The 126,436-nt window shown below is 64.1% G+C and overlaps 1 protein-coding gene across 1 annotated transcript; it reads right to left on the bottom strand.

The window, feature by feature from the left end:
* Positions 1-26,631: 26,631 nt before the first annotated feature.
* Positions 26,632-106,784, bottom strand: LMX1A (LIM homeobox transcription factor 1 alpha). The gene is made up of 8 exons (XM_036235263.1): positions 106,690-106,784; positions 104,820-105,006; positions 49,690-49,922; positions 32,880-33,052; positions 30,148-30,225; positions 29,236-29,305; positions 28,510-28,680; positions 26,632-26,799 (listed from the first exon to the last, which is right to left on the bottom strand). Exons 1-8 carry the CDS (start codon positions 106,763-106,765, stop codon positions 26,639-26,641), a joined length of 1,149 nt encoding a protein of 382 aa, XP_036091156.1. The 5' UTR covers positions 106,766-106,784; the 3' UTR covers positions 26,632-26,638.
* Positions 106,785-126,436: the final 19,652 nt, after the last annotated feature.

The raw sequence follows: 126,436 nt of genomic DNA, 5'->3' as shown, positions 1-126,436 counted from the left end.
GTGATGAGGTCCCAGGCTGTGCCACCTGGAGCGCCTTGCCCGGAGTCAGTTCCACAGGGAGGCACATGTCACCTCGCTGGGTGTGGGTGCCTGAGCCACTAGGGCGGCTTCATCTCCAGGCAGGGGGCGGGTTCCGAGAGTAAGTCTCGGGGAGACAGACGAGGCCGCTTGGCCATTCCGCGGAGCCGCAGGAGCAATGGCGCGAACCAGCATCTCCAGGACAGCTGCCGCCCGCCACGCAGGGTCGCTTACGCCCTTGGGGGCTGGAGCAGGGGCGGCGGTGCCCTTCTCGGTGCCGGGCCGGGCCGTGTCACAGCACGGGCTTCCCCGGTGGCACCGGGCTGGCCGGTCCGTGCCCAGCTCCCCAGCACAGCTGAGCCCCGCCCCCCCCCCCCAAAGGTGAGATTCTGCCTTTCTCGGGAACCACTGGGCGAACATCTTCCTGGAAGTGCGAAGTTGGCTCCGGACCCCGTGCTAGCGCCGGGAGGAGCCCCGACACGGTCCTTGCGACAGTCGCAGTGAGGGAGCTCGGGTGCTGTGAGCGCACAGCCGCCGGGTGCAGGGGACTCAGGGAAGGTCAGGGGAGGCCGTCACCGCGGACCTGGGGGCTAGGGCCTTTCCTGGGGTGGGGCGGGGGGAGTCCCAGCCGAGTCTTAACGGTGCGTAGGAGTGGCGTCCCTAGCGTTTGGCACAGGACGTGGCCACGCCCTAAACGTCGGACAAGGAGGACAGGGCGCAGGGGGTGCGCGGTAAACCATGCGCGGTCCTTGGCGTGAAGCCCTGCGCATGGTCGGAAACGCGCGCGGGAGGGAGGCCGCCCCGCGCAGGCTCGTGTCCGACCGCATCTGCGGCCCGCGTCCCCCCGCCCCCCCCGCCCCCCCCGCGGGCTGCGTGACTCCTCGCGCCCTTTAAAGTTTCCTCCTCTTTCCCCTCTTCCCTTTAAGTCCAGCAGCTTCAGTGACAGGTCGCCAGGAGCGGGAGGCGCGGCCGAGGCGGGGAGGGGCGGCAGAGCCTCCGGCCCCCCCCCCCAGCTGTCCCCACAGGTGCCGGCCCTGCCCCCGCGTGCGCCAGCGCGCGCAGACAGCGCTGTCACGACTCGCCAGCCGAGGTGATTAATTAGCGGCGCGGCCGTGCGGGACGCGTGCTGGCCCCCACATCTGCCCCGTGACAGTGGGGGTCAGCACGCGGTGTCGCTCCTCTGCCTCTCTCTCCCTCCGACGCCTAATCGGCTGTGACACGCGGGCCAGCTGTTCCGGGAGGCGGAGCGCGGCGGGCGGCGGGCAGGTGCGCACGAAGCATCTGTGTCCCGCCGCCCGGGCTGCGGCCTCGGGCCTCGCCGTCCTGCCCGCCTCCGCCCTTCCCGGTCACAGCCAGGAGGCTGGGGACAGAGAAAGGAGGTTTCAGGGTTTCATATGGGGCATCAGGAAGCACCCTCGTCCCCCAACATCCAGAAATCTGCCCCCGGCCCGGCGGAAATCAGGTGCTCTCTTCCTACCTCACTGTGCAGTGGGCGCTGTCAGACGTCCTGCGGCTGAGAGGAGGAATCAGTGGGGGGGGGGGGGAGGGCGGGGAGGGGCAGGAAGAAAGAACGGGAGGTTGGGGAGCTTCTGGCTTGGGGGGAGGGAGATGCCAGGGCTGGGGAGGGGGTCTCTGCCTCCAGAAATTGGCACAGGAGGCCGAGAGGGGAGCCGGGAGAGGGAGCCAGGCCTGGTACTGTCAAAGGGCGTGGGCCAGAGCAGGGCGACCAGGATCAGAGAAGGAATGCATGTTTTAAAAAGCCCCGCAAGGCGGCTTCACGATGCCTCCCCCCAGCTGCGGGCGCTGAACCCCGCTCTGGCGGTGACCCTCTGAGGAAATGACCGGTGTGCCCACCTGGCTGGGGGCGGGTCAGAGGGGAAGAGCCCTAACGTTTACGGAGCCCTCACGGGGTGCCAGGAAGGGTGTCCAGGGGTGGGGACGGTCCCCCCGGCCTCCCCAGACCCTGCCCCTTGGGGGTGGGCTGGGCGGTGCGTTTGAATAAGGGTTCGTCAGTCTCATTCATTCCACGGCCTTTACAGAACCTGACTCTGTGCCAGGCACCGTGACGGGCCGAGATGCAGAAGAGCAGGGGGTGCCCACTGCGAAATGGACGGGGCGTCGGAGGGCCACCCAGCAGGAGGCGGTGAGAGAGAGCCGGGCACAGTCGAGGGGCCGGCCAGGGCCCAGGGAGGCCGTCGGCAGAAGGGACTCGAGCTGGGTGTGGGAGGAGCAGCCCTAGTCAGGAGCCAGGGGCGGGGGAGACCATCTGCTCCCCTCCCCTGGGCCTGGAGTCACCCCTGGGCATTCGAAGGGCACAGCCCCCTGTGAGCACGTGGGTCCGACCTCGAGCCAGCCCGGCTGTTACGGGGTGCAGGGCCGCTGGGCCTGCAGGGGCCGGACAGAGGAGTGGAGAGGGCCTGGCGCCCCCTCAGCTGTGGGCGGCCACAGGCTCCTGAGGAGGGAGGGGCTGCGGCACAGGTAACAGCAGGCAGGCAGGTGGCCCCACCTGCTGTCAACACTTGGAGCAGCTGTGACAGCCCTGCCAGACACCTCGCTTCTCATTAGCCCCCCGCAGGGCGGCCGCCCTGGCGAAGGAGAGAGCTGCCCGCCCCCTGCCGGCTCCTGCAAGCAAGGTGCCCGACGGCCGCCCCGTCCCCTCCCCGAGTCCTCCAGCCCGGCGGCCTGGGACTGGAGGACTCGGGGGGACGATTGCTGAGTGTGCGGAGGGGACCTGCGTGGGCACCTGCGTGGGCACCTGCGTCGGCCCGCGGGGGGCATCGGGGGCAAGTTCAGATTCTGTGTGTACAGCCCTCGTCCTTGCTCTTGCAAGCACACAGGTGTCCGCGCGTGTGCATTTGGACTTCTGGAAAATGCCTCGCTGTGTGACGCTGTGGTGCTCAGACCATGGCCGGTCAACATCTCCACTTCCTGAAACTTTTCTTGGCGTCCTTCACACCGTTTCGCTTGGAGGCAGCGAGATTTGCAAATGGACGTTTCCGACATTCTTCCCAACCGATCACATGAAGCTTCTCGAGTGGAAAAGCCCTGAGATTTTCTAATATTCAGACACTTGTCACTGCAGAGTCAAGAGGCGGGCAACACGGATCCTGGCATTATGGTGACCGGGGCTCAGAACGGGGTCACAGTTCAGTTCTCAATCTGGGAGGAAGCCTGGCCCGGCCAATGGCCCCGCGCTCAGGCCGCAGTCCCTGCTCCTCCTGCCCGAGGCTCGCCCGCAGCGGCACGTACACACGCCCCCGAAGAGGGCTGCGGAAACACCTCCGTGCCCGCTGACCGCCGGGTCCCCTGCCCCAGGGGAGGAGGGCGCAAGGACCTGCCTCACGTCCAGGCAGAAAACCGATACGCTCCTTCCCACGAACTGAGAATACGCGAGAGGGGGGAGGAAGAAAAGCAGGAGGAAAGGGGTGCAGAAGGGGGAGAGGAGGAGGAGGAGGAGGAGGAGGAGGAGGAGGAGGAGGAGGAGGAGGACCCGCCCACCCCGCCGACACTCGCCCCTGAAGCGGCCGAGGCGCGCGGAGACGCCCGGCGGCCGGCGCGAGGGAAGGGGCCGCGTGCGCGGATCACGGCGGGGATTGAAGTCTCTCACGCAGATGCTGGAGGGGTCAGTTGTCACAGTGCGTTAAGGATCCTCGCCATGTCCCCTGTAAGGGGGGACCGCCCGCCGACCTGTCGTCTGTTCCGTGCTGCGGGCCCCCGGGCCGCGCGGGCAGAGTCTGCGCACAGACCCCGCTGCTGCCAGGGACGCTCTGTCCGCTGAACAGAGCGGGGACAGGGGGCACACGGGCCACCGCCACCGGCACGGCGGCCGCCCGGACTCCGGCGGGGACCCTGAGCGCCGCTGAGACGCGCACAGAGACGGCGGCTGGGGGGGGGGAGGGGCGGGGCAGGCGGGGCGGGGGGCGGTGACCGCTCACGCACAGGTCTTCAGCCCCTTCTGGCTTCTAACAGCCTCCCCACCAGCTGGGGTGACGTGGGAGGCAGAGGCGGGCGCAGCAGAGGCCCGCAAGCCAGGACGGTCCTCGGAGGGCGGTCGCCTGCTCCCCCACCCATCTCTCTGGAAGTTCCGACATGCCCCAACCTCCCCAGACTCAGAAGCGAGACAGTGAGATTGCACAGCCAGGGAACGGATGTACGAAGCCCGCGGCTGCGTGCGGGGCCGTCAGTATCTCCCGCCTGCGCCTTCTTACAAGTGCCAACCGGAAGCCGGCGAACCGTTGTCACGACCCCCCGGGGGGCCGCCACGCACGCCCATCCCACCGAGATTGGAACCAAATCTTCACCCTCACAGGAAACACCTAGATGTTTAGGCCGAAAGCTGAAAGACGTCTCTGATCTCTTTTCCTTTTAACCGGCGCGCTGACGGATGAGTTCAGAAAGGTTAAGTCCTCGGCGCAGCTGGTTGCGGGAGCTGAGGAATGGGACCCAGGCCTGGTGGCACGGGGCCCTCCCCACGTCATCTGCCAGCTGTCCGCACGGACGACCGACTGTGCCTGTCACGATCAATTTCAAGATCAGTGAGAGGCGAAGAGTCCCGTGAGTCGGGCGTCGGGTACCCGGGAGATCTCACGCTCATGCCAGTGCGTCGGCGTGTTCATTTCTTTGAAGATCGAACAAGCTATTTCATTTACTCAAAAACCCATTCTTCCCTATAGTTCTATAGATTTTTTCATCGCGTCAGAACACACGTAACGGAATTCCCGTCCTCGCCGTTTCTGAGTGTGCGATTCGGCGGCGTGAAGCACACTCACGTGCTCACGCGGCCGTCACCACCGTCCACGCACAGAACCCTTCGCCGTGCAAAACGGAAGCTCCGCCCCCGCCAGACGCGCACCCGCTCAGCCCCGGGAGCCTCTGTCCTCCTTCCTGTCTCTACGTGAACTGCAGCTGCAGGTCGTTTGTAGTCGCGTCGAGGCCACCCAGATGTGGACGTGGGGCGGGCAGGCGGGATGCGGGCCGGCCCGCGCCTGCTGCCTGTCAAGGCCACCCCTGAGCTCAGCGGGCTGCAGGGAGCCGTTCGCGCGCGGAGGCCGGAGCTGGCGTGCACGGTGGGAGAGGACAGCGAGGGGGCGGGCGCTGGCGGCCACCCTGCGCTCCGACCCTGCGCACAGGCGGAGGCTGGCGCTGACTCACGGCAGTCGTGACGGAGCAGCTGCTGTGCCCTTGATGACCGCTGCGCCCGGGGACGCGCCTCGCGCGGACGAGGGCTCAGGCTGTCGTCACCGCGCGGGGGGCCCCCCTCCGGTCACCCCGGAGGCGCGACTTCATATCCCTGCCGTCCCGGCTCGCTTTCCTGGGTGCCTGTGACATTTATGTCCTGACCTCGCGGTGACATCTCATAAAGGCAAAATTAAACCGACCCGGCCCCTTCTAAGCCACTAAGCCGAATTCATGTAAATCACCCTGTGAATGACAATGGCCACCAGGGACCCGGCCGCGGGGGCCCTCGGGTCCTCGTCTCCCTCCCCGGCGTTTCTCTCCCGCCACCTGCTTAATCCCTGTCGTGACCGGTGGGCTCGTCTCACGCAGGCAGCGTAGGCAGTTTGTGAGTCGCTCTGCGAGCCAGAGGGAGCCCTTGCCGGCAGCCGTCACCGATGAGCGCAGGCGGTGACGGCCACGTGCCGTCTGCATCGCCGGCGGGCCTTGCGTGCGGGCCACGTTCGAGCACTCGCGAGTGGCCCGGTGGACGTCCCCACCGAGGGACCCGCGCGCGGAAGGAGGCCGGATGCCCTCCACAGCCCGGGCTCCACGCCCCCAGGCAACGCCGACGTGGCAAGGCCTGGGAAGCGGCGCCCGCACACGTCGGGACAAGTCCCCGGAGGAGGCACAAGCGTCCCCGGCCGGACGCGCCAGGGAGCCTCGTGTTGGGAGCGAGACGCTTGAGTTCGAACGCGGCTCCTGTGGTCACCGGCCGGCCGAGCCTCTTCTTCCTGTGACTCGGCAAAGAGGGCGCGGTAGCATGAGTGCCTGCCTCAGCCGCCGCGTCGTGAGGAAGAAAGCAGAGCACCGCAGCGGCGGGTCCAGCACCTCCTTCGTGGGGTCCCCCCCGAAACACAGGGGAGGAACCTCCGACCGGGCGAGCGTGGCCGAAGTCCATGGGCCCCCCGCATTGGAACCCGCAGTGGGACTTGGGAGACGCAGGTGTCTGAGCCCGAGGCCCGGAGGTGGCTGATTCAGCCAACTTGAAGGCACCGTCATTTCGAATGACCCTGTCCGTCCCCAGACGAGTGCTGAGGGAGCCTCGGGATGCACAGCCGCCAGGCGACAGGTAAAGTCCCCATCCGCCTCGACGAGCGGCTGCAGCCAGCCCACTGCTTACCTGCACAGCTCAATTCTCACCCAGGATGGCTTTTTACCTTGAACTCTAATCCATGCCTGTTCCCCTCCCAGCACGGGCCCTGGTCCCCGAGCAGGGCTGTTCCATCCAAGAGCCTCAGAGGCGGCGTGGCTCGTGACCCTCGGGGACCCCACGCAGTCTCGGGGGCTTGCTTATCTTGCGCTCTCGCCAGGCAGGGTTTCAGACTGGACCCTGGGTGGAGGGGAACTCGCCTGCGAACCAGACCCAGCCGGGGCTCACCCTGGAGTCGGCCGGGGTCCCCAGGCCCGGAGATGCACCGAGCTCCCAGTGGGATCATTTTAAATTGCAGGGTCCAGCATCATGCCCTGGAGCGACAGAATCGGTAACCCCCAGATCTCGGGCTCAGAAATCATATTTTCTAAAGGCGACAAAGATGCTTCCCCTCGCCCCATCTTGTTACAGAGTTCTCTCCTCTGAGGCTCAGAAAGGCATGTCCCCCGGTTAAAGGCCACAGGCCCCTTCTCTCCCTCTGCTCTGTACTTCCCTCTCCTCAGAGTCCACCCGCAGTGGGGCACAGGGACACCCCAAGACACCGTGGCCAGGAGCGTGCCCTGGAAGCAGACACCCGTGAGCGTAAATCCAGCCTCTCGCGGCCTCCATTTTCCAGTCTGTAAAATGTGGATGAAACGGCCACAGAATTAAATGCGGCGACGTCTGGAAACCACTTAGCTCCGTGTCCGGAAACTGGCACGTGCCAACTAACCTTCGCCGTCACCGTCCACGGGGGATGCATCCCCCACGTGAGGCTCCGGCCACCTCCGAGCGAGGTCAGGCCACCCTGTGCTGCACAGCGGGGCACCCAGCCATTAGACAAAGGCGGGAACGGACCACAGACCGGGGGACGGTGGCCCCTGCGCAGCTACCGCCTCAAACAAAAGCCGAGTGCAGACAATGTGCCGGCTGGAACTCATGCCGGCTCTCCACGCGGAGCCAGAGGCCCGTCCGTCGGGGACCGTCCGTCCGTCCGTCATGGGCCCCGCCGCCCGGTCGTCCCAGGATGACGCGGGCAGACCGGCGGAGCAGACCCCGGTGCGTCCGCTCACGCGGAGAGGAGCGATGGCGGGCGGGTGTTTTTGTGTTTTGTTTCTTTAATCTCGGCAGGCGGACGGGTTTGAGAGGACCCAGGGGCCGAGGACAGCAAACACAGCTTCCCTTTGTCCACCTGTCGGGGCTGGCACTGGGCTCCTGGCAACCTTCTGGGAACCTCCGGGCCCGGGCCGGGTTAACTTGGCCCCGTCCGTTTAAGAATGTTTGATTTGATTGCACAGCAAAATGCTTTTGAAAAGCTGGGCTATTATCCCTAAAATAGAAAAATTAAAAAAATTTGAAAAGCACCTTTGAAGTCGGCTACCCAAATGAAACTGGTGACATCAGAGAGATGGCAGATAAGTGGGGGGCAAGACAAGGCAGCATTGACCGCCGGGCGGCCCGGCCGCTGCCACACTTTCCACCCCGGCAATATAAGTCAGAGATGAAAGATGCCCCGGGCCGCGCCCCTGACCCCCGGGCCTCTGTCATCTCCGCCTGACTGCACAGTGCTTCGCCCCGAACAATCCCTCACTGTCTACCTGCTGCAGGTGAATGTCGGCGGCGCGGGGCCTCGGGCGGCCGGGCCGGGGGACGGGATGCCATGCATAGCGCGGGGCCCCGCCGGGGGCTGGCGCGGATCAAGCCCCGTCTTTATTACTCCCCTTCTCCTTCAGATGCGGGGGCCGGGGCGGCCGAGTGCGAGTCGAGGGCAGCAAAGGAAGCCGGGGGCGTGTGTGGTGACGGATGGGCCGCTCTCTGTGCACCCGGGGGGGACGGCGGGCTGCCACGCGGCCCTGCCGTGCACCTGCAACGTGCCGGGACCGGGGGGCACGGGGCCGGGCCTAGTCTGCGTGAAGCCCTCGCCCTGCGCCGTCGAGAGCGGCAGACGCGCCCAGCGGGACAGGGCCGCGCATGCGTGCGGCGCACCCACCGCGTCCGCGCTTCGGACAGTGCCAGGCGGCGCCGGCCCTGCCAGCCCCGGGCCTGGGCTTCGGGGACCACTGGTCTGTAGGGTGCCCGTCAGTCTGCGCCCAGCACCCCCACTACCGTGGGACTCGTGCGCGGCTCACGCAGCTCGGCGGGAGTCGAGGGCGGAGGGTGCGGAGGAGGGGAACCCACGGTAGTGAACAGCCTGAGCCCCGAGCGGAGTGGGGCCCAACGGCGCCCAGCGCCCCAGCCCCTCCCCGGCCGAGCGTCCGGGGCGCGAGCAGCACGTTCGCCGCTGTAATAAAGCGACGACGCTCCGCAGGTACCAGGAGCTGGCGGCCCGTGCAGCTTAGGAAGGAAATTGGCAGCATGATGGTTTACTCTGTTCAAAAAGAGAATTTGGGGGGCAGGCGGGAGGGCGAGGCCATGCGGGGGAGGTGGAGCCATTGTCCCCAGCACAGCCAGGCGGGGGGCGTGGGCCCGACACCACTGAGCCCCCCCGCAGCGGGTGTGGCCCCGGCGGCCGTGGAGGGGAGGGGTCTTCAGGGCCTGTCTCCCTCCACAGCATCCTCGGGGCAGGGCAGAAAGCCCCGCGCTCCAACCGCAATGGCTTGGCCGCTCACGGTCCTCCTCTGAGCGGGCGTCGGTGCGTCTGTTTGTTCGTTCATTCACTCGTTCACCCAGGTAACCGCCTCGAGCAGCGTCTGTATCACCGGCCACATGCTGGGCGTGAAGGGGACCCGCTCTGCATGCAAGAGCAGGTGACGTCATCTCCGTCTCCAGGAAGCGTCCAGAAGACACGAGACCCTGGAATGAGCCTGGCAGGGGCAGGGGGCGGTGCCCAGCACTGCAGCCGTCGGGTGACGGCAGAAAGACATTGTCCCCAAAGGGGGCGGACTTCCAAACTCCCCGAGCAAGCTGGGCATCCTCCCGGTTGTCTCTCTCACCGGAGACGAGGGTCCCCCAGTCGAGGGAGAGGGCAGCCGATGGTCCTTGGCTCTGGTTTGAGGGGCACCAAAGGTCCCTGCATCTCTGCTGCCCATGCTCCTGGGTCGGGGGGCTCCCTCGGGGCTGCTTGACGCCCCCTAATGGGGCCGCGCGAGGCCCAGGAGCGCCTTCACTGGCTTCCAGGGGGAAGAAGGGAGGCAGCTCCAGAGGGCAAGGCCCGGAAGGAAACGCATCTCACTGCAAAAGCTGAGCTGGGACCACCCGGCTGGCGAGGAGGGGGCGGCTCGATTTCAGAGCCCCCCGCGTCCCCGTCCCGACCGATCGTGGCGGTGAAAGACTTTCATTGGCCAGGAGATCTAAGCAGCGGCCCCAGCTCCGAGCCTTCGACGTGCCTCTGTCGTTGGTGGGCTCGTGACGCGCCCGTCTCCAGCCTCTCGCCGTCAGCCCCCCACCGGCCCTCCCCGACCCCCCCCTCCCCGAGCGCACTGCCACCCCACAGGGGAGCTGTTGGCCTGGGACTCCGAATTCAAGTGACGTGGGGGTCATGCGGCCACACGCCATTTCCCCCGTCAGTCGGTTTCCTAGCGAGAGGGACCCCAGTTCGGCTGCTCAGATGTGCGTGGAGAAGCCTCACCTCCCTGGGCCTCCATTTCTTCATCTATGAAACCTCAGGGCCAGGACGATGGTCCTCCAAGTCACCTCCAGTTCTTATTTTCTATGACCTGTGATCTATTTCCCTATGATGCAGAAGGGGAAACCAGGTAAGACTATGGATACCTATGGGACGTTTTTTTTGGTAGGAGCATATTCTTTCAGTGCCGGGACCATTCCTAAGCTCGGAAAAACCAGGCTGCTGTGGAATCATTCGGTCCTTTGGGAAGTTGGGATGACAACAATTTAATTATTTAATTAACTTACATGACATAAAATTAAAGATCCTCGGAAAACAGCGCGGTGGGTTCTCAGAGAGTTACACACGGCATCGCCAGACGTCGCAGTGGGCTCGCTCCCGGGCACGAACCCGAGAGAACTGCGACCTGGCAGCCGAACAGCCCCTGGCACCGCCGTGCGCAGACGCGCGACTCTCAGGGGCGGAAGCTGGAGCGAGCAAACGCGCATCGGCGGACGAACGCGCGAACGCCCGGCGCATGCGTTCGATGGAATATTACTCGGCCGTGAAAAGGCGTGACGTGCCCATGCAGACCGCGCCGCGGAAGGGCGTAGAAAGCGCTCAGCGAAGGAGGCCGGACGCGCGGGTCACGCCGCATGCGCCTCCCCGTCTCGGACCCGCCCGGAGTCGCCTGGATCCACAGGGACGGGGCGCAGGCGGCGGCTGCGCGGGGCAGGCGCGGGGGGCGGTGGGAGAGACCCCCCACCAGCGGCGGGCTTTGCTTCCGGGGGGCGTAGGACCCCGTCAGGGCTGGAGAGCCGTGGGGGCCGCAGGGACGCACAGGCCACCGGCCCGCACGCTGACGTGACTACCGCGATGGCACGTGCCTGTCCCCGGCCGGTGCCACCGGCTCCGTGGCCGCGCGAGGCGCTCGGAGCTGGCGGCTGCCACCCCGGACCGCGCTGGGGGAGAGCATTCCGTCAGCGGGCAGCACCGGCGGGGGCCGCGCGTGGCGCCCGGCACTGCGGTGGGGGGCTGCGGGGGCGGGGGGGCGGGGGGGGGGGGGCCTGGGTCCCCTGTCCCTTCGGCCCCTGATCTTCGCAGGAGCCATGCACGCCGTCCTGTCTGTCCTCCATCTGAGAGCAGAGCATCCGACCCCTGATCGACGCTTCCAGCCAGTCACCCACCAGAGGGCACTCGCGCACCCCGGAAAGCGAGCCCGACGGGGCCAGCGCAAGTGCCGAGGACCGGCACAGATGTCACCGTCCGGAGCTGCGCGGTGGCGACGGAAGCGCTTGGGAGCCCCTCGCCGGCACGATGTCCCCCCCGGGCTCGCCCGTGCCCCCCCGACACACTCGCCCATAATCGGAGGAACGTTTCCTCCAGGTTACTGGCTCTCAGCCCAGCGTGAGTCCGGTGAGAAAGCACGTTTTATGTGCGCCACACACCCGTGTGCAGACGCACACGCACGCACACACGAGGCGGAGCGGTGTGCACGTGTGCGGGCACCTCGCACACGCAGACGCCGAGCCGGGCAGCGCCGACAGCGGCACACTCTGCACTCCAGGGGGCTCGGAGACGCGGGGCTCGCGCTGCGGACACGGCCCCGGCCGAGGCGACTGCTGGGTGGCGCCTCAGGGAGCTGGGTGTGGGACTCGCGGAGGCTCGCGCGAGCCGAGCTTCAGGTGTTTATCCCAGAGAAATGAAAGTAGGCCACGGGAGACCGGTCTGCGCCCCCGTGCTCACCGAAGTATCGTTCACAGTGGCCGAGGTTTAGAAACGAGCAAAGTGTCCATAAACGGAGGAATCAGTACAAATGGTGTGAGATTTCACACACACACACACACACACACACACACACACAGCAGAGTACTATCAGCCACGAGAAAGCAGGAGAGTCTGCCTTGCGTGCGACATGGGTGGCCCCCGAGGGCCTCACGCTAAGCGACGTGAGCTGAGGACAGTGCACAGACAGGCTCATCCGTGGAATCGAACTAAAAAAAGCCAAACTCACAGAAACAGAACAGGAAAGTGAGGTGACGGCTGTTAATTCACCAGACGGGGATTTTGTCCCCATGGAGGAAAAAGAGGTTTTCCAGCAAGGACGGTGATGTGCAGATGGCCTCGGTGTCCTGGTCACGCACATCTGAACGTGGCAGAGACATGCACGTTAGCCATGTACGTCAGCCCTCACACGCGTGACGCAGGCGAGTTCGTCCCGGCAGCCCCCCCCCCCCAAGCTGCCGCCGCCGCCGGGGCTCCCCAGCCGCGTGTCCGACATTGTCCCACAGCGCGGAACTCAGCTCCGCCCCCCAAACTCCCTGATGTGCCCGATTAGAGCATCCGCGCCCGGGGTTTCACAGCTGCTAACCCGCGCCGCGCCGCCGGGGAAAGCAAACCTTCTGCGTTGCGTTCAGCGCTGGCTTCTAGTTCTCCGACTTCACGCCGCGGGTGCGCCGTGACAGCCCTGTGGTCACAGGCGACGGGGCTTAGTCCTGCTTCCTCCGGCCGTGCGCCTGGGTCCATTGTAGGTCCCTTCCCCCCGCCCCCCCGAACGACTTGGATTTTTAAAGTAATAAAACAACATTAAGAGGATTCCAAACGTTGAGATCGCACAAAAGGGATTTTTAAAGAAGTGCCACACCACACGCACCCCGACCGCGTACCCTGCACCCCACCAGCCCTGTAAGCCAGCCGGTTCCGGGCGAATCTTTCCTGCACTTCTTTTGGCAAAAATAAGCGATGCATGTGTAGCTCCTAGTAATAGTTGAGATTCGGGTCCCTCCTGGCTTCCAGAAGAGGCGCCATCCATGCCCGCCCTGCGGTCAGTCCCAGGAGGCTGCGTGTCCCCGTTGACCCGGGGGGGCCGGAGGGGTCAGCGGGGGACAGAGAGCCAGCCTTCAGGAGCCGAGTGGATGTTATGAGTTCACTGCGGTCTGAACCCACGTCCATCAACGGGCTGCTAATCCTTCCTGACAGACGTCTCAGGAGAAACCCCGAGTGTTAACCAGCCCCAGAGTTCAGCGAGTGTGAAAGCCAAGTTTGTACTTTGGAGGCTGGAAGCAAAGTGACTTATTTCGACATTCAACTGACCGTGAGACGTCACCGAGAGAGCGGCCGGACTCAGCCGCCTAAACGTTCTGCCCCCCAAACCCCGCACCTCTGCCCCCGAGGTCTCCCCGTTTCTTCCCCGTCAGCCCGTGCTCAGGGGACCCGAGAGCCTCGAGCCCTTCTTAAGATGCATTTGATACGCCGTCCCCTGCAGGCGACAATAGCGGGTCTGTCTGCCCACCTGTCGGTGGGGCCCCCGAGACCTGCAGGTGAGGACGAAGGATGGTGGTTCCACCTGCGTGCACCTGTGCTCACCTGAGCAGAGAAAGAATGCGAACAATCGAGCATTCTCCGGCCAAGGCACTCGGCGGCCAGGGCCGGGAGTTGCTGGGCGAACTGTCTCCTTTGTCTCCCTGGCTGTCCGTGGGGACGGGCACGGTCCCGGCCGGGTGGCCAGCGGAGACCCGGAGGTGGCCGCCAGGCTCAGGCGAGCAGGGCCACGGCAACGGGAAGGGTGTGAGCGCACTGGGCATGAGGGGCCACCTCCGCCAGGTGCGCAGAGGGGCGACGCTTTTCCGCCCACCGCTGGCTCTCCACATGCTGTCCCCAAGTCCACCTTAGCTGCCCACTTCAGTCCACCTGGCTGCGAAGTGTAAAGAGATGCATACCCTTAGGGCGAAGAAGGGGCGAACCCCCCTTCCGGACCCCGCTCCGACCCTCCGCGGGCTGACAGGGGCCCCCCTCTGGCCCCGCCCGCTTACGAACCAGGAGCAACGTGGTGACGGACGGTGACTTACAGGCCAGCACGGCAGCGTCCCATGAACAGGCCCTTCCGGAGAACCATGGGTGGGGACGGGCCCTCGCGGTCACCCGGGCCGTCTCCCAGCGATCCCTCTGCCACGCCGCTGGTGGTGGCCTTCCCGTCTCTGTCCGAACGCTGCAGTGACGAGTGACCCCACGCCCTGCACGGCAGGCTCCCACTCGCCTTTCGGGACCCAGGCCAAACGTCATTGGCCAGACGAAGCTTCGCCCCGAAGCCGGTTCCGCGGGCTTCCAACCCCGTCTCTCCTCGACTCGCGATACGATGCCCGACACCGAGCTGTCCCAGCGACTGCCGGGGGACGTGGGGACGATGCCCCCGCAGGAGACGGCCACGGTGGCCAGACAGCTGCCACCCCAGCCTCTCCTCGGCGCCTACGCTGAGCCCACGTTTCCTGTCCCGCGTGCCCCACGCCGTGGCCCCGATTCTGTCCCGGGGTAAGGGGACCCCGGAAACCAGGGTGCGACTTGTGTCGTCAGAAAAAGAAAATGCCTTTGTTTTTCCTTTTATGGAAAAAGATATCAAGGACCCTGCAGAGATTAACAAAGAAATGGGACCGTGTTTCTGGCAAATGCGTAACGGGAAGGAGGGTTAGTGGGGGTCCAGCAGCAGCTGGAGTGAGTCTGGGGTTTGGGTCCCGGCGGACGAGGCTCACCCCCGGATCCTACCTGTTACTCCCCCTTACGTGGTTCCCGCGCCCGTGAAGCGCGTGAGCCCCACGATGACGAGGGCCCCGTGAAAAGCACTTGGCCCCATCGCTGCTTGTCCCCTTCAGCCCTCCCAGCGAGCGGGCTGGGGAGGCGGCTTCGCCCTCGTCCAGATGGGGGCCCCGCCTGAGGGGCGCCGGGTCCTCGCGCCGGGTCCTCGCGCCCCGCGTGTCCGAGGGCGTCGCCGAGTCCGCCCCACGGGGGACCCCACGTCAGGGCGTGGCACTCCACCCCCGCCCCCCGGGCAGACGGCACGGAGGCCGCCGTCTGTCACCTGACACAGAAAAATCGGCAAACGTGAGCTTTTGTTCCTGCTTCTGTTTCCGGAGCCACCCACGGGGCGACTGGAGCCGCAGGGAGACAGGACTGCGTGGTGTTGGGGGGCGAGACCTGACGGAGGAAGGAGCTGGGGTGCGGGTTTAACGCGGCCGCAGCTGCGCCCGCGCCCGGCTGGACCGGGTCCGGCAGCCGGCGGCGTCCTGCCCATGCAGGGCCGTGGCCTTCGCGTGAGGCGCGTGCCCGAGGCTTTCGCCCTCCCCACGGCCTCTCCCCACCTCCCCTTTTAATATCTAGGCCCCGAAGCCCAACCGAGGCATGGTTTCGTATAAAGGGTGATTTGCGAATTAGGAGAGAAATCGCAATGCATCCGCAGGCGGGCCACTGTGGGGAGCCCCGAGGGGCCCCGGTGCCGCCTCCCCCAGTCCTCTCTGCCAGCCAGGTCACCCGGCTCCGCGGCCAGCTGGAGAGGGGGGCAGGGAGCGGAGCGAGAGCTTCATTCCAAAGAGCCCAGGGATAGAGCTGGCTGGGAAAAATGTGATTCTTGCAAAGATAAGGCAGGCAGAGAAGAGTCGATAAGGCCAGAGCTCACTGTGAAAACTGGACCCCGCCGCTCCCTCCGCCTCCCCTCCCGCCATCCGCGGCCGCTCTCTCCCTCCGCCGCTGTCTCTCTGTCTCTCTCTCACACTCATGCACACACGCGCACGCACACACACACACACACACACACACACACACACTCCGCTGACACCATCATCACGACATGCCCCAGCTCAGGGTGTTGGAGACCTACCTGGCTCGGTGCCCTGACTACCCCCCCCCCACCCCGCACACCCTCCCGCACCCTCTCAGGGCCCCTCGTCTCCCCCGAGGGCAGGGCCAAGTGACGCCGACGCGGAGCAGTAGGTCGGACGAAACCAAACAGCACCGGGTGCAGCGGCCACGTGGGGCGCGGAGACGCCCCTGAACCGCGGAGACGCCCCTGAACCGGGCGTCGCAAGCTCCGGCTTCGCTTCCTCGCGCCCCAGCTTTACTGAGATATGACTGGCAAACAATAAACGACGTATTTAAAGGGAACAGTCTGGGAAGAGTGGGCGGGGTGCCCGCCGCCCCCGAGCGCCCCGGAGGCCCCGCCGCCGCCTTCCTGTGGCAGGCAGGACTCCCCGGAGCTTCACGGGGATCGCACAGCGGCTGCCGTCGCCCTCTGCACGCGGTTCGTTTACTTAGTTGAACGTGTTCCCCGAACTCCGCCGGCTACGAAGTCGTCCTGGAGACGGATGCTGAGAGCAAAGTAAGAAGAGGAAGAGGGTGCCGTCTGGACCGGGCGGCCGCTCGAGCCGCGTGGCTACTGGGCGGAAGCTTCCAGAAGCAGGGAGCCCTCTGAGCTCACGAACCCATGCCCTGCACATTCCCAAGGGGCAACAGCCCCCAGGGCCGGCCTCCTTGAGACGCCCCGGGACCGCGAGGTCCTGGCAGCTCCACGTGGAGCTGCCGGGCACCAGGAGTTCACAGCGGGGACCCGGCTTCCGTCCCTCCCTGTCCAGGACCAGCCGGCACGTGGCCGCCGACCTGTCCAGCTTCGAACGGACCCTCTGTGTTCCAGCAAATTGCGTCTGGTTCAGAGCGCCCTGGGGGAGCCACCCCCCCCCCCCCGCCTCCTGGGAGGGCGACGGCTCTTCTCCCGCAGACACCCAGGAAAGAAAACGTCCCGCTGCAGACGCCCCTCCCGGCTCGGGGGCACCCCGCCGGCGGGGCTGGAAGGAGAAAGCGGGCGGGCGATACGACTCGCTCCAGTACGCCGCGCGGCTGCTGCGAGGGTGCCCGCTCCCCGCCTCGCTCTTTGGAATTAAAACGATGAGGTTCTCGTTTGAAAAATGCAGCCACGGCGCAGTGTCGATAGCGTATCGGACCCTTATCTGCTTTTAACACCTGTGGCGGGTTCAGCCGCGGCCCCCAAGTGGGTGTCCATGTGCCGACCCCAGAACTGTGGATGGAACACGGGCCTCGGAGGATGCACACGGGGGGGGGGGGGCGCCGTGTGGCCGGGGGGGCGGGGACGGAGTGACGGGGCCGCGAGCCGAGGGGCGCCTGGCGTGACCAGGCAGGAAGGACCCCGGCCCCCCGCCCCGGAACCTCGGAACCCCAGCCCTGCCAGCACCTCGGTCCGGGAGGCGGCAAGTTTGTGGTCGTTTGTGTCTGCCGCCCCAGAAAAGTGGCTTTAACGCCTTGGGATCCGTGTGTTACCTTAGTCCCTGCTGCCCTGGGCCTGAGGCCTCCGGGCTCTGCGACACCGGCTTGTCTCGCAGGGAAGGGAGAAGGAGCAGCGGCCACGTCGGTGACGGGGAGTGTGACGAGCATGAGGTGGCAGAGGGGTCAGACCGGAACGCCCCGGGGGCCGGGGGCAGTGGCCCCGGAGGGGTTGACGGCCGCCCCCTGGGCCTACACCTGCGTCCCGCGGGGCTGTCACCGCGGCTTCCGGCCCGAGGCCCGAAGACCGACCGGTTCCCAGCTCGGCGTCCGCAGAGCCGGCTCGGGCTGAGCGGGGCAGTCCGTGACGCACCTCGCCGGCCGCCTCGCTCTGAACTGAAAGCCCGAGGAAGCACCTGACTCGGGCCGAAGGCGAGAACCTGGCTCTCGGCTTCAGACGCCGAAGTCGCAGGCAGCCCAGCCCGGCCGGGCGGGCAGCTGGCCCGTGACGCGTCACACGGAGAGGCCCCGGGGGCCGAGGAGAAGCGTCTGAGCGAGCGGCCGGCCTGCGCCAGGCCAAGCAGGAGCACGCGACCCCAAGGCGGGGCATAGAGGCTGCCGCCCGGGCCCTTCCCTCCGCTGAGTCGGACGTCGGGGACCAGCAGCTTCCTGGGGAGCACCTTGAGGACAAGGGGGGGAGGGGGTTCCCCAAACACTCCCCTCTCGCGCGTGTCCTGGCAGAGCCTCTGCCTCCCTCCCGGCCCCCGCATGGCACGGCGCCCGGAGCCCGCCCCCCCGCCCCGGTAACCGGAGCCCCGCGGAGCACAAAGCCCCACTGTGCGGAGCGATGTTATCGGGGCCGGGCCGCTCCGCGCGGGAAGACAGCGGCCGAGCCGCGGTGGCCGCCCGGGGCTGAAACAGGACTCCGGAGCCACCGCGGGGCACAGAGCGGCCTTTGTGAGGGGCGGGTCCCACGCAGCAACACCGCGGCCGTCAGGCGGTTTCCTCGCTGACGCCCTGCGCCGGACCTCGCCCAGGCTTCCGCGGGGCTGGATCGGCCCCGGAGGTGGCTGGGTGACGCCGGGTGGTGCCGGGTGACAGTGGGTGACGCCGAGTGACACCGGGTGACGCCGGGTGACAGTGGGTGACGCCGGGAGGCTCCGGGTGGCTCCGGGTGGCGCTGGCGGGAAGGACGACGGGGCTCTGCGTGGCTTCAGTCTTGGGGCCATCTGAGCCCCGAGCGCGTCACGACACGGGAGGCAGAGTGGACCTCGGGCCCGAACCCCAAGGCTGGGTTGAGAAGTCGGGCTGGAAAGGGTTTGGGCGTCAGACGGGGTGACAGTGTCCCCCATAGGACAGACTACGGATTCGGAGCTACACGTCCTGGGACGCATGTTTGCACCCAGACGCAAGCCAGCCCTGTGGCTTCGCACAAGTCTCTTCCTCGCTGGGCCTCAGTTTCCTCCTCTGTCGGGCAGAGATACTCGGGCTTCAGCAGAGTCGCCGTGATGGCTGCAGACAGCAGCAGACTGAGCTGCACGCGGGAGAATTCGAAACACAGCAGCAGCCTCACCGGTCTGGCCGCTCAGCCGGTCAGTGACAGACGCAGGAGGAAAGCCACGTTCGAGGCCCCCAGGCTCAGCTGCCTCCACGGTGGCACGCCATCTGACCCTCCGCGGCCGTCTGTCCTTCCGATGGCTTCCCACCACCTCACGGCCATCCCAGCGTGTGTGTGTGTGTGCGTGTGTGCGCATGTGCATGTGCGTGTGCGTGCGCGTGTGTGCATGTGACAGAGCCACGGGGCAGGGTCGAGACCGAGGCAGGAGCAGAGGGGCGAGGGGCGGCGAGGGGGAGACTCGGAGACCTCGCGCTCTCTTCCTTCCCGGGCTCGGCACATGGTCTCTCATTTTCCAGTCCATCGTAGAGGTTAGATGCCTGATATGTTCTTTTCGAATTCCTGAAAACGCAACTCCCGTTGACTATAATCATAATTAAACTCCATTATGGGGAAGGAATTCAGATGACTAATGACGGGTTTTTTACATACTGAGATTCGATCTCTACATCCATTTAAGTATCTCATGTGCCTCCTTCGTTGGTAGCTGTCCTCTCGAGTTTCCTGCTTCCACCCGATAAAAGATTTTTGGACCCAGGTAACCGTTTAAAACGTTAGCTATTATCTGGCGGAGAAACTAACTTAATGGAGCCCCAGGAAGAGCGCAGTCGAGCGAGCAGAGGTTGGACGCCAGCAGAGAGGAGGCTCCGGCCGTGAGGCCAAGCCGTGGCACCCCGGGGAGGTCGCCTATGCGCCTGGGCCTCAGTTTCCTCCCTGGAAGAACCGCACGGAACGTGAGCACACCACGAGCGGTGTTCTGCGGAGCGGGGCCCTCGGCGTGGGGCTGGCCACTCGCGGGAAAGGCTGGCACGCCACCGCTGGCCTTGGACGGCGGACGGTGTCCCCGGCACGCAGCCTGAGGCGGCTCCGCGGGAAGAGGCCAGCTCGACGCCTCTCGCCCCAGCTCCCCCCAAGCCCACCTCACCCTCCATGCAGGAAGAACTTATTGAGCGCCTACTGTGTACCAGGCACCGTTCCAGGCGCTGGGGATTCCGCAGGAAGCGGAGCACACAGAACGCCTTCCCACGGGGAGCTGACGCCGTGGCGGGGGAGAGACCCCAAGAACGAAACCGGAAAATAAAGCCCGCGGCACTGTCGACGCCGCAAAGGGCCATGGGATACCGTAACCGGGGGAAGAGCCGGGCAGGAGGGATGCGCCAGCGACCAGATCGCTAAGGGTAGTTATTAGTATCTCCACGCCCGACGCGGGGTGACGCTGTCGCCCGGGCCGCCCGGTCCCGGAAGGTGGCTCGGGCCTGCCCGCCGCTGGAGCCACCGGCTTCCCGTGGGCGTCGTGCAGTCAGCGGGGAGGGGCGGAGTTTGCCCGTGGTGCCCTGCCGGCTGGCGAGGTCACATGGCTCCCAGGATGTCACGCGGAGCGTGACCCCGTTCACCTGCCCCTGGAGGGCCTCGCGCTAGGCCACGCGCTGTCAGGAGACCCGGCGGTGGCGCCCGCCGCCCTCGCCCGTGGGCCGGAGGGAGCCTCGCTGGGTGGAACAGCGGGGCGGATGCCTGCGGGTTGGCGTCCCCAGCCGGCCGGCGGCGGCGTGAGCTGGTCATCCGGCGACCGTCCCGCCCCCCGCGCGTGACCTGCAGCCCTCACTTCGCCAACCTGGGCCCCAAATTGCGATTCCACGCAGGTGTCGGACGGGGTGGCCACCCGAATTGCTTCTAGCGGGGAAAGGTTATTTTATATACTTGTACGAGGTGGACTTGCTCATCTGCTTTTGCCGGTCGGCCGCTAAACCCTTGGCCGTTCGGAAAAGGCCGTGGTGGGTGGCGAACACGACGGGGCGGGTCCCGCTCGTCCCCCGGGGCAGCCGCTGACCCGCACGCCTGGCCCGGCGGTCCCTCGGAGGCAGTATAAAGGAGACGACACCTACCGCGAGCACGTGGATGCGGAGGAAGGAACGGCGCAGTCGGGGTGGGTCGGGGTGGGACGGCGTCCGGATGGGGGCGAGTCGGCCGGCGCGGGAGCTGGAGCAGAGCGCGGCAGGCCTGTCGAGAGGCGGAGCGGCATGGAGGTGGGGGTGCCGCCCAGTGTGGCGCTCGGAGCCGGGGCCGGGCGGGGCGCAGCGTCCCCGTCACGAGAGCAGGGCGCGCTCTGCAGACGAGGGCTCCGGCGGATCCCCGCCACCTGCCAGATGGGCCGGGGCCGGGGCACTCGCAGCTGTCCATCAAGCGCAACCCAGAGGCCCAGGGCACAGGATGCTGGAATGGGGAGGTGGGGACCGGGCCCCATCACAAAGGAGCAATGCTAACGTGAGCCCAGCTTGAAGCTGCACACGCGTCAGCTGCTCGGACAGCAGGGCGCCCGCCGGACGGCCGGACGGCGGGGGCGGGGGCCGCCGAGCAGCTCTGTCCAGGCCCTGCACCGAGCCCGCTGCGGGGCAAGCACGGACTTGGCCACGTTTGGTCGCGGGCCTTCCCTCGGGGCCCTGCCACGCAGCGTCGGGGTCGCCGGCCGGGAGGGCGGCATCTCGGCCTCTGCATGTGCGCGAGTCGTTTTGCACACTGGGCACCGTAAGAACGTGCGCTGGGGCGTGTGTGCGTCCGACCCCCTTCCGCACGTCCTCGGACGCTGCTGGCCTGACGCCGCGGCCAGCGTCACGACACACGACTGGACGGTCCCCCGCCCCAGGCCCTCACCACGCGCCCACCCCTGGCCTTCTCCGCGGATGCCTGGGACCCCCCGGGGCCCACCCGGCTCCCCACCACGCCCAGCCCAGAGGTGCCAGGCACCAGCACCCTGTGGGCGAAGCTGTGACCACCGGCAGGCGGGAGCCGGAGGGTGGACGCTTCCTCTCGACCCCTGCATGCCAGGTCACGAGGCACCTTTCCTGGGAGAACGGGGGTGGTCAAGTGGTCGTCGCCCCGTTGGAGCCCAGCCTGCTCCTGTGCACCCCGGCTCCCCGCAACGCCTCCCCCCGTTAAATCCCTGATGTTCCCCGCGCTCTGTAAAGCGCTTTACGTGGGTTAACAACTCTGAGGTGGGTGCAGCGCTATTATTATTACCCACTTTACAGGCGAGAAAGCCGAGACCCGGAGACATGGAGCGGCTCCCCACGAGCCACGCAGCCGTGTGCACTGTGGAATGCCGCTGGCATTTGGGGCCGACTCCGTAACTTGGTCAACACACGGTCCCGCACGGCCGGGGAGTGAGCCGCCCCCCGCGGCGTGCGAAACACCCCTGAACACGTGCACCAGGAAACGAGCCCAGCATTCCTGGCGCCGACGCCGTGGGGGGGCCCCAGGCAGAAATCAGCCGGGGGGGCCCCCAGACGGGCGGACGACAATACTGCGGCCCACCTTTCACAGTGTGACACTCATCGGCGTGGCACGAATAAGCTGCAGGTGGGGGAGAGACTCCGGGGCGACTCTCAGGAGGACGAAGGTCGCGGGAAGAGGCCTCGGACGGCCGTGGCGGACGGCAGCACCACGGCGCTGTGCGGAGCCACGTCGGCGTCAGCCGTCAGCGGCCCCCGTGGCTCGCGACTGCGGTCACGAGGAGGCGACACGTGCGGCCGCGTCTATGCGCAAAGCGGCTGCCGACGAGGGGCGGGTCCCCCCGCGGCGCTCCCCAGGCGTCCCCTGCAGGCCGGCCCCCTGACTGCGACACCGACCGCGCCTGGCACTTGGCCGGTCGGCCGTCTAATGGACGGGAACGGGGGAGACAGCGCCCCGAATCTCCGCCGCACGGTCTGCAGAGACGCCGAGCCGGGCTCCAAGCTCCGGAACCTCAGGCGCGTCGGCCGAGCCCCCGAATCCGTGTCCTCCAGTTCGCAGGGGACGGGGCCCTCCCCCAGGTGGGGTGTCAAGTGCGGCAACGTGGAAAGCGGCTGACCGAGTGCAATGCACACGCTAGCCGGCCCCCCCGAACGCTGCGGCCCCGCGGCCTCGGAGCCCCCTGTAAACACTTCCTGGATCGTTTGCCTCTGGTGGTCTCCAGGGCTCTAGCCCTGCCTCCCCCCCCCCACCACGCCGGCTGCTATCTGAACCCCTCGAATGACAGCCTCTCTGCTGCGATCGGAGATAAGGGTACAGAAAGGGTGCTGACAGCCATGTCACCGGCCTCACGGGAACAGGCGGGTCCTGTGCTGCTGAATGGGCGTGAGTGACAACCGTGATGAGGCTGCGACCCTGCTCACCCCAGGGGCAGAGCCAGGTCAGCAGCGGGCCCAGGGCGAGACATGGAGAGGGCGCTGGGGGCGGGGGCCGGGGGCGGGCGGGGGTCTGACCCGGTCTTCACCTTACTCCGCGCCACTCGCCGGGTCCTCTCTCCACCACACCCCCCGTCTGAAAGGTCGGAGGTTGAAGAATGTCATCCAGCCTGAGCCTAGCAGCCGGCGGCAGGCCCCTGGGCCCCTAGGGACGCGGGGACAGGAAGAGTCACCGTGTGGCTCCAGTCTTGCCATCCACACAGCAGAGCCAGCCAGGGGTACAGCTACGGGGCCAGCCACTTGCCCCTGGGGGACCCTGCGGGAGGCCAGCCCACCTCCCCGGCCGGGCCGCGCACACACGCTTCAGACCCACAGGGCCCGCGGCTGGGACGGGCTCCTGGGATCGGTGGGCCAGGCTGCAGGGTGGGTGGCGGCGGCACCGAGCAGCAGTCACGAGTCCCGGGAGGGCAGGGTGGTGAGCCAGGTGGCGGGCGGGCAGCGCTGAGCACAGGGAAGGGCCAGACAGCGAGCGGCGTGGGGAGCCCGGTGAGAACACCCCCACTGTGAGAGCCCCGGCTCCGTGGCTGGCGGCGTGCGTCGGGGCGGCCGTGGCACCACCTGCACCGTCCAGACCACAGCTTGGACCTGGAACTGGGGCAGCTGAGCGTGGCCGGACCCGCTCCGCGTGGGCGTGCACACTGTGCACACACGCATGTGTGAATAGCGTGTGCATACGCGTGCGCACATGGACGACGATTCCTCACCGCGCTGGTGGCCGAAGCCGAGAAGTGCCATATAGAATCGCTTGCTCACGCTCCTTCGGGAGGCTGGGCGGCCGGCCGCAGACGCCCCAGTACCTGGGGGGGGTGGAGGCGGGTCTCAGGGGAGGCGGATGAAAACAGCAACAAAACAGCAACAAAACAGCAACAACGACAACGACAACAACAACAACAACGACGACAACGACGACGACACCACCATACCTCGACCGCCGTCCTGTAAGGCACGAGGGGCCCCCGCTCCCCGCCGGGGGCCCAAGGTCGTGTGTGTTCCAAGGCCGCAGGGCCATCGCCTGCCCCGTCTGGCCTCCCGGGGCTCCCAGACCCCTCCCTCTGACCCTCTGCAGCCTCGGGCGAGCGGAGGGGCTCAGATTTCCTCCTAACTGGGTTCGCTTTCTGCATCGGCTCACATGAGACGAGATCGGGAGTCGAAGAAACACAAAACGACAGTGACTTAAAAAGAAGAGGTTTATTTCTCCCTCGCACGTGTACGTCAGGATGTAAGAGGTTCGGGGTGGGAGTGGCCACTCGGCTCTCTGGAACCCAGGCGCTTCGTGCCACGTCGTTTTGCCAAGTCTGGCTTCCGCTCACAAGCCCATCGCGGGACCTAAGGCAGCTGCTCCAGCTCCAGCCCTCACATCTGCATTCTGGCCAGGAAAAAAAGGGCCCATGGCCGTTGTCTTTTAAGGAAGGTACCCTGGACGCGGTGGCACTGGGGGTGGACCTGGCAGCACCCGCTCGCAGGGCAAGAGAGAGGGACAGAGGCCAGCAGGCCCTGGGGACAGCCTTACGTGTGGGATGGGGCGCCCTTCTGCCCGAACCCCTCCCAGGTCCTCCCTGTGAGCAAAAGTACAATTTCTTTTGCTGCCGAGCGATTACAGAGGGGGGCGGTGTCTGCAGTGGGCGGCACTGGCTGCTCTATGTCCCCTCCTGCCAGCCCAGCCCCGTAAGTCACCTCTCTCCACCCAGGCCCTGAGCAGGAGGCAAGGTCACCGCTCACCATGGGGGGGGGGGGGGCTGGGTAGTCACAGGCGTGAGCAGCACACGCCTTCCCGCCCGGGAGGGCAGAGCGGGGCGGAGGGCGTCTGGGGTCGGCACCGACTCCTCCCTCACAGGGTCATGGCGGCCCCCCCCCCACAGGCCAGTCGGGACGGACGAGAACCTCGGGGCTCTGTCCGGTAGCCCCTGCCGGCCATCGGCACCCCACCTGCTGGGCGTCGCCCTGGTCGTCCAGTGACTCCCCGCTGACCGCCCAGCCCCCACCACAGACACGGCCGACGCCTGGGCCTGCAGTGGGGCGGTGGGGAGGACGCTGGGCCTCCCGCCGTGGGGTCCCCGCGAAGCCCACTCCCTCCTGATCGTGCGGAAGCCGCTCCGTCCCACCACGTGAAGCTTGGCCACGAGCCCGGGCCACGTCCCTCTGACAAAACGCCCGTGTCCCCTGGCCCCCTGCCCCGGAACAAACAGCAGCTCGTTTGTAAGGTTTTATTTCATCTCGGTCGCCAGGGGTGACAAGGAGGACCTCTGTCTGGTTCGCCACACGGTCCGTCACCATTGCCGGGGCCTTTCCGCGGCCTCCCCCGACCCCTCACTCGCCAGGCGGGTGGGGCTTCTCGCCGGTTTGCGTAAACTATAAATAAGGGCACAAAGTCACACTTGCAGACGCAACTGAGGGCTGTGCGCCCTTGGGCCTGGCTGAGGGTGAAGGCGACGAGCCCCTGGGTCCTGGCTGATGACGGACGGTGTCCCCAGGAGGCCCTGGCCCCTGTCGGGGGCGTCCCCAGCACCTCGCTCTGGTTTCTCGGGGTTTCCAGCACCGAGGCGGCCCATCCTAGCACCGCGTGGAGAACGGGGTGGGCTGCTGTCCCCACGTACTGGGCTGCTGGGTCTCCTGTGCTCAGGGCCGGCAAAGCGAGCTTGGCAGAGGCTCCTGGGGCCCAGCCGCACCCACCCCTGAGCCTGGAGGCCGCATGGGACGCCCCGGGGCGGGGCGGCACCTCTGCGGGGAGCCAGACGGGGGGAGAGCAGCCTGGCATCTTCTCTTTCCTTCCAAGCGACCCTTAAAACGGTGAAAACCGTCCCAAGCGGCAGGCCACGAACACCGGCCTGCAGGCTGTGGTCTGCCACCGCTGCTGTGGCCGCCCCCGACCCTCAGCCACAGCCCCCGCCCCCCGAAGAACCCCAGCGTCCCCCGGCTGCCCGGGCACGGGCATCTCCTGCTCGGCGGCCCCGCCTCGGACTGCCCTGTTTAAAGGGACCTTGGGTGTGATCTCAGCCCTGCGCATGTGTCCGGGGGGCCCCCAGTGAGGTAGGTGCGTGCCGTCAGCCTCACCCCACACGTGCAGACGATGGCGCCCGAGGGCAGGGGGGACGCTCCGGACGCCACCCACCGCCACGCGCCAGGGGGAAAAGAGCCGAGAGTCTACGCTTCACGCTTTCTGAGAACGAATCAGGGATGGCCCTGCCCCCCAAACCCAGTGATTCAACCCCAAAGAGAGCAAAAAAAAAAAGAAAAAAACCCACGAGAGAACACGGCCAGCCACACGAGTCGCTGCCCAGACCTCGGCGACAGCCCGACGGCAGGGCTAACGCCAGCGCGCGGAGCCGCGGGGCGCGGGCAGCCCACTCTGCCCTGCCGGCAAGTCTCTCCAAACTAAAAATAAGTTTATAAAAGTAAATTATCTCATTTTATAACTTAAGTGCATCAAGCATTTCTTTAAATATAGCTCACACTGAAAATAAAGTCACTTTCGCTGTACAGCTGGTGTCTGTCGCAGTCGCGAGAACGCTTGGACGGTGTGGCCGGAGAGGCTGCGCCCCCACGCGCCCCACGGTGCGCGCGCAGAGGGACGCGTGGGCCTCTCGCCGCGAGCGTCCCCAGCGCAGTGGGGAGTTGTTAGGGTCTCCAGGTACCTAGTCTGCACGAGCATGTCTACAGTAGAAGTCCCTGTCCCGAACGAGACACGTCTCCAGACCTAATGCTAAGGACTCTTACTAGGAACGTTAAACTATGCAACGCGTCACGTCCTCGGGGTGCCGGGCCAGCACCCCGACAGCACCCCGCCCAGCCCGCCGCTCCCGCCCCCCCGGCCCCCCACGGGGGCCCGGCCTCCAGCTCTGGGGTGGGGAGGGGGCTCAGGAGGTGAAGTAAGAATTCTGCATGGAGTACAGGTGGTCGATAGGGTTGCCCACCCCGGGCGGCAGCAGCCCGGCTTCCGAGGTGGCCAGGAAGCCGTCGCCCAGGTTACTGAGGGAGGTGTCGTCACTGTCCAGGTCGTGGAAAAGGGGCTCGGCACCTGAAACGCAGACGAGACACACCGGTGTGAGGCGCGGGGTGCGGGGCCCAGCCCGGCCCGTGCTCCCTGGGGGGGTCTGCGGGCGAGGGTCTGTGGGGAGCCCACGGTGTGGGCTCCACTCTGTGACAGGCTCGTGGCCTGTCACGACATGCTCAGGTGCGCTGAGCGCCGGGGGTCTCCCCGATTTGGACGGAGAGAAGGTAAGGGTTGGTGCCTCCAGAGAGGTGCCTCCGGGCAAACGGGGGCCCAGCTGGGGACCGGGCAGGACCGGGAGCCACAGGCGCAAGCACTTCACCCCCAAGCAAGTGCGAGAGCTGAAAACGACCCTTCCTCAGGCTTGTCCTGCGGCTTCGGTTACTCATTGTACTAAAGGACCATCGCGGGACTCTGAAGATTTAAGAGTTTGCAAAAAGGCCACTTTCCCTGTTTTCCCGCGGCCGAGGAGCATGACGGCGCGGACGTCACACGCATCCCGGGAGGAAGCAGCGGGCGGCCGCGTGGGAGAGGACGAGGCGGCCGCGGCCTCCGAGGGGCCCGGGCGGTCACCAGCGTTTGCCGGATGCAACGCGGGAAAAGACGGGGCTTAGCTGAACAATAATTTGCTTTCAATGGAGCCAAAAAAGAAGTCGTCTCACAAAATCCGTGAGCCGAGGCCTACGTCTCTGAGACCGATGTTTTAAAGGCCGGCTGAACATCACCTGACTTGTCACGACCAGGGTCACTGTGGCAGTTCTCACGTGCAGGCGAATGCAGAGGCCACTGACCTCTGTGCATAAAAACACACGGGTCCCCTGCACGAGGCCCCGGGCCGCCTTCAGGCCTCCCGTGCAGAGCTGCCCGGCCGTCGGGGTGCCCAGGCCGCATTAGCTGGGGCGGCAAGCTGGGCGCGCGGGGGTGGGACTCAGCCCTCCACACAGCAGCAGCTACGCGAGCCCGGCTGGGTGCGGCGGGGTGGGGTGGGGCCCTGGTCACGGCGCGAGCCAGCTGGGGCTCCAAGGATCCCCTGAGGGACTGTCCGTGACAGTCCGGTGAGCACGCATGCTTTCTGCGCTTCCCTGTGGTTTCTCCCCGCCACCGCTTGCTAAGTTGGGGCCTCCCGCCCACGGGACGCTGGCACGGCCCAGGAGCGCAGGCGGCCCTGGCGGGAGGGACGGCCTTGGGGCACGCGCGCAGAGCAGACAGGTCCAGGGTCGGGGCGCGGCCCCCACGTGACCGTGACGGACGGCAGCGCTGAGTGGGAGTGAGCGGTCGCGTCACTGACGGAGGAGCCCTGCTGGTCCTTCCTCCACGGCCGCAGGGCCCTGGGGGGCGGGCCCTGGGCGGCGTGAGCCCGCGACATTTCGGGGGCCCCTGGGGTGCTTCATGGCGGGGGAGCCTGAGGGACCACAGATGTGTTTGTGGGGGAATGAGGAACCCAAGCGAGCGGGTCGTGGCAGTCCCCTGGGGGGCAGGCCTGAGGGCCGTCGGGGGTCACCCTGGAGGACCGGGGTGCGGGCAGCGGTACCTGAAAACACCCTTGAAATGTGCCGTTAAAACAGAGGCGAGCCCCAGACGCCAGCGGCCACTCGGCGTGAGCACAGCGAGGCCCCCTCACTCCCCGGGTCTCGCGCCCTCGCCCACAAACGGACGGGGGCAGGGAGGTGACCGTAAGGGTGCATGTGCGCCCACTCCCCGGAGGTGACCCGTGGTGCCCGGCCCGCGCCCGCTCACCGTAAGGGTGCATGTGGTCCCCCGGCAGCTGGGGCGGGGTGAGGCCCTGCCGGAACGGGTCCGAGCTGTAGACACTCTGCTCGATGGCCAGGAGCTGCTGCGGGGTGGGCAGGGCCGTGTAGGGGTTCATGATGCCCTCCAGCCCGGCGCTGCCGCCGCCGTTGGTCTGAGCTGCGGGACAAAGGAGAGGGCGGGTCACTCACTCTCCACGCACAGCCCGGCAGCCCCTGCTGCGAGGGGCGCGGGGCATCTCCCAAACAGCATGACCCCCAGCCTGGGGGCCCAGCCCGGCGCTGGCCTTTGGCATGGCTCCGTGGGCACAGGGGAGTCGCACAGGGTGCCCTGGACTCGCAGTGGGAGGTGCTGGGTGGGAGAGCCCGGCCAGGGGGCGTCACACGGAGCGTCCTCACACCATGGCGGCTGGCTCCCCCAAAGTGCGAGACCCCACCGAGCAGGAAGGCAAGATGGTCATGTCCTCCACGATGTAGCCTGAGAAGCCACACCCCAGGACGGCCCTATGTGGTGTCTGAGGGGCCACACCGGGAGTGGCCGCCGGGCCACCGGCATCACAGAGGGCCACGTGGGGCGCAGTGAGCACGCGGGGCTTCACGGAGGGTCACGGTGGGGGGGGGGGCGGTGAGGACGCGGGGCGCCGTGGGGGCGGGAGTGGGGGGCGGCAGGGGGCAGGGGCGGCCGGCGGGGGCAGGGGCGGCGGGGGCGGCTTACCCGAGCTCAGCCTCTGGCCGCTCTGCTGATCCTGCTGCTGCTGCTGCTGCCGCCGCGCCAGCTTCTTCATCTGGGGGGAGGAGAGCACCACGGGTCAGCGCCGGGCCCTGAGCGGGGGCCGCGTCCGGTGCGAGGCACGGCACCGGGTCGCCGCGCCTGAGGAGCAGCGCCGAGCGCCACGCGCAGCCGCTGACCGGGCGGCGCCCCTGCCTCGGCTCGGCAGGAGCAGGGGGCTCCCCTCGGCCGGTACAAAGTGCCGCTTGTGCTGTGACACTTGTGCATGCGGCACGAGCGGGGGGACGTGGAGCCTGCTGGCCCCCCGGGCTGGGGGTGCCCACGGGGAGCCTCAGACCTCCAGGGAACCAGCTCGTCCCCCAAAGCACCTTCAGCGCCCAAACTCCCCAGAAGAGACGGTGTAATGCAGTGTTTCTCAAGCTGCGCCCCGTGGAACACGCGGGTCCCATGAGGTATTTGTGTGTGTGCGTGTGAGTGTATGTGTTGTAGTGTGTGTGTGTGTCTCAGTGTCGGCCCCAGGCTGGCAGCACGGCGGGCAGGCGCCCACCCCAGGCGGCCACGCCATCCTCTTACACAGCCACGTGCTGCCACGTAGGCAACTCCTCGAAATTTTAATACGATTTCAGTATCTGGGTTAAACGATGTGAATTAAAAAACTTGCTTTTGCCAAAAGGCACAGGAAGACATTTCGTCATGCAGATGGCTGGCCAGGGCCAGTCGTGGCCACTGAGCACACTAAGGCCACCTCGCCGACCCTCCCCTGTGGCCGGGCCCCTGTATCCCACGTGGTTGCGGCGCGGACAATTTTCGACCCGCGAGAACGACTCTGCTCAGTGCAGAGTCGAGTGCGAGGCCAGGCGGCCGGCCGCACCGGGCGGCGAGCGAGAAGCGGACTACCTTGGCTCGCTGGTTCTGGAACCACACCTGGACCACGCGGACACTCAGCCCCGTCTCTGCAGCCAGCGTCTCCCTCACCTTGAAAAAACAGAGCATTAGAAACGTGGGAACGTGGGCGTCTCCGCCAGGGGCAGACGCACCCTGCCCAGGGCACGGGGAGGCCCATGGGCCGCGTCTTATGTAAGACATGCTGGGACATGTCCAGTGTCCAGCAAAACCCTGAGCACGCGGGGTGCCCCGGGCGGGGCGGCGGTCGGGAGGAGGAGTCACCCGCAGTTCAGAGGAGCCGCGCAGATGTGGTCCCGGGTGTCCCCTGCTTGCCAAGTCAGGCCTTCGGGGGGTTCGCGGAGGTCGGCAGCACCCCCGAGCTTCAGCCAGCGCCGTGTGCGGGCACCAGCCCCCTCGAGGAGAGCCGAGGGCGAATGTCACGGCGCCAAAACAGTGGCTCTCTCCCGCCCTCCTCTCCTGTCCAAATTCACTGACCCGAGCGGTTCTGTCCCTCAGAGCTGTAGGGGCCTCTGGGGCTTCATGAACATGTATCGTCACTGTCACCCCACAAGTTCTGCGCGGAGAGCGAGACAGGCGCCTTCGGGACTGTGATGGGATGGGGCGGGGGCGCGGGGCGGGGGCGCGGGGTGGGGCGCGGGGCGGGGCGACGAGGTGAGGGGCGGGGCGACAAGGTGAGAGGGCGGGGAAGGGGCGGGGCGAGTAGGGGGGCGGGGCGCTCCGGTGCAGGCGCATGTGCAGGGAGGCGCAGGGAGGCGCAGGGAGCCCTCCAGCGAAAGGACGTGTTTAAACACCCACCCTCGGAGCAGGCCCACAGCGAGGGGGGCAGAGCGAGATGCCTGCGCCCTAGGCAGATCCCGGGGAGGCGAGGGGTGGAAGGAACTGGGTGAATGGGCACGTCATCGGGGTCAACAGGAGGCCTGGGGGAGCACTCGCATTCACCAGCCAGTCGGGCTGGCGCTTCGAAGTGGGGTGATTAGACCAAGTTTGCACAGCACCTCCTTCTGCCAAGCCAGCTGAAATAGCCGTGCGCCCAGGGGCCCGGCTCCACCTGCTGAAACCCTATCCGCCCCTGGAGGGCCAGCTCAAGAGCCACCTGCCGCACAAAGCCTTGCCTGATCCCTGGACAGAAGTCACCTTGCCCTCCCCTCCCCGCGTGCCCGTGGCCCCTGGCCACCCCTCTGTTCTGGTTCTCAGAGCTTTCTCCCCAGAGCTGCAGTTACGTGTGCACCATCTGCTCCCCGCCAGTGGCCTGGAGGTGGCGGGGACAAGCACTGGGCACAGGCCACCCAGAGGCCGAGAGTTCAGCACGAGCAAACGAGGGAGCATCGCGCATCCTGCACAGCCTTCTCCGGGGCTGTTCCGCTTCCTCCGGCACCCGGCCCGGAGCAAGGCCAGAGACCGGGGTCGCGGGGGCCACCCTTTCCAAGGTCGACTGTTGTCGGCGCTCCTCCCCCGCTGCCCCAGACACTCAGACAGCTCGCGTCGGACGGGCCGCGCGGCTTGCTTTGGCCGTAGACAGTGAGTGCATGTGGTGCACGTGGCCTCCGGGGGCCTGTGTGGAGTCACGTGGCCTCTTGCCCTCGGCCACGTTCACAGGAACAGTGAGCCCAGTGGCCACTGTTCTGTTGGCCTGCTTGATGGCAGACCGGCGAGGCAGGCCCGAACCTGAGCCCGGCTGGGCTGCAGCCACAGCAGCACCCAAGAGCAGGAACCCAGTGCTTGCTGAGACCGGCCAGGATTGTTTGCTGCTGCAGCAGAAGCTGACTTATACACACGAAGGCGCGGAGAGAAGCATGCCAAAAACCGTTCGATGTGTTCCCTCCACGAGTTTCAATGAAAAGGTTCTGTAACTTTTATCGCATAATGATGGCAACCAGCAGATGATAAGCAGTTGATAAACGGCAGATGCTTAATAAACAGAGACTGCTGCCTGTCCCCAATACCCGCCCTCTCCTTCCTCCTGCTGAATCCTCAGGACTCGCGTCCAGCCCCTTGCAGGAGGTGCAGCGGGGGATTATATCACCGCCAACGTGTGGGTGGAAGCAATGCAGAGGAGCCTTGGGCCTGCCCCGAAAAAGGCAGCGGTGGCCTCCACTTCCTCCTCCTCCACCACAGTGGCTGGGGAAATGGCGACAAGCAAAGCAGCCCCTTGGGCTACATGATGGACAGAGTGGCTCACCCTGGGCTGCGACACGAGAGAGAGATGAACCCCCACCTCACTAAAGCCGTGAAGTTCATAGCGACCTGATCCGTAACAACCCCAAACTGGAAGTAACCCAAACGCTCATCGGTGGGTGGCTGGACAGACGGACTGTGGACCATGTGGAGGGCAGAATCCTGGTCAACAGCAAAAATGAAGGAACCGGCCCACGGACAAACCCCAAATCACCCGAAGAGAAACGAGCGAAACCAAAGGAGGGCTGCGCGCCATGAGCCACGGCGGTATCGTTCTTCATCACAGCACCGCGGGCCACACCCTGGTGGCACCGTCACCATGCCCCGGCCCCCCGCGCGGTGAGAGCCGTGAGCGGCCGGCCACTGGCCTGGGCCTGAGCACGCGAGAGCACAGCCAGCTTCTGCCACGGCCACGGGGATCCCAGGACATCCCGGGGACAGGGCCACCCATGCAGGCGGTACAATGCCTTCCCCACCGCCCGAGCCCGGGGCCCAGCAACGCCCTGCGGGGTCAGGGTGCACCAGGCGGCCGCCCCCTCCCCCCGCACCTTCCGGCACGGCTTGGACGACACCTCGAACGAGGCCTTGAACGCTCTCCTCTGCTGGGTGGTCAGGATGGTCCTGGGCCGCTTGGGCCGCTTATGGTCCTTGCCGTCCTCAGCGGCTCCTTTCCCCGCCCCGTGGGCAGACTTGCAGAGACTTTCTTCATCATCACTTTTGCCTGAAAGAAGCAGAAACAGGGTGTTGAGTGCCTCGGAGCCGCGGCCTGGAGCCATGCCGTTCCCTAACGAGGTGCTCGGTGTCGCTTGGGGGCGACAACCCGGTGCACCCCTGATTCAAACGCCTCTGGAACGGGCTCAGGAGAGACTTCCAGACCTGCTGGGAACCAGAATTCCCCCCGCGGCAGGGGCCTCTCCCCCAGGAAGCATCCTAGCTCCGCACTTCCTGGCCGCGTGGCCTTGGACAGGCCACTGAGGGCTGTATGACTCAACTTCCTAAGCTGCAGAATCGGAATATTCGAGAGCCCAGGTGGGCAGAGCTGCCGGAGGGGTCATGTCGAACGAGCCGACGGTCAGGCTCTCAGAATGAGGCCGAGCACGAAATAAAGGCCCGATAAGCACTGATTGCCAGGCCTTAGCCGTGCCCCCTCCCGCCCCTACTGTGCCCTTCGGGAGGCGCGCCGCGCTCTCGGCTCGGCGGGCAGCGGGAGGAAGCGCCTCGCTCTTTGCAGGGCTCGGGCCGTGGCAGCTGCCGCTTTGCCGGCACATGGCTCAGGCGGCGCTGGCGGCGTGCATGGGCGCGGCTGCGCGCAGTGAAGTCACGTCGCCCGGGGCAGTGGGCCGGGTGTGACCTGCACCGACCCCCGCTCTAGAGCCCCCCTGACGTGCTCGTCTCTTCTTCCGGGCCCCGGCTCTGGGGGCAGGAGCACTGCTCGCCGTCACCGACGAGTCGGCAGTTACCACGGTCTGGCTGTTCTCTCCCACAGCCACCGACAGGCTTCACAGAAAATGCCCCCAGCCAACCACCAGCGTGGGACTTCAGGAGCCCGGCAGGTCTGAGTGAGAGAGATCGTGAAGGCGCAGCGCCTCCCAGCCCTTAAGTGCAGACAGACACCATGACCCAGCCGCGGGGGGACGGGAGGCCATCGGCACCCATCTGCCACGCTGTAAATATCATGGGCCTGGCGCTGCCCTCCAGCTCCCCTGCGGCGTTTCCAGGCTGCCTGGGGTGTCACCAAGGCCCCCACCTTCTCTGTTATGGGGCGGGGGGGCCTGCCCGGCTCTGATCCCTGCTTCCCCATGCAAACATGCAGAGCCTAAAACACACGCTTATCGATTTGCCCACGAGAAAGGAAAGTTCTAAGAGCCAGGAGAGCCGCCCCTGAGCCAGCAGGAGACCAGGGAGCAGAAGATGAAGCACCTTCGAGAGGCAGAGACACAGGAAGGGGGGGGCGCCCCTCCCGAGTGCCAGCGCCCGGGGGCCCTCCCGAGTGCCAGCGCCCTCGTCACGTAAGCCGACTCCGCAGCGAGGATGAGAGCAGGACGGGCTCCAGCTCCGATGCCGCCCCCCCCCCGCACACCCCCCCGAGGCCGCTTGGACCCGAGAGCAGCACCAGAGACCCCTCGCGGGCAGGTCCAGAGGTGACGTCACCAGCACAGCCGCCCAGAGAACAGCGCACTCGCTTGGCGCGGGGTCTGAACGTGCATCCCGGGCCTTTCTCTCCCCTTTCCTGACAAAGAATCTGGAACGGTTCGGGGCCGCCGCTCCCCCGGCCGGCCCTCCACGCTCTCACGACATCAACAGCCACAGATGAAAGACCCGCCATGGTTTATGGCCCTGACGTGGGCGGCACGACCCTGGGCCACGCGGATCCATTCCGGGTTGTTGGAACCATCCCAGCAGCCCATAAACGGGGCAGAGATCTGAGCGCGGTGGGAGGCGAGGGCCCGGGCGGGGAGAGGCAGGAACGGGCCTCGGACATGTCCCGCTGATGAGCCCCATAAACGTCCTTCAGGCAGGGGAGTGGAGGAAGGATGGGGGGCTCGTGGCGGGGGAGGCGGGTGGGGGGCAGGGAGAGAGGGATCGACGAAGACAGGATCCGGAGGACCGACGTGGGCCCCCGCCCCACACGCGGGGCGGGCATTCCGCCCTCCCCGGCACGGCCTCGGGCCGCTCCCCGGCCAGGCGGCTTAAAACCCAACGCGCAGCAAGCGGATTTCTCTAGAAGGGCCAAGTCCCCCGCGACTGTTTTGCAACTGCCTTACACACAGCTCCTCAGGAGGTCTCGACTCAGACCCACACCAGGCCCCGTGAAAGGCGTCACTGGAAATTGTCCATCTAGTCATTTGCCCAAGAAGCGTGTGCCGTGGGCGCACGTGACAGGCACAGCCGAGGGCCGCCTGGGATCCGGAGCCAGGGGCGAGCCTGCCTGTGCTCTCACGGGGAGCCGGGCCCCAGGACGCTAGCCCTGCTCGGAGGACCCGGGGGAGGGGGTGGCACGAAAGGTGAGCAGAAGTTACCAGCAGGGGGCACTTCCTGTTTCCTGCCAACGGCGCAGAAGCCGTTTCCTCATCCACGAGGCGACCTACCAGGCCCCACGCCCGCCTACGACGTGACAGCACAGCGTTTCAGAATCGCACGGCCTCCATCACCACCACGAGGCCGGAGACGGCCGCTAGCCTTTTCTTACGGAGGAGTGAAGGGAGGTCCCGGGGAGGGGTGATTTCTGCCCGAAGGGCACGCACGGGGACGCCCCGGCTTTGTGCCCCCCCCGCCCCGCCCGCGTGGCTGCCTCGTGAACATGCAAGGACACCGGTGCTCGCGGAAGGCCGGGAGCGGCCTGGCCGCGGGCGGCGGCGCCATTATTAAAGAGTGAGGACAGAAGGCTCGCGGGGGGGGTCTCGCCAGGAGGCGGGTCGTCCACTCGGAGCTCTTGCCGGAAAGGCCACCTCGCAGTCCCAAAGGGACCGGGCCCATTTTAAATCCCCGCCCCCCTGCTCCCCCCTTGTCCCCACGTGCACCCCACCGCCACCGTCCCCACTCAGGGAAGCTGTCCAACCCCAGGGCACGAAGCTTCTCCCGAGCAGAGCAGAGGCCAAGGTGCACCCCTGAGTCAGGCCCAGGTGGCGTCCCAAGAAAGACACCTTTGTTCGGTGACGTCCACTGCGGATGGGGCCCCGGTGCCCGGCAGGGTCAGGGCCAGGGCACGCCGGCTCCGTCATCCAGGCCCCGGGGGAGCCGGCCCCGGTCCGGGAGAGCTGGCGGCCGGCCGCGGCCCGGACGCCTCCCCTCTCTCCGCTGCCGGCCGGTGCTCAGGGGGTCGGCGGGCAACACGGCGGGGTTGGCGCTGAGGGAGGAATCACTGCGGCTTTGCGTCAGTCTGGGGCCTTTGCACAGTTCATAGGCTGTATGCTAACACACACGCACGCACACACGCACACACGCACGCACACACACGCACACACGCACACACGCACATGCATGCACACACACACGCACGCACGCACACGCACGCACGCACACACACGCACGCACACACGCACATGCATGCACACATACATGTATCCATGCACGCACACACGCACATGCATGCACACATACGCATATCCATGCACGCGCACATGCACATGCACACACACGCACACATGTACACACTCGCATGTATGCACACATACGCATATCCATGCACGTGCACACACACGCACACACGCACATGCATGCACACATGTGTGTATCCATGCACGTGCACATGCACAGTGCACACATGCACACATACACGTACATGTTCACGTTCGCATGTGCGCACATATGCACGCACGTACACACGCACATGCATGCGCACATACACGTATACGTGCACACGCGCATACACACGCACACACGCACATGCACACACGTACACACACGTGCACATGAGCGCACATATGCACACACGCACACACGCTCTGCGTCTTTTCCTCTCCGAGTTTCTCCATCACTTCTCTCCTCTCCTTTTTGATGAAAATGCTCACAGGCCACTCGAACCGATAAGCGCCGTGCGAACACCGAGTGTCCCTATGCGTAGGTTCGTCATGTCCCTGTGCATCGATGTGCCGGAAAGTCAAAATGCTGATGACCAGGTGCCAGACCCCTCTGCACCCACATCACCACCCTCGGATCGAGCGTGGAGAGACGCACTGCGTGGAATCCAGAACCCGCGCCGTTTCAACCCGGCCAGCCCCCGAGCGGGCACGCAGTTTCTCGAGCATGCTCGGATGAGAACGCGGACCTGCACCCTGTCTTACTCTCCACGGCGTTAGCTGAAAACAAGATGAAAAGCTCTGAGTGTGGCGGGTTTTTTTTAAATACTGCACCGGATCGATGTAAAAATGCTGTCGCGACGGCCTTCTGCAGGCGGGAAGGCAGCACCTGGGACTTGAACATTCTCCTCCATCGTCCAGTAGCTCGTGGCCCCGGCCAAGCTGCCCCCACGGTAAGTCTCGATTCTCCTGCTGTGAAATTAGGTTAAAAAGCCCCTACGTCATAGGATAATTACGATAAATAAGTGAGACGGTTTTCCATGTACAGTATTTATGACCCTAAGCTTGTGGTAAGAACTTAATGAATCCTTATTGTCATCATCATAATTTTGTGTATCTTCTGTATAACTAGGGAGAAGCCTCTGGAAAACAGAGACCCGCTCCAAGTCATCTTCGCAAGCTCCACAACACAATGCCGTGCGACCAGACGCTCAGGAGATTAATAATCAGCTGTGTCCAGCTAACACAGAACGAAGCCAGGAGGCCCACTCACTGCCGGCTCCACCCGCACGCCAGCGAGCCCTGCCTTCTACTGCCACAGGTTCATTCGCCAGCGCCACCAACTCCTGGCGGCTACGGGAATGACCGAGGAACTGCGAGCTACCTCCTCCCTCGGGGCTCGGCGTGGACGGCACTCGCTCCCCCTAAACTGCAGTCGGGATTTCTCTCCCGCGTTGATAGCGAGCCCGTCAGGACCCGCCCAGTCACATGTCAACGAGGAGGGTCAGGAGAGGCGGTCACAAGAGTGACCCAAGGTTACGATAATCGGGGACAGAGCCAGGAAGGGCAGTGACTGAAGAAAACTGGAAAGGGAGACGTTGTGGGGTGACTCCGAGGTGCCATCGGTGCCGGCCAGCCCCCAAGGCCCTGGGACGCACAGCCTCCCGGAGAGCTGCAGGGAGGAGGCCTTCGGCCCTGCCAGGCCGGCCGCCCCTCGCAGCCGGGTCACAGTCCACGGACACCGGCGGGTCACGGAACTTCTGTCGGGGTGGCAGCTCTGTAATGCACCGTGGCAATTATCCGCCCCGGGATGGAGACTTCGGGGGCAGAATTCGCTGGAAATGGGTGTTAAAAGTATTCAGAGTCTGCGAGCAGTCAGCACCATGGCCAGATCCCAAAGGCCCCAGGCGGAGACCAGAGGCCAGAAGGGACTTCAAAGGGGACCTGTGCCGGGGACTGGACGGAGACACCGGGCAGCTGGTCACTTCTGCTCACAGAGCTTGTCCCCCACTCATGTCCGGCGTCTGTCCTGCAGGGTCACACACAGACCGAACGACTCAAAAGACAGCTTCTGCCACAGGCCGCAACGCCTCGAGGAAGAATTAAAATTGAAACAATCTCCACACTCCGTCCAGGAAATTAATGCCTTTCATTGTGGAACATCTGATTATTTATGAACCACCAAGAAAAGAAAAAGAACACACAACCAATTAAACTTTAATGAGACCTGTTCTCGTCATGGCAATGGTGAGTCACATCCTGACATATATTTTTTTTAATTATTACTATTTACACCTACAGCACCTGGTTTTCCTAGGTGGTCTCCCATCCAAGCACTAACCAGGCCCTCCCCTGCTTAGCTTCTGAGATCAGACGTCAGGCTCGTTCAGGGTGGCGTGGCCATGGACCATGGACCGTGGCTCCACTGGGGCGTGAACCCAGGACCTTCTGCATGAAAGCGGACATGTTGACCGCTACACAGTGGAACCACGTCCTCGTCCTGATTTTGGACATGTTAAAACGCAGGTGGTACAAGCGTGTTAGGATGTGAAACAGAGTTGCCTTGAACGGGTCATTCCAGAAAACCCCGGGCCTAGGGCCTGGGGACGGCCCGCCCGGCCGAGCGCAGAGGCAGGGCTCTGGCCACTTCCGTGACCTCCCTCGTCCTCAGACATCCCCTTGCCCTGTGTGGATGGTGCCGCGGGAGGCTGGAGGGCCCGACACTGAGCCCCGCCCCCCCGTATGTGCGACGGGTCCCTCAGGCCAGGGGAAGGGGAACCTCCGCCTGCTGCCCCACCAGCCGGGCGCCCAGTCGAAGGGAATGAACGGGGTGGGGGCCTCCCCTGGGCTGCCCCCCGGCCCGCGGCGCAGGACAGCTGGGGGTTTGCCCGGGCTGCAGCAGCCGGGGCCTCGGGTGAGGGTGTGCAGTGAGGCTGCAGAGAGGCCCGTGGGTGCCCGGCATTTGGGGGGATGTACAGCTAACGCCCATTCGAGGCTGCGTCCACACGTGCCCGGGGGGATCGGACCCACCCACAGCCGTCCTGGGGTCGGACTTAGACCCGTTTCTGCGGCCGGCAGCCGGTGCAGGTGCTCACGGCTCACGCGTGGCTCACGCGTCACGAGGACACCACCCGCGTCCCCGCATTCCGCGGCCTGCCCCCGCCCCGCGGTGTCCGCTCCGCATTCCTACCCGGTTCCCAGGAGGTGCCACCGCCCCACCCGACGGTGCTGCTCCTGTCCTGCCCCCCCACCCCCCCGCGGCCATGCACCCGTGGAGATGCCGGTGAGGCGCCCACCGCCGGGCGGCACACCCTCAGCGTCGCCGTGATTCTCAAACCCACGCCCGCCAGACGTCCACCTCCACCAAGACCTCCAGACTCAGCGGGGCCCACCGGACCTCTTTTCCACTGGGAACTTCCCATCTCTGCCCGTGACGGCTCCGTTCTTACCATTCAGAGACCTCAGAGTGAGGTCCTTGGCTTTCACTCTCATGCTCCGGATGGCAGGTGCTGCACACCTTGCCCGGTCTGGCTCACCTTGCATCCTCGGTACTTAGCACGGTGCCTGGGACTCGCTAAGTACTGATGGAATGTGCGAAGGGATGAATCCCCCGAAACCTCTCTCTAGGGGGACGCCTTCACCTCTCCCCGGGACACCGCAGCAGCCCCCTGCCCGGCTCCCCTGCCTACGGCGTCCCCCCAACTCCGATCGTCCTGCATGCTTCTCTGCTGAAAGCCAGACTGCAAGTCACCACAGCTGTGTGTACGAACTCCAATCCGCCTTCGCATCAGCATCGGCACCGGCTCCCACCCAAGAGAGATGCATGAGACCCTTCACACCCCGTCGGCCTTGCCCCTGCCGCCGCGGGGGGTTCTGCCCCAGGGCGACCTACCTGCCTGGACCATCACACCCACTGGGAAGCGGTTTCCAAATGCCCCGCCCCAACGGACCCCGGGGGCCTGGCTGAGCCCGGCTCCCGGACCAGCGCTCTGCGCCTCCACCGTAATGGGCCTGCGTGTTCCGTTTCTCCGTAATCATCTCCTCACAGGAGTTTCTTAGCTGCTAAGGCCCCTGGGTGCCGGCAACACAGCGGTTGTCACCCTCTGTCCTGTAATCGGTCACTAGTGTCTCGCAGAGTCCGAGGGATGCGGAGGCCCTGGAAATGTTTGCTGAACGGGCCCTGTCTAATTTAGCAACTGTCAATAGGCGGGTAAGGGACAAACACACAGACGTGCACTTAGCAGGCCAGATTCTCTGCTCGGCACCTCGGGAGGCCACATTGCAAACTAAAGCGATCGCCAGCCGGCCATTCATGAAAGCAGCAAACCATTTGCATTTGAATGATCTCTAGAGGATTTTCTGCTTGTTGATGTTTCTGGAATTTTTCAGATAATGGCTTCAATTCTTTGATTTTTTCGTGGTGTGGAGAGTAGGCCAGAAAGTTAATCTATGGCTCACTCTCCCTTCTGAAACCAAGCAGTCCTGCTGGAGAGGGAAAATCCACAGAAACCGGGGGTTCAGAGGGCCCTGTGCGGGGGTGCGGGGGGTAGGGGTGGGGGGGGGGCTGCAGTGCTGGATCCAGCGGCCACAGAGCCCCTGAGGAATGCGGGGAGGTGTGAGGCCGCCTTCCTGCTGCCTCAATTACCTCTCATCTGGCCATTTATTTACTCCCCTGGGATTTTCACGGTGAGGGGGGAAGGGGAGTGAGCCCATGGGAGACTGCTCGCTGCCCTTAGCAGCTGGGTGTGCACCGTGAGTGGGGAGGGAGCCCACAGGGACTCAGGGGCTCCGGGAACCAGGAGGGGGGCACGTCTGACGGGGCGTCTGCGTCTGAGCGCATGTGCAGAGGTAGAGGCGAAGAGAAAGGTAATCTCAGCGCGCGCGCACACACACGCGCGCGCACACACACACACACACGCACACGCACACCCAGATCCCAGCACCTGCTGCTGAGGGGCCCCTCTCCAAGCCCGGCCCCAAGGCGCGGCCCCCACACAAGCCAGCAGGCGGATTTATGTGGCATTACTTTAATTAACTTCGCGCTGGCGCTGGGGACACGGGGTGGGCCCTAATCCCGCTGCCTGACGTCACCTGGGAGCGGGGACGGCAGGGACAGGACGACCCCGCGGCGACCTGGGCCCTCCGCCCGCGCGGGCTCCGCTCCATCCGTCCGCGGGAATTAAGGGAAGGAGAAATGTTAGTACACTTTTAATTGGAAACCGAGTTCTTCTTTCAGAGCGGCTTGTTTATTCAAGACAGGGCATTAGAACTCAGGGGAGCTTCTAATTGAAGGGGCGGCTTTGGAGATTACGGGAACATATGGCCCCGTCGCCCGGCTCTTTATCTGCGTTTTCTCATAAAACTGCCTTCCGTGTTTGTTTCTGCGCTCGCCCGCTTCTATTTCGAAAGGCCTTTGAAGAGCGGGCACAATGTGCTGGGCGATGCGCGCGCGCCCGGGGCCCGCCGCCCACCCCCGTGCGCGCAAACCCGGCGCCCACCGCCCATCACTTTGCGCGCACGCCCGCCGCCCGCCCCTGTGCGCGCAAACCCGGTGCCCGCCGCCCATTACTGTGCGCGCGCGCGGCGCCCACTGCCCATCACTGTGCGCGCACGCGGCGACCACCGCCCACCCCTGTGCGAGCGCACCCGCCGCCCATCACTGTGCGCGCACGCGGCGACCACCGCCCACCCCTGTGTGAGCGCACCCGCCGCCCGCCGCCCATCACTGTGCGCGCGCGCAGCGCCCGCCGCCCACCCCTGTGCGCGCAAACCCGGCGCCCACCACCCATCCCTGTGCGCGCAAACCCGGTGCCCACCACCCATCCCTGTGCGCGCGCGTGGCGCCCGCCGCCCATCACTGTGCGCGCGCACCTGGCGCCCGCCGCCCGCCGCCCACCCCTGTGCGCGCACCCGCCGCCCGCCGCCCAACACTGCGCGAATGCGGCGCCCGCCGCCCATCACTGTGCGCGCACGCAGCGCCCACCGCCTGCCACCCCGCGCGCCCCGTGCCCACTGTGCGCACCCACATCACGCACCCCGCGCCCACCGCATCCTGCGCCCCACACCCACTGCTCCTCGCCCTTGGCACCCACTACCTTGGGAACCTGGACTCCAGCACCGTGGGTGATTGGCCTGGCCCAGGAGGCTTTGGCGGGACTTGATGGCACAGGTTGGTCCACTGGCTCGGCCCTGAGAGGGGCTGGAGACCCCTCAGGGCCTCCCTGGGGTGTGACTGTGAGCCACAGGCAGGAGGAAGTTGCTGAGGTGAGGTGCTGAGGTGAGGTGCCGGTCCCACCCCGCCTGCCTCTACCAGAGAGAGGGGCCCCCATGTGCTTGGCTGGGGCCCGGCCAGTACAAAAGGGGAATGGGAACTCAGGTATTTGGGGACAAAATGACGTTTTCTCTAATCTCTCATCAATCAATCAATCACTATCTATACACCCTTGCAGACTCTTGGACCAGTCACTGCTGTTGATCCCTGTCGACTCTCATCCACCATCAGACTCTCACCGTACCTGACAGATAAAACACAAAACACACGGCTAAATGTGCATTTCCAGTAAACAATAATATTTACATTGCATGAGTCATTACCTATTGGAAATTCAAATTTAACTGGACTTTTGGTCACTAAATCTCACCACCCTGCTCACTCTGAGAACAAGGCGGCCTTCTGCTCCGATTCCGGAATCTCCTTGCTTCAGCTCCGACACTCTGCAACGGGGAGCAGCTGACGAGGGCCCTCGGGTCCCCCGAGCCTTGCCTGCTCCGGAGCAGTGCTCATCAGGCCCAGCTGCCCACTGGACATCCCCCAGACCCCTCGAACTCCCAAGGCCTGTTCCGCAGGAGTCCGAAGCACTTCCTTAAATACGCACGCAAGTTTAAAGGGTGACCACTCTGAAGGGTAACCCTCATGCGGGCGTATAATCCCATTTATCTATTTTGTTATCGACCGTCCCCCTCCAATAAAAACATGGGCTGGGTGACGGCGCAGTTCTCACCCCAGTGGGCCCGAGCACAGTCAGCACGCAACACGCCTGCTCACGAGTCAAACCTCACACACTCCCGCGTGTCCCCACCACGTCCGAACCCGGTCCTCGGCCGACACAGGCGCTCAGCAAATTTCTGTGCATGGAAAGGATGCGGAGTCAGTGCCCACTGCTTTGTCGCCCTCACGGACTCCTCAGAAGGCGGGCCTCGAACACCCACCTCGAATGCCAGTGTGGCCCACCGACCCCGCCGAGGGCACACACGCGCCACAACCCAATCCCACCCAGCGTCACCCAGAGAAAACAGCGAGCCTCTGGCTCCTGGCGCGTAAACCCGGATGTGGCCCGCTGAGAATCCAACAGCCCTTAAACGACGCACTTTTCCACACATGTTCACGGCACCGGGAATCCAAACACCCGGAGGAAGCCATACGCTGTTTGCCCCCAAATCCTCGGTCCACTGGACGCTGGGGTCTTCTCGGTCACTGCCACCAGGGCACAGGGCAACGTGGCAGGTGATTCTCCCTCTTCCTCGGCGTGCTAACGCGGCTCGGACCCGTCCCGAAGCCTCTTGGTTGGAAAGCTAGGCGCCGGCGGGCGTGGCTGGACGGGCAGCGCCCTCCCCACCCCCCTCCGGCCTTTACCGCTCCACAGTAGAGCAACGAGGGTCTCTGGTCATCGTGCTCAGGGAGTGAAAGGTCAAAGTCACGGTCGGCTCTGCCTGGCCAGACACCTCACTCCTAACATTCACCAGTCACGCTGCCGCTGTACCCAGAGAGGACCCAATGTAAAGACGGACAGACAGAGGCACGGACGTCGTCACTGCTCCTGGACATGCAAGTCGAAGTGCGTTTCTCCCGAGCGGGGTCGGTGACAGGTGAGCGGCGGGGCGGGGCATCACGGGGCGGCCTGTCGGAGGGAGTTCCGACACGGCCGCACGTCCTCGCTGCTGCACTGCGTTCAGTTAACTAATGAGCATGGCTGGCGCCTCTCGTCCGGACAAGAAGGTCGACCTGCTTTTCCCGCTCCCGTCCCATAAATCGCGGGGGCAGAACAGAAGCTCGTTAGGTGACTGTAAGAAAACAAACGAACCAACGAACGAGCAACCCCGAAACCAATCGCGGCGCCTCACGCTTGCTCTCGGAGCGTTCCCGCGTTCACACGGGTGCCGCCCGGAGCCGCCCGCGTCCTCCCGGGAGCTGCCGTGAGAAGCGTGGCGGCATCAGGGAAGGCGTGCCAGCGACCGATTCGCAAGGAGATACACACGGCTCACGTCGCCTTGTTTTTATTGCTTCAATTATCTGTGAAACAGTCTTCATCGGGGGTCTCTGAGTACCGCATCCTACCGCATGGCGAGAGCATGGAGGGCGGCCCGTGACGCGGGAGATCACACTGCGAGGTCTTCCGTAACACGCGTGGGCGGTCCCACCCGCCCGGCGACGCCACGTAGGGCTTCGTGGCGTAGGCCCTGCGGCCTCTCTGAATGGCTGGCCGTAGGACCTTCGACACACTGCCGATCTGTCCGAGCGCCTCCTCCTGACCTGTAGACTGGCAACGACCAGGAGCCCGCCCCGCTCGTCGGCTTGGTGCGGAGGGCAGCGAGCGAATTCGCGGCGGGTGCTGACGGCGCCGCTCTGCGCAGAGCGAGGGTTCCGTAACTGTCCACGCCATTCTCATCGCGCACAAATCGTGTGGCCGACTGTCCATGCGACCGATTCTTTTCTCTTGCAGAGATCGTGCAAGAGAAACGAAGGCACACAGCTCCAAGTTACAGATGGAGGAAACTTGGAAGCCACCGCGCTAATTTTGAATGATGGTTTTTAATCGAAAGTGTTGAGTGTGAGCACAGTCCGTCGAAAAGAGACACGCTGTGTCTGAATTTGCACACTGCCTGCAACTTCCCAGGCGCAGAAGACAAATTCTCCCCGACTCCCGGTTACAGCAAAGACTGAGTATCAAGTGTCCTGAGTCTGTAATTGGTAGAATTAACTTCTTACTCTGGCTTAGCCCTCGCTCCAGTATCCTGTGTCCTTATTTATCCATCCATCGTAGGAAGACAAAACACACACACGAGAACACGGAGGTTCAGGACACACGAGAGGCGCCCGGCCTCAGCAGGGGGGCAGCCCGCCGCCCCGGCTGTCTGGTTCACGGCCATGACGCTAACGGGAGACACGAGTTGGTTTTGGAAACGACCTGAAAGGCTCGGCCGCTTATCTCTGCCTCTCGCCTTCCACCCAGGGACGCCGGAGTCATCAATCAGGGAACGTCCACCAGGACGTCTGTGCGAGTCACGGCCTAAGAATGCACGATCCCCGCGTCGCCTTCTGAGATCAGCAGCAGTGACGACCGCGTGTTCGCTCTGTGTGGGGCGCCGCGCCAGGGTCCGGGGCCAAACGATAACCTCCGCGGCTTTGGTCTCGTTCTCGGCGGCCCACGCAGCCAGGCGCATGTGGAGAGCTGAAATCGATTTACTGGCCTGAAATGTGAAGAATGTGCACTGATTCCAGAACCCGAGGCTACGTTTGTAAGTAATCGTCCTTTGCAGCTGCGGTTTTCAAACTTCGAGGCAACATCTGTCAGTGGGTTATGAAATTCACAGAACGGGCGAAGACTAGAATTAAAGAGTGAGCAGACCAGAAAAAGTCAGCACCTCGGGCGAGCGCTGCGTCGATCTACGTCCCGTCACTTTTACCTTAAACGTGCACATGCGCACGCGTGTGTTATTACGTCGTGATAAAAAAAAAAATGTGTTGGTTACCGAGCTGCAGTTGACAGTCCCTAGAATACGCTGCTGTAGAGGCAGGTCCTCCGACACCGCTGCTTGAAAGGAAAACGTAAAATACGATTCGACTAGATTTCTCAACAGCGATAACATTTATCCGAGCATTTAACACCTGTTCGAGGTGTTCGTGTTTCGTTCTGTTTTAACAGCCTGCCCCTTTGCTTCTCAAAGGAAAGGATAAGGAGAAGGGTCTGCAGGCCGCGTCCCCTCCCCAGCTCCCGCCCCTTCCTGTCACCGAGCGGGCCCCACTGCCCCCCGATGTCAGGGGGCCGGCCCCCGCGGGTTTTTCTCGCACGTGATGCTCGGTGTTCGCTGACTCTTCTGTCCTCCTCTGCCTGCAGCGAAGCCCAGCGTCCGGCGCAGAGCCTGACTGCACAGGGCCCTGCGAGGAACGTCTGTGGAATTAAAGGCTGCTCAGGGGCCGTCTGGAAGGACACGAAGACATCGCGGCCCGACAGGGCGCCTGCCGACGGCCTCTCCAGGGGTGCGGTGCGCCCGCTCGCGGGGACTGTCGGGCTCAGCGTCCCTCCTGCGCTCCGAGGCCAGGCCTGCAGGAGAGGAGTGGGATCCCCTCCACCAACGATTCATTCGGGGGGGACGCGCCACCCACAGACCTAGAGGCACGGAGAGACCCACCCCGGGGAGACCGTGCTCAGGAAGGAGAAGGCGCTGGGGCACTCGCAGGACTGAAATGGGAACCAAAACCACCGTGAGCCTCGGTTTCCCAGTCTGCGGGGGAAGGGCGGCCAAACCCGACACGTCCGCCCCGTCCAGCAGAAGCTCCCATCCGCCTCCGCCAGGCCTCCCCCGCCAGCCCTCGGGGCGCCACGCCAGCTGCGTCGGGGGGCCGGGGACCACCTCCGAGGCACGCAGGCGCGAACCGGCCCATCTCCAGCTCCTGCGCTCCGGCCACCCAAAATGGCAGGCCTGTCCCTCCACCGCCCCGCGACGCCCTGCGGTCAGCTGTCCAGAAGCATCTAACGCGGAGGAGTCGGGACAGAGCGGAGGCGTGTCGGGAACGGCGGGTCTTCGGGTCTTAAGCTCTTGAGCGTGCGCTGCTCAGAAGCGTGCCGGGCGCGGCACGTGCGCTCACCGGGCGGCCGCCGAGCTTCCGGCCCTCGATACACGGCCTCTCCGCTTTCTCACGGCAAACCACGCAGGGAGAATTTTAACCCAGTTTTCACGGATCAGGAAGCACGGTACTGGAGACGGGAAGTAACTTCCCCAAGGTCGCACGGCCCGCGAGTGTGGGGCAGGACCCAAACGCAAGGCCGGCAAACATCAGATCCCAAGCCCTTTGCACTAGGACACGAGAACGAGACCCTCCCACCACATCCCCTGCTGACTCCTCCTTTCCTATCGTGCATGTTAAAATTCATGACTACGATCTGACAAGAAAATCCCACAGTTCGGCCAGGCATTTTCCAGCACGGGTAAGGTCACCGCTCGCTGCCTCGCTATTCTAATTTATGGGAGAACAGGAAGAGTTCCACGATGGGCTGAAAGAAATACTTCCGTAATGAATAATAATAATAATAAAATCAGTGCCAAGATTTTAAAGGAAATAAAGACCAGGGTCTACGCCCCAGCAGCAATGAACCTGGCTCCGAGGAGGAGAGAGAGCGTGTCACAGGTGTGTGACAAGAGGGCCATCTGGATCTTGCAAGCGGCAACACCCGCAGGAGAGCGGGGGTGGAAGAAGGACCCGCCGCTCCGGCGCGTGTGAGGGGACGTCGCACCCGCTCCAGAGGGAAGACGGCCACGCTGCAGGCTGGTGGCTCTGGGCTACGGCCCCCAGCAGCTGCGGTGAACAGGACAAAGTTAAGTTATGCACACAGGAGCCAACGCCAAGTGCCGAGTGCCGGGAGCCTGGCCTTCGCGAGCCGGCGGAGCCGGGCACGTGGCCCCTGCTCCTGTGTGTGTCAGAAGGTTGGCACCGTGAAACCCGCCCTGGAGGTCACGGGCACTGGAACGGCACTCCGACATGAATGACAAGCCACAGGCGGCCGGCTGTCCCCGCGTGGGACGCGGTTCTGTTTATACTGAACCACAGTCCGCCCCGTCAGCCCGTGCACGGGTTTGCCCTCCGGGTGGGACTCTCGTGGCTCCTCCAGCCTTACGTGTATAAAGCTACATATGCTGAGTTTCTTTAGCTATTTGTTATTTAATGAGCTCGGCATTCCCCTCGAGACTCTCCCTAGTTTGCCAGCGACCCCCGAAAAGGCATCGTTCACAATTAGGCCAATATCCCAAATGTGCTCTGATCAGGGCAACAAAATAACAACAATGGAACGCTAATCGCGTGTTAGGGACGCTCCTGTTCCAGGCGGGCAACGGTCACATCCTGCCGACTATGCCGTTCCCTCACCTTGGCGACCTCTCCTGGGACCTTGAGCCACCACCACCCCAGGGTCCCCGGCCAGGTCCGTGTCATTTGCAGATGGAATGAACCTGCCTCCTGCGTCTGCGTCCGAGTCATCGATCAAAGCGCCACAGGCAACAGCCCGTTCGGCCATTCGCTCCACAAACGCGTGTCCCACGCCCGCGACAGGTGGGGCGCTCGGGACGGAAACGGGAGCAGGGACCGCGTGAGCCCTGGGACAGACCCTCACACCGCTCGCTCCCTGCGGGCGCCCCTGCCAGGGGGACGTCCTCCCCGGAAGGCTCAGCTGAACTCAGGGCTTCGTCCCCGGTCACGGCCTCTCCTGCCACCATGCTGCGCTTTGCTAAGCAACCGAAGGGGCGTGTCTTCCTCGGGTCACGCTGGCATTCCGTCCCCGCCACACCCGAGCCCTGGGGGAGTCTGAGGTCCTGCAGCTTTCTGCGGGAGGACCGCGAGAGGCCTGCGGGGCCTGGGTGGGCCGCGGGGGGCCCTGGAGCTCGGTCCGGATGAGGGAATGGGGCCCAAGCAGCCAGAGATGGGTCCCCTTTGTCCCTCCCTCCGACAGGGTCACATGTCTACACCCCGGCAGGGCCCGTGGCGCACGCAGGTGCATCCACGCCCCGGACACTGGCTCGGAGCTTAGGTAAGCTGCCTTCGCAGACGGGCAGTGGGCGGAGGTTTGACGTGTGCTCGTGGGGTTGGGGCCATCTCCTTGTGCCTTAGCCGCCACCAGGAGAAGATGCTGCCCCTCGAGGCTGGACCCCGGAATGACCCACATGGAGCAGACGTGCACTTGGGCCCCAGAATCACCCACACAGAGCAGACATGGACTCGGCCACCGCCCTGAGCCGAGCTCAGCTGAGAGCAGCAGAGCCCAGGCGACCGGAAGACCTTCCCCCCCCCAAGCGGAGTCACTGCCGGCGCCGGGGACTGTGATCATGTGCACAGCGTCTCTGGTGGTCCGCCAGAGAACGTGGCCACGCGTCACGCAGCGCGTCACGGCAGCGCCTGACGAGCGAGAGGCAGTTCCCAGCGCACACGGGGACCCCGTGAGGAGCAGAGCCGCCCTCCGTGGGGCCGGCCTCCGGGGAGAAGGCGTTGCAGACTGCCACCCCCTCCGCCACCCCTGCCCCGCCCGCCCCGCACCCCGCCCACCGCGCGCCCCGCCCACCGCGCGCTCACCTGAGTCCGAGGCCGCCGGGCTCACCAGGCTGAGCAGCTCGCGCTCCTTCTCGTAGTCCCCTCGGCACAGCAGCTGCCCGTCCTTCAGCACGAACTCGTCCCCCTTCTGCAGCTGCCGCTCGCACACGCAGCAGCAGAAGCAGCCCAGGTGGTACACGGCCTTCTGCGCGCGCATCACAAACTCGTTGGGCGCGACGGCCTCGAAGCAGCCCCCGCACTTGACAGCGAACAGCCTGGCGGCGGGGACAGAGGGGAGGAGGGTCCGTGAGAGACGGCTGGCCGGCCAGGGCCCGGGCACCCCCCGCCCCCACAAACAGCAACACGACGCCAAGAACCGGGGCGAGGAGGCTTGGGACAGAGCCGTCTTCAAATCCAGGTGATCTCTTCCCCGAGCGGGGTGAGACCACGCGTGCGAGGGGGAGCTGGCGCACAGTAGGTCGACCACGCGTGCGAGAGGGAGCTGGCGCACAGTGGGTCGACCACGTGTGCGAGGGGGAGCTAGCGCACAGTGGGTGGACCGCCCGTGCGAGGGGGAGCTGGCGCACAGTGGGTGGACCGCGCGTGCGAGGGGGAGCTGGCGCACAGTGGGTCGACCGCGCGTGCTAGGGGGAGCTGGCGCACAGTAGGTCCCGGCCACCGGGACTGTCATCTGCCCAGGTCGGGAACAGCCTGGGCGGTGTGTGAAGGACTCGCATCTACTGCAGATCTGTCTCTTCCTTTTTCGAGTTGCCTCCCGAGCACGTCATTGCGCTCGGCAGCGCATTCGGCGCAAGCGCAGAGGTGACGCACCCTAAAAACACGTCTGCCCCCCCTCGCCGCGGCATCCGGGTCTCCGTTCCCAAGGCGGAGAGATGCCTTCTATCTTACGGCAGCAGCACCAGGGGGGAGAAGCCTCTCTGTGTTTGTCGCCGTGTACCAGAGGGGCGGACGAGCACGGAAAGGTCGGAGGGCGTGCGGGAGGGGGCGCAGCGCAGCGAGGGGGACAGACCCCCCCACGCTCCCGCGGGGGGCAGGCACAGGAAGAGCGGGGTCCTGCGGGCGGCCGCACGCTCGTGGCTTCTCTCCCCTCGCCCCGCGTGTACCCAGAAGCCCCCTGTGCGCTACGCTGCACCCGGGCCTGACCGCGGAGGGGGGTGCGGGGCCCGCCCCGCAGCACGCGTGCGCACACACGAGCCTGTGCCGAGTGTCTGCTGCGTGTCCGGCACGGGAGCGGGCACGAAACTCCACAGAGCAAAGGCCCGAGCCTGTGGAGCGCACGTGCCGGGCAGGGGGACGGCAAACTCACGACCTCGCACACACGCTCGCAGCATCTGCCCCCGGAGACGCGCCCGCGGGAAACCGAGAGCGTGGCGCAGGCCGCGCCTGATGCTGCGACGTCGAACGCGCGAGGCCACGGCCCGCACCACGTGACGCGGCGGTCACAGCCCGGGCCTCACGCGTGCGCGGTCCTTCCCTCCGGGAAGCTGCCCGGAGGACGGGAGAGGGAGAGGGGGCAGGGTCAGGGCGCCACGCCGGGGTTCCCGAGGCGGTGGGGTGCCCAGGCGGGCGTGAGGGGAAGGGAGGCCTACGCCGCTCGGGGTTGGCGGAAGAGCCTGGGGAGCCCTGGGGAGACCTGCGGAGGCCTGGGGACAGCCTGGGGACGGCCTGGGGAGGCCAGCCTGCAGGGCATCCCGTGCAGCACCGGGCCAAAGGGCAAGGCCGGCTCCCTCAGCCCAGGTGGGGGCAGCCACACCAGTATGCCTTGGCCACTGGGGGCGCCTGGAACCAGCCCCACAAGCCTTCCCTCTGCGTCAGCTCAGGGAGCAGGGGAGGCTGGCGGACAGACCGCGGGGCCGGCCTGGCTCCCTCACCCCTCACGAGGCAGGCTCCAGGCCCAGGACCCCAGGTCCCAGCAGCCCCTACCCGCCCCCCCTTCTCTGGCTGCCCCGCGCAGTGTCTGAGCCTCAGGGCGTCCAGTGCCTTGACTGGCCACGTCACCCACCCCCTGTGCCGCGGGCCCAGCATCGGGCAGAAAATCCGCCGGGTTCCCCAGCCCAGTCACTGTTCCCAGCCTGAGCCAACTGACGGATGCTGGCGACTCCCCCTCTCTCCTCCCTTCTTAACGTCGTCCCCAACTCCCAAAATGTCCCCACGCTGGAAGGCGAGGCTCCCGGTGGGCTCAGGAGCGGCCGGAGGAAGTGAGGGGAGGTGCCCGAGCTCCGCCCTGAAGCGGCCATGGCCTGTGCGGACTGAGGAGGGGACAGGGGCAGCCCTGCTGGTCTCCGCCCTCCCCATCAGCTGCCCCCCTGAAAAAGGACCAGGCCACCCTGCTGCCGTGGCTCTGCCCCCCACCCTTACCCCAAAGCGATCCGGAGAGAGGACGCCCGGGCCACCTGTGTGCCAGATGTGCGCGCAGCTGGACAGGCCCCGCTGCGGACCCAGCTGCCACGCACACCGCCCGCACGTTGTTTTCTCTGAGGCCCAGACGGGCAGAGAAAGGATTTGCTCAGAAGTCCAGGTTGTAATTAAAACGCAGCCTGTCTCTTCCCGAGGCCCGCGGTGGCCCCCCCGGCCCCGGCCCCGGCCCCCTCTGAATGCTAATGAGACCCCGCTGCGGCTCGGGGGCCTGGCATGCTGGCTGCGCCCTGGAAGGCCAGGCGAGGCTTCCGGAAACGTCCGGCTGCCCAGGCTCACACAGCAACTCTCAACGCATCCCCCGAGACAACCCCCCCAAAGCTCCTGGGCTGGGTCCTCGTCCCCCCTGTGCAGCTTATCCCCTCCCCCGCACAGCGGGGTCACGCATGGGAACAGCGCCCAGCAGGACCAGGAGAAACGAGGCCGTGCTATCCTCAGGGCCTCGGTCCCCAGCAGACGGCCACAGCAGCACAGGTCCAGGTGTGCAGGGCTGACCGCGGGGCACCAAGCGGGGCTCCCCCTGGCTTGGCAGGTCACTGTTTGCAAGGTTTACGCAGAAATACAGGCCAATGGGGCTGGACCCCGGGACACAGTAGGACAAGGGGTTGTGGAAATAGAAGGAGGAGGAGGTAAATGGTGACAGACCCGAGTCCCCGGCCCACCATGCATCTATCAGCTGTGTGCTCTCGGGAGTCACCGAAGACCCACCTCGCAGAGTCCCAGTGAGGACCGACTGAACTAACGCATTAAAACCGCCCGGGGAGGGGGTGGGGCACGCGGCTCAGGACCAAGGTCGTGGTCAGTGCGAGAAGGTCCGCGGTTCTGGCCGTGGACCTGGGGGCATGCGGGAACCAGAGCCCTGCCTGCTGCAACGGCCTCGGCCCGGGGCCCGCGTGGAACCTGCCCACAGGGTTTGTCCGGCACGGTGGGGGGACGAGCCTTCTCACTCTGTGCGTCAAAGCAAAAATCAAGGGGTCACCGGAAGCTTACCTGTCTGCTCACTATCAACACCCCTGACTTTTTCACCCATCGATCCCCACGGCCGCCTCCCACCTCTCCCACCACTGACCCCTTGTCTTCCGGACACCGGACGCCAGACACCGAGTCACCCCCATCTACCCGCCAGGCCGATGACCCGGCCGTCCACGCGCAGGGGAACCGCAGAGCGCGGCGGCCTCCGCGAAGCCAGTGCCGCCCCAGGGCGAGCGCTTCGGGACCCGGGAGGACTGAGCAGAAACACCGCGGGAGACCCCATCATGCCACGACAGAAGGGTCCGGAGCGAGGGTGCGTTTGCAAAGACCGAGGTCCGAATGGTCCCCCCAAGCCCTGCCGGCCACAGAGGCAGCTTCTCAGGGCCTCCACGCCCCAGACCGTGACGCGAGAGGCCGGGAGACGGAGCACACGGAGACCCCGACTCCAACTGCAGGCCACTGTCGTGTACCGTTCCCGCCCCCACCAAAACACGAAACCAGAGCCGCCCTCAGCCCCGGCGGCAGGCAACCGGGGCCGGCCGCCTCTCCACCGGCCCTGCGCAAACCTCGCGTCCAGCCGGTGCGCGAGGCCTCGGGGTCCGGGAGCGCGAGAGGGCCTTCGCCTCGGTGGCTCTCACCAGGCCAGTCTGCGAGCAAGCTCGGGTCCACCCTCGCCGCCAGGGGGCAGCATGGCAGCGTTCATCCGTGCCACGTTGACTTGGTAACGAGGCCATCCAGGCGCGGAGACAGGCGTTGGCCCCGAGCCAGGGCTGTCTGTCGGGGCAGTGTGCTCCCGGGAGTCCGGGAGACCATTTTCTCCCCCACCCAGCTGAAGGGGGGCATTCAAAGTATCGGGAACCAAAAGCATGGCTTGCGGCCTTACAAGGAGTGACACGAGCCACCTTGTCAGCTGGCGCGAGGTCTCTGTCCTTGAGGCTGAGCCAACGCCGCCACAATGGGCGACCGAGCCCGCGGTCCCGGGGCGGTGGGAAAGTCTGCCGTGACAATAGAAGTGGCAGGGTCTTCTGGGGGAGATGGCCTCGAGACTCTGCAGTGGGGGAAAGCGGGGAACAATAGTGGCTGGAGGCGCCAATCAGAGCCTGCGCCCCGGGGCCCCCGGGGAGCGGCGGGGAGGACGGCACAATGGGGCGAGGTCGGCGGCGTGCGGTGCCGGGGGCCGCGCGGCTCGCCGCCCAGCGCGAACGTCGCCGGCCCCGGGCGGCCTCTGCCCGGAGAGGGAGGACGAGGGACCCCTCAGGTTCTCGCTCATCTCTGCCCCGGGGCCGGCACGGCAGGGCGGGAAGAGCGGGACTTTCGGGCCGGAGAGAACCTGGATTCGTGCCTGGCGCCGCCCTCGCAAGCGTGAGCGGGCCGCTGACCCTCCTGCAGCCGCCGCTTCTGCGCCTGCGAGGTCACAGCCGCCCCACGCGACGGCAGGGAGATGAGATGCCGTGGCGGAAGTCTCTGGCGCGGCCTCGCTGCTCCCCACGAGCAGCAGCGACTCACCCCCCTCGTGAAGATCGACGGAACGTACCTGCCCGTGAAATACGTGCATGAGATCGTTTATTTCAAGACGCCGACCGAGCCCCAAGCAGAGCTTCCCGTGCAGCTCGAGGCTGCGTCTCCCATTTTTATAATGAATTTGCTCGAACCTCGACAAGCGTTCAAAGGTAATTGAAGAAGGGACCAAGAGGCAAGTAAACAAGGACAAATGCCCGAGAGACACTGAGGATGCATCTCGTGTGGGTGACCGTGGCCGCGGTGCACCCCGACCCGAGGGCACGGCTGGCGCGAGCCGGTCACGCCGCCCAACGCCCGCTCCGTTCGCCAGCCGCGGCGGGTGCGCGGGCGGCAGCAGCGCCCTGGACTCGGCCAGCCGGGGCCGACGACGGAGCCGACACCGCCCAGCGGCCGCCGGGCACAGACGCGTCCCCACCGCCCAGCGGCCGCCGGGCACAGACGCGTCCCCACCGCCCAGCGGCCGCCGGGCACAGACGCGTCCCCACCGCCCAGCGGCCGCCGGGCACAGACGCGTCCCCACCGCCCAGCGGCCGCCGGGCACAGACGCGTCCCCACCGCCCAGCGGCCGCCGGGCACAGACGCGTCCCCACCGCCCAGCGGCCGCCGGGCACAGACGCGTCCCCACACCATCTCCGTCCTCAGATGACCGCTCCTCGCTGAGCCCGTGGAACCCGCGCTGAGGTGTCCACCTTCTTGTCTTGCTTCCCCAACTGTCGGGCCCCCCAAGAGATGAGTCAGCCTTGCCCCTCAATTTATAACTACGAGGAAACCAGGGCCCGGGGTGGAGCGGTGACCTCCCCAGACCACAGAGAAAGTCAGTCTCACGGACCAGGCCGGCCGGAGCTTGGGGTTCCGTCATACCCGAGAAATGAGGAGGTAAAGTGCGGCCCACGCGGGGCCGGAGGCGGTCGCGGGCCCCACGCCGCGCCCCCACGCCACGCCCGCCCCGGCCTCCCCGCCAAAGCCTGGAAAGCCACGCGTGCGTCAGGCCGCGGAGCGAAGAGGGCCGAAGGCGCCGTGCCCGCGAGCCCCACCCCGGTGGCACGGCCCACGTCACGGACGCCCCATGCTGTCGCCCACACGCACAGACGCGGCAAGAAACACGGAACGGGCCTGTGGAAAACATACGTTTCCTTCTTAAGGACTTCAAGGCTTGGGCTCCTTTGAAAGCTCCGGTCGTCCTTTCCTTTCACTCCCGTTAGTCTCCTGGGACGGACTTAGGCAGACCCAGCGATCGGCAGGGGGGGGCTGAGGTATTTTTAGCTGATGCTCTGGCCACAGATTCCTATTGTTCCATAGTTTTTGGCTTGGCCGTGTGGCGCGTGGCCAACACGATGTGCACGCTCACAGAGAGTGCGTGCTTCCCGGTGAGAGTGTGCGCGTGTGTGTGTGTGTGAGAGTGAGCGTGAGCGTGCATGGGTCCCTCTGTGTGTGTGAGTGTGCATGCGTGTGTGTGTGCAGATGTGAGTGTGTGTCCCTGTGTGCATGAGTGTGCGGGTGCATGTGTGTGCGTGTGCATGCGGATGTGTGTGTGTCCGTGTGTGTGCGTGTGCGTGCATGAGTGTGCGTGAGTGTGTGTCCCTGTGTGTGCATGCGTGTGCGTGAGAGACGGCGGGAAGGACGGGGCGTTACTGACGATTTTCGATGGGAAAGCGTCTCGGCGCCCAGCAGGGGGCGACGCCGAGCCCTCCATGACCCCGTCTGCTTTCACCCCCATCGCTTTTCACTATGACCGCCGTGTCATACGTCTCGTCCCCCCCACACACACACAGACACACACACAAGGCCCTGCCGCCACCCGGGAGGTCCTCGGGGAGCCCGTGGGTGGCAGCAGCGCGGCGCTGGGACCCAGGGGTGCTCGCAGACCGACCACGCTGTGCCCAAGTCAGCTGGGCTCCAGCAGCCAGCACGCCGTGCATTCCGGGCACCATGATGTCCTTAGGCACAGCACCTGTCCTCGGGGACCCGTCTCGCAAGAAAAGACAAACGTGGACCCTGTGAGTGACGGTCTCGACAGCCACCGGGAGCTGCCGTGGGGCACTCTCCCCCTCCCGGACGGGGTGGGGGCGCCTCTCTGGGTGACCCGATTCCCCAGAATGCCTTGAGCTCAAGATCTGGATGCCTGCGTGACCTCGTGTGCCACTCAGCTGTGACGCGGAGGGGCGGAGGGCGGGGTGCAGGCTCTGTTACCTGGTTCTGTTAGCCTCGCGGCGCAGGGCAAAGCGGGTCGCAGCAGGGTGTGGCACTCAGCCCCACACTCCAGCAGAACAAAGCCAGGGTCCCACACCGCCGATGCACCCCCCCGTGGCACTGCGCTGCTCCCCTTTCAAGTCAGAGTCCAGATGTCGTGACCCCTAGGAGGTCCTCGGCGAAGCCTGACGCGGAGGGCGCGGGGCCGCTCTCAGTTCTTGCTGTTTTTAGTCTCGCCTTCATTTTTTACCCTTTTTACCCCTCAGCTCCCTTCCCACCCATTTCAACCCTCTCTCCACCCATGAAAAACTGGGAGACTCCACACCCATTAGGATGGCTACTACAGAAGAAATCTGGCGAGGATGTAGGGAAACTGGAACTCTTGGTTGCAAAATGGTGCAGCTGATATAGAAAATAGTATGGCAGTTCCTTAAAAAAAATTAAAAATAGAATCACTCACATGACCCAGCAATTCTACTTCTAGGTATAGACCTAAGCTCATTCAAAGCAGAGACTCAGAGAGATGCTTGCAGCCTCGCGCTCAGCAGCATTATTTACAACATCCCAACGGCGAGAGCAGCTCGAGTGTCTCCCAAGAGGTGGATGTGTAAACAAAACGCGGTGCATACGCTGGGATGTGTGGAAGTAGATCATCACTCAGTGCTGAACAGGAAGGAGACTCTGACGCGTGCTACCACATGATGGGGAGACTGCGTCAAACGGAGGAATCCAGTTACGGAAGGACACACACCGCGTGATTCCGCTCACACGAGATAACTCGAAAAGTCGGATTTACAGGGACGTCTTAAATCGTTTCTTAATTTTTTAGAAATTGTGGTAAAATGCACTTAACATAAAATGTACCATCTTGACCATTCTTAAGTGTATGGTTCAGTGAAGTTAAAACAAAAAAAGTCCCACCTGCCCAGACTCCCTTGCAGCTAGGGGCGGCCATGGGAGGCAGTACCTGGGATTCCGCCGGCAGCGGGGTGGGGGCGTTTTCGAAAGGCTATCATTACCTGCAGAGGGCTGGGTGGGTCCTTAGCTCCCCACGTCCGTCCCTGGTCGCTAACCCCGAGTGGAGCTGGGCACGGGGCCTGAAGCCGCGTGGATGACGTCTCGGACGAAGGTTAACAGCCCAGACGTGCTCGCGAAAGCCGTGGCTGGGGGCGGGGCGTTTGTGGCTGGCACCAGGCGCTTGTCGCCACTCCTGCCGGTGTTCCCGTTTCTGCCCGGTCCCGCGTGCTCGTCCCCATGCAGACTCCAAGGCGGACACCCTCCTGGGTGCGCGATCTCAGAGCTGGGGCTGCCGTTCGCGAAGTGGCCCCGCCCCCAGCCACGGCCTTCGCGAGCACGTCTGGGCTGTGAACCTTCGTCCGAGACGTCGTCCACGCGGCTTTGGGCCCCGCGCCCAGCTCCGCTCAGGGGTTTAGCGACCAGGGACGGACGTGGGCGGCCAGCAGCTCCACGGAGCCGACGCGCTGAAGACGCAGGGTGGGGATCGGAGAGGCTGGGTGGCCAGGGACACCGCGGGGCGGCCAACCTGATGTAGGGTCGCGGACCTCCCAACTTCCGGCTCAGCGAAAACCCTCCTCCCCCTGGTTTACGCCCCTGTTTGTTTAGTTTGTGACTTGCCGCCCAGTACGTCATACTAGGTCACAGTGCTCACCTGCGATTCAGTGCCCACGTGACCGAGTGTCCCGTTGCCATGGCGATGATGGCACGTGGACCCTGTGGGACAGCCCCATGGTCAGGGCATCCCCAAGAGCACGGGACCCAACCTGAGAAGCCAGGGTCAGTCACTAAAGCCGGCCGGTGGCCGAGCCCCGTCCTGCAGGGAAGGGAACCGCGCTTGACCCTGTGCGGGCCGGCAGAAGCGCCTGGACGGACGCCCCATGCCGGAGGGAGGGCTCGGGCCCTGAGGACCCAGCGACGGCCACTCAGCCCCCGACGGCGTGGGGAGACCCCGCCCGCCAGCGAGGCCCGGGCGTGACAAGCAGGGCACTTCCCGGCCAGTCCTCGCTGCCTACCATGCTTCACGGACACACAGAGAAATCCCACCACACGTCAACGCTAATTGCAAACATTTGCTGCCGAAGCGAACGCCATTTTTCAAGAGTCCACAGAGATCCGGTTACACCGGTGGCTGAGGCGCCCACCGGCCTCCTTCGCTCGCTGGAAGCAGCAGGGCCCATGCGAGGGTGCAAGCAGCCCGTGGAGGGGACCCCCGCTCCTCGCGCCCCCGGCCCCGCCCGCCCCGCCTCCGCTGGGCTCAGGCCAGCGCACGCCCCAGGCTCACGAGCGTGCAACCCCCGCGCTGAGACAGCCGGAGAACCCCGAGGAGGAGGGGGGCCGCGCGGCAGGAAGGGGCGGGCGGCGAGGATGGGCCGGGAGCCCCGCTGGCCGTGTTCCTCCGTCCGGCCAACGCTGAGGCGAGAGGCACCGAGAAACCCACGAGCCCCCGGAGGCCCCGAGCCGCCGGGCCGCCCCACGCGGTGTCTGCGATGAAAGTTATTGATGGTGCGGTTTAGGCAGGGGCCAGGGAGGGCTGACGGGGCCCCGGGCCTCCGGTGCAGCCTGGGAAGTCCCCAAACAGCCAGGACGGGAGGGAGGGCAGGGAGGGGGCGGGCCTCAGATCTCCGGAACATTCCTCGCGGGCCACAGAGAGGCAGCTGTGAGCTCAGCCTGGCAGCAGGAGGAACAGGGGGCCTTCCGCGGCGCGGCCCCCCGCACACCCACGTTCCCGGCCGTCCCCCGAGAGGCGTTCCGTGGTTTGGCCTCGCACCAGCCCAGCTGGAGCCGTGGGCTGCGGGGAGCCGCAGCACCAAGCGGCCTGGCTCAGCGCAGAGCGCCTCCGGGGACGCGGAAGGCACGGCCTTTGCTTGCCACTCGGGCAGGTGCTGTGTCGGCCGACAGGGCCAGCTCTGAGCCAGCCAGAGCAGGGCCGCGTGAAGCGTCGCGATCACCCAGGGGCCCGTCACGCCGGGGGCCTCATTCCCGGGCCCTTCCGAAGCGGGGAGCAGCGGCGAGTGGGGTGTGGGCAGGACCCTGCCGGGCCAGCTTCACGGGGACCCAACAGCGCCCGAGCACACCTCCCAGGAGGAAGTCCCGGACACTCCGCCTGCCTCCGTACGAAGGCCCGAGCGGGTCGGGGTGCTGGAGCAGACCCCACCTCCGGTCTGGGCTCCCGAACGGCGGACACCCCCGTCTCCCATTCTGCCCCCTTTGGCAGGAGTGTGGCCCCCACCGCACGGCCTGACACCTCGTTACACAACGTCTCGTTTGTAACACGCACTCACCGAGCACTCGCCCGTTGAGTCGGTCCACGCTGTGAGGGTCACAGAGCCACAGACCGTCCCCTCCCAGAGAGGTCCGACCCCCGGGTGGGGGTGCGCAGCCTCTGCATGAAAAGCTAAGTGACAGGACGAGTTAAGGGGGAGTTTGATGGGGGCGCGGGGACATTCGGGGGAGCGCTGGCTGCAAATCAGGCCCCGCGAGGACCGTACAGGAGGCGCGGAGAGACCGCGGGGCGGCGGCCGGGGCGGCGGCTTCACCGCGCCCACGGCAGCCTGACGGGCCGAGACGCGGCCCCGGAGCAGACGAAGCCGAGCGCCCCCCACACGCCGAGACCGGGGCGACCGTCCCCCCACCGTGCGGACCGGGGACGGGAGGGCCTGTGACCAGGGACCCGCACCCTTGCTGGACCGCGAGACGTGCCCCTCGGGCACCAGGCAGCGCACGCCTGCCCGGGCCCCAGGTGACCGCTTCCTCCCTGCCTTCCAGGGCCTGTTCCGGCCCCCGACCCCGTCCCCCCCAGCACCCCACACGCTGACGCCTCCCCCCCGTGCCCCGGGAGCGGCTGCACGCCCGCCCTGGTTTCTGTCACCGGCGTGTCTACAGCACCCCTTTTCGTCCCTGTCACCACGCTGTGTCCCCGAGCAGCGGCCCTCACTCCGCATCCCTGGCGCACGGCACGGGACCCAGCGAGCAGCGGGGCCCGGACGGCTGCTGGCCAGATCGAGCCTAAGCGACTCGGGCCAGTGGGGGTTTAGGTCTGGGGCGCGGGCGGCGGGGCTGGCGGCCGACACTGAGAACCGAGAAGAGACCCAACCGCCCAGCGCCGGGCTCCGGCGTGAGCACCGACTGCCGAAGTTGGAGGCGGCGGCGGCCGGACGGGTGGGCGCCGCCCCGCGAAGAGCGGTGGGCTGCTCCCCGAGACGGCACGGCGCCGTTGCCATGGCGATCGCAGGCCTAACTGCCGTGGAGGCGAAGGATGGACCTGCCCGGAGGTGACCCCTGGTGGGGACCGTTCGCTGCCCTGCGCCCCCTGGGCCTCGGCCTCCCCGTGCCATGCGCACGACACTGCTGACCTCACGAGGGCCCCGGAGGACGGAAGGCCGTGGCCGCGTGAGGGACCGTGCGGGGCGCGAGGCAGGCCCCGGTGCTGAGGGCAGCCCCACCCCCTGACCGGCTTCGGGGGCGCGCGTGCCAGTGTGTGGAACGCATGTGTGGATCTGTGTGTGCCTGTGTGCCTGTGTGTGCACATGTGTGTGTGCATAACTGTGTGTGTGTGGATGTGTGTCTGTGTGCATATGTGAGCGTGTGAGTGCATGTGTGTGCATCTGTATGTGTGTGTGCGCACGTGTGCATCTGAGTGCATCTGTGTGCATATGTGTGCATGTGTGTGTGCACATGTGCGAGCGCTTGTCTTCCTTCCATGACTCGTGAGTCTGGACACCAGCCGACTCGGAGGACGAGAGCCGCCGGGGCTGGGCAGGGAGATACCACAACGGCGTTGGGACCGAGGCTGGAGCGTGAGTGACGGGTGGTCACCAGGGCAGCTGGGGGCGGGGGGAGGATGGCGCGGAGTGGGGGGGACCCCAGAGGGACGCTCCCGACAAGGCATGTTCCCATTCCTCCTGCCAAACTCACACCCTGGTCACTGCCCACAGAGGAAAACCCTCAGCCTTGCCTGGCCCGTGGGGAGGACTCGAAGGCCCCGTCCGGTGATGGGGACCTGCTGGGGTTTAACATGGGGCCCTGGCCGATGAGGAGCGCGAAGAGACTCCAGCCGGCCCGCCTGCCCCTGCCGCCTGGGCCACGCCCGGCCCACCCTGCAGCTGTGGCAGGGAGGGGCCGGCGTGCGAGCAGAAGGCTAGTTGTGAGCGTGAACTGCCGGCGGCCGCGCCTTACGCTCTGACCCAGGGTGAACTCAAGGCTCAGAGCCCGAGGTTACGATCACCCCGTCCTGACCGGGCGCCAAAATCACCCCAGACACCATCGCCCTACATCGGGTGCATTTGTGAAGAAACGCAGCGTTTTCTTTAAAGGCGTGACTGACGGCGATCTTCCTAGTTTGGAATAAATTCCTCAGCTCTCAGGCGAGGAGCTCGGGAGGACGGACGCGAGTCAGAGTCCGCGTCGCGTCGGTGAGCCGAGCTGTCGGCTTGACAAAGCGCTCGGGGATGTTCCACCAGCCTCGGCGAGAGCCCCGCTTACGGGAGGAGAGACGGGGCGCTGAGCGGCGAAGGAGCCGAGAGAGGCCGCAGGACGCGCCTCGACCCCCGGGCGCTAAAGCCGGTCCAGCTCGAGGCCACTGCGGTTGGTCGTTCGCGACGCAGGGAGGCGGTGCGGGCGGCGACAGCTCTGGGGACCAGGATGCACCGCGGTGGGACAGGCTCACGGTGTCCGGGGCCGGGCACGGCTCACGGGCGCGTGGGGACTGGGGGCAGCTCAGGGGCCACGCACGGGCCTGAGTCACCCACTGCTCCTCGCCTCACACGGGGGACGCGGCCGGCCTCAGGCACGGATTCGTCCCGCCCTGCCACTGCCCAGGAATCCCGCAGAGCGCCCGGTCACCAGGACGCCCCGGGCCCCCCTTCGGCCGCAGCCCCCTCCGGCCCCGGGTCCCCGGACTCGTCGCCCGTCCACTGTGCCTGACGGTGGTGCTGGGCGCGCCCGCCTCCACCCCACGGCCCCGCGGGGCCCGCGGGGCCCCCTGTGAGCACGGCAGGGGTCGGGGGACCCGGCACAGCGCAGCCGCCCCTTCGGCTGGCAGGCGTGAGTGAGGAATGGGGTGGGGTTTTCACCCGGGGGGTCCGGGCCCCAGGAAGCGCAGGGCTCTGCGTGGCGGTGCTCACGTGGGCCCCTGGAAACGACCGTGACAGCGGTGAGGGCAGAGGCCGCGCCAGTCTGCTCCAGGGGCTGAAGACACCCCAGCCGTTCCGTCCTCACAGGGGACCCCTGAGCTGCGCTCGCCCTCCGTTTGCAGACGGGGCAGTGGGGGCACGAGGGGCCGGACAGCGTGGCCCGGTCACAGTGGTGGCGCCGGGGTCCAAGCCAGCCGCCCGACTCAGGGCCTGTGCTCCGGCACCCAGGCCGCCTGCCCCTCGCCAGCACGGGGTCCGCCGTGGGCTCGCCGGGCTCGCCCTCCGGCCGCACCACACCGCAGCCTCTCCCAGCCTCGCGGGCTCCGCGGCCCGGGGCGCCCACACCCCGCCTCGGGACTCTGCCTCCCGGCCTGACGGGCGCAGGACGGGACAAGATTCAGCACCCGGGCCGTCAGGCGACAGCGACGCCTCAGCCACAGGGTGACGCAGCCCGGCCTCCGCAGAGGGCGTTAAGATGTGCAGCGCCCAGGGCCGCGGGCGGCAGCTGGGCCGTGTCACAGCAGGGCACCGGCGAGGCGCCCCCCGCATGCGAGGCGCTCGGAGGTGCAGCCCCCGCAGCCGCGGGCACGGCAGAGCCGGGGCTGGGTCCACGGCCGCGAACCCACCAGACACGTCCAGGGACGCCGCGGTCTGCAGAAAGCGTGAGGAAGACCCTGTGGGGGGACAGGCCGCCCCGACACGGCCGCCACCGTCCGCGGCCAGCAGCAGAAGCGCCCGCGGCCGCACGTTGGGGCCCGGCCGCCCCGCAGGCCCCGCTCCCCAGGGGGACGTGGGGCAGACGGAGGGGGCGGCGGGAGCCGAGTGCCCTGCCGCCCCTGGACAGAGGGTGCCGAGGCCCAGCTCGCGGCCTCGTGCCTCAGTTTCCGCCCTGGGGAAGCGAGGTCAGCGCCACCCCCACGCCGGTCGGGGGGCTGCCCTGACGCCCTCGCGCGGGCGCCCGCCCTGCCGTCCGCATCTCTGTGACGACAGACGCTCTCGTCCTCACCGGGGACCCGGCGGCAGCAGCGTCTCCACAGCAATAAACACATCAGCTGCCGCGGCCTTGGGCGGGGCGGGCGAGCCCGACATGACCCTTCCCGCCCGCGGCCCCTCTCCCCGGGGCGGGCGAGTGCTCCCTTCACTCCCTGGCAACCGGGCCGGGCCTAAGCTTGCTAAAGTATGAGTGCTTTTTTGGCCGGAGTACCAGAGAGCCCGCAGCCCTACGGAGAGAGAAAAATTGAACACACCAGGCCGTGGCTCCAGAAAGGGGAAGAATTAGGCTTCACACCGAGCAGGCTGGACCATGGCATTCTTCGGATAATGCTTAACAAACCCCCAAACAAAGGGGGCCAACTCCGCTGCGTGTCCGCAAAGTGTGTTCTCAGCAGACTGGGGCTCGGCGAGGCCCGCCAGCCCGGCCGCCCCGGTCCCGCCCCGGGCCTCCCGCTCCTCCGCGGGTCCCCCCTGTCTGAATTCCTACGGGTCCTGCCAATCAGGATTCCTCACCTCGGCCTTGGGGGACCTGGCAACCAAGGCGAGCGGTGGTGCTTCTCGATTAGATCCCGACCCTCGAACACAACTGCCCCCCCACCCCTTGCCCCACCTCCCCAACACTAAAGCACCATCGGCCGAGGCCGGACGTCGGGGTTTGCGGGCTGACTTCTGAAGATGAGGTGCGAGGCGGACGAGCCTCACGCCGACCCCCACCTCTCCGCCTCAGCCCGCGCCTCCCGCACTGGCTCGGGGCGCCCGAGACCGCGCACCGCCGTGCCGGAAGCTCGGACCTGGGGGCACCCCGCTTTCGGCTCGGCCACCGTCACTGCTGTTCTCAAGACCTCGGCCGTCGTTGGTGCGCTGAGCGTACGAAGCCGGCGAGGAGAACGGGCGGGTGGGCTTCCGCGGGCCGGCCCACGGCTCTGTCGCAGAACCCGCGGGGCCGGGTAGAAACGGCGAGAGGGCGAGAGGGGGAGCAGGTGCGCGGGCCGGGCGCACACGCCAGCCTCGCTGGGCTCCCTCACCGCCGCGTGCAGCTTTCGGCCCTTTCTGGGCCCCGCGGTGCCCCACTTATCCCTCACCCGCGCTCCCCAGGATCTGCGCATCGGACGGGCCCTTTCAACGTGGAGAATGGGAATTTAAGGTCTGGAGGCTGGATCGGGGTCCACACATAGGCGCCATCTGCAAATATCATGAGATCAACACTCTTTCTGCAGAAGAAGCCACCTCTCCACCTCAGAATATGAAACGGGCCCCGGAGGCCACAGCCCCACCGACACCCCCTGCTAATTCCGTGACCTCGGGGAGGAGACTCTGTTAGGATCCCTCTCCGTAAAACAACGATGACAGCTCTCACCCCTCACAGAAGTCCCCAGGGCCCTCCCGGGGCTGAGTGAGCTAAGGAGCAGAGAACATTCTGGTGCCTCTGAAAAAGAAGATTCAGAAATGCGAGATGTTCGGCTTTCTAAAATGATCTCCAAGACTCTAGTTCTGGAAGATTCTTGCGTGTGGCTGCCCAGAACCCCCATCCCCACTGCAAAGTTGCTGCTGAGAAGGTGCACCCTCCCCCAAACCACCGACCAGGGCTCAGAGTTATAAGCTGCTTGCGGAGGGAGATCTGACAGATTTAAGTGGTGGCCTCAGCAGGCATGGAGGCCGCGGACCTTGCATGGGGTCCAGCTCCGCCCCCGGGAGACAGAGGAGCCTCCAGGAGGGCTGGGGGGGGGGGCGGGGGACGAGGGCACTCGCGGACTGACCACAGACAGCGTGAACCGCAGGCTTTGTAGATGACGGCTACCCTGCGTGCGGAGGTGCTGAGCGTGCGCTGACCGCTAAGGGCCGTCCACTCGGCCACTGGGACCCGCGGGCGATAGTGTCCACTCGTGTGTGTGAGCGCCACATGCACTGTCCTCGGCTGCCTAGAAAGTTGCCTCGCCGACCGTCAATGTTAAGTTACCTGACACCCGACCAGTGATTCTGCCGACTTGTAGGTTGGTTATCCATATAATTTAGGGGCGTCCTCTCCAGAAACAGCAACGGGCTTTCGCTGATAAATCAGCCTCTCACGCAGCCCCCTTGTGACCCGTGGCCCAGGGCGGTGACGGCTGACGGGGTTAGGAGCACAGACATCTCAGGTGATGGACAGAAGTCGGCACATGGCATGGCCCGGCCCGGCCCGAGCCCGGACGTGTCCGCTTCCTGCCGGAGCTGAACCCTGGATCCTGGGTCTCGCGACTTCCCCGTCCACACACTCTGCCCACGCCGTCCACACAACTCAACACCATCACAGGCCGATGACCCCCGATCGCGGCCTCCGGCCACGCCCCCAAGCCCTAAACTCGCGACCACTCCACCTGGACACATGACGCACGCCCTGACCGCAACATGGCCAAGCTGAGCTCTCTGCCGTGCCCCCATCCGCGTGACAAGCCACCACGCGGCAGCGAGCGGGGTCTCCCCCTGCCTGGACACCATCCTCGGTCCCCGTCTACCTGCCACCCCACACTCTGGGTCAAGGGGTGCCATGACGCCTGAGCCCTTGACCCCTCTCTGTGCCCACTACTCCCCCAGCTCTTGACCCCCGAAGCAGCCAGAAGGAGCCAGAAGGAGCCAGCTAAAGATGCAAGTCAGACGTTGCCCCCACCCCGGACCAAGCCCTGCAGTGGCTTCCCGACGACTTAGAACAAATCCCAAACCCCGGCCCTAACGTCCAGTCTGATCCTGGCCAGCACCTCCAGCCCCGAGCCGCGCCACTGCCCGCTCCCCGGCTCGGCTCCGGCCACCCCACCTTTGCCAGCCATGTGACCCTGCTCCCCGGAATTGCCCAGAGCATGGACTAGCTAATTAGGAAAGGGATGGCCCCGCCGCCCAGACGGCGGGGAGAAGGCACGGCTCTGGCCGCCCCCGAGGCCGAGACCCAAGCGGGGGGCCAAGCGGGGCCCCGAGCGGCCACTGTGCGGGCGGGAGGGCCAGCGCCCCGCGTCCGGGGGTTGGCTGGACCCCCACGTTCACGCTCTGCGTCTCTGGGGACCATCTGCTGGCACCTCCTCAGCTTTGACCTCCTCTCTGCAGAGTCAGGTTCAAGGACTCGGACCCCGGCGGGCTCGAGCGTCGGGTGAGCTGCAGCGGTAACAGCACCTGTCCCGCGGACGGCACCCGGTGACCGTGACGCTCCCCTCCCTCCGGGTTAAGAGCCAAGAGACAGCCACGATGGGGACTGGCAGCAGGACGGGTTAATAGGAAAGATAAATCAAGACGGCCCCGATGCGTTTGTCTGGATAACAGGAAGCTCAGGAGCTTTAAAGTGCAGACCGCCCCGCAGTCCCTGCCTAGCAGGAGGGTGCCACGTGCCTCTGAGCCGTGGTCCCCAGGCTTAAGACAGAGTCTTGCTGAGAAATACACGATTCCCGACAAATCTGTGAGAAGCCAGTTAGGGGACGCCACCCGAAACGGCTTTGCTAGAAACAGTGACAGAAAAAAACTAACAAACAACAATTATAGCAAAGTGAGTGACCGCTCTATCTAAAAACGCCTTCATTTCAGAAATCAGGGCACGGACTGCTGCCCGGCGTGTGCAGACGGTGCAGGTCGAGGCACGTCTGTCCCGAGCGTGAACTCCGGCCAGGGCCTTGTCTGGTTGTACGGCCGTGGGGCCGGGCCGAGTTACTCATTAACTTCCTGTAGGAAAACCGAATAATAAAACTGAAGTGTGTTAAGCAGATCCAGATGAGGGTTTTAAATCACCGCCACGTCACTAGGCTCTAAACCGCTGTCATTCCTCCTGGAACAAATATGCTCTACCTGGCTCTAGCGCCATGTCATTAAATGGAGATAACAAAATTTATGGCCTTCCCAGGGGGTGACCGGATGGACGCTCTCCGGGGCCAGGCCGAGCAAGCACAGAGGAATCGCTGACAGGCGGGGGGGTGGGGGGACAGGCAGGTGGCCCGAGTCACCTCCCAGCCCTGCGATTCCACATGCACAGAGGTCGGGGGCAGAAAGGCGCCTGGGGACGAGAAGTGGCCCGCGGGGGCGCCCACGCCGCCCCGGGGCCGGCCCTGGGAGCCTCCGTCCCTCCGACACGGCTGCCTAGCCTAGCCGATTCCTCCGCGGGGGCGGACGTGTGAGGGGCAGCAGGCGGCTGTCCACCGCGCCTGCTGCCACGGGACGGGTGGGCCGCGCGAGGCCGCGCGGGGCAGGGCACAGGCCCTCCGGGACGGGCGCCGGCCGACGAGCCGCGGCCGCAGGTTCCCGTCCTGCTGGGGCCACACGTCTCCCAGGTCACGGCTGTGGATGGCGTTTTCTGTATCACGACTGAAATGCGTGTTCTCCGGGCAGCGTTCCCACGTCTGCCGAGGCGCACCGTGTGTACACGTGTGTGAGGGCATGTGTGTGCGTGTGCGTGCGTGTATGAGCGTGTGTGCCTGTGTGTGAGCATGTGCATGTGCGTGTGCATGCGTGAGCAAGCACGCGCTCACACACGCCCGGGCGGCAGTGGCGATCCTGACCCAGCTCTTCAGGGGACCTCTCCAGACGTCTGAACGCGGGGCCCCAGCGTCCACGACACCCCGGACGTGTGCTGCTGCGGCCACTGGAGGCAAACAGTCTCCGGCCCCTAATTAAAACAGAGGAAGCCATCGCCTCGCCCAATTTCCTTCAGACTCAGCTCCATAAAAATCACTAGGTGACGTTTGATGGGCAGCGCGCGCCCTGGGGCTGGCAGCTGGGCTGCGTGGACACAGCAAACAGACGCCTGCCCCCCGGGGCGCCCGGGAGAGCACGAGCCGTGTGCGTGTGCTGTGCGTGCATGTGCGTGTGCTCTGTGTGTGTGTGTGCGCGTGTGCTGTGTGTACATGTGCTGTGCGTGCATGTGCTGTGTGTGTGTGTGTGCTGTGTGTACATGTGCTGTGTGTGCATGTGCTATCCGTGTGTGTGCTGTGTGTATGTGTGTGTGCGTGCGCTGTGTGTGTGCATGTGCTGCATGTGTGCGTGTGCTGTGTGTGTGTGCTGTGTGCATGTGTGTGTGCGTGTGCTGTGTGTGTGCATGTGCTGCATGTGTGCGTGTGCTGTGTGTGCGTGTGTTGTGTGTGCATGTGCTGTGCGTGCATGTGCTGTGCGTGCGTGTGCTGTGTGTATGTGTGTGCGCGTGTGTCTGTGCTGTGTGTGCATGTGCGTGTGCTGCATGTGTGCATGTGCTGTGTGTGTGTGCTGTGTGCATGTGCGTGTGTGCGTGTGCTGTGTGTACATGTGCTGTGTGTGCATGTGCTATCCGTGTGTGTGCTGTGTGTATGTGTGTGTGCGTGCGCTGTGTGTGTGCATGTGCTGCATGTGTGCGTGTGCTGTGCGTGCGTGTGCTGTGTGTATGTGTGTGCGCGTGTGTCTGTGCTGTGTGTACATGTGCTGCGTGTGTGCGTGTGCGTGTGCACCAGCCGACTGAACATCCAGAAAGGGAGGTGAGTGAGCTGGACAGTGTCTCGTCGTCCGTGACTCAGTGTGACCAGGAGCCCAGCCTGACTTCAAATACGCAAAGCAGACTAAGAAAGAACGTGTCTAACACGGTCCCTTCAGGGACGTACGGGCGGCGGGAAGAAGCGAGCATGGGCGCCTGGGGACGGCGATGGCTCCCGGGCAGCGAGGCGGCAGGCGCTCCCCGTTTCTTCTTTAGGATTCTTTTTATGGGTTCCAAACTCCTGTAATAAACGCAGTCTCTTTATTATCACGCCTAATTACATTTTAAAAGAGACACGGCCTAGCGACATTGCCCGGACGAGCTGGAAGCGGCATCTTCCCCCATTCCCAGGGGTCGGGCTCTTCGAAGAATGAGGACATCCGTGTCGGGGCCACCGAGCTGGCAGCAAAGTGCGTGACCAGGACGTACGGGCAGGCTCTACACGCTTGTGCACAAAAGCAGAGAGGGTGGCCCAGCGGGTCTCACACCCACAATGGGACGGGCCAGAGGGCACTGCTGTGCCTGTTCTCGGCCACAGCCCAGGGGAAGGCCGCCCCCGAGGCCCAGGGGAAGGCCGCCCCCGAGGGCCGCCCCCGAGGGAGCCGCACGCAGCCGAGCGATGGCCGCGAGGTGCACTCTGGCGGCAGCTCGCGGAGCGGTGGGCCGGGAGTGGGCGCCACCCCAGGCCCCACGAGGGGACATGGCACGCTCACTCTTTCCACCTGCGAAATATTTTTTTGGCCAGAAAAGGCGGCTGGAGACAGTTGCAAGCAAGAGAACTGATTACGGATCTCGTTCAGCAAGCTCGCTCCACACACACACATAAATGCGGAGTGATACAACCCGCTCGCTCGCGAGTCCGTTTAAGTCGCTCGAACACGCACAGAGACACATACTCATGAAGGACAGACACTCGAAAGGCACGGACTCCTCTTGACCTAGACATCAACTCCAAACCGTCTTTCCAGTCCACAGAGACTTGCCGAAGCAGAGATCACCCACACGGCCGTCAGTTTTGCTGCTAAGACAGGTCCGACTGTGCCACAGTGCGGTCGTCCCTCGGTGCCCATGGGGACAGGTGTCAGGGCACCCAGACACCGAGCCTCGGGTGCCCGAGTCCCTCCGATAACACGGGCAGCAGCATCTGCACGGAGCCCGCGCACGTCCTCCCCTGCTCCACGTCACCTGAGACGACTCCCGATACCTAATACAGGTAAATGCTGGGGAACCCGTCACCACGCTGTAACATTTAGGGACCAGTTAGGCGAAAACGTGACCCGTGCGGTGCGCGCACAACCACCGCAGGCCTCACTGCGCGGTCACATCGGCGACAACGTGGCATTGTCGTCCCGGTGTTTTTGATTCGTGGCTGGCTGACGCCACAAGACGTGCCACCCGCGGACACAGAGGGCCGACTGGATGAGCCCCAAGTCCCCTCCTTCTGGGCCTCGCACGCCACCTTGACCAAGTCCGGAGCCCCGGGGCCTGCCGAGGGCTCGCCAGCCCCTGGGAGCACGCGGCCCCGTGTGGCTCGCCCCGCTGCCTGCACTGGGTGCTCCTCCACGGCCTTCCTGATTGAACGCCGTCTGTCCCCGGACACTCTCCAAGAGGTACGGAGAGGCGGCGAGCAGCAAACGTATGGGGTGGTGCTCCAGGTGAAGCCTCCGCTCTGGCCAGGCTCCCTGCAAAGTGGGGGGGCCTGGCCGGCGTCAGAACAGCCACCAGGAGGAGACCGGGGAGCGTGTCACGCGGGGAGGGGCCTGCACGACCGGCCGACCGGCCCGCGGCGCAGCCCACGAGGCCAGGGCAGGGCTGGCCCCGAACCGCGCGCGGCCGCCGTCAGCGCCGACGCTGTGTGGCAGGCCACGCGCCCCTCGCCGCCTGCGAGGCGGGCATGATGGGGCCTGGCCCCCGCCCCGCGCTGCGGGGGGCTCCACGTGACGGAGCCCGCCCGGTGCCTGCCCCACCGGAAGCCAGCCCCGCAGGGCTGCAAACGCCGCTCCACACGCCGCTCCCGACTGGGGCAGCCGACCGCTGGCCAGGGCCCAGGGGGCCGGTCACGCCGGCCGAGACCATCTCTCTTCGTGGTGCCCCGAAAGAAACTGAGGCAGCCCTTTCTGTCACGAGTCCCCATAGCGGCTACCTGTCCCTGACGTACTCCAAGACCCACAGAAGAGACTGCCGCTGTGGGGAGCCGTGGAAGTCGCCCACGGGGGCACGTGTGGCCGGCGGCCGCGCGCAGTCCTGGGCGGCCCGCGCTGGGGCGAGCGTGGCCACGGGCGCGAGGGGACACGGGACGCCCAGCACGGGCCGCGCGTGACGGGAACAGCTCTGCCCGATCCCTACGATGGCGCCGAGGGGCACTTTTCTGTCTCTCATTTTGTGGATGGAAATGAGACCCAGCAGGCTGCACGGCTCGTCCACGCGTAGCGTCCTCGAGCCATGAGCGTCCCCGTCACACCTCGGCCCCTCACCCCCCCCCCACGGTCCCCCTTCCCTCCAGCGTCTGCGCACTGCGGAGACCGTGACGAGGGACAGTCACACGTCCACGCGGATGTAAGCCATGACGTGTCTCCGACGTGAGATTTCCACAGGGCCGTGATTCCCGCAACGAAAACCCTGAATGCCACAGGACGGAAGGTACCCCCTGCCCGAGAGATGTCGTTATTGAGTAAAAGGGGAGGGAAGACAGAGAAAGGGCATCGGAGCCTAAACAAACAACGTCGGCACGAAAGCTTTAATGAACGGCTCGTCCAACGTGATCTGCCGGAATCCAGAAGGTTTAGCAAAAGATGCTTTAAATCCAGTTTATACGGCAAATCGCCCCTGAAAAAGAATCAACACCGAGTTAATCCGCATTTAATAATTCAGTTTCGGGACGTTAAAACATATTTCTCTTGGAGTTCCTGCATCTACGGCTGATAACAGGGCAACCAAGAAACACAGTGGGGAAAAAAAGCATTATTCTGGAACCAAAATTTTAGCCACAACCAAGAGGTGTCAGTTAGCTCTTCTCAACTCCCGGCTTCATCTCCCAAACCCTTTCTTTCCCCCTCAGACCATCTCTGGGCCTGGCTTGACCCAACGTGACTACTGGTCACTTGGTTCAAATACCTAGGACCAGCTAGCTGCCCAAGAACCTTCTGTGGGCCAAGGGGCGTTGGGTCAGAGGACTCTTCAGAGACCCTCAGGAAGAGTCGGACACGTGGTGAGCCTGATTCACGAGGAGACGGGCCGAATGTGCCAGCGGAGGTGGTGGGTGGCGAGCTGGTGCCCCCGCCAAGCCCACACGATTCTCAGCCAGCGTCCCGAGTTCTCACCAAGTCGTTTGGAGCTCAGAGCCGACCGAGAGGCCTGCCATCGACTGACACACGCTCACGACCTCAGGCCTGACGTGGGACCGTCCACCTAACTCTCCCGTCGACCTTCCGGAAAGGGGTTCCTCGTCGCGAACGTCCCCTCGGACGGGCCGGACACACATCGCGCAGGAGGACTCGGGTTCGGTCTGCAGCTGACCGCAACACGCCCCCGTGCCCTGCCGTCCCCGCCTCCAGCTCCCGGGGAGCCTGCCCCGCACGCACGGGAGGAAATTAAAAGCAAATTTGCATCGCCTTTGCTCGGAGCTGGAGCGCGAGGCTTTAATTTGCATTTTATTTGCACAGCACTTGCGCGTAATACCATGGAGGGGCCCGGAGCTCTCGCGCCACACGCTGCCCCTCACCCCGGCACCACCCCCGGCAGCCCGCGGGGCGGGCAGACGGCAGAGGGACTTGGCAGCCCGGGGGCTGAGCCCAGACCCTCCTGGTGGCATCTGCGGGCGAGGGGGTCGGAGGGGCAGGAGTCGGACGGCAGAGCCCAGGCGTCTGCTGCCCCACGTGAGACGCTCCTCACGCCCGCTGTGCAAACGCAGAGCTCTGACGAATGCCGCCAGCTCTCGGGACGGGCCTGACGCCACCCCAAAGCGGGCGCGAGGCCAGGGAGGTGGGGGAGGAGGCCTCGTGCCATCTGTGGGGTCCACCGGTGGCCCGTCGTAATATCCTTCCTCTTAACAGCCGAATTCTCCCCGGCTCTGGGTCTGCGGAGTGTGACACCCGCCTGCGCGCCATCCCACCTGGCACCGGATGGCTGAACACCGCAGCGGCGGACCCCGCGCGCACACGCGGAGACTCGCCGAGCCGCCGCCGCCATCCCCTGCCCACTTCGCACCCGCATGGAGGGCCCTCCCCTCGTTTACACAGAGGAGCAGCTTCCAGCTGACGGAATTCACGCAAAAAAAAAAAAAGAGGTGCGAACGCTTGGCTAAACATGGTCCTCCAGTGTCAAAAATGACAGCTAGGTTCCAAGACGGTCCTTCCCGGAGAAAACGAAATCCGGGCGGCAGCAGCAGAGGGGTGCAAACGGGGGGGAGGGGGCAGCGAACAGACTCGGCGGCCTGCCCTTCCCTCCGCCCTTTGTTCTCGGCGGCTGCGGGGCTGGAGCTGTTTGTCCCTAGAAAGCCGCTTCCTCTTCCCAGGTGACGCGCTTCTCTGTGAGATGACTCATCTCACGGATGGGGAGGATCGCGGTTCGCGGGGGCTCGCAGTGAGCACCATGTACATACACGCTGGCCTCTCCTCTCCAAAGCTGGTCCTCCACGGTCACGGTCCAGGCTCGGAGAGGAAGGAGCCCAATGGCCGTGGACGTTCAGCCTTCTCTCGATTATTTGCAAAGATGCTCCACCTCCCGTCCGGGACCACCCGCTCTGGGGCGGCGTCAGGCCCGTCCTGAGAGCTGGCGGTTTCCGCGGGAATGTGAGCCTGTGTCTGTGGTGTGTGGCTTGGCTTCCATCATCCTCCGCGGGGACGCGACTCAGCAGCTGCTGATCCAGAGGGAACGCAGACAAGCCCTGAGCCCAACCCGAAACCTGGAGCTGAGTCCCCGTGACCTGCAGCGTGAAAGGGAGGCGCCCCTGCCCGCCCGGAGACCGCGAAGACCACCACCACGAGCGTGGCGTGGAGAGGCCTGCGTGTGGCCAGGCGCGTCGCGGGGCGTCCTGAGCCGCCCGGGCTGCTCTGCGTCTCGCAGCCACGGCCCCGCCCCCAGCGCAGTCAGCGCAGACGGCCCCGACCTCCCCGTTGGCTGTCGGTGGCTCTCACTCCGTCACGCACCCCGTGGACGAGCCCTGGCGCCCTCAGGCACGAGGCGGCTGGCGGCCTGGCCGCCTCCCCCGGACCTCGCGCCATCGGCAGGGTCTCCGCTCCCGCCGCCGCGGGAAGCCGCGTGTGCCATTCCCCTGTCCTCCCTCTCCCGCAGCGAAGCCGCCGGCGAGGCAGAGGGCTCGGCCCTGAGCTGCAGGCGACTCCCGCGTGACCGCCCAGGCAGAAGGCAGACGCGGTGACCGTCGCCCTCACATCGCGGCTCGAACCTCTGCCCGCCCACACCCGACGGTCCAGGCGCAGGAAGCTGCAGAGTCCTGGGTCCCTGCTGCCCCTAGGGCGTGACTGCGCTCCGCGAGAATTCTGGACAGTCCACCCCGGGCAGTCCTCGGCCACCAACGTGCCCACGCCACGCCACAGGCGGAATCCAAAGGCCACCGGGGAGCCGTCCGAGGTCAGGCCACGCCCAGGAGCTTTCTGGGTGGCACCGAGTCCCCCGGAACCCCCAGATGCCCACCACGCCCTCACACCAGGGCCCCTGGAGCGCGCAGCTGAGCTGCCCTGGCCCTCTGCACGCACCTGTGGGGCACTCCCGCCCGCAGAACCCCGGCCCCCCCAGGGGGCAGGACCCAGAAGGAGTTCGGGGAGTCATCGGCACGAACCTTATCTGTATCTGAACTGGCATCTGGACTCGGGTCCTCAATGCAAACAGGCCCCGAATGTCAGCACGCGTCAAGCCTTAACTTCTCAGAGACGCCCGTGAAGGCCACGGCGCTCTGGGGTCATGCCTGCCGCTCCCCACTTCCCCTTCCATTCCAGAACGGCTTCTGGAGGCCAGCGGCCAGAGAAGGGCGGCCAGAGCCGCCGGCCCCGTGGGCAGGGACGAAACAAGGGCGTCGCCAGCCGTGGAGGAAAAGGTCTGGCCGGAAGGCCATCAGGACTGCCTACAGGAATGACCGGCAGCGTCTGACCCGCGTCTGAAACAGACGCAGAGAGGCGCGATGCTCAGGCGCCGAGGCGCCCAGCGCGCGAGGCCCGTCCAGGGGCCACGGAGCCCGCGGTCAGTGCCCAAGGACCAGATGCCCGGGCGGGGCCGAGATCGCCCAGGCCACCTGCACACGTGTCACCTCGGGGCTCGTCCCCAACGGCAGAGCGTGAGAGGCGCGGCGAGGGACGGATGGAACCGTGGAGAAGGCGGCTGAGCCCCGCGAGGCCGGATGCGACGTCAGTGGGAGAGGCCCAGGCGCCGGCCGCGCCCGGGAAAGCGGACCTCTGCGGCCGCGCGGGCCGTGAGCGTCCACGGCGACACCGACGACACCGGGCCCCGGGGGCCGGCCGCGCTCTGCCGGGAGGGGGACGCGGAGCCGCGACCGTCCGCGCGCCTCGGGGTCACCCCGTCCCGCGCGCGGGGCCATCGCGGGTCAGGACCGCTAAGCCGCTGGGTGGGCGTGGTCCCCTCGCACCTGGGCGGCCGGAGGGTGCGCGCGCATGCTGAAGGCCCCTCCCCGCAGCGCCCCTGCCCCCCCAGAGCTCCTGGGCCGCCTTCTAGATGGCGCCCCCAGAGGCTCGCGGCGGCTCACGTTCCCTCGTGGGTCCCCTCTGGAAAGCGGAGCCACTCACAGAAACACCTCCCTTCCCGACATTCCTTGGGCGACTGGAAGGGGAGCCCCCCCACCCCCACCCCGCAGCCATTTGGAAGCGATTACCGCCCAGATACCCTGACAGAGTGAGTGATGCGGGGCGCTCACTCCGGGACGCCGAGCGCAGACGAGCGGCCCGCGGTCCCCACCCCCCGCGCTTGGCACGGGCCGCTGCAGAGAAGCCCCGAGTCCCACGTGGAGGCCGGTTTCCAGGCCTTGCTTCCCACCCTCTGATACATGGGATCAACTGTAATAATAAAAACCTGGCCGGAAAGGCACCTCTGCCTAGCAAGAGCCCCCAGTGGCAAAACCGAGGACGTCCTGGGGGTGGGGGCGGGGGGGGGGGGTGGTGGGGGGGTGGGGGTGGGGGGCAGACCGTCAGTCCTGGGGGCGGGGGTGGGGGCGAGGGGCAGACCGTCAGCTCATTTGTTACCGCTGGCGGAGATGCGAGGCGCCCTGGGACTCCCCGCAGGCCTCTGCGCTGTCTGCGGGTGCCTTCTGCCCCTTTTCCTGGAGGGCCCCTCCCCCACCCCACCGGCCCAGCCCCCCCACCCCTTCCTGTGGCTTCAGCTCGTGCTTGGACTCGGGGTGACACACTTACCCTGCAAGGCTCTCCACAGCTTTCCCAGAGAGGAACCCCAAACAAGTGGCAGCTGACATTGCCAGGCGCCCAGGTGAGCCACCCCTGTTGAAGCCACTGCAAGTCCCAGGGGTGGGGGGAGGGGGGGCCCACCCTGGTGCCTCCACGAGCGGAAACGGGTGAAAACGAGCTCATCGGCCGCCCCGCGCGGTCGCGTGCCCAAGGCCCTGCCACGAGAGGCTCACCACCACCTCGCAGCACGAACATCCTTCCCGTTTCGCAGACGAACAGAAGCCTCCAGAGCCCGAAACGCTGCCCAGCGCCCGGCGCCCGTAAGTGGCCGTCGTCACGTGGACCCAGGCCTGGGGCCCGAAGGCGAGTGCTCCCGACTCATGTCAGAGCTGCAGACCTTCCGGAGTCTCGCCCCTTCCCTGAAGGCGGGGGCGGCTGGCACCTGCTTCCTGCAGCATGAACGCAGATTCTTCACCAGGCACAGGTGTCTGCGACCCTTGCTCTGCCCCCGGCCTGGCCTCTGGCCACCTTCCCGACTTCATCCCCCTGCACCCAGCTCTCTTGCTGGATGGGAGGCTTTGGCGTGGACCTAGCTCCAGAATCGGCGTGAGGGCAGGGAGGGGAAGCATCTTTGCTCCTTACTCACCAGAAAGCCCCCAGATGGAGCATTACCACGCACGGGGGCCCCCACCAGAGCCACAGGGCCCCCAAGATGGAGTAGCGAGTGCGAGTGCGTCATTGGGCACAGCCAGACCTCCCTCGGCACACCCGTGACGCCCCCGAGGGATGGGAGACGGAGCAGGCCGGTGTCTGTGCAGAGCCAGCAATCGAGGGGGGATCCTGCGCCAGACGGGGCGAGGCGCGGACGTGGCCCACGCCCCGTCCCGCCTCCGCCTTCCCTTTCTCCTGGGCCTTTGGTCTGGTCTCATCTTAGCAAACATTCGGGGAGTTATGCGGTCGTTCTGTGCGAGGTGTGGGTCTCTGAGGGCTGCTGGGAGCAGCGACCCTGCAGAGGTCACGGGGCAGCAGCCAGGGCTTCCAATGAGAGGACGAAGCCAGCGAGTGGGGACCCCACGGGGAGGGCGCCAGGGACGTGCCCGCCCAGCCCCGGCCTGCCGCCCCTGCGCCCCGACCGCGGGCAGGCTGGGGCGGCCCTCCCGGAACTTCTCGGCGCTCCCTGTTTCCCACCTAAAGCCACGCGCACTGTCACAGTCTGTCCCCGCTGTGCCCAGAACCTGGGGCCGGGCCGGACGACTGCGCCAGAAGCCAGCCAGCCCTGCCCCACGGCCTCGAGGAGGGGCCTCAGCAGCAAGCAGAGGCCCCCTCCACAGCTGGCACCAACCTGAGAAATGCCTGCTTCCTCAGCCCTGTGTGGGGGAGACGGGGAGGGTGTGGCGGGGGGCGGCCTCCACGTGGGAGGTTTCCAGCCTCGGAACACTGCTAGCTTATCTCTTAGAGGGGCTGTGGCTAAAGGGCAGGGGGCAGCAGGTCAGCGAATCGGCCGCTAAGAGCCGAACGGCCCAGGGTGCTCCCGGCGGGCTCCAGCGCCCTTGTGGGGCATGTGTGGGCCTGCGGTGGCGCTCCACACGCCGCCCCGGGCTTTGCGATGGGGTGCGGGGCGGGGTGCAGCCGCCCTCGTGCTGGGGACAGCGCCCCTTCCAGCTCGCCCCCGCCGCTCTGTCCCCGCCTCGCGGCTCAGCCTCTCCTCGTCTCGTTCCTTCTAGTCTCTGCTCCGCGTTCCAGAAAACACTTTTCCTTGCAGCGCCTTGATTTTTCTTTTTACATCTCATTCTGAGGCTTCCCCTCCTCTTCCCTGTAGCCCCTCAGGACAGACGGCCGCGGTTTCCAGACGGGAGAGGCTTCTAGGCCCTTCTCGCTCTGTGCGAAGCCGGCCGGTTCCCGCTCGGTGGCGGCCCAGCCTGTAGGCTTCACACACATCCATCACCCACACGTCACGACAGTGACTGGCCTAGCTCAGGGCGCGGCCGGCAGGTAACAGCAACGTGTCCCTTGTACCGCAGTTAGGACGCTGTGACCACACACGCCCAGCCCTCCAGCCTCGCACGAGACGCCTGGGGGGCAGCGTGGGCTGGGAGGCCGCCGGTGAAGAGCGGATGAGGCTGAACCCCGAAAGCCTCATCTTCCCGTTTCATTCTGCGTTCTCGCGGTGGGGAGAATCACACAGGAAGCATCTCTCCCACACACACGTCCATCTCAAACCTTCCCTTCTGCATTAGTTACCACCGTGCTCTGCAGGACGAGGCAAAACTGAACACAGTGACTATGAAACTTCGGACACAGCAAACGCCTGCCCATCGAGGCCGCTCTGGTACGTCACCACGTGGGGAGAGAGCGAGCCAGCCCGGGACCGTGGGGCTCGCCCACACGTGACGATCGGGTCCCTCTGAGCGGGGCTTGGGCCCAGGTTTCTGCAAACCGTTATCTAATTTGATCCCTCTCGATGCACGAGGGGGGAATTCGGACACACCACCTCCAGCTGACCCGGGCTCCGGCACCCTTCCCGTGGGCCCTCGCGGGCCCCACGTCGCCCTCCGGGTTCAGGGTCGCCCTTATGTTAATGACCCGCGGGTGATCTGCGGGGTCACTGCGAAGCCGGACGCCCCCGCGAGCCCGAGGCCGAGGGGAGCAGGGGGGCCGCGCCGACCCGCTCAGCTCCGTGTTCTGCCTCCTCCTTCGCCCGGCGGGCGGGGGCGTCGAGATGCCCTTCTGGGCTTTTCCCTCGGCTCCTTGTTTCCACTTCCTTTCAAAGAGCCATCCCGCAGCTGACAGCTGTCCACGCCACCTTTTCCACATCCTGTTCACTTAAGGCTTCGTTCAGGCAAAAGTAATTTAATAACAGCGCCATAAAAGGGGAGAAAGAGCAGTTTACTCATTAACCAAAAAAAAAATGTCTAATGCAAAAATGAAATGAGAAGATGAGGCTTTCGGGGTTCAGCCTCATCCGCACTTCAGCAGCGGCCTCCCAGCCCACGCAGACACCTGCCCCCCACACACGCGCACACCGTGAACGCGGAGGCTGAGTGACTCACCATGCCAGCAGCGCCGGGGCCGAGGGCGCGGTCCGAATCCGCAAGAAGCCCACTGCCCGCTATGCAGAGCGCTGGCTAAGGTGGCCCATGGCTTCTCGTCCCTGTCCCCTGGGCTCCAGGCCACTGCCTCCACCCTCGGGCAGCGGCAGGTGGCCAGCTGAGCCACCCACACCCTCAAGCCCCTTCTCCCAGATAACTTCCACCTGCCTTGATGAGATGGACATGGAAGCCCCTGGTGGCCGCCGAGAGCTTTCTGAAGGAGAAAAGACTCAGCTGCTGGGGCTCTCTGGCCTTCCACCCTTCACCTTTGACCCGACCCTCTCCTTCCTGCCCGGAATGGGACTGGGAAGCCGGAGCCGCACCGTCTTCCTGTGGCCCAGAGGACACAGGCCGTGTGCTAGGGACAGAAAGGAGGAATCCGGAAAGAGCTGACGACATTGGTGGCTTCTCCATCTCCCCTGCCCTCCAGGTCTCCCGACGTGGGGGAACAAGCTCCCCCACACTTCAGCCGGGGGGCGCAGGGCCTCCTGGTGTTGGAGCTGGATGTAATTCAGCTGAGATCTCTCTCTCTCTCTCTCTCTCGCTCTCTATCAATCTCACACACTCACACACACACACACACCAGTGCCCACCAACCTCGTAGTAGGAAACAGAGCTTTGCTTAACATGATAAAGAATATCAACCTTAAACTACAGCCAACGTTTTACACTTAGACAATCTAAAAGCATTCATTTCCTCTTAAAATCCAGGGAAAAGATAAGGACATTCCCTATTATCTCTACTTAAGAAGTCCTGTCAAAAACAAATAAACAAAAAAAACCCAGAAAACAGACACAAAACTGCTGGGATGAGACACCATGGTCACTGTTGGAAAAGGAATAAAACCAGGAGATCGATTTTAAAAAGTCTTAAAATTAATAGGTTCAGTAAAACGTAGAGATACACAACCATCTGCAAAAATTTAGTTTTTCTATGATGTTAATAACAAACCAAATTATGAAAAAGGGGGATTTTATTATTCACAGCGGCAAGAAAACACACAATATCTAGAAACGGCCCTTCAAAGTAGTAGGTGGGACCGTCATGATGAACACATGACTTCACCGGCAGGTGTAAAGGACCCGAATAAATGGACGGACGTGTCCCGTTCCTCAATGGGAACCCTGGTTTCCCAGCGCGACCCTTTCCCACAGTTTAAAACAATCCCCGTTAAAATCCTAATCGCATTTTATTCATTTTTTGACAAAATGAATAAAACGTGCAGTATGAAGAACAAATTGAGAACCAAAAAAAAACCTCTTCATTAAAAAAACCACGGTGCCGGGGGGAGCCTCGCTCTACCGAGATGTTAAAACATGTACATTATAAAGCTGCAGACGTTAAGGTAGTGTAGGGCTAGCAGGACTAGAACTGGCAGAAAAGTCAAAGACACCAATTACGCCCTGGAAAACCCCTCGCGAGGGAGAACTCAGCCCGTGAGAACAAACCGGAGGAGGAGGCAGCGCCCGTCCACGAGGGAGCCAGAAAAACCGGAGACTGGAGAGAAAGAAGGTTATTTCCTCCCGTGACCATGCACAATAATATGATTCTAGACGGGCAGGAGAGTTGCATGTAAAAAATGAAAACTCAAAAGCGAGAATGATGTGTACGTGACCCCGGCCTGAGTTCCCCCCTCCACGAAGCCAGCGCCGGGTCCGCCTGCCGCTGATTTCGCCGGTGCTTGGCGAGGCCCCGGGCCAGGCAGGGGCTCCCACGACTGTTTGTTTACTGACGAAGTGGCATTAATGCCCCAAAGAAATCACAAAAGAGAAGAAACGTATCCTGAGAAAACAAAATGTACGTCCGTGATAAAAAAAAAAATTATAAAGCAAACGACGAACTGGGAAAAACATGTCCCATAAACGTGACAAAGGCTTAATTTGTATAAACACATGAAAGAGAAGGAAAAGTGTGCTGTAAAAGATAGAAAAATGCGAATGGCCACTACACAGTGGGAAATTACTCAGCTCGTACATTATCTAAAATGCAAACCTAACACTATCACACAGCAAAGACTTGTACATCGAAAATGGTCAGCGAACGGGCGAAATCTAAACACCGACGTCCCCAAACGCGGGGGAGGACGTAGGACGCCGGGGAGTCCCAGTCGCTGCCGGCGGTGACGCGGACGGTCCCGCTCCCCGGGAAGCCAGTTTTCGACGGAGCTAAACTCCTCTCGCCGCGAGACCCGGCATCGTGCGCCTTGGCGCTAACCAAGGAGCGGGAAGCGTGGCCCCGCGCAAAAACGCACGTCCGCACAGTCACAGCAGCCATGTTCGTCACTGGCCACGCTTGGCAGCGACCAAGACGTGCTCCAGCAGGTGCCCGGACGGATCCTCTGTGGTCCATCAGGATGATGGGATATTACTCGGCGCTGAAAAGAAACGGGCTCCCGCGCGGTGCAAAGCCGCGGAGGGAACACACGGGCACCGCTGAGTGACAGACGCCAGTCTGAAAAGGCTGCGCGCTGCGCGATTCCGGCGACGTGACACTCTGGAAAAGCGTGGTCGCGGTGACAGGTCGGCGGTTGCGGGCGTTGGTGGCGGGGAGGGGGTCGGGGCGGAGCACGCAGGCGCCCGGGGCGGCGGCCGCACTCTGCGAGCGCGAGGCGGGGCCGCAGGCCGTCGCGCGCTGGTCCCAACCCGCGGCACGCACCAGACCGCGCCCCAGCGTGCACCGTGACGCCGTGCGGCTCGCGGGGTCCGCGTAGGCTCGGCGGCTGCGACACACGTACCACGGGAGACGGGGAGCGGCGGGGGGAGACTCTGCACGTGTGGGCACCGGGGCGTGTGGGAAACCTCTGGACTTTCTCAACTTCTCCGTGACCCTAAAACCACTCTGAAATGTAACATCCATTTCTTCAATGGCCAGTGAGGGAGAGATGAAAGCCGCCTGACGCCTTTGCCCACTGTTGATGGCCGTACCAGCTGGGGGACCTCTCTGGAGAGCGACTTAGAAACAGACCTTTGCTTCTAAAACAACGGCAAACGACCACAGAAGTCTGCCTTTCCGTTTATCGTTTCTCCTTGAAAAAGTTGCATTACATCAATAGGGTAACTTCACATCCACGACACCCTGACATCGAAAAATACAGGACAGAGTCTTTCCCTGAGGGGCCGCAGGAGCCAGGCCGTCTCTGCCCGTGAGCAGCGGACAGGCAGGGCGGGCATTCTAGACAACCCAGTGGGTGAACCGGATGGGTTTTTACTGTGGTAACTGGTCAGAACTGGTCCTGTTCGGGGAGGACTGGAGAGAGCTGCCAGAGGCAACAGGCAAGGTCAAGGTCAGCTGCTCAGCAGCCGCTTCTCGGGACGGAAAAAGCAGGAGCAAATCCAAGAGACATGTCAGCAAAAAACCACGATGCGCAGCGGTCGCTTTAACACGGGCCATGGCTAACAGGAAAGGGACAGGCAGGTGACGAGAACCACGCTAACCTAGGACCAGAAGGGGATGAGGCGACTGGCCTTCCCGGTACATCCTCCAAAACTAGCTCCTCGTCAAGGGCAGGTAAACCGTGATGAAAAGAGAAAAAAGACAAAGTCAGCTAAGGCACAGAAATGCTCTACGACCGCACCTTGGGTCAGGCGGAGAAGGCGGTCAAAGTAATGGCCCCCTTTTCTAAGGCACTTGACCCCTCAGCAACCGAAGCCCAGGTCCTGCCCCACTTAACACCCTTTCCAAACTATTTTCACTGACATCGGAACCTGCCTAGACCCCTGTCGAGGCCATTAGAAGGGAGGGAGAGAGAGACCTCGAGAACCTTAAAAAACGTTACTATGTTTCTCGCTCTAATCCTCTCTTCGGTAATCTAAGAAAAGAATACACTGTGAACTATCAGGAAGGCTCCCTAAGAACTAATTACAATATAAAAGGTGAAACAAATTACACTATGATTCCATTTCATAACCAGTAAAACCATACTCGCAAGGGGTAACGTGGGAAGATGTTCACAACGTAGTGCGTGTCGAATGACTACAGATGGTTACGGGAATAAGCGCGCAGCACAAATAAAGAGGCAAAACATAATCACGAAGGCAGACGCGCCCGAACGCAGGAACGAAGGGAGGAAGAAAGACTGGAAAGAAAAACACCGAACTCCTGGGAGGATGCTCGGCGGCCCGGGGACCGCGGGTGGTGGTCTCCCTTCACGTCTCGAATGCCTTCCAAATGCTCCCCAATGGGCGTTTAATCACTTCATCATTCAGTGTCTCTGACCATCGCAACATTGTAACACGTGGACCCCCTTGATTTAAAGTTAAACAAAAAGGAAGGGACTTCACCGAAATTAAAATCTTCCTCCGCCCGCCTGCCCTGCGCCGCCAGCCTCACGGCTCCTGCGAAGTTCTCGCCCGTGCTAGGGCGTGAAACAGCAAAACGCGGGGCCCTGTCCTGTTGCCCTCCCTGCCTCCCCCCCTCCCTCCCGCAGGCCCCACGGTTCGGCAAACGTTTGCCGAAAGAGTAAAAGGTTAAGCGGATGGGAAGCGCCCACTAACCGGCCGTGGTTATCTTTTCATCGTCTCTCTGCGAAAGAGAGAGACAAACTCACTCACCTCATTTCCTGGTCTGTCATGCGGCCGCATCTACCGCCTGCCCGAGTCATCACCAGGCGGTGAGAAGGATGGCTTGTTACAAGGAGGCTCGTGCCTGGCAGGCAGCCGGCAGGCCGGGGGCAGTGAAGGCCGAGTGTGTGGGCCGATCACCCAGAAGGCCCTGTCTTCTCGAGCAATCCCCCGCAGAAGGCGAGAGGGGCGGGCACGGCCGGTGGGTGTGGGAGGACCAGGGCCCCCCGTGGCTGACCCCCGGGCTCCATGCCCCTGGACCACACGGCTCAGCCCAGGGCTCCAGGCTCCGCCTCCTCCCAGCGGCCTGGGGGCGGGTCCACCCGTGCATGGTCTGGAGGTAAAGCTACCTAGTGAGGGGTCAACACTCATTAACGACACTCTCCTGGTGAGAAGCAAATCCCGGTGGCACGGGGTGCCTTTGCGAGTCTGCCGTGCAGCGGGGCCCGGAGTCCGGCAAGTGGACCGACTGAACACGTCGGACGCAGGGGGACCCCTGTGCCGGGGTCGACCGAGGGGCGTTTCATCGCCAGCTCCGGAGGAGACGGGGAGCGAAGCCACCAGAGATGCTGGGAGGGAAAGGGCCGTTCACAGCCGCGGACCCTCAGGCTCGGGACACAGCGGTACGCGTCGGTGACGGCAGCGCCCGCCCGTCCGCAGCTGGGAGGGCGCCCCGATTTCATCTCCTCCCGCGGTCCCACGCCGACCCCTTTTTACATATAAGGAAACTGAGGTTCAAATGCATCTTCCACCTGGGTTTTCTGCCCCCACACCCAATGCTCTTCGATCTCAAAGTCAGCTAGCTAAGCCGTTGTCTTCTCTGCTGAAACACAGCCGACATTACAGCATGTTGAATACGAGGGCTTTGAAGCCTTCTGGGCCTCCATCAGGTAAAGGACTCACCCTCAGTCAGAAGCAGCCCCAGAAACGGCCCCCTAAGTGGCCCTGGTGTCTCCCCGTCATCTCCGAAACCCCCGGAGACGACCGCAGGGCCCCAAGGGACCGCGAGCAGCCGCGCCCTGCGCTGGGCGCCCGCGCGGGTGTCAAACGCCGGCCCCTCGCCGGGCCGCCCTCACCTGGCCTCCACCTCCGCGGAGGGCAGAGTCGGCTTCCGCCTCCGCCGCCCCTGCCGAGCCCGGGAGCGCCCGCCCCCGCGGGCGACTTCGCAGACAGGACGCGCATCTCCAGCGGAACCATCGTCTCTTTTCACGGTATCGTCCCTTGTTCGTCGTCCGCGGCGATGGTAGCGGAGGCCGGGAGGCGGCCTCCCTCGTGCTGGCTCGGCTTAGAGCTCCGTTTCTTAAATACGTGCCGTCCTGCCCCGCCCTGCCTCTCACGGGCTGCCCAACGGCCCCGAGGTGAGGGCCGCCCCCGACACCCCCGCGGCCCTCGGAAGAGCAGGGGCACCGCGCACCCCCCCCCCCAGTTAATTACGCGGCTCGCCTGTGCATCCGATTTCAATAAAGTCTCTCTAATTACTTCAGATATCGCCGCCGCGCCCTCCCCTCTCTCCCGTGCGCCCCCTTCGCTCCGAGAACCTGAGACAGATGAACTCAAACACACCAGCAGGCCTCGGGCATGCGGCATGACGGGCGAGGACCCCTCAAAGTTAATAAGCCAGGAGAGTTAATAAACCTGACTTCTCAAAGTTAATAAACCTGAAAAACACCATGATTGCTAGTTTTGCCATTATTAAAATACCCCCACTATTGTTGTTGCTGCGCTCGGCCTCGGCACGGCTACCCCGAGTCGCCCCCCACCCTGCCCCGCGCCTGCCCCCTCCCCGCCCCCCTCCGTGGGTGGCGGCAATATTGCGAGTAATCCCAGGGCGGCCCCAGCACTGCCCTGCCGCAGGAAGCAATATCGGAGCTCGCGCAGCCGGGTCCCTTCGGGCCCAGCTCTGCCCTTTCATATCAGACAGTCTTCAGTCAAGCCCGTCGCCGGCCCCCATCCTTCTAGCAGGCCTAGGAGGCTGGGAGGCCATGCTAATGAGAGGAGCCGGAGGGGAGGGGGGAGGCTGCCGGCGAGTCCCACCCCAGCGGCGCGTTTCTCTGCGCCCTGCAGCCCGGCGAGCGCATGGGGGACCCGCTGGGAGGACCTGCGTTCGGGACTCTGCCGGCCATGCAGCTGCTCCGGCCCCCTCGCCAGCTTCCCTTCCCTTTGACGGAGCGGCCCCGCCCAGGAGGAAGGCACCTCGGGGCACCGGCCGCGAGGCACCACGGGGCAGCAGAGCTGGGCACACCGTCAAGGCCGCCTGCGCGTTTACGGAGGAAGAAAAGAGGCCCGGCCAGGCCAACCGAGAGGCCGGGCCGCCCAGTGGGGGACCCCGGACAGGTGCCCTGGCCCTCTGCACCCCACGCAGCCTTCACCCAGCTCCTCCCACGCCTCTCACCCCGTGGGGGCGACGCGCCAAGTCCTGCCTCGCCGACTGTCCTCAGACTCACTCGGCTGCACGTGGCTCTGCCTCAGTGACCAGCATCAGGATGTCCAGTGCTTCTCAGCCGGGGGAGACTCTGCTCCCAGGGCAGAGATTCCTGACTGTCACAGCTGAGGTGGCCACGCAGCAGGTCGGGGGCCGGGAGGCTGCTCGCCACCCCGTGGAGCCCAGGGCGGCCCTCACGAGGGAGGGTGCGCGGCCCGACCTCCAGAGCTGGGCCGGAGAAAGCCCACGACCCCGGCCCCGCCAGCGACCCGGCCGCACACCTCTTTGCCGGTGGCTCCGGGCGAGGGCGGAGGTGCTCATGGCAGGTTTGGGGTCAGAGGTCGCTCTCCGGGGAAGTGGGCAGAAATGAGGGGGGCGATGCCTTGCCCTGGGAGGAGGCGCGCAGAGGCAGTGAGGAGGGGGCTGCAGAAAGCCCACGTACGGAGCAGCGGGACGAGGAGGAGGCGGCGGCCTTTACCCAGCCGGGCCACGGCCGGCTCTGCCACTCGCGCCGGCCAGAACCAGGCCACGTGCCAAGGGCGCCGCAGCAGACTGGATGCCCAGAAGGAGCCCCGGGTCATGCCAACCCCACCGGGGTCAAGCCTGACTCCAGAGCGAGCTGCCGAAAGCCCACGTCGGCCTCGGGCGCACAGGACTGCCCGGGGGCACGGGCTCCGGAGCTGAGGGCCCAAAGCCCACGCAGCACCCACGGACACGGGCCGGCCACCGCTGTGGCTCTGGACGCACGCACTTAGGACCCATCCCCACGGGCCGGCTGGCCTCCTCTCCCAGGGGCACCCCACCCACCAGGGCCAGAAAGAGGGACTCAGCACCCGGCCAGGAAGCACCTCCCACATCGTTCTGGCCCAATCCAGGCCCCTTTCAACTAGGTAGCTCCTGCCAGCAGGCGGCTTTGGAAGGGGTCAAGTGTAATTAAAAGCTGTGAAGGCGGCTTTGTCTCAGCGGTAAACCCTTCCCACCGAGGCGCCTTTCCTGGGGAATTCTCACAGGTGGGGAGAGGCCGGCGCTCCCCAAACACCGCCTCTCAGAAAGTCCGGCAAGGAGGCAAGGAATGTTAATGGAAAAATATTTCCAGCGAACGGGGAGGCCTGGAATCCGTGGCTCCTTCCAGCCTGGCTCCAGGGTGGGGGCGGGGCGGGGGGCCGGGAAGGGGGGAGCGGGCACGCATAAGCCACGACGGGAGAGAGGAAAACTCACCCAGCACGGCACCAGGCGGCACCCCTTTGCCGCGTTCTCACGGCCCATGCGGGGGCCCGCGGGGCCAAGCGCCTGCCCCCGCGACTAATGCTGGGCACAGAGGACTCGGCCGCCTAGATGTCGGCCCCAGCTCCGGCAACGGCCTGTCAGCACACGGGACAGAGCGGGCGGCCGCGAGGGGAGCCCCTTTCCCCTTTGCCCCTGGGCACGCAGAGCGACTTCCGAGTGTGGACCGTTAACACGCGGGTCCCAGCCAGCCCATGCAAGCCCACGGTCTGGACGGCGAGCTCCTGCTGTGCCCCTGCCCGCACGTCTGTCCCAGCACCTGGCCAGGAGCCCGGCCAAGACGGAGACAGGTGACTCGCCCGGCAGGGCCGCCTTTATTGCTTGTGACCTGTGCCCATGACGGCCACATCCTGCCAGAGGCAGCGCTGTGTGGATGAGCCTTGGCACGAGGACCCACAGCGAGATTCGGCTTCGTCAGCCCCAGAGACAAGGGGCGCAGACCTCGATGTCCGATGAGTTCTAGGGTCTCTGCCGAACCACGAAGGGAGGCACACGCCCCGTCCCCTCGCTATCTGGGGTTTCCTGGCTCAGCTCACACCCACATGGAAAGAACAGGGCTTCCGAAGACCGTCTCGGCTCGTGACGCGATCGCTGGGGGAGGAGCAGCCATCTGTCTCTCTGGGGCAGAGATCTCAAAACGCAGGACGATGCTGACGACCATCACTGAGCCTCAGGGCACACGCGGCCCCAGGGAGGGCCCTGACCAGCCAACCGCGGGGCCTCCCACCCAGGCCTCTGCACATGCACAAAGGGCCGACATTACAGACTTGACCGCTAAGCAAGGCTGAGCCTCCGTGTCCCCAAAACGCGCCAGCGACCGGGAGGCAGCTCAGCACAGGGCAAGGCGCACGGCAGGCCAGGGGGCCGACTCACGCAGAGCGTGCGGGGCCGCTAAGTGGGAGGGGGGACAGAGCAGGCCGTCAGGGCGCCCCCGGCGAGGGACGCCCCGCGAAGGCCCGACGGCGGTGCCGGTGAGCCAAGGGAGACGAACGGGAGAAACACACACTTGGGCGGAGTCCGGCGGAAGGCTGCTCGCGTCAAAGCACTACGCCCCACGGATACATAAAATGATTTAGAGTCGCACCGAAAAATCAAAACGTTACCGATAGGCCATGTCTATCTCTAAGACAGTCACAGCTCGTGCGTGCGCGTGTGTGTGTGCGCGCGCGCTCGTGTGCGTGCGTGTGTGCGTGCAGCCCACGTCGGGGCCAGGAACCGCGCTAATCAGCTGTGTGACTTCCACATGCACAGAACAAGGAGACCCAGCTCATGACAGCGTTAACGGCAGCGGACACAGAGCAGTGACTCGGTGCCGACAAGCGTGGGAGGCAGGCAGTATCATTCTCATCGGACAGATGGGGAAACCGAGGCATAAGAGGCAGGAACCAGGTCGGCAGGAAGTGGCTGAGTCAAGACCTGAAACAGGGTCCCACTCCTAGCAATGGCCAAGTTGCTGCCATCAGACCAACCCACCCACAGACGACGAGAAACTCCAGACCTGGTGAAGACACCAGACGGTCTCAAAAGCAGGCAGACGCGAAGGGGGCTCAGCATGGGGAAGGGGGGACTGACCAGAAGTGGGCGATTTTCCTATTTTTACAGCTTTTGGTCGCACAGGGCAACTAAGAAACTCAGATGGGAAACCACAGTCTTTCTGGCTGGAAGGACCAGAACACAGAATTTAAGGTGACTGCAGCAGCTGAAAATGGGAGCAGAAACCTGGGAAGTCCCCGAGAGGAGGAGCCCCAGGTCTGTATCTGAGCCCCGCCCCCAGCTCCGGCTGGGCTCCGGTGCTTGGTGCTGGGTCGACTGAGCAGCCCAACTAAGGACCCAGGAACTGAGCCGGCACTCTAGGGGTCACCCGCCACGGGGAAGGCGGAGTTTGCGGTCTGAGTTCAGCCAAGCTAACTTGCCTACTGGAAATTTCTTGAAACAAAATACAAATGCTCTCTGAAGAAACATAAGAATTCAGGTGATCTGCGATGTATCACGTCCAGGATACAGTCTAAAGTCATTAACGTGACTCGTCTCCAAGAGAAACGAGAATCAGCGGAGACCACCCCCAAATCACCCAGATGCTGGAATTAGCTGAGCAGGATTTCAAAGCATCTCCTGTAACTGTGCTCGAGGATGTAAAGAAAAACATATACAAAAAGAATGAAAAGATGGGTACTATTGTCAGAGAAAGTCAAACTGTAAAAAGGAATCCAATGGAAATTCTGTAACAACGCCACCTGATACGACCGTCAGCAACGATGGAAATACTTTGTATCTTTGCCCCCAGCACAGAGCCACTAGCCACATGCGGATGTCCAGTGCTTCCAAAGTGGTAGGTGCGACGGAAGGACTAAATTTCTAATTGTACTCAATTTTAATTAATTTAGATGTAAATAGCCACACGTCGCCCTTGGCTACTGTACTGGACAGAGCAGCTCAAGAACTAGGAAGCACAGTGCCTGGGATAAACTATTCGCTGGGTGGGGGTAACACCCGATTGGAGATGACAAATAAAGGGCTGATAAAATTCAATATAGGGCGATAGAAATCACGCAACCTGAGGAACAGCGAAAAAAAGGACGACGACTGGCAAAAGAAGAGGAAAAACACGGAGGAAGAAAGTAAATGCGTGACCGCGCGCCGAGGCTCCTGCGTGTCAGGCGCAGTGGAACCGCGTTGCCTCCGAGCGTGTTGTGACAGGTAAGTCTGCAAACTGCAATTCTGGGAGCAACCACTAAAAAATTAATAATACTCTGAAGAGGCAGAGTTAAAAATCAACAAGCATATTAAAATGAAATGCTAAGATAAAACTGCATGAACCAAAAAAAAAAAAAAAACCGTGAAAAGAAAAATGGAGAACAAAACACGGAGTACCTTAATAGAAATCAAAATCAAAAAAATAAAAATAAAAATAGCAAAACGGTCAGCTGAAATGCAATGATGTCAATAATTACATTAAATGTTAATGGACCAAACACTTCAAATTAAAAGGAGGCATGGATTTTTAAAAGCAAGACCCAGCGCTAAGCTGTCTACGGGAGATGTACTTTAAAAACAAAGCGTACACATCAGGCCTTCGGTCCTCTGTCTTTAACTGTTATACTGACCATGACCTGTGACGCCCCCTCCATCTCCAAAACCCAGTGATCCTGCACGCGTATGCGTATATGCAGATATACACACAAGTATACTCATCTATGTGACACGTGACTATTACGGTCACGGTCATTAACGGTCAAACGTGCGTGCGCCCCGCCCCCGAAGATGGTGGAAGGACCAGCTTATCACGCTATCACAGCCGTCGCTGTAGATCCTGTTCCTCCGTCGTCGGTCAGTGGTCAGATTGAGCGGCCGTGTGACCGTGGTGTGCACGAAGCCACGTCACTTACTCCTGGAAAGTGACATCAGCCGATCTGCCCCGCACCAGAACCGTCCCAGAACCCCCTGAACGTGAATCTCCACGGAAGACCCGAGCACGACCCGTCCGCCCGGCCCGGCGATCGGACCGGGCAGCGTCTCCAGGGCTTCGACACGGTGCGAAGAGGACCGGACCTGCCTCGTTCCCGTCCACACCACAGAGAGACCCAGCGACGCGGGGACCGTCACCGAGCCCCTTCGAGCCTCCACAGGCTGGGGATGAGCTCGTGACGCAGCGTCTGATTTCCTGGGCCCTCTGGCTCGTCCCTCTTTGGGTGGACGCCCACCAAAGCTTCAGAGTAAATGTTAGAAGGATCGAGAGGAACTGTGTGTCATTTTCAAAAGACAACACGAAACACAAAGCCTATGACTTTGAACCCTCTTGTAAAAGCTAAAGCACTCACAGGATGTACGCCTAACTTCATTAGCATCACAGACACATTTGAAAATGGAGTGTAGGCCCGTTCACTAAGTTACTATCAGCAAACTGATCAATTAAGGTCCATTCCGTGGCCTCATTTAGAAAGATGATCGATAACCTCACGAGCCTTGGGCACCTTCTGAGAGAGACCGAGCCTCTGTTAAATATGTAAGAGACCTGGGAATCTCACAGGTTTGTGACATTCGAACGTATTTCGTCCTCCTGACAGCTGTAATCAAGTCAGGGGACTCGGCTCAACCTTCAGTTGGCAGCGAATGATCATAACCGTTGGCAACGAAGAGTAGACATAAGCCTACTTAACAAATTTGCTAATTATTTTTCAGTTTAGGATTAACGTAACAAACAATACTGATGCCCGCAGCTTAAGTTAACAGTCGCTTCGTATAAAATGGCAATGCAGAATGGGTTTTATCTGTGTAACAACTGTCCTCATGAATGTGATGTGTGTTTTTACTTTACAAGGCAATCTGCCTGCTTTTACATCCTTTTAAAATATTAGCTATGTCCACTGAGAATTCTCAGAAAAGCAATGCCAAGGTGTAAAAGTAATGAAAGAAACAAACCACTGGTAGGAGAATAAAACTGCCCACACGGGCATAATCTACAATTGGCTGGCACGGCTGGGCATTGGTGAGTAAATCCTGAGTATCGTTAGCTGCCGTCGATCGAGGGTCTCTGCTAGATGCGGTATAAACACACGCAACCTCGAATCCCTCTCACATATGTAAAGAGGTCGTCTCCGCTTTTAGACACGGGGAGGCAGACGCCTCAAGGGGCGGAGCTGGGGTTCCAGCCTCGTCCACGAAGTCAGAGGCTTCCTCCTCACGGCTCACCGCGCCAGCCCAAGCGCAAGCGCCCGTAACGATGCCCAGCACACGGTGGGTGCTCAGTAAACACCAGAATTCACCATGAATAAGTCGATGAATGGAATAAATTCAAAGTGAAATCCCTTACCCATCCCCGGTGCTGAGAGCCTGAGCAGACGGGCTGGGTCCCCCCGAAACCGAGGGGCACCGACCGACTCAGTTCTCCAGCCACAGGCCACACCTCTGACTTTGTCCCGGGACCCAGCGCCATCTAGTAAGTCGGGAGATGAGGCCTCGTGTCCCGTGGCACGAGCCTTTCCTGGTCGCGTCTGAGCGCACGACGGGGCCGTGAGCTCCGGACTCCTCTGCTCGCCCGGGACGGGAGGTGAGCGTGACACCGAGCCGCCCCGTTGCCGGAGCTCGCCCACTTTTCAGGGCGTTCACTGGGGAGTCCCTCAGTCCTTTAACGATGGAGCCGGGGGAGGGGCCAGCGATGGAGACCGGCTCCCTGAGCTGATATCACCTAGGCTTGGCTACTCCTGGCTTCGCAGCGGCCCCGGGCTCAGTCCCAACCAGGCTCCCGCAACCAGCCGACGAGCAGGAAAAGCCGCTCCACGCGCCAGCCGGGCCGCTGCGGCACCGCCTCACCCGCCCCCGAGATGCTGGCCGCCAAGTCCACCGGGCGCTGAGGCGGAGCCACTGGAAGATTCGAGTCCCTCTGGTGACACCGATTTCACTTAATCCACTTCTAAGTTAAGAGGTCTGGCCGCTCGTGACCCTGTCACCTTTTCCTTCCTGGGGTCACATAGACATGGCAGCCCTAGGCCTAGGGAAGGACTCCTACCTCGCCGTCTTCTGCTCCCCGACTCCCTGCCCTCCGCTGGACGCAGCGGGCAGTGAGCTCCACAGCCAGGGGCTCCGGCTGAAGGAGCTAAGGCAGAGGGGAGACTCTGAGTGAGGCTAAGTGATCGGCCCACGGCCGCCCGGCCAACACAGGGGAGAGGTAGGGTAAAGGCCGAGGGTTCCGAAAACCCGCTGGCCCCACGAGGTCACTCCCGCTGGCCCCACGAGGTCACGCTCGCCTCCGGCCTGGTGGAGTCAGCATGTGAACCCACCACGGGACGAGACTGGAAAGCAGAGGACAGCCAGCCGTGGTGGTCTGGGGGACAGAGTCGCCATCTCAGACCCCCCCCCCCCCCCCGCTTAGGGTCCCCTGGCGGCCCCAGAGCTGATGGGCACACAGTCTGTCCAGTTGCCCGGCTCCCGGCCCGAGGGGCTCGCACGCCGTGGGCACCCCGGGCCCCGCTCCCACCCGGCAGGGCCGAGCGGGGGTTGGGATGAGCACAGGACGGGGACGGCCGAGCGAGGTGTCCACCGAGACACCGGCGTCTGAAGAAGAAGAAGGCCGCAGGCTGGAGCCTCGCTCTGCCGCCGCCAACGTCAGGCCTACGAGCCAGGCCGACCTTGGGAAGGACCCACGTGGGAAGCCACAGAGCCCCCTCGGACAGGATCCAGGAGCGACGGGAAACAGACCCACCTTCTCCCGGCCTCTGCGCCGTGGTGGCCAGCTCCATGGTGACCTCTGCTCCGCGGTGACCGGCTCCGGCTAATCCACGGAAAAATGCACAAAGGGAAAGGAAAGCTCATGGCGGAGGGGGGCCCCGCCCCGACGGGTGCCTGCGCCCCGCTCCCCCGGACCGCCACCCTCCCGGGCCGCGCAGCCGGGCCCGACGCCGCCCCGTACCGCCGTCTCCGGCCCGCGCGCCGCCGCCTCCTCCGCGCTCCGCCTCGGCACCGCGCCCTCGGCCCCTTCAGGTGCCCCGTGCCGTCCCCCCCGGGACAGTGCCGTCCGTCCCCTCCTGACGAAGCCGCCCTCGACGAGGCCACCGACGGCCCGGTGCCAGCGTCCAGGGCGAGATGGCGGCCCCGGCGTCGGAAGCCCCGCCGCTGCCCCGGCCTCCGGCCCCGCTCGCCACGCTGGCCTCTCCCGCCTGTCCCAACGCCCCGTCCTCGGCCTCCTCACCCTGCGCGGTTCCCCGGGGCCGGCCCCCCTCCCCGCGTCTGTCCGATGGTGTAACCTGCAGCCCTGCGCCCCCGGCTCCACGGTGCTATGCGCTTGTCATTATCCGCGCAGCGCTTACCACGATTTGGAATGCGCATTTGCCGGGTCATTTTACGTCGCCTCTTCCGGGAAGCTGTTCCAACGACCCAAGCGAGTCACTCTGACTGATTTCTCCACTCAGCCGCCAGGCGTCTGCCGAACACCTACTACGCGTCAAGTCCCGTGCGGGACGCTGAAGATGCAGGACTCGAAACGCGGGACGTTACGAACGGGAAGGTCCTGCCGCACAGAGCCTGCGATCTGGTGGTCGGACGACAAGCCCACGAACAAATGTGTCTCACACTGTGACAAGCGCTCCGGAGAGAGGGGCCGGGAGAGCAGAGGGCGAGGGGCGCCGGCAGCGGCCACATGCGCGCGCATGCGCAGGCGGTCCCCAAATCCAAAAACGCCCCTCGAAGCCACAGCACAAGCAGCTGCCCGCGGAGGCCGCCTGGCGGCCCCGGCCTCCAGCAGGTGGGGACTTGTTTTCCCAAAGCTGGTTCCACGGCTCGGACTGAGAACTGTGATCTCACCGGGGTGTGAACACCGGGATTCCAGCAGCAGATGGCGTGGTTTAGTGGGGAGGCCGCTGGACCAGGGTCAGCGCTGGGGACAGCACCGGCTTCTCCCTTCCCCAGCAGTGGGACCTCGGGCAGGACCCTGACCCCTATGAAACTCAGGGGGGAAAAAAATCTCTCCTGGTACAACCTTTAAAACTGCTGTGAGTTCCAACAGAGATAATATTTGCAAAGGCTCTTTGCAATGTGAGAAGGATACATTTTTTTGAACCCATTTTTTTTTTCATGGCGTTCTCTATGAGCCAAGCAGTGACCTCTATGCTTTAGGATAGTACCTGGAAATGACCCTATGAGGTGAGCACGATTGTGATCCCCATTTTAGAGAGAGGAAACGGACACAGAGAATGCAGGGCACTCGGCCGAGGCGACACGGCTGTGGACGTGGAGCGAGGGTCCGACCCCGGACACGATGGCCCTACGGTCCACGCTGCCGGCTGCTCGGGGCTGCCGAGTCGTCAGAGCACGCGGCTCCTGAGACCATGTGCCCTGTTGCCCATAGCGGCAAACGGCAACACTAACAGCCGGCCCCGCACAGGTCTCCACATCTGACCAAAAGGCTTCTCGTGTTCATCGGCTTGTGTGATTCTACGATACCACTCTGAGGCTGTCACTGCCGCTCTGCACACGTGGCCTGGACGTCTCTTCGCAGGAGGACGTGCGTTTCAAATTATCTTTCTAGTGATGGAGAGAGCTGTGCAGTACCCAACCTGCTCACAGCCACTTGTCTGAGCCCCTCCCGTCCACGGGCACCGACTTTGGAAATAGAAGAGCCCAACTGGTAACAGCGCACCGGGAAAATAAAACCCAGAAGAAAAGGCGAATCACGGCCAGCCTCACATGTAGGTGAACAGGGAAGCTTCCTACAAAGTGATATTTGCATTCTGCCCAAAATTATCTCTTTACTGGCCCATTCCAGGACCTAAAATTCTACCATTAGATAGTCATTTCTTTGACTGAATACCCTTCCTGTTACAAAGTATCTTTGGAAGAAAACCACGTTATCATGTACGTCCCAATGTGAATCACGTCATAACATCTTGTCCACGGTGGCAGCTAGCTAAGGGCGGGCTCCAGCCTGCACACAGCAGCGCCGAGCTGAGGTCTCAAAAACGGGGTGGAAACCCCAGTGCTCTGGTTGAGCCCAGGGATCCAGGTGCAGAGACCCCCGGGGAAAGTCGAGGGCAGGGACCACGTGACGGTCCAGCCAGAAACGTGCGGGGGAGGGTCTCCTGGGGTAGCCCCGCCGTGGGACTCCAAACCCACGTCATGGCACTGCCAAGTGGCTCTCGCCTCTGACACACTGTGCCGTGTCCCTGGGAAGATGGCGGCTGTCACCACCGTGGGGACAGGGATCAACGCACAATGGGAAACCCTGTCACATGGGGGGGCGGGGCGGGGAGGGGAGCCAGCAGCAGGGGAGGAAACTCTGGATGGTTAGGTTAAAAAGGATTTGTTCCACTTCAAAACCAGAACGCTTTCCCCAGGAGCCAGCTTCGGGGCAGGAGGCTTGAAATGGAGGAGGGGGTGGGGATGCCTTCGGGGGTCCCTTCGGGAAGGAGGCGAAGACCCAGGAGACAGCATCAGCCAGCGGCCGTAAAAATCCCCCCCACCCTGTTTCTGGGTCCCAGACACGAGGGATCGCAACGCCACCTGGCTTTCCAGGGCGAAGACAGGGCTCTGAGCCCAGGCCACCAGAGGCCTGGCCACTCCTGGTTCTCCCCAGAGACTGGGAGCCGGCTAAGCTCCCAAAGACTGAACGAGCCTCACCTTCCCCACTCAGGGCCCACCCCCTCTGCTGGGCCCCCGCATGTCCCCAAGGGCATCGAGCCCTTCTCGCCCCGGAGCTGGGGCCCAGGCCAAGCTGGCATCGGCTCCCACTCAGGCCCAGGCTGCCCAGCACTCAAACAAAGACACGCTCGGCCCCCGCTGTGGAGAGAGGGACGCTTCTGGGCCCGGAGGGAGCTGGCCGGTGAATGACAGCACTGAGAACAATGGAAATATGGTTTGGGGGCGAGTCCCCCTGGAGCCCAACATTTTGGTATTTAAAGGAACTTTAATGAGCTTAGGCTAATCTGGAGTTCAAGAGGGGGTGTTTTGTTTTGTTTTGTTTTGTTTTGAAAAATCCTTTTAAAGGCTCCTGAGGCTTGATAGGGAGGAGGCAAGTGCTCGTGACTCCGAGTGGCTTTGCTGCCGCAGAAGGGGGGTGGAGCGAGGAGGGGGGCTGCTCTGGGGACCCCTGCTCCTCGAAGCGGCCCAACCTGGGGCTCGAGATGTAAGGGGGTTCTCTCCAGGCCGGAGACACGTGGAGTCCGGAGAAGCAGCAGAAAGGGGGGAACAAGAGACGCGTCCCCGCGCTCTCGGAAGGCCAGGGGCTGCTCGCCGAACGACTCCTTCTCCGGTTCCCTGTGACCCCCCCTGGTGACAGCAGCAGACCCAGGTGCGTCTCTGACCCGCCGAGAAACCACCCTCCTACAGGTGCAGCACATCCCCCGGGCTCTGCAGGGCACGGGGCACACTTGGGGGGAGGTCCAGAGGCCCCTAACGGTCGCCCCAAGAGTCATGGTCACAGAACCGCGCAAACCTGGGGAGAACGCCCCCTCCGGCTGCTGAGTGCGCCCTTCTCCGTGGCCGGGAGAACCGGAGTGTCTGAAAGACCACCACGGTTCCTCTGAGCGAGAAAATCAGAGGACCAACGGCCCCTAAGGGTGCCCTGCGGGGAGCGAGGCAGATGGTGGGGTGCTGGTTAAGTAATATGTGGTGCTTGCCAGAGTCTAGTTAAGACAATTCCACAGGACACAGGGCCCTGGCATTGGGGCAGGGGACGAGGGGGCAGGATGGAATGGGGCCAGACGGGAGGTCCAGATAAGCACATGGTCCGTTCCCAGCAACCCTGATGCTGTGCACATTTTTTATGTGAACAGAGTTCACCTGGGCCTGTCAGACCAGGTCGTCCCATCCGGGGTGGCCTGCTACCTGTCAGGGCTTGTCCACCATACGGTGACGATGCTAAAACACAAATCTAACGGGCAGCAGAGCCAAGGAGGCCCGGGGAGGCAGCGGAAGCATTCGCCGTTACCGTCATCCAGAAACAGGTCCCCAGCCCGGAACCCCGAGCGCCCGGAAGAGAGCGGACGCCTTCCAGTGACGTCTGCCAGACCGGGAAGAGCCCGGCCCGTCCTGCACGCTCCGTCGTTAGGACATTATCGTGCGGGATGCGGCACTGGTTTCACCATCCTCCGGCTCGGCCGAGCGCGGCAGCCCGGCCACCAGCTCTGCACTGGCCCCGGCCGCCTGGGCTCGACCCCGAGAAGCGCAGCTCGGAGGCGGGCTTCAGACGCCCTTTCACAGCTACGCAGGTGGGGCATCTGTGATGGGGCCAGGTATGCCCACGGGCGGACACCTGCCGCAGGGCCACGCCTCCCGCCGCGTTCTGCCGGGGCTGCCGCCTGCCACCAAGGGAAACTTAATCCCCACCCTGAGTCGCATTTCATTTATTTCCAGGAGTGTGAAAGCAAACGCATACAGCGCTTACCGCTCCTTGTCAGCTGCCGGGGCTCTAATCCCCCTGCTAATTAATGCCGGGGCCGCGGCGACTTTATTAATTTCACCGCGGTTAAAAATACGGAGGCAGATGATGGCGCGAGCCCGAAATAACGCCCTGACATTTGGAGGGTGTCCGCCCCGTTGCGGCAGGACGGTCGGCGGGGTTCGCTCTCGGACGTGACAAAGAGACACACGGCTGCGGCCCACGCTGCTCAGTGAGAACGTGCCGCGCCGGTCGGAGAGTGGGGGGAGGGCACGCAGGCCCCGGGGGCCCCGGCCAGCTCCTCCGTGGCCCCAGAAAAAAGGAGCAAAGGGCCTCTTTTCCCCGTCCTCAGATGATCTTTTCCGCGAGGCCCTTTCTACACTTCGCTCCTAAAATTACCAACTTCCCCAAAGCAGATCTGAAAGGCTGCCGGTGACGGCGCTGCCCAACGTGCCGCTAACAGACTTTTGGAAACGCACCCTGGGCCTTCCCCGGGGGAGCCGGGGCTGCTGGAAGCCGCCCACCCAGCGGGAGAGGCGCCCCGTCCAGTCCCCGCCCTCCCCGGCTCACCTACAAGTGGCTCGCTAAGCCTTTCCCTCTGAAGACATGAAAGGCACGTAAAAATTCATGTTGGAAAGATGTGGGGGGAAAAAATGTTTTCTAAGCATTAAAGTAGAGCCAAGATTTCATAGTTAAGGCAGAAACTGTTTTCAAATCTTCCTACGGCAGATGTGACTGCACTGTGCCCTCCCCCCGGTCCACTGCCCCGTCGTACAACTGTGCTTAAGAGCCAAGGTGACATGCCTTGAAATTGGTTATCTGATGGAATTCCACCATGACATTTCGTATAGACGTTGACTCTAAGAAGCTTTAATAAATTTCCGCTAAGTAACGAGCAATCTGAATCCTTCTCCGTTTCTCACTTCTAAACAGTGGGGCCCCCAATTGTTCTCGGACCATAAAAAGAACCCGCCGATAATTCGAGAAATGGAATTATTCTCATTAGAGACGCAAGACCTGCTAATCATCTCCAAAAACACTTCTCGGAGTTGAGAAGTAATAACGAAGAGGCCTCCCGAAAATGCGTAACGGTGTTTTGGTTAATACAGAAGCTGCGAATGAGGAAAATGAAACCAAAAAGCAAGAAAACTGTCAGGAGGCCTCTTGTCCCTGGAAGCCGGAGAGGAAAAGCAGCTCTTCGCCCAGGTGGACGGCGAAAGCCCCTGAGCCTAGGGCCGGCCGGTAAAAGCGAGCGCGGCGAGTTACTTTTGTGGCGTGCCCCGTTTATGGAAGAACCGAGCGACCCCCACGAGCCTGCCCTGCCAAGCGAAGTCCAATCCCGCATCCCCTGACGCCGCTAAGACCCGCTCCCGCTATCTGATTTTATTCCGGAATTTTAAGTCTTAGATTCCAAGAAAGTCCTACCCAGGGACCAATATATACATATAAAAGAAAGCGCCTGTGAGCATGGACTATTTCCAGTCACCCTCTAAATAAAAAAGAGATAAGCCGGCCTGCACAGCCGCGGCCGCAGCCCGTGGACGGTGGGGAGTCCGGGCTAAGCCCCCCCGCGACTGAATGTAGACATCAATTTATTACCTAGTTGTGTCTGAGTTTTATATGCCTTAAATTTTATTATGCCAGGAGCGGGGCCAACAGAGATAAGGTCGAGCAGAAAGGGAACCATCACCTCGGAAATTTCATCTCCGGGCTCCTTTTATGAGTGACCCGCGCGTCCAATTTTGATCTCCAAGTAATGTCGCAGTAATAAACCCAAACTAACTCTCCTCCCCACGCCCACACGCCCTACGCTACCTTGGTCAAATGCAGAACTGGTTCATTACGGGTCCCGCCAGAGACCACTAGCTCGGCCATTCTCCCTGAGGGACTGCCAACAAGAGACTCCGCGGGGAACGCGCCGAGAGTCACACGCACTTTGCCGCACGCTGGGCCCTTCTTCAGAAAACTGGTCTGCTCGATAAGAAAGGGGAGAACACACAGCCCGGCCCGGGAGCCGGGGCTCCCCACAGCCTGCGGTCTGCTGGCGTGGGGGGAGTTACGATGTCGGAAGAGCAGTGTTGATGACAGCGATCCCACCCCGCACCGATCCTCCGATGTCCCCAGCCATCTGAGGGATAACGAGGAACCTCGCGTGTGAGAGGGGAGGGTGCTGCCTGGCGCCCTGCGCCGCCAGGCACGGGAAAGACACAGTGTCAGCTGGGTTTAACCGCGGGCCCCCTTCCAGGAGCCTTAATTATCTATCGTATTACCGCCTTCCTGTTACTCAGCAGCCTCTTGCGTCCCGGACTCGAGGCCAGCTACGGTGTTTGTTCTGAACCAATTTAGAGAGAATTCCCAACGAACCAGGTCACAGAGGACTCGGTTACATGGCGAACAACAGCTATATAAATAGAAGTCCCCTAAGCTGGAAGCTATCTCGGTTGTCCGCTGCCTTTCAGGAGCGTGGGGACAGCTGTGCCCAGTTTCTAAACGCGCACACCTTCGGCACCACGTGCACCCCTCACTGGTTCTGAAAACGCACTGTCCCACCTAAGTGGCCTCATTTCTCGGATGACATGTCACGAACCGTCAAGGTCACCTCCAGCTCTTAATTTCTGAACATGCATAAATCAGCTTTCTCCACTCCGGCCGTAAACGCTTATTTGTTTTTGGATGACCAGAAGATCAGTTGTTCCTGAGGGTGTCATAGTGCATGAGACAAAATATTTAACAAAACATCCTAATTTTTCAAACGGATGGCTGTGTGCCTAAGACGCCAACGTCAATTCCGTTTTTTTAATTAGACAAAGTCGGTGCTTGACGTCGAGAAGGCGTAACGACGGGTTGATGGAGCAGAATTTTCACGTTTTAACTGGTCGCCTGACATCGTGAATAAGGCAGCTAATAATTCAAACCCAAAACTGCCCCAAACACAGAATACTAATGACTGAAATAAATATGGTAAACGCTCCTTGTCGGAACGACGTTTGTGACCTTCCCTGGAGGCTGCAGGCTGGTTATGTTTTTTTCATTGCCATGTGTAGAAACGGCACCTGAATTTCATGAACTGTGGCGAGGAGGACACTTCTGGACGTTCGTTTTTATTCCGCGCTCTGCAACCCACCGCCCACCGGCCTCCACTTCAACTATTTTCCTCTCCATCTGCCTTGGCCGGGCCTCAAATTTTAAAGAGATCCGACGGGGGCGGGGGGAGCAAACTTATTTTTACAAATGTATTTGTTGAAGAGAAAGAGCGACTATTACCTAGGATTGCATTGTGCCCCCCTTGCGGACAAAGATGTAGTCTTTCTGAATAGCGTCCATCAAGCACCTAGCCCTGCACTCTCGGTAGAGGAGGCGTCCAGAAATACTTGATAGTCCAGGGGTGGGGGGTGCAGAGGGAGAAGCCAGGCTGCATGCCCCCTGAGGGCAGGCTGGGACTTCTCCTCAACAGCCTCTCATCGCCCAGAAGCGCCATCATGCTGGCTGGAGAGAGGAGTTTGTCACCAGCCTAATCTCAAAACAAAGAAGCCAACGAACCTCTCCCTTCTCCCCAACAGCAACGACCAAGCAGAGATTAATACCGATAAGATGTTCAAATATACTAAACCCCCATTTTGTTGGAAGAAGAAAGGGATTGGGATGGAGGACAGAGGAGAAAAACAAGGAATAAAATTAGGCTAAAAAACAAAACGGAACAAAATAACACAAACGGCTGACGGGCAGGATGAGGGCCGCGGTGTGCCATGGGCTACATAGTCCCAGAACTCTGTTTTGGACGTCTGCGTTTCCAAAATATATGTCAAAATTAAAATTCAAAACCCTCCCTGCAGCATCCCCCCCTCTCTGAATAATGCCGATCACACTTCTCTGTAAAATCTTCCTGGTTCTGGCCAACAGCTGGCAAGTTGATCCCTGCAATTTTCCCTCTGCAGAAACAGCTTTGTGAGGGGAGAAGTGACTCCGAGCAGCCCACGCCGCCAAACCCGGAGGGGCCGAGATGCGGAGGGACATTGTGCTGAGGACCTCACAACAACTGTTTCTTCTCCTCTTGACACAGCCTGACTTCCTTAAAGAAGATTTGACTGGCCAGACAGCTGTGTTGACCCTTAAGCCTTCTTTGATTCGTGATTTTTTTTTTTTTAACAAACAGAATAGAAATTCACAACCCAAATCCTCTCCTAAGCTCCCATACTTTTGAGTTTGCTAGCGCTGTGCCTGAAGATGTGAACATTCCGGTAATCTATAAGCAGAAAGATAAAGATTGGGTCGACACAATCCCAGAACCTTCCGATGAGAAGCAAGAGAGAAAAAAAGGCAAGCAATCAACCAACGGCTTTATCCACAGGTGAGGCTTGGCGTTGTGTGGGCAAAAGCTACTGAATTACCTAAAAATTGCAACTTTCACTGAGACACTGTAGCAACAAACAATCAAGAACAGATACAGGCCTATCTCAAGGAAGAAAAAAAAAAAACGTTAACCACAATCGCCGCTTTGGGAAGCGGTCATGCATTTTCACTTCTCTATATTTTTTCTGTATTGTCCAGCTCATCCCAAGGCAAACGTGTATTTTTATTTGGTGCTGAAAAGTGTAAAGTTATCTTTTCAAAGCAAATAAAAAATGCACAGTACTCTATCCACATGGGGGTAAACTTCAAGTATGTTACGGCATCGCGGACTGGAGCAGCAGAAAGGACATTTTGTGTGTGGTCACTAGGTCTGAGAGCTTTGCGGGTTGTTAGTAAACCTGACAGCCCGGGCGATGGAACGAGGAGACGTTTCCGTTCTTTCGCGGTGCTTTCTGCCCCGCGGAGGGGCCCGCGCAGCCCCCTCACCGCGTGTTTTTAATAACAGGATGGGAACGCTTTGCCACGCACTCGCCCCCCCTTGATTACCCTCACACGCTGTCCCTCTTATTCGCAGTGACAAATGCAGAATTCTCCCGGCCCACTCAGTCTCACAGACCAGCACCCCACCCCCCATCGGCCGCGCTTCTCCCCACAATGCCCTCCGGGCTCTGCGAAGTCTGGGTCCCTGTTGGTGGGCCATCTGACAGGGAAAGCAGTCCCCTCACCCCAGCTCCGGGAAGCAGCCCCCCGCCTGCCCTGCGACCAACGGGGAACCCTAAACCACCCCGGCCTCTCCCGGGGTTCGGCATCGCAGAAATCCAGATCCGAAGTAATCCGCCTTGTGAAATACCTGCCTCCTGATTCCCCTGAAACGCGGGGTGCTCCGGCCCGCAGGAGGGGCCTGGGCTCGCGTGGCAGGAACGCAGGGCCGGCCGCGGGGAGGCAGAGGGAGCCCCGCGGACCGGGGCAGGCCCCAACCGCCGGCCTGCCTGCGGGCCCTGCGTCTGCGCCCGAGGGTTTCGGAGAAACCGGGGCGGGAGGGAGGCCAGTACGGCGAGAGGAAAAGCAAGCGGGTGCGTGCGCCCGGAGGATCCCTCGCGCCCCCGGCGGACAAAGCCCCGCGGGAAACGGGCGCACAGAGGACCGACGCCGTGGGGTCGGGGGAGCCTCGCCGCACGCCCGGCACTGGCGCGCGAGGGGCGCGCGTTCGTGGGGAAGGCGACGTGGGAATCCGCCGCAGGCCCCTGGGCAGCCGCGGGGCGCCCCACGGAACGCGGAACAGCTCGGCGGGGGCGAAGCGCCCACAGAGCAGCGTCCTCTTGGAATGGCCGAGTCGGGGTAGGGGTTTCAGGGACCGAAAATTAGGGGAGCCCTCGCCGGACCGCGTGCGCGCCGGCCGCGGTCACAGCGCGGTTCTCGGCCGCCGGCGCGAGCGCACGGCCTGCGGGGTGAGGGCGGCGCGCGCCCCCGAGGCCGCGGGGGCTCCCGAGCGTTCCGGAGGCCCGCGGCGCGCGGACACTCACTTCTCGTAGTCGTCCTTGCAGTAGAGCTTCTTGTCGCGGTAGAAGCAGGTGGTCTCCAGGGGCTCCTTGCAGGAGGCGCACTGCACGCACCGCTCGTGCCAAAGGCCGTCGTTCAGCCGCAGCAGGAACCTGTCCGAGATGACCCGCTGGCAGCCCTCGCAGACGGACTTGGGGCCCACCGCTCTGCCTGCGGCGGGGAAAGACGTCGGAGGGTGAGCCGCGCCGGCCCGCACCCCCGCCACGCCGCCCGCACGCGCCCCCGACCCCTCGGACCGCGGGTGGCCCCCGCGCCCGCCCGCCCCGGGGGGCGCCCTCCGCGAATCAGCCGGGCGGGGAGCGAAAAATCACACCGGCCGCGCGTCTGACAGACAGGGGGGGTTACATCCTACCGGGGAAGGGAACGGGAGTCCGCAAGTCGCCTTTAATTATCAAAGCCACGGGGCGGGGGCGCAAACACCGCGCATCCCGTCGCACTCAGCGACAAAGAAATGGGCGCCCAGTTCACCACCTAATCGCGAAACCACGCGCCGTGCTCGGCTCTACGGACTTCGGCAAATGCAGGGTGCAAGAACAGTCGTGTTCGCTTTTGTTTTTGCTGAAACGCGTCGGTTTTATTTTATTTCTTTGAGGGAAAACTTTAAATTTTTTCTTCTTTTCCTCCTAAAATGTCCTGTGCGGAAGGACAAACACCGTCTCGCACCAGGCAAACCCAGTAGGATTCAAATCTAAGAACCCCGAACCGCGGCGTCCTGGCCGGTGGGCGAACTGCAGCTGGGATTTTCGTAATTAAGCAGCATCAAAATGAAGAAGAGAAAAACCAGGGGCAAGCGCGGAGACCCCGGGGCGCGGGGCCAGGGCTGCTGGAGGCCAGTGGGCTCCGCGGCGGTGCGGGGAGCGACCGCGACCCCAAACCGGCTCCACTCGATTGGGGCTCTCCTCCCTGTCCTGCCCAGGGACTCCTGCTTTGTTCCTTTAGTTTGCGAGGTGACTTGGGGAACGGGGTGGGGGGCCGCCTGGCCGCCTGTGTCGGCACATCTCACAGCTATTTAACGGCCTTGTCCACCGGAAACACTGTCTCTCCCGCGGTGTCCCAAAGGGCGGGACCCCTGCCCATCTCCCTGCCCCGATCCCGCGCTCTCCCCTGGCGGCGCCGCCGCCACCCACTCGAGAGCGCGAGAGCGACCAGCTGCCTGCCGCGGGGCAGGGCGGGCTGGGAAGGGCGCGACACGGTTCTCGGGGTGAACATTCCCTGGTCTTTCCCCCGCTTCTTGGGGTCCGGCGGTGCCCGGCGGAGCGCAGGGCGACCAGCGCCCCTGCTCCAAGCGGAGGCGCCGCGCGCCGGGCCAGGGCGCTGGCCCCGGGGTCCGCGCCCTGCGAGGCGGCCTGGAGTCGGGTCGCTGACGAAAGCGCGGCTGGAGGAGCGGAACCCACGCCGCGGTTTCGCTGCGTCTGGGGAGTTGAGAGGGGTCCCCTCGATGTGGTTTCTCCGGCCGAACTGTCTCCTACCTGCTTCGCCCCGCTCCAGCGGCTCCGAGGGACCAAGAGAGGCAAGTGGTTTAAAGGACAACGAAGATCCCTCGGCTAAAACCACCTGAGCCCCGCTCCGCACGCCTGACCCGCACCAAGGGCGGGTCGGGTCGCGGCCTGGGCTCCGGGGCCCCGCAAGCGGACACTGCGCAGAGGCCCCGGGCGCTGCGAAGGGGCTGGGGAGGCGGGGGCCGCTGGCTGGTCCGGGGCAGCAGGGACCTGAGGGACGGCCTGACAGCCGGGCGTGGGCTCGGCCCCGCTGTCCGCCGGGGCCGGCCAGCCGGGCTCCAGAGCTGCGCCGGGCGGAGAGCGGGCGCGCCCGGGCGGCGGCCTGAGCACTCACCCAGCAGCGAGGAGAAGGAGGCCGAGGTCTCGATGGCGCTCGGGAAGTCCTCCTCCATCTTCAGGCCGTCCAGCATGGTGCGGCGGGGCCGCGGAGACCTGCGCGGGAGGAGAACGACGCTCCTGGCGCCCGCACCCTCCGGGAGAGGCCGGAGGGGCAGTCCCGGGTGACCAGAATGCGCCCGGGGTCGAGGCCGGCCAGGCGGAGCGCGGGCGGGAGGAGAGACGAGGCCGCGGGAGCCGCTCGGACTGATCTGGCTTCGCTCGAAGTCCGCGCGTTAAGTACTCGGGCTTCCGCCCCCCAACTGCGCTTCTCCGTCCCTGCCCCCACGCCCCCACCCTGTCCCAGCCCAGAGCTCCCAGCCGGCCGGACTCCGCCCAGCCTCTGCTGCAGCGGGCCCAGGGGGCGTCCCCGCGGGCACCGCGCTCCGGGGTGGGACGGGCGAAGGGCGTGCTGTCCCCCCTCGCGGCCCGGCGGGGCACCCGGGGCCTCGAGTTCCACGGCCCGCGCCCGGCCGCCCCGCGCGCCCCTCACCTGCCCGGGGCCGACAGGGCAGCGCGAGCGGCCGGACGCGCGGCGCAGGGCGTCCTGCCTCCGCCGGCCGGGGCCGGAACGTCTGCGGGAGCAGGGGAGTCGCCGCGGGGCGGAGCCGCGCCGGCCCTGCGCGCTCTTGGCTGCATTTCAAATCAACTTTCAGAAACGCCGCGCGAGCCGGGGCCGGCAGCCTCCCTTACCTGACGCGCGAGCGAGCTCGGGGCCCGGAGCGGGACGAAGCCGCGGCCCGCGCGGCGCAGGCCCCCGGGGCCGCAGGACGCGGCCGCCCGGCCCCGGCGCGCCCGGGACGGAGCCCGCCCCTCTGCGCGCCGGCCGGGCCGGGCCGTGGCCGCGGGCGCCGGCCTTCTCGGGACGTCCTGCCCGCCCGGCCGCTCCTCGCGGGGATCGAGTGGCGGGCGCTCCTCGGAGGCGGGGAGAGGAGGAGGCGGCCCCGGGTCCTGGGTGCGAGTCGGGCCCTGTCTGCCGGCCGCGGCGGATCCAGCTCGGCCCGGGCCGCGGCTGCGTGCGCGGCGGAGGGAGGGGTGGGAAGCGCGGGGAGGGGGCTGGAGCGCGGCCCGCGGAGGGGCCGCCGCGCTCCCGGCCCGAGCCGGCTGCGCGGTCACCGCCGGGCGCGCCCCTCGGCCGCGGTGACCTCCTGGGCGTGCCAAGTTTACTCCCTCCACGTGTAACCGCCACCCCAGGGCGCGCGCGGCGCCCGCACGCCGGTGTTCTGGCCCCTCTGCGGCGGCTGCAAGTCAGGAGGAAGCTGTCACTCTGCGGCCGCCACCCGGCTCGGGGGCGCGCCCCTCAGCTGCAGCCCCTGCAGCTCCGAGATCCGCGAGATCCGCAAGATCCGCAAACCGCAGGCTCCCAAACTCCCCAGTTGGCCTCGAAAACAGCTCTACGGGGGTGTGAAGATGAGCCTCATCCTCCGCCCCCAGCTCGACCCCCGCTTCTGGTAGAGGTCTGACCGCCCCCCCACCCCTACCCCACGAGGAGGAGTTCGCTGAGGCATGGAGCAAGAAGTCAGCCAAATGAGCATTCTTAGGGGAGCAAAGTTTGAGGGAAATGTCAGCTCACTGCACCCCCAACCTCAGCCCCTCTGGAGCAGAAACAGGGTCTCAGTCACCTGTGCTCCCTGAGGCCAGCACTGAGCCTTGGCCCCAGGACACCCCGGTGAATCGAGGGCTGGCTAACAGGTAGGGAGCATCCATCCGCTTAGTGCCAGGCTTGGCTGCGTTAACTCGCTTAACCTTGACAACCACCCTATGGGCTGGAGACAAGTATTAGCCCAATATTACAAGTGGGTTAGAGCGGAGCCCAGAGCACATACACCTGGATGCCCAGGAAGGCCCAGCTCACTGGGACTGCCGGGGCGGGGGGGGGGGGGTCTCAGTTCCTGGGTCCAAGGGGACCGAATTAGAGTCACCCGCCACTTGGGCAAAGTGAACCCAGGCAGGTGAGAGGCCACACAGCGAGCGCCTTCTATCACCTCCTCCGAGAACGGCGCCAGGTCCTTATTTAAGGCAAGGCCGGCAAGCGCTGCGGAAGCCCCCAGGCCACAGGCACGAGCCGAACGCTGCTGCGCGTGACTTCGGGGCAATGAGGAAGAGGGGCGAAGCGTTCAAGACTCCCCGCCTGAGAGCTGCCGACGGGGTCCCTTCGCTAGCGTGAATGTGCTCGATCTTCACAACGCACCTGCGAGGCGGGCGGGACAGTTTTAGCCATTGCTTCAGATGAGTCTCTGGGGCGTCGCCGGGCTGGGATGCTGCCCAGGTGGCAGGTGGCATGTCCCCTGACACCCGTCCTCTGTGCTTTCCGCCACCCCAGGCAGAGCAGGGTGTGGGGAAAAAAATACGTGAATTACAAGTACTCTTAGGAAAACATAAAATAGAAGGCCAAAAAAAAACAAAAAACAAAACAAAAAAAAACGCGGAGTAGGGCAAATACTCTCCTATTTTTAAATGCCCAGCTGAGTTTGGGTTTCGCTAAAGGTCTTGAATTTATGAAATGCGTGTAACTAGTGGAAGTTATTCTCCTTTTAGAGAACGTCCTGAAGGCGGAGAGACTCGCAGCCCGCCGGGGAGCCCAGTCTTCCCAACGGTCCTTGCATCCGGCGGGCAGCGTGGGTGTGGAGACCTCGGGAGCGTTGGGTGGTCCCGTCTCTCCCCGGCTGGCCCCGGGGCACCTGCAGGATGGGGACAGTCTCGTCATCACATCATAAGCCCAGGGCCCTTGTGCAAAGCCGAGCACACGCGGTGAACAAATGCCGCTCGTGTAACTGGCGGAGGGGTGACGTCGTCACCTAGAAAGGGGGGGCGGGGAGCAGGGGTGAAGGTGGAAACGCATTGGGTCAGGAGTCGAAGGGCCTCGCTTCTGTCCCCAGCTCTGCCCCTGAGCCAGCGGGGCCATCTGCTCCCCCGGGGCAGCAGGACTGCTCTCTGAATGGAAGGGCCTGTGGCATGTGAGTGCGCGGGCTGTAAGGCCCTCTCGGAAAGCAGGCCGGCCACGGCGACGGCCCGGGCAGCAGGACCGAGGGTCCCCATCACGTGCCCCGCCGAGTCCGCTGAGCTGTGGACGGGCCGATGCGTCGCAGCCAATAAAGAGACACCTTGTCCGCGCGGCATGTTCTCGTCCGTGATTTCCTTGACCTCTCCCCGTGAACGGGGGGTGCTGAGTGCTGGTCCTGCTCATGTCGTCTCGCTTCGGCCTTAGCCGACGCTGGGACGTGGACAGGCGGACGGGCATCTTCCCTCTGGCTGGAGACCCTCCCGATCGGGACCCGTGGTTTTCCATTGTAAACACGAGCACTATTATTTTACCTTTTTAACAAAAGAAGTTGCCACGGAGCCCCTGTCCCAAAACACTTTATGAAAAACTAAGCTGTACTCTCCCTTTTATCAGGAAGAAGTCTTTTCTTGAGAATGTGTGAAAGTGCCATAAATAGGCTTCAGAAGAGACCCCCAAAATGGCAGACCCAGTGCTCAAAGCTCATCTGGTCCAACTATTTAGTTTGTAACAAGTCAGAGTCCACTTCGCTGGAGCTCCCGCCTCTGGCCCCTTGGTTCCTCGGGGCTGGCCATTCCCAGTGGCTGGTACTTTGCCCAAGACGTGTCGGACGTGGGCCTGGCTGCCGCCTGCATCCTGTCCACCGTCCTCTTGCCCCTCACACACTCCGGCGCCCGGACCGCTGGCAGCCCCCCCGTGCCGGTGTGTCCAGGGCCTCGCCCCGCATTGGGGTGGCCCGACTGTGTGTCAGCGGTTTCAGAGTTCGCGTTATTACCCGAACCTCCTTGGCCCTTGGCCACGTGGGCAGCTGCTAGGTTATGTCTTCCCCAAACCGCGTTTGGCCCCACGTGTGGAAACTTCTATCTTCCCCCTGCTAAGAGGCTTTCAGACATTCAGGATTCTCACAAGTTTCAGCTGATCTCAAGAGATGCAGGGACTGTGTCTTAAATCTAGAGCTTTGCTTCGAGGGGAAAAAGACGGGGCCCTCGCCCGGCTGGCCCGGGAGCCGCCATCACTGCAGGAAGACAGGGCCACAGAGTGAGGGGCAACGGTGGGGCCCCAAGAGGGTGTGGGGGGACCTTGTAAGCAGGATTGGCAGCACCCCGATTCTGTCCCTGTCCCCCCACCATCCATCTTCAGTCAGATGGGCCGGGACGTGCAGGCCAGCAGCGGAGTTCCCCTCCCTGTGACAGGAAACTCAGAGGCGACCCCATCGGCCCCACGGCTCTCTGTGGCTGGGATCTGGGAGAGGCGGCCTGGGGCCTGGAAGCGACTGGACCAGGGCTCAGCGGGAGGGAGCGGGGGGAGGGGGGTGGACATCCCGCTAAGAGTGGAGGTGACAGGAACATGCTTTTCTACTTTCCTTTTCTTGCTCTCATTTCTGTGTTTTATTAAGGGAAACACAAAGGGAAAATTGCGTTATTTGTTAAAAAATGTCAAAGTGCATTTCGAGAGAGAGGAAAAAAAGCAGACGCATTGCTGCCGAGACAGAGGAGGCGGTCCTCCGAGGCCGAGGCCGGTGTGGCGGGGCAGCTGGGACAGCTCCTCCTCCCCGGGGGGCCCTGGCCCCACCTCGACATTCGGATCTCTCAAAGGAGCCGGGGCGCCAGGTGCCCCTGCGTTTTCTGGAAGGGGCACCCAAACCGGCCACTAGAAGAGGCATGAAATCGGGCGGATGTGGACGGCGCCTCAGGCACAGCCAGGCTCTCCCGCCTGCGGGGCAGGGTGGCCCCCAGCGCGGAGGACGCCAGGCCAGGCCAGGAGGCCGCCGATTAAAGCGCTGTGGTCTTTAGCTGTGGCCGCAGAATCACCTACAGGCCCACCCATCTCCCTGCGGGCCCGTCGGCTCCTGCAGGAAAGGCGCGGGTCAGCTCCACGCCCCAGAGCCCGAGGAGCCCGCACTGGGGTGCAGCGGCTCTGAACAATGCCCTCGGGAGACGGTGCCCAGCTCAGAGGCAGCTCTGCGTGGAGCAGGTGCAGAGGCCACCCCGTTTCCTCAGTAGCAAGGCCCCAGCTACAGGGCGGAAGGGACCCCACCTGCGTCTCCACCCACTGGGGGCAGTAAGCCCCTAGGGGCTGCTGAGAGAACCCAGGGACACCTCTCACCCCCAAACCTGCGCACCCCGTCACCTATTCCGGTGGGTAGGTCCCGTTTACTCGCCTGCTAATTTATTTGCTGTATCCCGCCTGTGAGAAAACGGAACCGCGAGACCAGGAGTAGAGAAGAGACGATGCGGAGACACTCGGTGGCAGGGGTCAGAGCCGGCCTGGCCCCCGGGGACGGGAGCTGTGTCCGCGCCCGGCCCACCGCGGCTCCATCAAACACAGCCCCAAGTGCACCTCGTGCGAGCGTGTGAATGCGCAAACGGATACTGCGACTGAGAGCGGATTTGCCTTTGAGCTTCCTGGTAGCGAGAGCGAAAAGGGAAACACCCACTCCCCAGGTATTTTTGCACCAGCATTAGAATTGTGATTGTGGGTGTGTTTGAGCAAGCCCAAAAGGGAAGCGTGTCCTTAACCCTCGCAGCTCCAGACCCCTCTGCCCAACCTCGAAGCCCAGCACAGTGTCTTGCACGAGATGAAAACATGAAATCATAAAAAGAAGTGTTCTTTGATGAATCTAAAGCCTGATCGTCTCTGCCTTTCTAATCCCATAAATAATTTACCTGCAACCCTTTGACAGTTTGGGACCAGGGAAGCAGGATGAGCGGCGGTTCGGTCCACGGTGACAATGTCTGGTTGCAGTGTGGCTGATAATTTGATGGACGAAGAAAGAGGAGGTAGAACAGATAGACTCTATCACTCTAGTATAAATAAGAAATCCAGGGCCCGGCTCCGGGAGGGGGCAGTGGCCGTGAAATCACAGGGGATCGAGGTAAACGTCGCCTCAGGAGCCACGTCCGCCCAGCTCGGCATCCGTTAGCTGCGCCGTGACGGAGTGTGTGCGGGTGGGGAGAGGCGCGGAGGAGCTCGGGGACGGGGCGGGACAGCGGTGGAAGCAGGAAGCCCGGGGCACGGGGTGCGTGAGAAGCGTGGTGCCTTTTCCAGATGTTTCTGCATTATCTCACTGATTTCGTATGTGAGTGGAGCAAGGTCCACCCTGAATGTCAGCCCGAAAACACTCTGCCCCTGTTGGGAGCTGCCAAGTTTCGGTGACCGAACCCTCGCCTGGGACCCGCGCGGTGACGATAGAGCACCCACCTGCAGCCGCCCTGCCCGTTCCCGGCAGCCGGGCCACCCGGTCCCCAGGCCCGGGTCAGGGCCAGCAGCAGCCGAGAGCCAGGTATGCGAGCAGCCGGCCGGCACGCTGGCCAGCTCACGGTGGGTGTGCCCGGGGCCCGCCGTCTGGGCGTCTGGGCGGGGTGCGGAGGGAGGGGCCGCCCGTCGCGGGGTGTTGCTGGTGTCTCAGCTCTCTCCCCTGGGGGGCTGGCTGCGGTCCCCCCACTCACTCACTCCCAGGCACGGGCGGCAGCCGGCAGACGGCACTCAGCTCCTGATACGGGGCCGCGGGTCGGCAGAGCTCAGGGTGACCCTGGCCGAGCCCTGCTGGACGGGTCCCCGATGGCATGCCCGGAAGACATGTGACCTGGTTGTGAAGAGCCAGCCCCGAGCACAGCGGGCTCACTAGTCCAGCCCCACGTCACGAAGGAGGGGCCTCTGGGCGGCAGCCGCAAGCTGTCCCCCACGCTGTCACCCCGGGTTTCCAACATACGGGTCGAGTTCCTGAATGGATCCCTTGTCCCGAGAAAAGCCCAATGCCTCCTCACCAGCTGCACCCCGACTCTGCTGGCCTCCCCGCCCCTCCCGTCTCAGCTGCCGGCACTAAGCCGCGGCCCCACTGGGCGCGGGCACTGCCCGCTCCCCTGCACGGCCTGTGCCCGCAGCCCCGAGTCCTTGCCTCGCTCCCCTGCCCGTCCAGTGCCCGCCCCTCAGGCTCTCGGACGGGCCAGCTGCGCTCCGCTCACGGGCCGCGCGGCATTCATCCTGTGGGACCGCCACGTCCGCGCCCCACGCTGCCTCCCCACTGGAGGCGCACACGTCCGCGTCCGAGGAGCTCTGTGCGGCCAGGCCGGCCGGGGTCAGGGCCGCAGCCGGTGGGGAGGGGAGGAGCAGAGACGAGGCAGTGGGGGGCCTCCCGGGCCGGCTGTCCTCGACACCCGCCGGGCTCTGGCACCTACGTCAAAGAAACACAGATACAGATGCTTAGCGCCCCGCTTTGTGACCCCAAAGGTAACGGGCTCCGAACTCTTCTTGCCGCAAAAGCGCGCAGTCTTCGAGCGGTTTTGTAACCGTGTTTGACCGTGGGGGTTGGTGCTCGCCCGCCTCAGCCGTGTGTAGGTGTTTGAAGCCGGCGACAGGCACGCAGGTGGCCCGCGGGCAGAGTGTGCTCGGCCACGTCGCATCTCCACATTTTCTGCACGGCCGCGTGGGGCTCGGCACGGGCCAGGCCTGCTCTTCGAGCCCGGCGTCGGGGGGCCGTCCGGAGCCCCCTCCTCCTTCACGGCAACTCTCCGGGCCCAGCGGGGGCCTGAGGGGCACGCTTCTAGAACCCCCCTCCACGGATGACCCATCATCCCGGCGGCACGGCGGCCTGCCTCGCACCTCCCCCCTCCCTCCTCCGCGGGCCGCCCTGCCGGCCTGGGTCGAAGGAGAGCCTTTGAAGCTCTCCACTCTCACCCTGCCTCCATCCAGACCCGGCTCGCAGGTTCAGACACCCACAGAACCGCGAAGCCGCGTGTGCGGTGCACCCCGCTGCACGGTGCAGCTTGCTTTGAAAAGGAATGCAGCTCCCGGTGACACCCGCGAAAATCGCCCCGTCGTTGGGCCCCACGTTCTCAGTGCGGTGAGGGCCGTGCTGCTTAGTGCCATCTGGAGGGGGACCATCCACGTCGGAGGACACGGTGTCGGCTGCTCCCCAAACAGCACCCCAGGGGCGCGGCTGTCAACCCCGCCTGTCAGAGCCAGCAGCACAGACGTGGTGAGAACCAGGCTCTCCGTGCGGCTGAAACACCACGGTGTCTCCCACAGAAGCCCTGGAAGCAGTGAAGGGGGACCCGAGCGCAGGGCCCCTCGGCTGTGGGACGGGGGTCGGCTCCCGCGGGGCCAGCCACGTCCCGGGCCTCGCGAGGTCGGGCAGAGGCTGCTGGGATGGTTTTCGCTCACAGTGGCCCCATCCGGGGGCTGCATCAAAGGCCCGACCCGGCTCGCCGCCTGGTTCCGTAAGGCCTGCAAGGTAAGGGCGGCTCTTACATTTTTAAATAATTTTGCAAATCAGAGGAGAATGCTATCCAGGCGGGACGGGCCGCTCCTTCCGCGTGGTGCCCACACTCGGCCACGGAGGCCATCAGCTCTCCACGCAGGGGGTGGACGTCTCAGAGACGGGACTTTCAGTCCTTGGAAGAAGGTCACTACGAACCCGAGCGGAGTGCCCGTCACCTGTCACCCGCAACGGAGGGTGGGACGGGCCCCTCCCCACGGTGGTCCTGGCGTCGGGCGGCAGGGGGAGGTCACGTCAGCACCTGCAGGGCTGCAGGTGTCCACGGGAGGTGGCAGCAGACCGCGGCGGATGCGGGGGAGGAGCGGGGGGAGGCGGCCGGCAGGGACTGAGGAGGGACGAGGGAAGGTGGACAGTCCGTGCGTCTCCACCTAAGACAAAGCTGGACTCTGCCGCCCCACCTGCCAGGGCGGCCGAGGCCCTCTGCCCGGAGCCACTGCGGGGCGCACCTGTCAGCCGAGGCTCCTGGAGGGCAGCCCCTCACTGTCCCCCCTGGAAGCGCAGACTCACAGGCCACCCCCTGGGACCCGCCTGGGCACACTGCCGTGAGCTTGCACGCCCCCTGGTGGCACGTGGCCGCAAAGGCACCAGGGCCTTCCTGCCTCCTGGCCCAGGTGAGCTCCGGCCGCCAGATCCCAGGCCCAGAGTCACCGACTGGGCGGCCACTCTGCCTCCGCTGGGGACTGTGGACTGAGGCTCAGACGCGGACTCAGGTGCAGACTCCCGTTTCCAGAATCCACTTCGCTTCTGAGTAAACAGTGAGGATTCCACTTCCTCGCCTTGGCCTCCTTCCCGAGAACTTTGGGGAAGTAAGTGCGAATAGTTCCGATCACCTGCCCCTCCCTCTGCCCCCCTTCTCCCTCTCCCTCACTCCAGGGGTCAAGGTGCAGGCGCGTGAGGAGGCCAGCCCACGGCGGCGGCGCGGCTCGGTCGGGCCTGGCGGGCGGCAGCTCCTGGAGGGTCTCATCTTCCCGCTCTGTGCCCACATCGGCCAACAAGGAGACGACGCGGGGTCCCCTTTCGGGCCCCGCTCCTTCCGGGACGGCAAACGGGGAGTCCCACGTGTCCCGCCCCACCACGCACACATGCACACGCTCGTGCAGGCACACCTAGCTGATCACAGCAGCGAGCCGCGAGGCAGCTCCGAGCCCCGCCTGGCAGCAAGCTCCGGGCGGCTGGGTCTGACAGACGAGGTAAAGCCTCCTCGCCGGTCCCGGCCGATTCTAACTCAAAAGACGAACTCAACTTTGCAGTTTATTGTCATCTGGATCAGTCGCCACTCCAAGTCTGAGTTCCAAATCTAGGGCCTTGTAAACACCACAAATCCCCCCTTTTTAAAATCTGGGTATCTCTTTCCTGCGACACGCCTGTGGCCGTGGCCGCGCCTCAGGGCCTTTGCACATGCTTCCCGTCAGCCCGTCCTGCTGCCCCTGGACCCCAAACCTCACTCTCATTCCTCCTCTTCCTCAGGCCTCTGTCCCACGTCCGCTCTGTTGGAGGAGCATCCTGGACCTCGTCAGACAAACACGCCCCGTCGGCCTCCGCCTTCGCCCGGTGCGGCTCGCCCGGTCTCTCTTCCTAGCGTTTTGGCCGTCAGAGTTATTACGCGTTACTCACTGAGCTCCGTCGGCTCCTCTGTGGACACCAGCTTGTCATCTGCATGTGGCACCTGCAGAAAGGAAAGCATCTGCACTTAATTAAAAGAAATACAGGTCTGTTGCGAGCTGATTCCCTGTTTTTTAACGTCAAAAAGGTTTTAATGATTTATTTCAAGTTAGTGTTGGTTAGGAGTTGATATTTGTGTTTATCACCTTGACCCGCCTGTGGGAAGAGCCGCGAATCAGCTTGGTCACTGTCATGGGCTGTGCTCCCTTCCACCCCACCCCCACCCCCACCCCCTCCCAGGCCGGCCGGCTGTCACTCACCCACAGAGCAGGGCGCAGGCCCCACACTCATAAAGAACCCGTGGGAAATTTTATAAGTTCATACTTTCCCCCGCCCCGAGCCGGCAAGCAGGTCATTCACTGCGGCTGCAACTTTTCAGGTGAAAAACCCCAGCTCCTGAGAGCGAAGGCCCCGGACGTCCCAGGTACTCGAAACACTGACTGGCTCCTGAGCTGTCTTTGAAGATGGTCCCTGGGCCGCGGTCACCTGACGGAGTCCGTAACGCCCTCCAGGGGGTCACAGTGACCTCCGTCAGCTGAACCCCACTGCGAGAATTCCCACAGGTGCCTCGTCCCCCCCCCCACCCCGCAAGGAGTCGCCCAAGGGGAGCTGGAGACAGCTGCCCACAGCGAGCCCTCAGGCCCTCTCCAATACGCTGCAGGCGCCTGGCGCCCAAGGCGCTGGGGTGTGGCAGCCGCCTGCCCTGCGTGGACGGGAGAGGAGAGAGGGGGCCCCGGGAGCAAAGGCCTCGCGCCTCCCGCCCCCACCGAGACCCCCAGCCACGCCCCCACGCGGCCATCCTGGGGCCAAGGGCACTTCGTGTCCCCAGAAGGCGCTGCCCAGCGGGCACAGGGCGGCCGGGGGCGCTCAGGCCCAGGTCGGTGCCTCGAGCAGACACAGGCGCGGAGGACCACACGACTGTGCCCGGCGTGCATCCAGCCGCCCCACAGTGGCCCGCAGCGTCGCCCTCCAAGGACGCGGCCACGCGCGCCCCGAAACGCGCTTCGCCACCGCCCCCTTCCTGGGCTCTGCGTCTGCGCTCCTCCGCTGTCCCCTCTGCCCGGCGAGCCGCCTCTTTCATAAGCCTCCTCGGCGCGGGCTCCCACTGTTCCCGCATGCTAGAACGTTCGCGATGGTGGGGTCCGGGGGTCATTTCTGCAGGATTGCGGAGCAACACAAATCAAACATTTCCTGCTTTAAAAGGCAGCAACACGCAAAGCCCCCCAACACCCACAGAGCATTCGGAGACTCGGAACCCGCGAGGCCACCGCTGGGATGAGCCGGGCGGTGTCACAGGAGCCGAGGGAAGCCCGGCGAGGGACACCCCTCCGGCTTCCTTTAAGGGGCGCGCTTGGGCTCGCACGCACTAGGAACCCGTGACGTCAGGCGCTAGAACCCGTCCGCGCATCTCACGGAGCTCACTGCGCATGCGTGCGAGTCCTCTGCATCCGTCCGCGGGGTTCACGGATGGGGGAGACTGAGGCTGGAGAGCCGGGGGCGGGAGGGGGGGGGGAAGCCCCTGGGGAGTAGGGCGTGGCCTCCGCCCTGCGCTCACGTGGCCCAGCGCAGAGGGGCGGCTGGGCTCCTGGCCCCGCGGAGCCCCCACCCCGGAGCTGCAGGGCGGCTGCGTCCACAGCGGGCAGGGCTGGGGCTGGGGCTGGGGCTGGGGCCCGAGGGCCGAGGACGGGCAGGGCCTTAGCTCATCGCAGCTCGGCCAAGGCCCCCTCCCTGCCAAACCGCAGGGAGGAACGGACAAGGCCCCGGAGGGAGGGAGGGGGCCTTGAGCTGCTGCTCGTTGCTTTTTCTGAATTTAAAGAAAACAGGGGACCGGAGCGAGGGAGGGAGCAAAGTTCAGGGGAGGACCTGGCAGGCCACCCCGGGCAGACCCTGGACGGCCTCCAGGACGCTGTCTTGGAAAGGGCGAGGCTGCCAGGCGTGCGACGAGGGCTGGGGAGGGTTCACGCGGATGACGGATGACTGGCCTGGAATCCTTCCACACCACAAATTTGTTCCTCGCGCAGCCAGGCCACCGAGAAGCCGGGAGGGGGCGGGGACACGGCGCGGCTCTCAGGCCCTTTCCCTGCTGCTGCCTGCACGGCCGCCCCAGCTCGGCCGCCTCCCCGGGCCTGCGCTGCGCTTCCGCCCGCCGGCGTGGCCGTGGTCCCCGGACGCAGCTCGGAGTCACCTCGCCCCCCACATGCGTGTGCCCCCCGGCCGGACCACGTCCAGCTGGTCTCCCCAGGCAGCAGCGAAGGACTCCGCCGGCTGGAACCAGCGAGGACGGCCTCCCTGCCTCTACCCCCCCCCCCCGCCCCTTCCGCGGCTCCCCGCAGCTGCCAAGATCGCGTTTCCGCTCCCTGGTTTTAATCATGTAACATCCCCACTTGGAAAACCGGAGCCAGTCCCAGTGGCCTTATATGTCAAATCTCAATTTCTAGCCTCGAGCATGGGAACCCCCCATGGCTCCCCATCTTGCCCGCCCCACCTCAGAGCCCCCTCTCCAAAGCCTCCTGCGCAAACTTCTGCTCGGATGATGCAGAACTGCCAGCCACGCCCTCCCCGCCCGCCCCACCCCACCCCCTCGTCACCCAGCAAGTATTTACTGAGGATCTGCGAAGTGAAGTGCCAGGCGCTGAACTGTTATGGGCTACAGATACAAAAGGAACGAGGGGCGATTCCCCTCTGCCCGCACAGCCCACCCAGTCGCGTGAGGGAGACGGTTAAATGAGAAACGAAGGGAACTTTCTCGTTCCCAAGCGCCACCAAGACCACAGGGTTCACGCACTACGTGAAAACACCCAAAAATCAGACAACGCACAGACGGGAGGCGGCGGCTGAGCGCCGAGGTCAGAACAGCTGCTCCCTTCCCCCGCCCCCCCCCTGGAGGTAGCGCCCCAAATCTCAACAGGGACCCGGGATTCACTTTATGACAGAAAGCAAACCGTTTCATGACATTCCTTACCCTTTTCTGATGGGAATAAAAGCCACACCATTAAGAAAATTTTGCAGCTACTGAAAGCATAAATAAGATTAAAATCACCCACAGTTCCAATATTAACACAATTCAAATATGCACGTTTTATCAGCGCCCAACCGCGGGCGCGTGTCTTCATGAATCAGGCGCGTGTGGTTCGCAGCGGAGCTCCACCTGAGCGTGGGGCGTCATCGAGCGCTCCCCAGCGTTGAGGGTTTGCAACATCGTTTTCTGTGTCCTCATAACACAGGCACGTGAACCATACAGCCGGCTTGATCGATCTGTATACATAAATCACTCTTCGTCCGGAAAGGACATGGGGGAGGTCAGAAACGGGGGTCCGAGTCACTCAGACGCGGACTTGAACCCACTCTCTACCGCTCCGGGCGAATCTACTGAATTCCCCGGAGTCTCCTTCCACCACGCACGGTGTGGTGGTACCCGCCTCTTCCACACCGGGCGAGTGTGAGCACAAAGCGACCCCGAGTGCACACGCGGCGGGCGTCAGCCCTGAGCCGAGCCTCCAAAGACCGTCCCGGAAGCGGAACTTTGGGGCGAAGGTGTTTGACCGTGTTGGGGTTTTCTGAGGCATGCCGCCAAGCTGCACCATGAAAATTTCGTTTAAACAGAGGAGACGGGGAGAAATGTCTAAAAATCACACTTGTGTACGAGCCTGCACACCCAATACTATAATGGGCCTCCTCGGGGGTGCACACGTGGCGGGGACCCCCGATTTCCCCACCGTTACGACCTGGCTGCTGGCCGCTTGCTCTCCCCCAGAGCACGTCCCTCTCCCGCCTAGAAGCTCTCTCCTCTGCGGGCGACTCCAGGGAGCCCCTCGTGGGGACCCCTTCCCTGCCGTACCGAACGTGTCACGCGTCTTACGGCTTTGTGCTGCTCGAGACGCAGGGCCCGGGCTCCTCCGTCAGGCGTAAGCGCCCGCAGGCCGAGGACCACGGCCAAGCTACGACAGCGCGGCTGCTCCCAGGTCTTCAGTCAGCCATTTACGATTTTGGAAGAGAATGAACTCTCCCCAAGCCAGAAGTATTCGGGAAGGTCCGAGACAGGGACGTGCCATACTTAGAGACTCCGGTCGCCGGGTGAGAAGACCGGGCTCCCGCAGGGGCTGTGCCCTTTCAGAGGTCACAGGGAGGCAGCGCGGGCCGCTCCGAGACCCTCCTCGCCGCTGCGCACGGCCCGAGCCGTGGGGCGCCTGCCGGCCGTGCGCATGGTTGATCGCTCAGGCCGAGCCCTGTGTTATCCCCCACGCCATCGCGCTTTGAAAAATCCCGCCCTCGACTCCGGCTTTCATGCAGCCCCTGCCCCCCTATCGGTCCGGATCACGTCTGCTTTCGGCCACGGCGCTCCCACCGAGCAGCTGGCCGCGAGCCGGGGGAGACGCGGAATCCGTGCCCGCCCCGGCCCTCCCGCTCGCCCCAGACATGAAAGCGGTCGCGGAGCACGGGGCATCCTCCCCCATTTATTTCTCCGTACCTTCCATCCCTTCCGCTTTGATGTCAGGAGAGTATTTGAAAGGAAAGAATCCGACGTGACCCGCTACCCTGGAATGCCAAGAAAAACAATCGTCCGGGCAACAGAGCGCAGTGAGCAGACAGCGGACGCGGCCGGGCTGTTCTCTGAGCTCCTGCCGCACCCCAGGGCCGACTAGCGCACCTGCTGCCAGGAGATCTCAGGGGTCCCCACTGAGCGAGTTCCGGAGCCCCCCGACCCATCCCAGGGACGGAGTGGATCCTGTTTTTCTCTCAGATCCCTGGGGCCCGTGGCAGGCTGCATTCTGAGCTCCAGAAACTCCCCAGAAGCCTAGCAGACCCCCAAACTCTAAGCACAGGAAAGAGGGAGTGGGCAGGCCCTCCCTCTCCCCAGCTCCTGGGGAGACACTGAGCGTCCTCGAGGAGCCCAGCTCTCTGCTGTGCAGAGCCGATGACCATGCCCAGTCACGGTGGCCGGGGCACCCCTTTGCGGTAGCGGGGGGTGCTGTGGGTGACGGAGCATGGTGCGGGCTGGCAGAAGGGCTGTCTTCCGGTGCGTCCGGACCTGACCCTCACGGTGGACAGCAGGCCCGCCTCGGTGTGGCCCTTCCTCCCCTCCCTCTCCACCCCCTGCTCCCCAGGTCACCTTCACCTTCATCCTGCTCCCCAGAGGAGCCGGGTGACTTCCTGCTTCTGGGCGGTTACACTTGCTGTTCCTGAGGGCTGTATGGCAAGGTGACCCCAACTATGCAGCAACCTGCACCAAACGTGGTGGCCGTGACCATCTTGCCTGTGGACACCGCCCCCCGCACGTGCGTGTGCGCACGCCCACACTCCGAGTGGAACGCCCCACCTGCCCTCGGCGCGACGGGCCCCGTCCCCTCATCCGCGGCCCTGACTAGCTGTGTCCTGGTCAGAAAGCCTTCCTAGCCCCTCCGAAAGCGACCGCCCAACACAGGGCACCCCCTTCCCTTACCTGCCTGCCTTTCTTCCTCAAGTGCCTACCTCAGCGAGAACTCTTAGCCTGGGGGTCTCCCTGTTTGTTTTTCTAGTCCTTCCGCAGAATGCAAACTCCCCAAGAGCGGAGGCACCTGCAGCAGGAGCCGAGTGCAGTGTGCACAATCAGTCACCGCAAGGGCCTGGGGGACGGGGAGCCGTGAGGACTCCCGGGGGAGGGATCTGTGTGAGCAGGGAGAGGCTCGCCGGCTGAATGTGCCCACTGTCCCCTGAGCTCTCTGACTTTACGCTATTGGATGCGCATTTCAGGGGGCCTGCTGCCTGGGCGGCTTCTGCAGAGCTGGGACACCCCCAAATCCAGGACTCCCCCAGCGAAGATGGTGAGCATTCTTCCGGAGGAGGCCAGCTGAGGCAGGAAGCTGTTGCAAACGACTGCTCAGGGACACATGAGGTCAGCGTCCACCCCGAGTCAAAGGCACGGACGGAGCCCGACGGAGCCTCTGTAAGTCATACCTGAAATTCCACCGTCTACAAAGGAAGAGCCGTCGCTGACAAGCGTAAGCCGTCTAGAAATATGACAGGCATCATGAGCCCCGAAAGGGGGACGATCTGGAACGTGAAGGCTCGACAGTGGAATTTCATTCCATCGGCTCATTTCTGTAACTCGCTGGGAACGGTTCTTTTCAGCGTTCGAGCGGCAAAGAGGCAAATGGATGTCGCGGGAGAGAGAAGGAGACTCACGCGGGAGAGAGCCATGCCGGACGCCGAGGCTTTTCCTGAAAACGCGGGTGGCCGCGCCGCGCCGTGGGGCCGGGAGAGGTCAGGAGGCCCCGAGGGCCCTGCGGTGGCCGTGCGGTGGCCGCGCAGGCCTCGGCCAGGGCCGCCTGACGGCCACGGCTGACGTGACAGTGGACTGCACCCTGGGAGACGTGGGCAATGAGTCACCTTCCTGGGCCCCACGCCCAGACGTGGAGCAAGCGTCCGAGATCCCGAGCCAGCCCGCGCTGAGGGTCCCCTGGGAGCCCGAGGAGACAGTGATGCAGCTGCCTCCCCTCCGAGGGTCAGCGGACCGGGCAGCGCCCGGGCCTCTGGAGTCGTCGAAGGCTTCGAGAGGGACTCGGGGGCCCCGGCAGGCGGGAGTCGCTAGACCGGCTCGTTGCAGGCCGCCTTCCGTTACCTCGCCGCTGCAGCCGGTTGTCAAGGGTGTTATAGCCGTTTCCAGGGTCCGCCTCAGGCCTCGGGGAGACACACATGTGAGGCCTGAGCCAGAGCTGCAGCGGCCACTCAGAGTCAGAGGCTCCAGGGACACTGGGGCCCCTAGGGGCCCCAATCCCACCTCTCAAGGGGCGCCATCGGGTCCGAGGCCTCCCTGTCCGGCACGGCGAGCTCGCGGGGCAGCAGAAGCCTCCTGCAGACCGACCGCGGCTTGCACGGGAGGCGGCGCCTCGGGGACGCCTGGTCATTGGGCTCCTGCTTCGGACTTCACGCTCGTGTCCCAGCCGCCAGGTCGCGCCTTCCCGGCCGGCACGGGCTGGCCGGCCGCCTCCGAGGCTTCTCCAGCTCCGCCTCACGGAGCTGACCCAGGGCCATCCCCTCCCGCTTTGTACTTGTCCTCTGTCCAGTGGCATGAGCTGCGGGGACCGCAGCCAGGGAGCCAGCGGAGACCTGCAGCTCCCCCCGCAGCCTCCTGGCAGGACCCTGGGTGGCCTCTTGGCCGGCGTGCTGCGGCCAGGCGGCTGGGCGCCTGCCCGGCCCGGCTGCCAGACTCCGTGGCAGAGGACATGGCATGTGCACGCTCCAGTTCCCAGGAGCCCACTGGGACACGCTGCAAATTAGCCATCAATTCAGGGCACCGAATGTCGACGCGGCGTCATCGGCGGTGCGGGCGGGCGGAGGAGCCTCGCCTGGCCCCCACACACCTGTCTGTGGGCCCCGAGCCGCACGAGGCACGTCCAGGGGGCTGGCCGCAGGCGCACAAGGCCCCCGCTGCTGCCTCTGCCCCCTCGCTGGCCTCACGCGACCTCCGGCTGCTCCGCGCCGCGCCGGGCCGGGGAGGGTCTGGTTCTGGCGCCGCCTCTGCGGGGCGTCGTAAGAAGCGTCGGGGACGCCCCAGCCCCAACGCCCCGCTCGTCCGCCCATCGCGGTGCCCCGTGCTCCACCCCCCCACTCAAGGAGTGTCCCCGCCACGCCCACTTCCAGAGGGTTCGAAAAGACGACACGTGTTACTGTTACCCACGAGGCCGGTCCGAGAAGGGGGGCGGGGACCGAGTGGCGGGTGTGGGAGCCCGGGTCAGCCGGGGTCAGCCGGGGTCAGCCGGGGTCAGCCGGGGTCAGCCGGGGTCGCCCAGGGTCGCCCAGGCTCACAGCGAGGAACAGGGGAGGAGCGGGAAAGTACTCAGTTTAAATTCAAACACCGGGGACTTGGCATGAGCCAGGCTCTGTTCTAGAGACTGAAGGCCTCCATTTGCAACAATACATTTTTTTTCCAACTTTTATTTTATAAATGTCTCGTTCATTGAATCAGTAAACATAGACTGAACGCTTACTCTGTGCCAGACACCGTTTCCTCTTCTGGGGACATATGGGAGGCCTCCTCATCCTCGATGTCCCCCCGAATCGCCGTGCTCCTCGGGAGAGAGACAGGAAAAATGAAGCGGTAATGGTCTCTGTGTACCCCACTGACAGGTATGGAATGACGAGGGAAGGTGAGCGTGGGAAAGAACTTCGGGAGCGACACATGAGGACCTGCTCTTCACGGGACGAGACGCGGACGGCCGGGGACAGGGGCGAGCCTGCCTCGGCCCCCCGACCCCCCCACCCTCGTCCCCGCTGGCCCGACGTGACCCGCGGCCGCAAAGCGCACTCGCTCCGGCTTTCTCGTGGCGTTCCCGTGCGGCGCCACCCCCATGGGCACTCATTGTTCGCACACGCGGAATAACGCTTCATGCGGCGCCCGGCAACCTGGCGTAGAATTTCACAGAGTTAACGCCGGCTCTGCACACGGCAGATGCTCGATGGGTACTGGCTCCTGACGCTTCTCGCAAGGCCACTAACGCCGGGCGTCGGGTCCGAGGGCAGCACCCCCCGCTGCCGTCCCCTCTGTCGACGTCCACGAGCTCCGGCGAGTCCCTGCGGGACAGAGAAAAGGTGTTCTGGAGGCGCCTCAGCCGCCGCGGAGGTTCGGGCAGCTCCTGGCCCAGGTCCCTGAGTCCCCGGTGCGGGGGCTGCCCAGCCCCAGCACCCCGCCGCTCGGCACGCCCTGGAGAAGCAGGGCACCCCCCGTGTCCAGACCCCGTGTGGAGATTTGGGACCGGCCAGGTCTGAGAGTGTCCCACACTCCAGCGGACGCTTACTGAGTGGGTCCTGGCCGCGTCCGCCTGCAGGAGACTCAGGCGGCACGCGAGGCCCCAGAGTCCGCGTCCGCCAGCCGCCTGGCTTCGTCCGCCCTGGGCCTGAAGAACATGGTGGGTGTGACGTGTGCGGTGGCTGTGACACACGCGCCCCGAGGTGAGCACGAAACGCTCCTACTTGTCCACAGCATCCAGCCCTGTTCCGTGCGTGGGGACGCTCCCCTCTCCCACCTCGCTGCTCAAACGCTGACACCATGTGCGTGCATGTGTGTGTGCGCACGCGTGTGAGCGTGTGGGTACCCGTGTGCACACACACACACCACGTCACTGCACCCCAGACGAGACTGAAGAGCCCTTAGAACGCGCTAGAGCTCGGAAGGGACATTCCGGAGAGCGCCTCTCTGCCTCCAGGAAGCCGGGCTAAGCCGGGGACAATGGCTGGGTGTTTTCCAGCGTTTAAAGCTCTTCGAGGAAATTGCAACATGTCTGCTCCCATCCTGGCCCAAATCTCAACGTGCCTTTCCGCAGACAAATTAACTTCCTGGTCGTGTCACCTGACTCACTACCAAACCACACTGTCCCCGTCCACTGGCCGCCTGCGCCCACAGAAGAGCTTTTGGCTTCTCGTCATGACCGGAAATGTCTCGGCTTTGCTTCCAGCTCATTCCTCGCCGAGGATTCATTTACGTCAGACGCTTGACAGTGCCGCTCTGGGAAGGGGGCTGCGGGCCACTTTTGAGATGCAGATTAAACGTTTGCTCATTTCTGTCCCACTTCTATCTCGACGCGCCCCCGACATTTCCCCCTCCTTCCTCACGTGAGCGGGCGCCCTGCGACCCCCGCGACGGGCTCCCGCGCAGCGTCACTGTTTCTAATTACCGGGCACCCAGAAGCGGTTCCAGACGACTGCTCAGAATCACACCGCCCCCCAAACCTGAGAGGCGGAGGCCTCGGCTGCAAAGCGCCGGACTCAGGGGCTGAAAGACGTCGATTA

The sequence above is a fragment of the Rousettus aegyptiacus genome, unplaced genomic scaffold (genome assembly GCF_014176215.1).
Source record: "Rousettus aegyptiacus isolate mRouAeg1 unplaced genomic scaffold, mRouAeg1.p scaffold_m13_p_17, whole genome shotgun sequence".
NCBI lineage: Eukaryota > Metazoa > Chordata > Mammalia > Chiroptera > Pteropodidae > Rousettus > Rousettus aegyptiacus.
Note: the sequence above shows the minus strand (reverse complement) of the source record. Positions and strands in the feature narration are given on the sequence as shown.

What these genes read in the sequence shown, in the direction of transcription:
- LMX1A (XM_036235263.1), bottom strand. Translation starts at nt 106,765, where the DNA reads ATGCTGGACGGCCTGAAGATGGAGGAGGACTTCCCGAGCGCCATCGAG. An exon ending in CTCCTTCTCCTCGCTGCTGG is followed by an intron (nt 105,007 to 106,689) that starts GTGAGTGCTCAG and finishes TCCCCGCCGCAG; the next exon opens with GCAGAGCGGTGGGCCCCAAG. An exon ending in CGGCCAGAGGCTGAGCTCGG is followed by an intron (nt 28,681 to 29,235) that starts GTAAGCCGCCCC and finishes TTTGTCCCGCAG; the next exon opens with CTCAGACCAACGGCGGCGGC.